Source organism: Podarcis bocagei, assembly GCF_964188305.1.
Source record: "Podarcis bocagei genome assembly, chromosome: 1".
In the NCBI taxonomy this organism is placed as follows: domain Eukaryota; kingdom Metazoa; phylum Chordata; class Lepidosauria; order Squamata; family Lacertidae; genus Podarcis; species Podarcis bocagei.
The window spans coordinates 88,372,510-88,497,951 of NC_138125.1; the positions used below are offsets into that span (position 1 = coordinate 88,372,510).

The following is a 125,442-nucleotide window of genomic DNA, read 5'->3' on the forward strand; positions in this document are numbered from 1 at the left end:
AGCCATTTCCGCCAATTCCATGTAGTCCATCAACTTCATCTGCCATTCTTCCCTGGTGGGTAAATCTTGTGTCTTCCAATATTTCGCGATGAGTATTCTTGCTGCTGTTGTTGCATACATAAAAAAAGTTCTATCCTTCTTTATCACCAATTGGCCGACTATGCCCAGGAGAAAGGCCTCTGGTTTCTTAAGGAATGTATATTTAAATACCTTTTTCATTTCATTATATATCATCTCCCAGAATGTCTTAATCCTTGGGCACATCCACCAAAGGTGAAAGAATGTACCTTCAGTCTCATTACATTTCCAACATTTATTATCGGGCAAATGATAGATTTTTTCAAGCTTAACTGGTGTCATGTACCACCTGTAAATCATTTTCATTAAATTTTCTCTTAGGGCATTACATGCCGTAAATTTCATACCTGTGGTCCATAACCATTCCCAGTCAGCCATCATTATGTTATGTCCAACATCTTGTGCCCATTTAATCATAGCTGATTTCACCGTTTCATCCTGAGTGTTCCATTTCAACAGCAAGTTATACATTCTTGACAAATTCTTGGTTTTTGGATCTAACAATTCTGTTTCCAATTTTGATTTTTCCACCTGGAAACCAACTTTTTTGTCCAATTTGTATGCCTCCATTATTTGATAATAATGGAGCCAATCTCGCACTTTGTTTTTCAATTTTTCAAAGCTCTGCAATTTTATTCTCTCTCCATCTTGTTCCAGAATTTCCCAATATTTCGGCCATTTGGCCTCCATATTGAGTTTTTTCTGTGCCTTCGCTTCCATTGGTGACAACCATCTTGGGTTTTTTCCCCCTAACAAATCCTTATCTCTTATCCAAACATTAAACAATGCTTTTCTAACAATATGATTTTTAAATGCTTTATGTACTTTTACCTTATCATACCACAAATATGCATGCCAACCAAATACATTGTTAAAACCTTCTAAATCCAACACTTCAGTATTTTCAAAACACCAGTAGTTTTACAGAGGGTTGGGAAATCCTGGAAAGCCACTGTCAAATACTGAGCTACATGAACCAATGGTCTGACTTGGTGTAAGGCAGCTTCCTATGTTCTTATCAGAGTGCAGGAGGGGAAACCTGGGCCGTGAGTTTGACCCCCACGTTGGGCAAAAGATTCCTGCATTGCAGGGGGTTGGGCTGGATGACCCTCGAGCGCCCTTCCAACTCTACGATTCAAGTCAGAAATTGTTCTCCCACTCAAGTAAGTTTAAATTGTTTTAAAGGGGGACTAGATAAATTCATGGAGGATAGATATGTGTATTGTACTAATGCTTCTGAAAGCCAATTGCTAGGGGCCACACAGGAGGAAAGTGCTATTGGCACTCCTCTAGTGCTTGTACCTTTCCTAGAGAGGCTTGAGGCTGGCAACTGTAAACAACAACACCACAGGATGCTTGACTAGATGGACTCTTAAATTGAATTTTAATCAAGGTATGATAAACATTGTGCGCACAGAAAAAATGTGTTTTAAATGAATGTGATGATGTCACATTTCACTGTTGTCTCCCTTCCTTTCCCAGGCTTCCTATGTTATGTCTTGCTTTACGTGCTGTGGGGGTAGCCAATGTGGTGCCTTCCAGATGTTCTGGACTTACAACCCCCATCATTCCTGACTACTGGCACTATTTGCTGGTGGCTGTCCCTTGCAGCAGATAATGCTGACCTTATTATGGTAGAGCCTGACAGCTTGTGAAGTGGTAGGATGGTGCAGTCAAGATACACACACACATCCCAGACCTGCAGTATAGGAAACAGAGTTACTCCCAATAATTTAAAATGGACAATACTGATCAATGAAACTCAGCCTTTGCTGTTGCCAGTGTGCAGGTGTCAGATCTGTACATATATTTTACATTATTGGCTTCCTGTGTTTATCTGAGGACAGCTCTGAGCAAAAGAATATCCCATTTTATTTAGGAAGCTTTCTCACTCACTGACAATTAATTACAGTATCCATCTAGTATTGGCGGAACTATAATCTGCAGTCCTGTGCTTTTAACAACTGAAAGGCAATAATGGAACAAGTCAACACATGGTCTAGAATTATCTTGTAATGGAGTTATCTTGTAACTCTAGACTAGCATTTTCTACGATTCCAACTGAAGTTGTAATTGTGTGCACACTTTCACATTTTCTCCTGCCATTTCAGGTAACATACCTATCAAGCACTACTGAATCAGAGGCTGCTTTGCTCCACAGAGATTCATGAGGGTTGCAAAGCAACTACAGTACACTGCTTCAGATAAACGAGTTGGCTAGGTGAACATCCAGGAACAAGTGGCCTATTTTAAAAGTGTTATCATCGCCCAAACCCTTTTGGAAATACACGAGCTCCTTTTCTCCAGATGCTTTTGTAAAGACAACTTTACTAGCATTTTTAAAAAGAACACTAGGAATATTATGTTGCTGCTGGAACATAGGAAGGGGATGAGTTTGTGGGTAAAAGCATATGAGGGAATGGTGGGGAAAAGGCTGGAGGATTCATCCATTAAAATTACAGTTTTTATCTTATATCCTGGATACCACAATAGGTTTTTTTTGTTTTTATTTTTAATGCAACAGATGGAAGTTACATTGCTTTCCAATCAGCACTCCTTGCGGGTGGGAGTGACTTCGCCAGTTGAATGTCTGCCTACCTCTCAGCTTTTAAAGGCATAGAGGCCTTCTGAAAGAAAGAAGCCCGCTGCAAGCGGGAACAGTCTTTGCCGTGAGGAGCCAGATTATAGTGTCCCCATTGCACCAGGGACTGTACCTCTAGAACAGCTCCTCTTGGCCTCGGCCGATCACCCCATTGCTTCTTCCTCCCAGGAGGGGCTGCCCCCCCCCCATAGCCTCCACCATCTCCTCTCCTCGCCCCACGTCCCACCCCGCGAGACCGTGTCCCACCGCGCACAGGCTTCTGTGCCCCGACTTCCTCCCTTCGCACATTCCGTGATTTATTTACAGCCGGAGCCGAGTCGCGCTCTCTCCCCCCACCCCCCGCCCTCCAGGGCAAACAGGAGGCTTCGCCCGAAGCTTCCCGAGCGAGAGGCCGCGGAGCCCGCTTTCCTCGCCGCATCCCTCGCCCCAGCACCCCTCGGCGCCTGGGAGAGCCCCGCTCTCGGCATGCCCTGCTCCTCCTCCACCGTCTCGGGAGGCGGCCGCGCGCTGCCCTGAGTCCCCCGGGAGGCGGCGGGAAGGCCCTTCTTCGCACAGCGCGGCAGGCGGGGGCCCCTCCTGGCGCCGCGCGCACCCGGGTGTTGCTGCCAGGCCCGCCGCCTTCCTGACACGGACTGGCTCCCCGGCCAGGCGCCCGAAAATAGCAGCTGCCTCGGCATGGAGCGGGCGGCGGCGGCACTGGCCTCGGAGCAGGTAAGCCCGGCGGAGAGACCTCCCCGAGAAAGGGCTTCGCGGCGGGTGCCTTTCTGCTGGCCAGGCCGGCCCGGGGAGCACGGACGGAGGGCACTTCCTGGCGCAACAACGCCGCGACCACTTCCTGCTTTCGGTTGCCGGGGGAGTAGGGCTAGCGGGGCTTACCTGAGCCCCGGAACCTGCTCCCCAAGCTCATTGGACACCCTTGAGTGTCAAGAACGGAGCTTTCGAGCACGTGCAGAGCGCTGCCTGCCCCTCTGCGTTTTCTCTCCCACACCTTCGGGTGCGATTCCTAGGCGTGCTTGGCCCGTAACAATTTCGCGTTTAGAAATTGAACTCGGTGCTCCGACTCGTCTGCTGCCGATTTAAATAAATCTTATGCATTAATGCGATCCGCGCAAGTGTTCGGGTGAACAAAAACAAAAGCTCTGAAGACAAAGGGAGAAAAGCACGCGCGTTTTGTTTTTAGAGAATGCAAGCACGTGTCGTCATAACTGGCTCCCTCTATATCAGAAAACATGCGTTTCGTGTGGCGTTGCTATTTGTTTAAAAATCTGCTGAACTGAGGACACCTTTTTAATCAACGCATTTAATTGATCAATCGATCAAGCAAATAGTGCAGCCATAAACGAGGTGAGAGAAAGTTGGCAGCTGAATCCCATTCCTATATGGCTCTTTGGCTGTCTTGCAAGTGCCTTTTTTAATATTATTAAAACTTTCCTCCAAAACCAGGTCTTTGGTCCTTAATTTATCTGCGGCCTTTTAGAAGTGGATGGAATGTTCTTAATGTATTTCTCTTCCCCCTTGGTTTTAATGTATCTGTGTGGGGTTTATTGTCTAGTTTGTTTATTTAGCTGTAAGTTGCTTTGGGTTGCCCTGGGCAAGATAAAGCAACTGGCACATTAAATAAATTAATTAAATAAATTACTGGTTATATTTGTCAGCTGGCATGTTTCTGCTTTCTGTCAGTTGCGGTAGGAAAATTGTGGGCAACCAAATCTCTGCCTGGAGTTTGTTCCATGTCTCAGCATGTGTCTGTGTCTGATTGCACTCTGCTCTTGCGCATGTTTCCTCTTGTGTCTGAGTACGCATGCATTGTGGTTGAGTATGTTGTCTGTCATGCACAGTCTCTGGCCGGGTGCAGCCTGAATCAGCTTTATTGGATCATCTGTGTCTCCCCCTTCCACATTAACAATAGACCCTTTACTGCAGTGTCCTTACAGATGCTAGCTTTGGGTACTAACTGGAGAAGCCATAGGTATGGTTGTTGGGGATTGTTAGAGCTAGAGGTCTCCTCTCCCACCATGTCACTGTTTCTTAATTCCCTTGTGGTATTAGCTGGTTAAGCCATCCTCTTTCCCATGATGTAAAAAGAAGGACATACGGTTATCCTACCCAAGATTTAAACATCTGCTTTCCCACAACATGCTTAACATTCCCTGCAAACAACTCTGTCTGCAACTTGAAAAGCTGTAGCAATAGGAAGGAAATAAACAGCAGCCATGTGTGGATGAAGGAAATGGCCCCTGCCTGCAGAAAATATGTGAAGCACTAAGTTTTTTTATCCCTCCAGCATTCGGTTTGAACTAGATTTGTAGCACTTTGGGGATTGAGGGCCTAGGGTGGAGTCTGAGGTTCCCCGTCCACTGCAGAATTGTAGCTCTCACTCTTCAGATCCTAAAAGCTGAACTATTTTCACATTGAATGTGGACCACAGAGGCCACTTTTTAACTCTCTCCATTTTTCCTTAACTCCCAGGCAGCACCACTGAGCAATGGCCTCCAGCCTCAGGAAGCAGGTGGGTAGTGCACTGGTTTTGCCTGCCGGTGGTGGAGTGACCGCTTTCAAGTACAGACTTCACTGCCTGCCAGCCAGACTGACTCATGACATGTGTTGCAGGGAACAGCTTTGGGTGTTAATTGCCTGCTTTGAGTGTCTTCTAAACTTGCTAATCCATAACAGCATGATTGTGTGTACTAACTTTGGGACATTATACATCACTTTTTGAGCCATGCTGCGAGCCATCCGAACCACTGCCTCTCCTATCATTCTAGTCTTGGAAAATCTCAGTTGTACCCAGATTTCACTTTTTGCTTTCCTGTTTGAGAATGGCTCCAATTCTGCTAGTACCTGTGAAACCCATCCTAATGTCATCTTACAAAATTGAATTATGTGAGGCCTGATTTCAAAATCTGGGCTTATACTTAGATTCCTTGGATAAGCCCAGTATTGTCCATCCTCCATTTTCTATCAGATTGGAATAATGGTGACCTACCTCACAGGGTTGTTGTGAGGGCACTCAATAAAGATAATGAAGCTATTAAACTGCCACAGAAATGTGTGAATAAATACAGTATACAACCCCCTCCTGACCGGTTATGCTTTTTCAGAGCAAGTAGTTAGCCCCTTTTACACTTTCCCCTCTACTGTAAAATTTGCAGAAGAGAGTTTGGGCTCTGACTGAAATCAACGAATGCTTTCACCTTAGGCTGAAGTGTGTGGGTTGCTGCCTGTCAAGGGATGTAAACAATCAACTAACTGGATGTGCTCTGTGGGGCAGGGTGGGGTAGGGTTGGTCAGTGACTGCTGCAGCTTTTGGCTGGTTCTCTGTGCAAGTCACGGGTTGTTCAGCTCAGCATGCGTGTTCCTGCAGTTTATGTGAGAACATACCATTTCTTTAGGCTTAGTGAGAAGGAGGGAAGGTTGTGTCAGTCAAAAGGGCCAAGATTACTTAAATGTTTCACCTACCAAGAAGTTTTTGGTGTCTGGATTTGCAATGCCTCCCCTTACCCACTAGGCCCCAACCTGTCTCTGGATGTTAAGGAATCAGCGTTGGAAGCCAAGGTTGTAGGGCAAGAGGCCAAGGACCTGGCTGCAGATGGCAAAGGTACAGAGTTGAGCATGATGAATGTGATGTCAGATGGCAGGACCATGGACGGGGATCCCAGAGCTGTTGGGCTGGATGCCAAGACTGCAACTCGGGATGGCAAAGTAACAGCTGGGGATGCCGTTGCTACAGAATCGGATATTAAGGCTGCAGATTCAGAGGCCAGAGAACTGGATACAGCTGGCAACTATGGTGGACCACAGGCCACAGTGACAGATAGGAGACAAACAGGTCCAGGGGGCAAGGAGGACATGATGCCAAGAGGCAGGTGCAAGAGCTGGAACGCCAGTGCCCCCACCCTGAATGTTAAAGATGCCGGTCAGCAAAGCAAAGGCACAATTGTGGATGGCAAAGCAACATCAGAAGTCACCAAGCCAGAAGAGAGCAACAAAGATGATGACGGTGACATCATTTCTCTCGACTGTGAAATTCTTGGGTTTGGTCCTGATACTGATTTGCTGGGACCAGATGCTGAGACTTACATGCATTTCATGCGGCGCCACCACTGTTATGATGCCATTCCCACCAGCTCCAAACTGGTAGTGTTTGACACAACCTTGCAGGTAAGGGGGGAAGTGGGAGCTGTTGTGGGTCAAGGAAGGGGATAGAAAACTGGTCATTTTAATAATGGGATAATGGAAGCTCACTTCTTTACTAATCGGGGTGGGGAAGCTGTGGCAATCCAGATACTGTTGGGACTGATATGAGTTGGAGTCCCGATCCCTGTTACAAATCCTGAAACATTCAGCAAAGACAGGACAGTAGTCCAATAGGCTCAAGTCAACAGCTCTGCTCCCTCTCAATGTTCCTAGTAAAATTGTTATCAGCACTCAAGAAAAGCTAGTTCTTAAAATAGAATACAGGGTGGAATGGTGCAGATGGGAGTGTGCAAAAGGCTTGAATGTGAGTGGCTCAGATAACTGAGGGTTGGGAATAATTGGAAGTAGCATAGTTCCAACCTGATGGTATCCCTTTTCTTTCCTTATGTAAGTGAATGCTTGCTTTTCACTTCTATGGGAAAAGTAAACAATTATACTTGAGGAACGCTTCTGGTTTTTTCAAATTTACAATGTTTCTGAACTGTTCATCATACGATTCCAGATTGGTATACAGAATGATGAATAACTCTGTTCACACAAGAAAAAACATAAAGGGGCAGAATTCATTTAACTACATAGTCCTGTTAGTGGAAGCCAACATGAGGACTTATACTAGTGCAACATGTCCTCCCACATGTTATCTGAAATTGGCTCAGGGGAAGCTGAAAAGCTGATGGACCAGTTGCCATAGAGTCACACTGAATTCCTCCCAAGGAGTAGGGAAGGCAGAATAAAATATCTTGCATGCCAGTGCAGACAGGAGTAACTTCAGACAGCACTTGCACCCCTGACATTGTGACCTCCCCTGACAGGGATTCTACACTGAAGTTTGTGGGGGTTTCCCTACCCTTTTAGTACATGTCTGCTCTCTCTCCCCCCCCCCCCCATATAACTACACTACACTCAGCAGTTTTCAACTTCCTAATCTGTCAGGTACTTGACTTTCTGCTATGGCAGGCAGTTTGTGTGTGGTGGGGAGCTGTGGAAATTAATAGAGCCCAAAGCTATCAATGGTTACTAGCTGCAATGACTGTGTTCTCCCTCCATTTTAGGAGGCAGTAGGCCTCTGAAGACTAGCTATTTTGGAATACAAGTGGAGAGAGTGCTGTTGGTCTTGAATATGCATCTGAATGGCTACTGTGAGAACAGGATTCTGGACTAGGGGGGCCTTTGGACTCTTCTTACGACACTGGCAGAGCTGGATATAGGAACTCAAATCTGCCTGCAAGGATTATTTAAACAAATAGATGCTCACTTTCAGGATGAAGCAATTCTACCTGTTTCATCAGGTTATTCCTGCTGCTGCAAGTTTACCTTCCCTCATATTTGTTGTAGTTCATCACATTCCTAGAGCTGTGATTTAGGAGGAGGTAGAATCGTGGGAAGAGAGCAAACTAGGAAGAAAGTCCAAGCCGCATCATTTGGTAAAAAATAGGCCTAAGGTTGTTGCCCCCTAAAATTGAACCACAATGTTTAATAATATCTAGTCTAGCAGAAGAATATAATTGCTACATAGATTGGAGTCCAAGGGGGTGCAGTGTGGGCGATTACTTCTGGATTTCCCCCAGCCCAGCCTTCTTGGCTGGATGCAGCTGTTTCCTCACCCTGTAGATCTGGGCTGACCAATGTGGTGCCTTCCAGATGTTGTACTACAATTCCCATCAGCCTCAGACTAATGGTAAGGATGATGGGGGCTGAAGCCCAACAGGACCTGAAGGGCACCACACTGACTACTCCTAACTGCAGATAGACAGGAATATTGAACAGCAACTGCCAGTCTGGCCCACCTATTCTTTTTTCCTCCTGTCCCCAGATAAAGAAGGCCTTCTTAGCCATGGTGGCCAATGGGGTGCGAGCAGCCCCTCTCTGGGACAACAAGCAGCAGTGTTTTGTGGGTAAGTGATGCTGCGTTCAGGAGGGCAACACAGGACAGCAGGTTTTGGGCAAAAGGAAGTGTGAACTGGGATTTCATAGGACTACTGCTGGCCATTCAACTGTACTAGGGATGGTCAAGAAGGCAAGGTTGGGTGTGTGCAGGAATTCTGCAGGTGCCTCTTATTAAGGAAAGGCTCAACCATCTGCTGTCCTGAGAACTGGTAGCCCTTCATGCCTGTTGCTTCAGCTCCTCCAGACCTACACCTGTGTGTATCCACTCTCTTCCTTTTCCTCTTTCCCCCTCTCTCTCTTACTGCAGGTATGTTGACTATCACTGACTTCATTAACATCCTACATCGCTACTACCGATCACCTCTGGTGAGTTTTCCAGGACTGCTCAATTGCCTTTGCAAGATCTGGAGCAAACCAGCTTCCAGCATTTCCCTCCCCATATGTACAAGGATGGAGGGGGGTGGACAGGGGCAGAAGGGTGACAGCAAAGCAAGAGGACCTGTGACTTCAAAGTACAAGTGTGGGCTGCTTGGAACTCTCACTATCTTATCCTTTTGTGGGTGACATCACCCTGCTCACGAGTATCATTTTGTGCTGTTTTTAGGTTCAGATATATGAGATCGAGGAACACAAAATTGAAACGTGGAGAGGTGAGGAGGGCACCACTAGGGGGAGTAGTGTATGCATGGATGCTATTGAACATCTGTAAAATTGATTGTCAGTAGTGGAAGGTGAATTGCACTCTGTGTGTGTTCACGTGTTTACGTCTGTCTCCCTGCTTCTGGCCTTGATTTAAACAGTTCCTCTCTTAACTTGGTATCCCTTCCTACTTGATAGTCTTGCCTCTAGACAAGGCGCGGCCAGCATTTAGTCCAACAACATCTAAAGGACAACAGCTCCCATAATTCCCTCCCATTGGCCATGCTGGCTAGGGCTGATGGGTGTTGGGGTCCATTGGCCACCCCAGGCCCTAGGGAAAGGGTTTAGGTTACAGTACTCTAGGGATCGGAAACCAGTGACTTCTGGTTTTGATGGACTCCATCAGTCCTTGCCAGGATGACCAATAACAATCTGGAGGGTCACAGGTTCACCCTCCTTGCACTACAGGCTATTTTGCTGCATTCTGATGAAATTCCATGTACTGTAGCCCATTGCTGTGAGCTCATTGGATCCTGTCCCATTTCTGTCCCTGATGTTTCTACTTACTCTCTCCCTTTGAGCTTGATGCACACAACCACCCAGAAGAGGGATAGCTAATGTGGTACCTTCCAGATGTTGATCCAACTCTTTTCATCCTTAGCCAGCATGGCCCAATGGTTAAGGATGATGGCAAGTGAAATCCAACATGTGGAGGGCACCATGTGGGCTGCCCCTGACTCACAGGAAAGGTGCAAGGCTTAGGGAGGATCCTCCATCTACTCACTGCTTGCATGTTCAGTGGTGGAGCACATGCTCTGCTTGCAAATGATCTGAGATTCAATCCCTGGCATCTCCTGTTTGGGTAGGGAAATCCCCCCTAGCTAAAACCCTGGAGGGTGGCTGCCAATCAGGACGCAGGCAGTGCTAAGCTAAATGGACCATTGGTCTGATTCAGTACAACAGCTATAGTACCCTTTCTCTCTTCATAGTGGGGAAACCCATCCAGATGGGCAGGGTATAAATAATAAAAAGTATTATACATTGAATCACTGTCCCAATTTCTTAGATGCTTTCAATGCACATAACATGGGAAGAAAGTTGATGTTATGGTAAATCATCTTCAACTTGGCAGCAATTAACCATATGGTATAGTGACCTCAAGCTGTTATATGCCAAAATCTAAGAAACTCATCATTCTTCTAAATAGATTGGAAACCCTACTGACCTCTTTTGCCAGACCCCCCACCCAGAAGTAGCTTCATCCTTAACCTGTAGTAGTTCTCCCATCTTACCTAGGGCAACGGTTCCATATACTATTCAGGTGCTTTCCTTTCTCCCCAGAGGTGTATTTGCAAGGTTTCTTCAAACCCTTGGTGTGCATCTCCCCAAACGATAGGTAAGTCATTTCTGATGCTTGCTTACTCCTCCCACAGATCCCTCCTCTTTGGCAGGAAAGGTGGGAAAGAATTTTAATGAATACATAATAATAGTGTGGCTAGCTTTGATGGAAAGAGTCTTGTACTTTTAACAACTGCATGGCAGTTGGTATAAAAGAGTGAAGTTTTACTCATCAGTTCCTTGCCAGAAAACATTTCAATTGTTGATTTCTGCCTGTCGAACAGCTGAATGCACCGAGCCTTTGACCATAATAGGGGTGGGGGAACCCTCACTGTCTCACAACGCCTACTCCATTTAGAGCAGCTGTGCTGCGTGATGCCCAGAGTGGAAGTGGTAAATGGGTACAGTCCCTGGGTACAGGGAGCCAATCTCCAGGCATGTCATATTGCCCTTTTGTTTCTCCCTTTCCTAGCCTATTTGATGCTGTTTATTCCTTGATTAAGCACAAGATCCATCGGCTGCCTGTTATCGAGCCCATCTCAGGGAACGTCCTACACATTCTGACCCACAAACGTATCCTCAAGTTCCTGCATATCTTCGTGAGTGTCTGGTGGTCCCAAATTCCTCTTGGCATAGATGATGGCAAGGCAGATTATTTTTGGTCTCAGTGGGGCCTATGTTGGCCCAGTGCTCGATGCTCTCTTTTATCATTTATTTATTGGTATAGAGCCAACAGGGTATGTGGTGCCTTGCAGAACTGCATAGGGAAAAATGGACTGGCCACTTCCCTCAAGATGCTCACGATCTAAAATAGACAATTGGGAAAACAGTAGAAGTTGGGAGAGCAAGAGGTTAGGCTCCGCTAGGGATGTAAAAAGGTATTATTTTACTTTTTGTCCCATATTCATTGTCTGCAGTGGTACCTCGGGTTACATACGCTTCAGGTTACAGACTCCGCTAACCCAGAAATGGTGCTTCAGGTTAAGAACTTTGCTTCAGGATGAGAACAGAAATCATGCTCCGGTGGCGCGGCGGCAGCAGGAGGCCCCATTAGCTAAAATGGTGCTTCAGGTTAAGAACAGTTTCAGGTTAAGTACGGACCTCCAGAATGAATTAAGTACTTAACCCGAGGTACCACTGTATTTCTATTCTGCTGCAGTTCAGCTTCTGCAAAAAATGTTATCTAGCTCACTGTTCACTGTGGCCAAATTTAATAATGCAATTAATTACATTATTGTGTGAATGCACATCATTCATTTCCATTGTGGGGCAGGGGGAGCATCACCAATAATGCACTGAAAAAAATAACCTCCTCTTCTCTCACTACAGGGAGCCATGCTTCCAAAGCCACGATTCCTGCAGAAAACCATCCTGGAACTGGGCATCGGCACCTTCCGTGACGTTGCCATGGTCCTGGAGTCAGCCCCTGTCTACACAGCCTTGGAGATTTTTGTGGACCGCAGGGTCTCAGCATTGCCTGTTGTTAATGAAAAAGGTACTTGCTGCGGGGAGCTCCTCTGCTCTGCTCACCGCTATGTTTGCCGTTTCAGCCGAGCCTTACCTCTCTCTCATATGTTATCAGCTTTCTAATTCATCCTCTACTTTTTTCTTGGGCCCTGAAATTCTACACACCCTATGTGACATTTATCAAACAATCCGAGCCATCGCGTGATGTAGCTTTTGCCAAGCTGCACCGTTTTGGGGTTCCATATTTGAATCCCACCCACCCTGCTTGAGCCAATGAACCATAGTGCTATATGTAACATCTCAGAGGTAGTGTTAAATCACCATCACCCAGATTTTGTCACTTTTGTAAATTCCACCCGCTGTCATAAAAATCAGGAACCCTCTTTTTATGTATTAACTCATAAACTTCAAGATGTGATAAAAGCCTGGAAAAGTGGTGTTCACATATATGATAATATGAATGAATAATGCTCTGTGTCTAGCTCTATTCAAGACTTTATTGTGAGTGGATTTTTTCTTTTTATTGGGTATTTCTTAATTATTTTTCTGATTAATATATATGGAATACTTGCTTAGTTGGAACGTATTAAATATATCAATACTTTTTAAAAATGGATGATAGCTACATTATGAGGTGGGTGAATGGGAAGGTTTTCTCTACTGAGTCCCTTATAATGCTTCCCTCACTTTCTCTTTACAGGGAGGGTAGTTGGCCTCTACTCTCGCTTTGATGTGATTGTAAGTACAGCACAATCATATTTTTGCAGGTGTGAAGTTGGTTGGCGGGAGAATGGATTTTTTTAATAACCAAAGCTAAGAAAATGGAATGTTTCCCTGTCTTGCCTCTAGGGGATGCAGTACCTGTTTAAAATTTTAAGATGGGAAGATCACTTGGTAGTGTGTGTGTGGGGGGGGGGGGTTTGGTATCCCTCGCAAATGTTTCCTGAACTCCATCTAAAGGGATTGAGGTGGTGATACTAATTTTCACCACTATTTTTCAGCTCTAGACAGAGAAGTCAGCAACAGTTTCCCTCTTAAACATAGGGTGAAAAGCAAAGGAGAACATTGTCTCCAATGCTGTGATTCTAAATTGATGGCGGATTAGGGTCCATTTATCAAAGGGGCTGTCACAATGTGCATTAAACCAGTGTGTAGCAGCTGAGCCTTGTTTCAGCAAGAGTTACCTGGATATTAAAGCCAGAGTTCTCCCACCTTTGCAAAGAGGGATTGGGGTGGCTTTATTCTCTGCTAATGCCAAGCCCCTGCCTGGATGATCGGTCATGGTGGCTTCAAACCATTTCCTTGTCTCTGCTTAGCACTTGGCTGCCCAGAAGTCCTACAACAACCTGGACATTACTGTGGGGGAAGCACTGAAGCAGCGCTCAGTCTGCCTGGAAGGGGTGCTCACCTGCCATCCTTACGAAACGATGGAAGACATTATTGATCGCATCGCCAAGGAGCAGGTATGCCAGAGTGGAGCAGGAAGAATGTGCAGCTTTAGGTAACAGTTACTCTGTGGCAAGACCTTGACCTCTCCAGGTCCATAAAATCTGACTTCAGGAGTTAAATGTTCAGCCTAATCCTCTTCTTTCTCTACTTTGTGCTTACTCAAGTCATGCCCAGTGACACTTTCTAATCCAGTCAGCCTCTAATCCTGTCGCCTGATTGACTTTGATCTATTGACATAGGTGTTCCAGCAGTAACCATCTCTGGCTTGTTCTTCCCCATGACACTCATGGAAAAGACAAGTCCACACTAGTGGCTTACAGGCCCTAGGGAAAGGATGGGGAATATTGTGGAATACTGTATTCCAACCGTTTAAGCAAAAAACAAAAACACCCAAAATAATTCTCATGAGACATCTCCAGGGTAGAAACTATTCCCAATGAATCACTTAAAAAGGAGGTCCACCGGGAAAGCAGAGAGCCCGCATAGAAGAGGTAGATTGCTCAGGTGGGTGGTCCCCAAGGTAAGTGAAACCATCTTCAGATGCTGAGGAGAACTGGACACCTAAAGGCTGCTTCACATGTTTGCTGCCATACAGCAGGAAGCCATGGCAAGTCCTGGCTCCCTGCTGCACATACAGGTCTCATGCATATGGCAGGAAACATCTATCTGTTGTGTGTAATGATTTACTGAACCAATGGGGAACCTGTGGCCCTTCACAAAGCGTTGGGACCCCTATTCCCATCAGCCCCAGCCAGCATGGTCAATGGCCAGGGATGAAGGGAAATGTAGTTCAGCAAAAACACCTAGAGAGTCACAGATTCCCCATTCTAGAAGCAAACAGGTGTTTTCATATGCAAACACACATACCTTAAAAAATTATAATGTGGGAAGCAGACCTAGACTTATTTTCTGTACAGCACAGTTGCTCCTCTGCAACTAAAGACTAATAGGCGGCGCAACAGCACTCAGCTTTAACTTTCCTGCCTGCCACTCTTAATTGTAACTTTTCCCAGAATGCCCTGTCCCTCGGCTATCGTGCTGTACTAGGATGGTGATGATGTTAATAATAATAGCATTATGCCACCAAAGGGAAACGTCTCTGAGGTTTGCCTCAGGTGGGAGGGGTAACTCTTGCCCTGTGGGTGTCAAGCACTCATCTCAGCTCATCCCGTTTCTCTTCTTTTCATGATGGTGTGTGGCTCACTCATCTGGCAGGTCCATCGTCTGGTTCTGGTGGATGAGAAGAAAACCCCGCGGGGGATCGTGTCCCTCTCTGACATTCTCCAAGCCCTGGTTCTCACGCCTGCAGGTATCGATGCCCTAAACTCTTAAGCCGCCTGACGCTCCATCCTTCCTCCATTTGTACCCTCCATTTCCTCCGCTTCTCTCCAGCTCAGGTAGGCCCCATGCCTTGGCCTCTCTAGCCTCTGCCCTGCTGCTCGTTTTTGCCTTGCTGCTGGGTCTCTCTTGTCCGTCCGGCCAAGCCAGGTCTGTATTTCTGTCTGTCTGTCTGGAACCAAACACCCAGCCTGGATGGGAGGCCAATGCTATGGATCGTAAACACAGCATAGCTTTGTAGGAGGAACCTCTTCATGAGAGGTCCGCAGGGTGGCAATACAAGAATGGGCCTTTTCTGCAGTGACTCCCTGAGAAGGCTCACCTGGCACCTTCATTGCATATATCTAGGCACCAGGTGAAAATGTTTCTGTTTAACCAGGCCTTTTGCTGATTAACATTCTGTCCTTTTTAATGTGTTTGTGGGAGGGGGGTTATGGGTTTGTTTTTATTATGTATTTTCCATTTGTTTTTATGTTGTGAACTGCCCTGTGATCTTCAAATGAAGGGTGGTATACAAATTTAATACATTATTAATTATTATTATTAGGGGGGCTGCTCAGACACACACAGGCAGGGTTCCAGCTTCTGGCAAGAGAGAGGCCTCCTGATACATCAAAGCTGCACTTAAACCTTTAAAACCAGCAGCTTCTCATTCCACCTCTAATCCATTCGGATTTTCTCCTTACTCTTTTTCACATCCCTTGGTGCTGGCACGGCACACCAATTGTTGGAAGTATTTTGTTGCATGGGAAGAGCTGGTTAAAGAACTGGGCGGCATCAGAGGAATCCTCTGCATCCAGAAAACTAAGCAGCTGTGTAGTGGGAAAGCTGGTGTATGTCTCACATATATGTAAATTTCTTTTGGCAAGAGTGTTAGTAGATGTGCTGCATGTTAGATTCATTTCCATTTGCAATGATAAAACCCTGCTTTTCCACAGCATTTCCCTAGCACAGATTTTATCACAGGGAAATGGTGTTTTTTCAGTAACAACCAGTTCACTGGGTAACATGAGCTGGGGGTTATGTTACTTCCCATGCCCTATAGTCACCCCAGCTGATTTCTTTACCTGTTGTGGTTGCTAAAGGCACAGACGCAGTTACAGCTTGGGGGCAGGTAGAGTGTCAGGTCAACTGGCAAGCCTAGCCTTTAAAGGTTGAAGTGGAAAAAGATGATGTTCAGTAGACACAGCCACAGTTCCCCACCCCCAAATTCCCCCCTTTATCTGAAAGCTCACCTGTATTTTTCATAATCTCTCATTTCTTCTCCCCATCTCCTTTCACATTGAACTTGTATCCTGTTTTCCCCTGCCAGAAACAGCCTGCTTCTTTAATCCCTTCTCTTTGTTCCCTTTACGTTCACTTCTTCTCTTACTTCCATTCTTTTTATTCCCAGTTAATTTTATTTAAATTAATATTTAATCTCTCCAATTTAAAGGGCTCAGCAATCTCCCTTGCAACAAGGCTACCCTTACCATTGTGGGGAGTGGGGACAGTATAGTAGTTTACTATTGCTGGGTCCAGCTTCTGCTACTTTCATTACATTATCTACAAGTTTTCGGGGGTGTCGTCAGCTTTCTCTCACTCATCCACCTGCATAGGAGCATCTCAGTGATGGATGAGCACAGCAGCTAGAAAAAGGAGCTAAGGAACCTTCTCCTCCCATCTTGACCTAAGCTATAAAGGGTGGGTGGGTAGGGTAGATCAGCCTCTTGCCTTCCCTCGCTGGTGCACAACCTAGACTACCCATTAGTTGTTATAGCAACCACATTATTATTTCCTCTTGCGTTTACCACTCAATTCCCCCCAAAAGCACACAATTCTGGCTGATGTGGCTCCCAGGAGAGGCTCTGGCCACAGGTACACAGGCTGCCACCACCTATGGCTTTTTGTTGCCTTGTTCCACTGGGCTTGAGTCTGATTGATCTCCCTTGTTCTTGCCTGATGCCATGGGCTCCTTGGTTCACTGTGTTGCCACCTTCCCGCAACTAGCTGTGTGTACGGCTGCATCTGTGCTCCTACATGTTTGTACGCAAGCTGGGGTGGATTTGTCCGTGGTCTGTGTAGGGTAGCATCTCTTTGGTCAGCGCCTGGAGCCAGCATGCCACAGAGGGGGTGGCTTACCTGTGCAGTCCTCATGATGTTTGTTGGACTCCCCAAGTCAGATCAGCCCTCAGCCAGCATGGGGAACAGTATGGGATGATGGGAGGTGTGGTAGGACATCTAGGAGGGCCACACATTTCCTGGGCCTGATATAAGGAAATGCAAGTTGCCTCAAGTATAATTCACTGCAGAATAAATCAGAGCTGCTTAGCCAAAATCCTAAGCCATTTTTTTGCTGCAGAACCCCCCGCTCCCAGTACAATGCTTGAAAGGCAGCTAAGAAAGTGCAAATAAGTTCGATCTGCACCTAACCTCTGGCTGAGTTTCTTTTAGGATTGCCACTCAGCCAACTGGTTTTGAGTCCTGATTATCTAGTTTATGATAGAGCACAAGAAATTTAATAAGCTTGGGCATGTAACACCAGTGGCTAAAACACTAAAGCTCAGAGCAGCTTCCCTCGGGTTCTCAGGCAGTCTTCCCCTGTATATGGCTTTCAGGCCCAAACTTGCTCAGCTTGAGCAATGCAACTGCTTTTAAGCAGAACACCCCTCTCTGATAATTGCAACCACGGGCTGGTACCTAAGAACCATAAGGGCTGGGCTGGAGAAGAGAGACCACCAGCTAACCTGATAAAAAGCAGCATGAAAAGAGGAGGTGCATTTCAGGCACCAACTAGCCTCTAATCATCAAAAGCCTCTAACTGTAAGCAAGAGGTTTTGAACTTTTAGAAACTTTACTGATCACCCCATTTGGGAAGATTTCTTTTTAGTGAGGAGGCCTCTGCATCCAATGAGGCTTCTGCACGTTCTCTAGGCCAGGAGTTTGTTATAGGAGGCACAGCCTGGCCTGTGTCTATGACTGCAGTGATGCTTCCCAGCAGGCCAGCTTGGGGGACAGGACTTATCCTCTGGGATATGTAGTTCATGGAAGGAAACAGCTGCTTCCCAACCGAATCACGCCCATCAGACAACAAAGAGGGAGAAGCATAGGGCAGGATCCTTCTCCCACTATGGTATTAACTTTCTTCATTCCTTTCTACAGGCATCGACCGGTATTCAATCTGATGCCATTAAAGGCCACACTTGCTGCCCAGCACTTTGGGTTACCTCCAGGGCATCTATGACACATGAGGGTAAGGTGGGGCTTTCCAGCCCATGAAAGAGAGAGATTTCTTCCTAACAGGCAACATTGGTGCTTTGGCTGCACGTTCATCCTCCCTCCTCCCTTCCATGATGCAGAAAGAGGTGAGAGAAGCGATAAGAAAGGAGGATCTGAACTGCAGAACTGTAAATAGATTTTTCAACCGCTGAAATCTGCTAGAGTGTTATAGAAGCAGCCATGCTACAGATGGAGAGACAGCTGGCCCTGGTTGAACACTTGCACCTGTTGCTTGTCTCCGTTTTCTATCCCCTGCTGACTGTAGGACATGTTATCATGCACAAAAATCCATCCTGTTTCAAGGCCTCTAGCAGATGCTTTTGACTGAACTGAGGTGACTGCTACTGCTCCAGACATACGGACACTCAAGAAGGCCCATGACACTCACAAGAGGAAGGTAGACTACGATCGCAGTGGTTTGGCTCCATGACTTCAACAGGGATTAAGGATTTCCGCATAAGACCCTGCTGCTTTGGAGAAAAGGCAGCTTGTTTCCAACACAGGACTAAACACTTAGCAGGCTATTGCATTATTTTTATTGTTGTGATTTTTCATTGTACCTGAACCAGCAACAAGGTGTGAGGCTGACGTGACCTAAGCTGAGGAAAAATAATTTAAGAGGGAATGGGGAGTTCTGAAATTCATGGAAATGCTTTCAAATGTATTTTATACTATTACAGAACACTATGGGGTCACTTTCTGTCAACTTTAGAAAAAACCTAGCTCAGTCCACCATTTTCCTATAGCTGACAACAAGCAACTTGCAATCTTCCCTCTTCAGCCTACAGTAAAAACAAAGGCTTTTGACTACAGTGGTACCTCTGGTTACGTACTTAATTCGTTCCAAAGGTCCATTCTTAACCTGAAACTGTTCTTAACCTGAAGCACCACTTTAGCTAATGGGGCCTCCCGCTGCTGCCACGCTGCCGGAGCCCGATTTCTGTTCTCATCCTGAAGCAAAGTTCTTAACCCGAGGTACTATTTCTGGGTTAGTGGAGTCTGTAACCTGAAGCGTCTGTAACCCGAGGTACCACTGTATTGAGTTCCCCTAACAGCAACAGAAGGGTTTGCTAGGAGGTAGGTAGCATTTTCCCAGCAGACTTAGTGGGGAGGGTCTCACTACAGGAAAGCATGCAGTTTCTCTTCTTGTTGTTGTGTTCATCTTCTTTGAAATAAACTTTCATATCAAGACACAGACTATATGCAAACAAGCATGACTACCTTTGTTTGTATGTATGCATAAGGTACTTGGATATTCCAGGGAAGTGTAAAGTTCCTGGGGATAGTTACACCTTTTCTTTCAACACCCATCTCGTATCCCACTCTGAGACAGGTAGAGCTATTTTAACCACTGGAGGCCACATGTTCAGTGGCCACTTGGTGATGCTATTACGTTTCACAGGAGGAGCAGTGCATCTCCAGGATAGTGGGCAGCCAATAGGGGGCTCTGCAGATGTTTTGGATTAAAATTGTCATCAGCTCCACCCAGCATGGCCGGTGATTGTAATTGTGGTCCAAAACATCTGAAGGGCACCAGATTTGCTGCTTGCTGCTCCAGGAAGAAAAAAAGAAACTAGCAAGGACACATTTAAAGGTAGGAGAAAGGAAGAGGGTGGACTTCTTTGAATGATAAATAGCAAGACTGTCACATGCTGATATTATAGTTTTTATTATGATAGATTGATAACAGAGTGTCTTTATTATTAGGCTATTAGGATCTTCTTGTTCAAGTCTTTTCAAATATATTTATGAAAGAAAAATCAACAATGGAATTTTAATGGGGACCCGGAAATTCAAAACACCCTTTGAGAACATCCTCATCCACACCAAATTCCCTGCTGTTGACCATGCCTTTAAGGCCCTCAGCACTGGAGGGACCTCACTGAGCATTTAGAACCACAGTTCCCAGCCATTGGAGTAAGGTTGACTCACACATTGGAAAAGAAGTTCATGCTACAGCTCCTTCCACTCAGCATACTGGGATTCAGTTAGGAGTTCACAAAGGGGAAATAATTTGTTAAGAGCCATGGAATCTTTCAGGTGGCAAGAACCCAAAATTCCCTCAGCAAAATACGTAAGTTTAGAGCACTGCTGAAACGAGCAGAGAAAGAGAAGGGATTGGGCAGGAGTGAGTCTCAAGAGAGAGAAGGGAAGTGATAGACTGTGTGAGAGACAAAACTGAAACAAAACCAAGTCATTGCTCTGGACAGTCTTTCATCTCCCATCCTTCTTTGATACTATTTACTCCAGAAGGATATGTGGACATTTTAGCATCAGGAGACTCTTACAACGTTTTCATAACTGATTGATACAGGGTAATGCAAAAGTACAGAGCTAAGAAGTCTTGCTTCCTTAAGTTCAGCATCAAGTAAGTTCCATCGGTGATTAAGGCACACCCGTTAACAGTAAATGGCCTCACTCAGGGCTGACATGTGGCCAAGCTGGGTCAGAGGTACTACTTCTAGGATGATTCTGGGCAGAAGGGATTGATTGGGTGGTGCGCCAGCACAGCTGACACCCCCACAAACCCCAAATGGAGTAGGCACAGGAGTTACAGAAACTGTGAAGGGGGGGGAATAGTAATACCAACCTCATGTGCTAGTAAATACCACCACTTCCTGTTTAGCCATTCCAGTTTTTGAGGAAGCTGCCCTCTGTAAACATGTAAGTGCTCTAACGAGGACCAGGGACAGCATCAAGAGCAAAAATCAGTGATTGAGGTGATGAGGATTCTAGTGCTCGAGAAACCTCCCACTGTGCCATGTTTGGTTTTTGATCAGAATGATACCACTAATGAACTGCTCCAGGAAATGACTTTCCCCATCCACCACATGACAACAACTCTGCCATTCAAGTATAACCAGTAATGGACATGAGGGGAAAGGCACAAAAGGTATGCACACAAGGTAAGCTGAACCCAGTTTTCACTGCCCGGAGTCCATCATAACAGAGGAAACAGATGGCTCAAGAACATGCCTGGAGTTTTCAGCAAACCAGAAGTCCACAAAGCAAGACCCAGCAGTATGAAAGGGGAGGGGCAAGATCTCCTCGGTTCCTGAACATGGAGGTTGGAGAAACGATTGTCAGCCACCATTAAGAGATAAGGCACATAGCATCTCCCTATGAAATGTGAGGACACAGGCCTGGAATCTGGAGGTGGCAAGGAAGAGGGTTGCTGGGAGGAAGCCAACGCAACGCTGGTGCATCAGAGTTGCTTCAAGATACTGGAAGTGGGAAGAATTTGCCCGTCTTCTTGGTGCGGGAGGCATTCCTGGCAGAAGACAAAACAGGAGAGGGAGACCCCAGAGTGGACATCTATGGCAGCCCCCTTGACAGCAGCCCCTCTGGCCAGGTGAAAGGAAGGTCAGAGAACCTCCACGACATGTAGGAGCCTCCACACCTCAGGGGCATGGGCACATGGACAGCTGTGGCAACAAGAGTTTGATAACCCTTCCCAAACAAACCCAGTCCTTATCCAAGGATGGTAGCAGCACTCAATAGCAGCAGGGTTGGGGAATCTTCTTCAGCCAGAAGAAAGCCTTCCCTCACAGGCAACCTTCCTGGTGTGGCAAACTAGTGGTGAGCAGGGCCGGAAGCAAAAGTGGTCAGAGCAGCCGGTGTGACTTATCATTGACTATCTTTGGACTATGTTCCAGCCATACGAAAACCAGAGGTTCTCTCTCACACACCCAAACAGACACTCGCTACTTCTCCATCCAGGCAAGCAAGAGCACCATCATAGTTTAACAGCACATTCCAGTTAGGCAAAAGCAGGGAGTGGAGCAGGATCTGTGAGGGGAAAGTCCTGGGAGACCCGACAAGGAGGCCTTGATGGCTGCATTCAGCTCACAGGTCCCCCTCCCCTGCAACCCCACAAAATGCACCCCAGGCAGCTGTGCCAGCTCACTTACGAGGGTGGGAAGGTGGTCCCAATGCAGTCCCATAGCTTATTAGGGAGACAGCCACCTCCTGGGCTCATCTGGATGGTACTGATTTCAGGGGGAGTTGGAGGAAAGAAGACCTGGTCTGTGGGTGGAAGGTTAGAGGGAAGTATTAGGTCCAGCTCCCCACCACCACCACCAACCTGTCCTTTGGAGGATCACCAAAACTGAGTAAGGATGGGGCTCTTATATTTCTTCCTCCCCAAGCCACCCACACTTCAGTTCACCTTGCTCATTCATGACGCTGGGCTTTTGCACCAAAGGCACCAGGTTTTCCTGCTCTTCTCCCACAAAATGTCTCCAGAACGAAAGAGGCAGTGCTAAGAGATTGGCAACCACCTGCGGGGGAATGGAATCATGTTAGCTTTATCCGGCGCCTAATCGTGGAAATTCTTCCCTATCTGCCCCACCCGGCCGTCATTAGCTGGTTCTTGCTTATGTTCCACAGAGGTGTCTATCTGCCCATTGTTTTCACATGGATTCAGTTGTCATCATAAATTTATTGACAATGTGGTAGAGATGAGAGCTTGCAAAAACGCAAGCTTGGAGGAACAGTGAAAGCTGACACTCTCACAAGCCAATATTTGAAACAAAGCATTCAGAATAATTCTCTGAACTCTACTACTTGAGATGCAAGAGCATTGATTAAGCAGCAGTCAGTTATGCTCCATTTGTTACCTTGACTTTTGAATTTCTCACTGCAGCTTTTATGCTCTTATGAAATTTTATGGAATAAGAAAGCCATGGCACATAGCAAGGGCTCACTTGCTGAATTTTGCAGTGGGCTAAAATTAGCGTTTCTGGGAATCTCAGCTCCCCCCCACACCTTTTAATATAAAAAAGCAAGTTTCTAGCCCGTAAGACAAAAATATAATATTAAAAATCTGTTTAAAATGCTTGGCAAAGTCTCAGAAGTAAGCAGGATTTCCCAGTCAGGACTTTGTTCCTGCCTTTGTCACAGTTAGCAGAAGCATTCCTCCTCCAAGCTCAGGGTACCTCCCCACATTCCACTGAGTTCACAAGAGCTACCCTGGTGCAACAAAAATAATCAATCCTCAGTTCCACACTGCATCAGGATTTTGCTTGATGTACAGTCTGAGCATTGTGCAGTCTTTCCTGCAGTCCCACAGAGGGTCAGAAAAAAATTAAATACTGCACACAAGTAACAAATACAGGTTGCATCTGTTACCAGGCATTGACGTGGTGTGTCTTCCATGATGATGCGTGGGGAAGGGCTAGGATTACTGTGCCCAACTAGAGTCGGTCCAAAGATACGTGCTAGGTTGTGCCGGTCCATTCGACACTCAGGGCTCTGCATGACCCTAAGGACAGAGAGATGGATCCATGGAGTCAAAGGCCAAAGCAGAATCCTTCTAACCCAAAGGTACAAAGCCCAGCTATATCCATAACATGGATGGTGGGCATCACAACAGGGTCAGAAACCATGGTTCATGCAGGCCACACAATGGGTGAAGCAACCAAGCCCACAAGACAAGACAAATTGCAGGGGACAGGATTAGACAAAACCCCTCATTAGCAGAAAATGTATTCCTGACACCCCTTGATACAACAGATATCCATTATTATGTTTGTTTATTTTGAGAAGTGCATTATCTGATGTAGCAAATAAGTGTCCCAAAACAGGTTTCTGAACAGTTACTGTGGATCCAATCAATGAACAGAAAAGAGTGCTGTTCAAACCTATTGTGCAAGACAGGAAAATACCCATAGTAGCAAGTGGTGCAGCCAGCACTTTCAACAAGGATTGATGATGGAACAATTGTCAGATACTTATCTGCTTGCACTTGTACAGAGTAAGAAAATTAAGAAAAGGAAGACCTTTATGGAATGAAATGCAAAGGCCTCTGCCTTTACAAATGGGGAAGCAAATTCACAACACTCCTAACATGCAGAAACAGTATTATGTTGTTTCAAAGGAAAATACATGGCTTGAACATGCAGTGTCACCTTTGGCCAAGGCAGAAATCTCCACCAAGTTGAGGGAAAGTTTTGCACATTTCAGAATTCCAGGTATCCCCCTTCAAGCCTAAAATCTGCCCTCACCAGCTTACCTATGGAGATGCAGCACCAGAAAAGCCAGAGTGTCCCTATTGGCCAGAGGCAACTTCATCACAACATGGCAGAGTGCAGTCTGGCGAGCAGCTTCATCTGGAATTTCTGGGTGGGAAGAAAATAGTGCTATGAGGTTGGGGTGGTGGTGGTGGTTTCATTACTACCACTCCAGAAAAGGCACTTTCCACCTACTGCCTTGTCCAAACTCACCTGAAGCACGCAGGAAGGCAGGGTGCAGGGCAAAGGTCACTAGAGGTTCCTTCAGGCTCCTCAGAAAGTCCTTGAGAACCCCACAGATCACATTGACATCAGCCACCTGGTCCAGTGAGGGAAGCGCTCCTCGGGCACAAAGCAGCTTGCACTTCCATTCTCGAATGAGGTGCTCTGAACCTGGCACTCTGTATAGCCCAGCCTGCAGATCACGAGGAGCAAAAGACAAGAGGAACAGATGCACACACAAAAGCTTGTAACGGCCACTAAGGTACAGTCCCAGCCGGCACTTCAGGCCTGGAATCATTACCACTAGTCAGAAGCATCTGCCGGCACCATTTTGTGGCCTTGCCTCTTTCTGCTTTTTAAAGATGTCACGGCCATTTTGTGTAATGCTGCACCCTCATGGATACTTTAGGACTTGAAATGTGAAAGACAGGGCCTTGGATTGGGCCTGTAAGTATATAATTAACTCCTGTGGCTGGATAAAAACAGGCACTGGGTATGCAAACCCATCTCCCACCACCAGTAAGGAGGGTAGCCGAAGCAAAGAGTTCCGGGTCTAGGGAGAGGGTCAGAGCAGGCAACACCAGCACAGAATATCCAATGAGAAAGCTCAGAGCATGCAGAATGCAAAGAACGAGGGGACAGATAAGGAGAACAGCAGCAGCAGCAGAGATCAGAAGTAAGATTATGAAGAGCCTAAAGAGGCTGAGAGGAATTTGGGGGAGAAAAAGTAGCCAGTGAACAGAAATAGACAAATATTAAAAATGCATTAGAAAACCAAACAACCAGCCAAGATGAAAAAGGAAAAGAAGATCAGAAGTCAGGAGAAGCAAGTGAACTAAATGCAACACCTCTATCCCAACAGCTAGCATAGGGGAAGTAGTGCAAAAAGAAAAATATCACAGAAGTTGTGCAGTGACAGAATTAGATGTGGAAATCCAGGTTGATGGCAGTTAAGAGTAAACCATCAGCAGCTCAACCAGCCTTTCAGAGCCCCACTGCTGCCCCCCCCATAAATGCACTTACCTCCTTCAGGCCACGCCTTTCCACTTGATTCACACACTGGATGACTAGTGGGGGCACCAGAGGTGGGGTGGAGGGTGCAAAATCTGCCAGAATGCCCTGAGAAGACACGGGGAACCTTAGAAGAGGCAATTGGTAGTCGGGGGGTATACTGTTTGACAGTGGAGGAAGAACACAGGCATTGTGGCTAGGAGCCATTGATCACGCCTAGTAGCCATCAATGTGGATTGGAGGGAAACAGCTCAGCCATACCTGCCGCACATGTCACCCCAGCCACCCGAATTGCTCTTGCCCTCGGCAAAGCCAGCAGCACTGAAATAAAAGCCCCACGAGCTCCCATCCCAGGGAAGCGTCCTCACCTCTCTCGCTCTGGGGGAGGCAGTCGGCCTGCACACGGACGGGCTGCGTTCTTTGCACTCAGGATGCACTACAAGCTGGCAGGGCCGACATTTCAGGGCCACCTTCCCAAAGCGCAGGCGGGATTTGCAAACCGCACACGACTCCAGGCTGATCATCTTGTAGCCAGGGAAGAGAGAAGAGCATTAGATGAGCACAGCAGAGATCAAGAGGGAAAAGACCACAGGCTTCCCATAGCTTGCCCCTTTGTACAATATTCCTCTAGCTTGAATTTGTCCAATGGAGCTCTTGGATTTATTTATTGCATTTATACACTGCCTTTCTGCCAAAGCGGTTGACAGTTTTAAAACATCAAATAAATGATACAAAAGGTATAGTTGGCCCAGGGGTAGGTGGGGAGAGGAGAGTCCAATTGGCACAGGCTCTGGTGCTGCCCCTGCCTGCCCCCACCCCAATCTCTTCTTCATGGAGCTTTTTTGTAGGTACATTCCACACCATGTTACTGGCATGATCCTTAGTTCCTTAGTGGTGGGTTTGTACTGGAGCACCCACAGATCGTCCCACTTTATCAGCTATCCTGAGATGCTTTCAAAATGTTACTGCATGATTGCCACCAGGGCAAGCACTCTTGGGCAAGACAGAAGCAGAACTCTTGTAGTATGCAGTGTTACAAGATTTTAACAGGAAGTTATGAGACTTGCACAAAATTGGAAACAAATACAGACAGTTGGCTTAGGAGAACCCAGTCAACCTATCATTAAGAGCACTTGAAAGCATCCCAGCAGATAAGCACTCCAGCTGAGGGTGTTGCTGAGAGGCAGCCCTGTTCTTCTTTTCTCACCGTCTTGGAAGTAAAGTGGTGCTCTTGGAGGGGTGGTGTTCCCTGTGTGCGAGAAGGAGAAAAGGGGTCCTGAACACCCCTCAAGTCGGTCCTAATCTTCGTGCCAATGGTGTCACTCTCAGCCTGGCTATTACTTCTGCCTGACCCCTCACTGCTGCCCCATAAGGAAGTGGCGTCTGTGGAGAGAAGACCACACATCAGAGACACATTTAAAGGCATGGACACTTTCGTCCAGCGTTCAAGCTGGCACCTCCCAGAAGTCATTGTTGGATCTTAGCACTGGTCTACCTACTTCCATCTGCAGGCTCCCATTTGGAGTATGACGCCCTGGGGGTGCAGAAGCCCACAATCAAGAACTCAGTGTGACTGCTCTGTGTGGACGGAGTTGGCCAGGAACCTGGGCTAAGGTGGGGCAGACAACTTGCTCAATCCCCTCCAGTGGTCCTGGGCTTGGGAGCATGGTGGCGGTCAACTGTCCAGAGGACAGACAGGTGGGAGAATGGACTCAAAAGTTTGCAAACCAGACCCCATCTTTAAAGGAGGGGGAGACAAGCCAAATATCTCCCTGCTCCTCATAAAGCCATTCTTGCTATTCTAGCTCCTATGAATCCAAACCTACACATCTGAGATCACGATTAAACCATTTGGACACACTCAGGGTCTGCCTGCCAGTCTCTTGCACATAACATGGCTCGTGGTTTTGTAGTTCTATCCCTCCTCCTCCTCCTCCTCTAAACCAGCACCGCCTCCAAATCTGTTTGGACTGCACACCCTTTCTTCAAAGGAAAGGCATAAGTACCCTGAGCATGTATTGAGTAGATTCCCCATCCCCACTTACAACTAAGGAAAACGGGATGGTGATGAGGAGCCCAGGCAGAACAGGATCTTTTGTCCCTTCACTGTCCCCAACTCCCTTTACAGCATTCTGGGAACAGCCTATTTTCCATTTTGGAAACGGAAAAGCTTATTGCAGCATATTCTCTAGTTCTACTGCTAAACCTTCTGTCAACACTCATTACCTAACCATGTCTGCCCACCTTCAGAACAAGCCAGGCCACACCCAAAAAAGGAGGGAAGAGGCACCTGAGCGTGTGGACAGGCAACGGCTCTGCTGGGATCGGCGACGGGGCACCACAGCAATAGGAGGCAAAACGTGGGCAGTGGTTCCGGATCTCAGAGTCGCCACAGACATCTTATTGGCCTGGCAATATTGGAAGGGAGGGGCAGAGAATGATGAATGGCAGTCTTGATCAAACCCCTTTAAATGAAGGATGCAGGATTATTCTCTCTCACACACACATCCACACGTTCAAAGGAATCTTAACCCTAAGAGCTTGCAGAACATAAGGGAAACCCCGTTTTACTTGAAGCTTCATTGCCCTGTTTGATCATGCCACATATAACACATACCCTGCTGTGCAATCTACCACATTGCAATATCTTTTTATCAGAGCCATTTATTATCAGAGCTGATTTTGCAATGGTGTCAAAGGTTGCAGGCTGGGTCTTCCCTCGCACAGAGATACGCACAAGGGCATCGCCAGGTACTTACACTCGGAGGCGGAGGTGCCACAGATGTTTGTGCAGATTTGGTTGTTGCCACTGGCTGAATCAGGGGCACGAGGGAGGAGCACTGGAGGAGAGAAACAGGTGTGAGAGCAACAGGAAGGCAGATCCACGTAATTCCGGGTGAGGGAAGCTCAGCACAAATTGCTTGCCATTTTCCACCCTACAGACTATCAACAAGACAGAGCAAAGTAAATGGCGGGATACAGACAAAGACGTTTTCAAATATTTGAATGTGTAATTAGAATCACATAAGGATAAGGAAGATTTATCTCCTCCTGTCCAGTTGTGGTCTCTGATGAAACAGATGTTTGAGGCAGGCACACAGAACTAATATAGAACGGGTGCTTCAGTTCTGGAATATGTGGCAGCTGAAGGACAGGATGCTTCCCAGCCCCACCTTCACTTACCCCTTTGTCTCTGCCTTTGAGGGATTTTATCACTTCCAAATCCTAGAAGAAAACAGAAAAGGAAAGCCTGAGAAAGGATGTAGACACATTTGTAGCTCATGGGCTACTTAAAATCAAGGCCCACCCTGAGCTTGAGCACATCTTGCTACTTCTTTCCATCTCAAGTTTTGAACTGTGTGTACATACATACATACATACATACATATGCATCATTTTAAAAGCTTCTGCAGATAGCCACCTGTATCAGATTGTATCTACATCCCAGAAGCCTCTTCAGCATTCACAGTATGCACACGTGTTTCAATGGCTATAAGAATCTGTCTACTTGCATTCATCAACAACACACATGTATCTTACTAAGGTTCCATATTCTTGTTTTCTGCAAGAAGCTACCCTAAACCCTGGCATTCTGGCTATAGTCAAGTAGAATGCTGGTGTGCTTTTAGTTTGTTGCTGGTTTTATTTTATTTTTTTTTAAAGTTGTAATTGTTTTTACTTTATTCTTTATGTAAAGTATTTTGAGTGTTTTTTTTTTACCATCAAGTAGTATACAAATTTTATTAAATAAATAAAATAAGTACAGAGTTGCCTGCAATCTGCATTAGGTGTGCCTGCCTCCATCATAATTAACTTTCCAGAGGAATTTGTAAACATCCCTGTTTATCCAGGCATTTGGGGGATGAGGAATAGTTCCTGGCAACCCCACGACCATTGGATGGAAGAATGTTTTGAACTGTAATTGCTTTTAGAATGTTTTGAACTAAAGTTGTGTTCATATGTTTTTAACCGTTTTAGAATGTTTTTGCTTAATTTTAAAGTTGTGTATCTGTTTGTTGACCTGGGGAGGAAGAGCGAGGTATTAATGCAATAATAAATACGCAAATAAATTACAACTAAATTACATCTGTCATGGCATGTGGTCTCCAAATAATCTGTGCTCTCATTAGAACAAGGTGCCCATTTCTCACCCCAAAACAGCAAATAAATGTTTGAACCTATGAAGGGTGTTGACAACTTGCTTTACACAAGTACGCACCAGTTAGGTCAAAGGCTGGTTTAGTCCTGCTCCTCCTCACATAGTTTAGTCTTTTTAAAAACGGCAAAGCTATTTTGCTTTCCCTTGTTGTTGCTAGAATAGTTGCAAGACTACTCTGGAAATCTGGGGAGAAGGGGGAGGGTATGATGGTGCTGAAATCCACGCACTTCGCAATAGGTGCTCCCCACAGCTGGCTTTCCCTAGTTCAAACCAAATTCTACTAAAATGTTGCATAACTGGTTCTCTCCCCGTAGAACAGAAATTTTTACTGTTTTGGGCATACAAGTGCCACAAGGGTGCTTTCAAACTGTTGCTCTTAATATATCACATGCATCTTCTCCCTTTGGTGACCAAGCATAATTCCCCCTGAAAGAGTACCGTGTATAACATGCTCCCGTGTATTTTGGGGGACTCAAAATTAAGAAAATGGGGGGAGATTGCCAAGAGTTGTTAAGCTCTTTTTTTCAGGGAACTGCCCAGAATTGCACATACACTGACAATCTCATGCATTGCCGTGGCTACGCAATTGCCGCTGCGGCAGCCAATTGCCAAAAAAACTCGCCACAACAAACAATCAGCCGCCCTATTGTCACTGAGAAACTCCGACTCGTGGCAGCAGCCAATCGCACGTACCCCCTCAGCACTACCCATGTATAAGACGAGCCAAGATTTTTAACATGATTTTTTTAAGTAAAAAAAACCCCTTGTCTAATACACGGAAAAATATGGTACTTTGTTTCAAACCAACCCCTTTCCACGTATATTGCCTCTGTTCATATTGATGTGTATCTCTGAAAACATACACCAACATGCAGGGCCTGTTGCAGTAGTACGTGTGGCACCATCAATTTCAAGTGTGAAGTCTTGGCTTCTGTAGAGCGCAGAGATCTCAGACAACGTAACCATAAGAGTCTGACTGTGCCCTGGAGCTTTCAGTTCTGACCTGGCAAGCCTGGGAGGAAGGGATGCTTACTTACAACTTCGTCATCCGAGTGATCAAAGCTGATGTCAGATATGATTGAGGTGCCAAGTCCTTCCACTGCAGACGGCCTACTGAGAAGAGTAACACAGGGGCTGTATCACAAATAACAGCCTCATATCATGCCTGTCTCTCCCACTCTTGCTATATAGCTCAGTTCTTCTAATCCAGTATCTTCTCCAAACACCCATCATTTTAAAAAAAATATTTAAATGTGGGGATACCATTGTGGGAAAGCTACATTTTCTTTTCATTCAGTCCCTTTCTTTGAAAGGACCCCATGATGAAGGTGAGACAGGGGTGGCCAAAGAAACATTACTGCTATTTAATCAAGTTTATTGTTCATTGCTATTTAAACAAGTTTATTGTAAGTTTATCATTCTAGCCCAAAGCCATGACAAGTTGTTATCACACATGCTGTGTTGTTCTGGCATTGTGGGTTTGCATATGAACTAGTCGCCTATCATGATTGTTATTTTCGGTATGCATGTCAAGGGGCCCCTTCAGACCTGTAGAATTGGCACTTGGTTTTTTTTATAATGCAGTGGTACCTCGGGTTACATACGCTTCAGGTTACACACTCCGCTAACCCAGACATAGTACCTCAGGTTAAGAACTTTGCTTCAGGATGAGGACAGAAATCGTGCTCTGGCAGCGCAGTGGCAGCAGGAGGCCCCATTAGCTAAAGTGGTGCTTCAGGTTAAGAACAGTTTCAGGTTAAGTACGGACCTCTGGAATGAATTAAGTACGTAACCTGAGGTACCACTGTACTTCTCAATCATAGGAGCCAGCTCCTAGGGGCCAAAGGGTCTTTGCACCCCCAATAAAATAGCTCATGGGCATTGCCATGCAAATGGTGTGTATGCACTGTGTCATGTGATGAATCATGCATGAACTACATGATTCATCACATGACACATGTGATGAACTACTTGGGCCCCCCAATATTTTATTCAAGTTGGCACCCCTGTTCTCAATGTGGATATTCACACCAGTATTTAATTTGAAAGCCTTTTGCCCCAAATCGCATGTATATGTGTGTGTGTGAGAGAGAGAGAGAGAGAGAGAGAGAGAGAGAGAGAGAGAGAGAGAAAGAAAGAAAGAAAGAAAGAAAGAAAGAAAGAAAGAAAGAGAAGATGGAATGATTGTGCTTATGGTAACAACTACCTGCACATCTGAATCACCAGAAACTTTCTGCAAATAGTCATAATTTGACTCTACCCATTATTGGAACCAGTAAAGCTAAACAGCAGGAATTAGTCAACTAAGCTGAGAGATAAAACTGATCTGCTGTGTATTTGGGCTGTATGATGTATATACAGCTGTTTGATTGAATTTCATTTATTGTATGCTTTGTGGAATGTGTGAAAGCAGAGATTTACATATGTCCATTTTTAAAAACAAAAATATCCAGACAAGGATTGATTTGCTTGCCTGAGAGAAGCTGCAATATCATCTGTCTTAAGTACTCCCTTGCCACTCACCACTTGCCAGGCAGCAGGGTGCTGTGGCTGAAACGTGGCCTTTCTAAAGCCGCCAGGGCTGAGCGCTGGTCCTCATTGAAAGGACTGATTTGTGAATCAGCCATCAGGTAGTCATAGATAAGCTGCAGCTTGCGCTCCTGAGAGGGATGAAAAGGGGTGAGGGGTGAGTAGAACAATGGAGACCCTGTTGGAATGAAGAATGTAGCAGTCTTCAAGTGCAGCCGCTTTGCAGCTGTAACCATGTTCAGACTGGTACATCCCTCCTTAGGGTGGGGAGCACCTAGTTCTCCCAAGCCAACCTAATGCAAGTGAACTGTTTTTGTCTGGGATGCATGTCCAGGACTGCAATTGACTATGCACTAAATACATCCAAGTTCTGTGCTCCCAAAGTCCAAAATTCTGCAGTCTTAATTTCAAGAGAACAGTGAATTTCCACTAGCTTGCTGCATAGCTCAGTGTCTAAGCTACTGAGTCACATCAGCTCCTGGCAGCTTTTATGAGACCTGAAACAGCACAGCTGTAGTTGTTATGGTGCAGCAGTCTCTTGTCCATCTATCGTGCCACACACTAGCTTCTATTCAGGTTGTGCTTAAAACTTCCTTCTTGCTCCAGCCATCTCTCTTTAGTTCCCAAGTTCTGTGGCAGCACCTCCCCACTCCAGGTTTAGATATTATTCTTCCCAGCATGCATCACTCTGACACAACACAAACCATTCACCTACTAGGCTTTATTGCCCTAAGAACATAATAAGTCGGGCATCATTATTTGGCTGGAATCTTATTTGCTCTTGTTTTCTGCTGTTGCTTTTCTGCATATGAATTTTACTTTTGACTGTTACCCACCCTGGAAGTGCTTTTTGATAATGAAGAGTGGGATACAGGTGCTTCAAGTTAAATAGTCTTGTTGATCAGACCAAAGGCCCTGTATCCTGTTTCTCAGAGGGTGGCTCTGGAAAGCCTAGGCCTCTGGATGGGATAGCCCTCTCTTGCTATTGTTCCCCCACCAACTGGTATTCAGAAGCCTGCTACCTCAGATCCTGGAAGAAGTACAGAGCAACCATGACAGGCAGCAATTGATAGCCTTATACATGATGAGTTTATCTTTAAAAGCCATATAAACTGGTGGCTGTCGCTACACCTTAATTAGGAGCTTGTGAAGAACTACATAGGGAAGTGCTATAGCTCAGCGGTAAAGCATCTGCTTTGTATGCAGATAGGTCCAATCCTTGGCATCTCCAGGTAGGGCTGTCATTGCCTCCTGGCCCCTGGAAAGTTGACACTTCCAGTCAATGTAGACAAATACCAAGCTAGATGGACCAAAACCCTGAACTCAGTACAAGGCAGCTTCCTTATGGTCTGTCCTCAATCAGCTTCATATAATGGCCTCAGATTCTAACATGAGAAGGGGAGAAAAACTCCCCCCATCTACTTTTCTCCACCATGCCCCTCCAAGAACCTGCTTTTCCAGCTCAGCTTCTGCCCGATGCCTTTTCTTCATCTCCACCTCCACTTGGTTGCGGGCGTGTTTCAACTTCACTTCCAGGACCGAACATTCGTACTCCGACTGGCGCAGCTTCTCCCTTGCTCCCTGCAAGTCGCAATCCAGGCGGCAGCATCGCTGGCGCATCCCCTCGAGACATTTGGCAATCTGGAGGCAGTCTAGAGAGGGCAGAAACAAGCATTGTGACGTCCACAAAGGTTCTCCATGAGGCAACAGCAATGAAAAGAGAACTAACTGTGTGGAGTGGACTCTTTCTAAGTAAATGAGTCTATTATTATTTTTTTCAAAAAAAAATTTTACTTTCCCAAATTTATAAAAAGAAATAACATTACAAAACACAGAACAAAAGAAAACACATTACAATACAAAAGAAAAACATAAAACAATTATTTCTTCCAAGATCCAATTTACCTTACATTGTTAGCGGACTTCCTTGAATCCTCCTAACTGAATTTCATTGTATCACCTTGTAACAGTTCTCCAAAGTCATATTTCTATTAAAATTAACTCCTTCCATTTACTATCCTCTTCTCTTTTATTAGTATTCTAATCCTTAATGTTTTACAACACATTCTTATAATAAATAAATAAATAAATAAATAAAAATAATAATTTATACCCCGCCCATCTGGCTGGGCTTCCCCAGCCACTCTGGGCGGCTTCCAAAAAAATATTAAAATACTATAATACATCAAACATCAAAAGCTTCCCTGAACAGGGCTGCCTTCAGATGTCTTCTGAATGTCAGGCAGTTGTTGTTCTCTTTGACATCTGGTGGGAGGGTGTTCCACAGGGTGGGTGCCACTACTGAGAAGGCCCTCTGCCTGGTTCCCTGTAACTTGGCTTCTCGCAGTGAGGGAACCGCCAGAAGGCCCTCGGTGCTGGACCTCAGTGGAGGTCAGTGGTAGAACGATGGGGGTGGAGACGCTCCTTCAGATATACTGGACCGAGGCCGTTTAGGGCTTTAAAGGTCAGCACCAACACTTTGAATTGTGCTCGGAAACGTACTGGGAGCCGTACGTACTTATTCTAGTCCTAAGCCTATTTGTTACTTCCAAGTGACTTCTAATTATCTTATATTACAATATTTAGCTAGATATTCTTTAAATTTCTTCCAATCTTCTTGAGTCTCCTCTTCTTTCTGGTCTCGGATTCTTCCAGTCAGGTTGGCCAGCTCCAAAAAGTCCAACATCTTCATATGCCATTCATCTATTGTTGGTATTTCTTGCGATTTCCAATTTTTGGCCAATAAAAGTCTTGCCGCTGTGGTGGCATACAAAAACAGTCTAAAATCTTTTTTGGGCAGTTCCAATCCTATTATTCCAAGTAGAAAGGCTTCTAGTTTCTTAATAAATGTATTTTTCAACATTTTTTTTCCAATTCATTATAAATTTTCCCCCAGAAGTCTTTCGCCTTAGGACATGTCCACCACATATGATAAAAAATTCCTTCTTTTTCCTTGCATTTCCAACATTGGTTATCATTTGTATGACACATCTTTGCTAATTTCACTGTTTTAGAACAGTACATGCAGTAACCTTAACGCCTTTCTTCCAAAGCCTTTCCCAATCTTCCAACATTATATTGTGTCCAACATCTCTTGCCCAATCAATCATCACAGATTTAACTTGTTCATCCTTTGTATGCCATTCCAACAATAAATTATACATTTTAGAGAGTTTTTTAACATTGGTATCTAACAACTCTGTTTCCAATTTGGATTTTTCTGTTGCAAAACCATTTTTCTTATCAAGCTTATACAGTTCATTAATCTGATAATATTGTAGCCAACCATCCAATTTATCTTTAATTTGGTCAAATGGTCTTAATTTAAATCCTTCATTATCTCCCAACAATAAATCAGAATATTTCAGCCATTTACTCTCCATATTTAACTTTTTCTGGGCCTTTGCTTTCATTGGTGAAAGACACCTGGGTGTTTTCCTTTCTAAGAGATCTTTATATCTTATCCACACATTATAAAGAGATTTCCTGATTACATGATTTTTAAAACCTTTGTGAGCCGTTATCTTGTCATACCATAAATATGTGTGCCAACTAAATACCGTATTTTTTGCTCCGTAACACGCACCCGACCATAACACGCACATAGTTTTTAGAGGAGGAAAACAAGAAAAAAAATATTCTAAACGAAACAGTGGATGTATGATTTTTGTGGTTCATGCTGTGGCCACAGACATGTGATTTGACGGTGAGTTTGGGGTAGCCCAATGCAAAAATCCTGATGATCCATGTGGATCCATGCTTTGTAACCACGTTTTTGCACCACTGCGGCCCCAGGCAACAGTGGGTGCCTGATTTTTTTGGTGCAAGCTGTAGCCATGGACATGCTATGTGATCTGATGGTGAATTTGGGGTGACCCAGTGCAAAAATCCTGAGGATCCATGTGGATCCATGCTTTGCAACCACATTTTAAGTGGGGAGGGAAGGAAAAGCACTCAAGGGACAAGGAACACGTGTGGGGTGGGTGGAGAAGGATGCTGTTAATAATGCAGAAGAGGGGTATAAGAGGAGAAGCAAGCAGGCTCTGCTTCTCTCCCTCCTCCCCGGCTCGCTGAAAAACTTTGCTGCTATTTAGCCAGCTGAGTGGGGAGGAGAGAGGGACAGAGAGCCTGCTTGCTTTAAAGGAGCCAACCGGACAGGAGCCGCTTACACTTGTGTAAGCTGCTCCTCTCCTCTCCCGCTTTGCTCCTTTAAAGCAAGCAGGCTCTCTGTCCCTCTCTCCTCCCCACTCAGCGGCTCTTCTCCTGCTTTGCTGTTTCAAAGTGAGCCACGGAGGAGGGAAGGAAGGGGAACCATGGATCCTCTGCTGACGACTGCAGCAGATCCCCCCGCCACCCGTAGGCATTCGCTCCATAACACGCACAGACATTTCCCCTTACTTTCTAGGAGGAAAAAAGTGAGTGTTATGGTGCAAAAAATACGGTACATTGTCGAATCCTTCCAAATCCAACACATCAGCATTATCTAGTTGAATCCATTCCTTGATCCAGCAGAAAGCTGCAGCTTCAAAATATATCTTCAAGTCTTGCAGGGAAAATCCCCCTCTTTCTTTTGTATCTGTTAACATTTTATATTTAATTCTGGGGTTTTTCCCTTGCCAGATAAATTTAGACAATGCTTTCTGCCATTCTTTATAAAAAATCTTACGTTGTCAATAATTGGAATAGCTTGGAATAAAAACAACATCTTTGGCAATACATTCATAGTAAATGAGATCCTAGAAGAGCTCAAGAACAGCTGAAGGCAGTGGCTTCAAAATATGGGGGTGCCATTTTATTTAACACACTTTATACGCTGCTTGATTGTGAAAATCTCTTAATGGTTTACAAAACAACAACCATGTTGTCATCAAAGAAAAACCCCTGCCAATGCTGATGCTTAGAGGTGATGCAGTTATATTCCTGAAATCTCAGCTCCTTCAGAACTGCCAACACTGGTTTTTCTCATACGACCCACCCTAGTACCTTTGACTTCCTGCTCCATTTCGTGGCATGTTACAATGACCACAAAAGGGCTATCTTAAGGCAGTGATTATGAAACCATGGCCCTCCAGATGCTACTGAACTACAACTCCCATCATTCCTGACCATTGCCAATGCTAGCTGGAGCTAATGGGAAGTGGAGTTTTTAAGAAAGCAGCGGAGCCATTTAAGCAAATAACACAAGCAAATACAAAAAAAGGGTTGAAATTACCCCCGTCTTGGACTAGACAATGAATTGAATTGGAGAATCCCAAAGAACTCTTATGATCTGAGCCCAATTATGTGATACACTAACTGAGAAAATCCATATAGTCATCCAGAATCTTGCCACCCTGTTTTTGTCCTGCTCAGAATCAGCATCACCTTCAGATGTCTGGTGGTGATAATGCCTGGATAACACGTCCACCTCCTTTTTGTTGCTGCCACCTCTGCCCATTTACTTGCCCTTTAAGCCCAAACTAAAGAGCCACCCAGAAGAAGTGGGCAGGGCAAGCCAAGCAGAAATATTGCTCCTCCTCCCTGTCATCGGTTGCTTCATTTGATGGGATCAGGGCCTGCATGTCCCATTTTGCCACTGGAGGCAAAACTGGAGGCGCAACCCTGCCCTGCTGCCACCACTGTGCCACCTGTGGAGCCAAGGCTGGCACTGCTTCTTGCTCGTGATGGAAGTGCCAGGTCGGGTGGGTGGGGCACCCACGGGGATGCTGCCTCAGGTGCTTCCACCAGCTGGGGTATAAGCTTCATCCCACCTCATGGGTAGACTGGGTCTGGATAGGACAGGTAAACAGGAAGCAAGGAGAAGAAGAGGGCTCTAGAGGCTGACACCAGGACCCTTAGTCACCTGATGACGCCAACCCCTAACGCTGACCTTAATTTCAAGCACTACAGTAGCTTTCTACATTGACACTGGATAGCAAAGGACCCTAGTAGGGCAGCAGAGGGGAGAATTTTTCAGCAAAAGGGCCACATTCCCTCATAGGTACCCTTCTGAGGGCTGCATATTAGTGGTGGGCAAGGTCAGAGGCATAAGAAGATAGAGGAACAGCTGTGGTCACCAGCCTTTGTCACAGGCAAAGTCAGAGGCAAATAAGGAACATGGTCAGAGTTCAAGGGCATATGCCAGGCAGGCAAAAGCACTTGAGTGTGGTGATAGTTAGTTCAGCCCAGGAATAGTCCTGAGGGCAAGACAGAGGGACCTGGAGGGCTGCATTTTGCCTCTGGGCCTGAGATTGTCCACCCCCTCTAGCAGGATATAAAGAAAGACAACCCTGGAACCTGTTTCCATGCACGGCTAAGTGCCAGGATGGACACACAAACTATTTTTGTAACACAAAACTGACAACACCAAGAAATGCTCACAAACACAAAACAAAGCCAGGCCACAAATCAAAGGAAGTGGGAGCTGTTGTCATGGCAATGTGAGCCCAAGAATGAGCAGCAGGGGGGTGCTTTTATTCAGTTCAGGAACAAGCAATCTAAATATATCAGCAAGCTTAGTACTGTAATGCCATTAACATCCAAATAATGAACAGCTACATACTTGTCAGCCAAGCCCAGTCTCTCTGCATTGACTGGGCAGAACAACAAAAGGGTGTTCTGTTAACACTTACTTCTTAACTGGGCAATGGGTGAGAATGCAGTTTGAAAGTTTTCTGCACTTCAGATAAAATTTGTATTTTACAATGGAACATCATCTCCAAAATCACTGAAGATTCATGGAAACGGGGGGGGGGGGGGGTCAGGCTGCAGCCCCCAAGGCACTGTGTGCATTGCTTAATGCACATCAAGCACCATTAGCAATATGTTCAGATTTGTCAAAGGCAAAGGAAGGAGAACCTTGGCCAACCCACCTAGTTCGATGCTGCTGTTGAACTCTATGAGGCTCAAGAGCTGGTCCATGTGGCGCATCAGCTGCGGGTACAGGTGATTCATCCTGCTAAAGATACAAGGGTCGAGAGGGAAGCAAAGGCACTCTGGGATTCAAAGACCAGTTAAGGGAGTGAAGAACAGGCAACGCCCAAGTATGTGTAGGCTCCAGCCCCGTAGGGGCCCAACACCTTTAGTGTATGCGAAACACTAACAAAGAAATAGCTTCTCCTGAGCATGTACAGAGAGAGTCTTTGCTATGTCACTTCCACCCAACCCCTGCACTTTTAGAGCAGCTTCCAAAAATGAGGCCTGATACGCCTTGAAGAGGAGGCCTAGGAACCACTTTACATTTTCTTTTTCTAAGGAAACATCCTCAGCAAAGGCGCGGGGGTGGGGCGGGGAAGGAGAACGTCTTATATCCCACTTACATGTTACTAGGGTATAGAGACTCCAGTCAGGCGAATATGGAAACGCATTGACTGCTCACCGAACAAATTAAGAGCATCAATGAATCAGACCTGAGGTAACAAGCCATATTACTGCAGCCACCCACACAAAGCATCCTCCGCCATCTAAGAACCGCTGGGTGAGCCGCGGCGTGTTTTAAGCAACCCGCCTACTTAGAAAGCGCCACCCATCGCCGGGATTAAAGCGGGGAGCCAACTCGGCCTCTTTTTAAGGAGGGACGGGGATCTCGGCAACAAACCCCCCTCCGCTCTCAGTCAAGGGAAAGCCTTTCTTTTCTGCTCAGCTACCAGCGGCCCCTCCAAAGTTGTTGCGCCTTCTCAGCCCCCTCTGGCTGCGGGTGGCTAGGCCTCGTCCGTAGCAAAGATGTGGGTACACTGGCTCTTTAACAGGTGAGGGGGTTCCCCCCCCGCCCAGACCTGATTGGCAAAGCATCCCAAGCCCATCGCTCCAAAGGCAGTCGCGTAGGAGAGTTTCTCTAGGTGGAGATTTCTGTGCCATTTTAAGAAGAGGGAGCGCGTCTCCAGGGGGCTGAAAGAGCATGTGCGGAACCCCATCTCCTCCGGTACCTCCCCCCCCCCGGCTTGGAGCAGTTGGGCCACGAAGCTTCCGCGACCTTCCCGAAGTCGGGGGAGGCTCCATTCCGGAGCAGGTGGGCGCCACCTTTTCGCCTATACCTTTAAGCCCAAGATGCTCGCATTACCAACGGCGTTCCTCCTCGCGAGAGGCCGCTGTCCATCCATCTGCACTTTCGGCATCTGCTCCCTGCAGGCAATACCCGCCCGCCCCCAACCACGTGCACATTCCCCGTCCACTCAAGACATCACGCCGTGCTTCTGAGGAAGGGGCCTGCAGCCCCTGAAACTTTGGCTTTACTTCTTTTAAGGTGGTGCTAGTCTCCTTGATTTCATTTTCCCATCTCCAGCGTACCTGGGCATTTTGGTCAGGGGTGTGATTGGGTCAGGGGTCCTGGAATCACTACCCACTCCGATTCTGCAGGGGGGCCTGCCACTTTCTGGGATTTCTGGTTTGTTGGACTTCCTTCGACGTTCAGAGGCGCAGCACCTTCAGCACATCCTTCCCTGTCCTTCCTTTAGCATTCCTATCCAGCGATAACTGGGTCCCTCTGGTACTCTCTCCATTCCACTAGGCTTCCATCATGCCCACTATAGCTATGCTTGCCTTTAAACCCCAGCACTCCAGTTTGCCCATCTTGGCTCTTGAGTATTCTAGCAAGGTAAGTCGTTGCCTCTTAACCTAACCTCACATGGTTGTGGGGATTAAATAAGGATGGGGAGAAGTAGGTACATCATATATTGAGCTCCTTGGAGAAAAAGGTAGGAGATGATGATGGTGGTGATGACGACGACGATATAAACGTGGTTTTTCTCTCTCAAAGGTCTCAGCCACCTGCACTTTCATTACCTAGTTCTATTCCACCCCTATTTGGGCAATACCAAACAGTTTCACTCCCATCCTTTAAGGATGATTTATTCTGGACCGGATGCCGCTCAGCGCCTGCCAGCTTTCCTCCAGCCACCTTTTCAGCTGAAGAGCTATCCTAATAAAGGTAGGCCAAGTCCAAAGGAGGAAAGTGCTGTGAGTGGCAAACACTGGGCTGGGGGAGCAGGGTGCTTCATCCAGACTAGCAGTGCTCAGCTAGCAATGCCACACTCTCGAAAGCAGAAAGTGAGAGGCCTGGCAGCCATCTGGGTCTGAGAACATTGTCATGGGTGCAGCTGCCTGCCCCCCTAAATCAATAGAAATACTTAACTGAGGTTCTGCCCCCCTAACATGAAGCCTGCCTGCCCCCAACATGAATCCTGGCTATGCCCATGAACATTGTGTACAGGGTTTAAACCCAGATCCCACTTACAATAATAGGGGCCATTCCAGGATTATGTGAAATACTTAACTATTACATTTTGATATGGTAGGAATTCGTTTGAAAATTAAGTGGGATTAAGTTTAAAAAACAAATAAGAAATATATTGTGGCACATGGGTGGAAAACCTTTTTCAGACCAAAGACTGCTGAGTGCGTGCACAAACACACCAGGAACGATAACTCCATCAAAAAAAGAAGATTGCATGTTGTAGGGTAGAAGCAAGGATTTTAATAGCCACCACCAAGCTGTGACAATTTCATTCTTAAACACCTGAGTATTGGGAACCCAGGGAAGAGAAAAGTCGATGCAATCAGTCAGCCAGTTCTGAGGGACACTGGCTAACAGTAACTACTCCTACCCCACCCTCCACTCCTCAGATCCACCGCAAGAATCAATCAGGCACAGAATGCGGTGCAAAGCTTTGCAAGGATTCACAGGAGAAGATTGCAGAGCAATCTGATACCAGTAAATGGTATCAGAGGTGATTTGGGTACAGGGAGATCCACCAGATGATCAGCCAAGGCACAAACAAGGTTGATGTTAAGTGCTTAGTCTTCACAGTCTATCCAGACGAAGTTTCAGGAGTGGTGATCAAGGTTTGCTTAAAGCATGGGCAACCCAGTGTTTTGGTTTGTGGGCTACATTCAGAGTTGGCCAACCCTTTGTGGGCCACGTTCTAGCAGCCATCAGAGCCAAAATGACCACCAAACAGACTCACTCCACATGTATACAAACTCAGTACACAGCACACACTCTCACTCGCATACACACAGAAGAGAAACGAGACCTCCGGGGCTTGGTGGAGAGCTTTGAACCTCTCCTCTTCAGCCCAGCATTGCAACGGGGAGGAAGGTGGGGCAGATGGACCACTGCAAATAGTCTTGGAGGGCTTGATCCAGTCCGTGGGCTTGTGACCCCCCCCCTGCCTTAAAGCTTTGTCCGTCTGTCAAGAAGCTCCAGGTCAATGGGTCTGTCAGGAACAAGCACAATCCGAGAGAGGGGCTTCACCTCTGTACACCGTGGACCTGGTCTGATTAAGAATATTCGGATAAGCTGGAAAGAGAAAAGCTTGACTTATTTGGGGGCAAAGCTTCATTCCCACCCACCAAACACAAGTACCGTATTTTTCGCACCATTGGACGCACTTTTTTCCTCCCAAAAAGGAAGGGAAAATGTCTGTGCGTCTTATGGAGCGAATGTGTGGTCCCTGGAGCCAAATCGCTGTTGCCCTGCGCTGCTGGGGTGCTCTTCGGGGATGGGGGGAGGAGCCACGGTGCTCTGCCAGCAGCCTCCGCTTTCCCCTGAAGCCCCGGCAACGTTTGCAAGCAGCGGGAAGGCTGTGTGCTCCTGGGCTGCTCTTCGGGGATGGGGGGAGGAGCCACGCGGCTCTGCCGGCAGTCTCTGCTTTCCCCTGAAGCCCCGACAAGGTTTGCAAGCAGCGGGAAGGCTGTGCGCCTTTGCCCCGCGCTCCTGGGGTGCTCTTTGGGGGTGGGGCGGAAGCCACACTGCTCTGCCGGCAGCCTCTGCTTTCCCCTGAAGCTCCGACAAGGTTTGCAAGCAGCGGGAAGGCTGTGTGTTCCTGGGCTGCTCTTTGGGGGTGGGGGTGGGGAGCCAGACTGCTCTGCCTATAGCTTTTGCTTTCCCCTGAAGCCCCGGCAAGGTTTGCAAGCAGAGGGAAGGCTGTGTGTTCCTGGGATGCTCGTGGGGGTGGGGGGGGGAGGAGCCACACCTCTCTGCCTACAGCCTTTGCTTTCCCCTGAAGCCCCGACAAGGTTTGCAAGCAGAGGGAAGGCTGTGTGTTCCTGGGATGCTCGTGGGGGTTGGGGGGAGGAGCAGCAAATTGCTGTCTCTCAGTGCCTCCTAATTCAACTGCAAAGGATTGCCTAACTGGATTCTGAGCTCCATTTGAAGTTTAAAAATATTAAGTTTGGGGATTTCTTCAAGTAGCAGTTTTGCAGAAATAGTCATAAATGAATGCAAAGCATCTCCACAAACCAGTAATAGTGAGCTCAGCTAAAACTGAGCAGGCATCTGGCTCAGGAACAGATTAAACTGCACAACTATAACCGGACATCCTGTGTGTTTGTGTTTCCTAGCAGCTAATCTTTATTGCTGAAAAGAGGCACTGATATTGCACTCCAAATCTATAATTCATTATACAAATTCTTACAAGTACAGTCCACCTATACCAAACCAAAAACATTGTGTTCTCTTGTTATTGAATGGGAGCTATTTATTTGCCCTCTTTTCCTCCTCAGTTCTTTGCTGAGTCACCCCATTTTAAATCTTCCTTTCAAAACAACCATGCCTGTTTTGAGAAAACACTTCTCATTTGCACAGCCCTGGTTTCTCTCCCTGACTATTAATATTCTTGATTAATAACAGTAAAATGCTCAAATTTTAATTTTTGTGACTGCTGCCAATACTGACTTCCCAGTGATAATGAAAACAGCTACATTATAATGGAATGTCTGTCCTTTTTCCAATCTCTTCATACCGTGGCTTGCTTTAAAGCAGCAAAGTGGACAGGAGCCACCCACTTTGCTGTTTTAAATAGTTTAGTACAACATTTGAGTCAGATTTTTTTTCCTTATTTTCCTGCTCTAAAAACTTGGTGCGTCTTTTGGTCAGGTGCGTCCTATGGAGCGAAAAATACGGTAATCAAATATGCCTACAGCTGTGATGACCTCTTGGGCCACAGCATTGCCCTGTTTCTGGTTTGTTTATTATACTGTATTCATTTTCTGCCCTTCTTCCCAAAGGACACCCCCTCTGCCCCCACAGAAGTAACTCACCCTGGCAAGAGCCAAATGCATCTCGAGCTCAGCGATGCGGCGCCCCAGACAGGCACGCACCCCATAGCCAAAGGGGATGGAGCTGAAGGGGTGGGGAGGCAAGTCCCTCTGATCTCGCAGCCAGCGACGTGGCAGGAAGCGCTCTGGTTCCGGGAAGCTGGACTCATCATGCGAGAGAGCGTAATGGGCCAAAACAAAGAGGGTCTGGAGGGGCCAGTGGGAAGCACAGAGAGTTAGCAAATGACAAAGACTTTGCTCTCCGACAGTCGATTCCCCATAGCAACATAAGGGCTGGTGGCAAAGTAATATTCTTGCCATGTAGTTTACCATTTCCCATCAGGGCAGCTTAACCAATGCTAACCCATTCTGACATATGTACATACAGCCTTCACCTAGTTCAAGCCTTGCATTCCCCCACTGTTGTTTTTCCCCATCATGAACTGCCTATATGTCAAGATTCAGTGACAGCCCCATCCCTTTTATTCCATATCCACTTCTGGCCACTAACAAATGCCTCGAGTTGCAACATCAGGAATACATTACTACTCACATCCCTTGGAAATTTGTATCCTCCAACAACAACATCGTCTTCTGCGATGATTCGGGCATTGGTGGGGATCACAGGGTAAAGCCTATAAGGACATTAGTGGAGGGAGGGCTGTCACTGTGCATCAGAACAAAGGAAGGCTCTTCAGAAGCTACAGAAGCATAAATGGGAAATGGGTGGAACCACTCTGGGCAAGATGAAGCCCCGGGAACCACAAAGTCCAGGCTTGTGATCTTGCTCCTTGGAACAATGAGAAAGGCCCCTTACCTAAGAGTCTCCTTGATCACTGCCTTAAGCAGTGGCATCCTGGAGAGGTCCTTGGCCTCAGGGATCTGATCTTCGGGTACCACACTGATCAACTCCTGGTATAAGGCTTCCTGGACCTCCATGTCTCTGGCCAGGTGATACATGGCCCATGAAAGGGTATTTGATGTCTGAAAGGGCAAAGCAAAGCGGTGAAGATGCTACATCCAGGCAGCAAAGGCAGGAGAAAATCTTGGAATGATATATGTGACCATCCCAAAGAATCAGACAGTGACTAGCCTGTGGCAGTCAAATCTCTTCCAAAAGCTTATCATGAAGGAACACAGCAGTTTGCTATATTTTTAAATTTCCCATAATTTTTAAAAAAAATGTGTATTGAGGGATGCAGGGCAAGGAGACATCATGGTCCTCCACCCCCCCACCCAAGAGCCACCTAACACCAACTGCTCTGTGGGTTGGCTCCTGATGGTTTGTTTTATTTATGTAGTGTGATATTGCTTGTAATCTGCAATTTTGGTCATTACATTTTGGGGTGGGCACTCAAGTAAGGAAGGCTAAGAAGTCAATGTCCTACCGTGTCTACGCCAGCCAGGAGTAGCTCAGCTATGCTGCCATATATCTCTTCATGGCTAATCCGCCCACTGGACAGTAGGTAAGTTAGGTAGCCTGAGACAATCTCACCCTTCTCCAGAGACTTCTCAACCTCCAGCATCTTCTGATCAATCAGCTTTTTCCCTGGAGTAATTAAATAGCATCTGTTACCATGGGAACACATGTCTGGCCTGATCATTCCTGCATCCTCCACACAGGCTGGGTATCTACCACTCACCTTTGGCCTACTGTTACCATGGGGACACAATCCTGGGACTGTTCATGACAGCATTTACCACGTGGGCCGGATATCTACCACTCACCTTTGACTTCTTGGCCTACTGGCACAGGCACTTGAGGAAGCTTAGATTACGAATCTTCCCACTCTCAAGAGAGAAAGTGAGGGATGATTGACCGGTAATTCCAGAGTTGTCCCCACTCTTGACATACCAAAGGCAAAGATTGTGTCCCAGCCCTGCAGATAGCGGTTCCAGAAAGGCAGCACATCCCGGGTCCACTTGGGCAGGATAGTAGCAAAGATGGAGTTCTTCAGCATGTACCCAATTGCATGGATAAAGTTCTGTGTTTCAGCAGGGATCTGCTTTTCCAAACAGCCAATGCGGGTCTCAAATAGGATGTAGGAGATGCCTGGAAGCAGAAAGCACAGGTGGGAAGACTTGAGGAAATGGCCCTGATATCCCATCACAGAACTATAATCACATTAGAAAGAATATCTCCAAAGGGTTTGCTTGTACTTGGAACAATATATTAATTGTGGACTGTCAGACCGAAAGTATTGGAATGAGCTTGGCTGCTGGGAGAGGATGGCTGCCACGTTTAGCTGGGCAATTATTATTTTTGCCTATCTCTCCAGGGATGGCAGTGTCTATCCAGCTACAAGTTGTGTACTTTTAAAAGACTGGACTTTTCAGGATAAGCTGTTACACATTAACACCAAAAACATGGATCCCCATTGTGGCAGACACAAAAACTTCTAACTATCCCTTCCTTTGCCATTTTTCATCTGACTATACTCCCCACAGAGTTGGTCTGCTTTCTGGAATGGGGAACTTGTGGCTCTCCAGATGTTGCTGAACTACAACTCCCATCATTCCTGATCGTTGGCCATGCTGGCTGGGGCTGACAGGAGTTGGAGTCCAACACCTTCTGAAGGGCCATAGATTTCCCCAGTGCTAGATCAAACAAGGTATACACTTTCTGATTATTATTTTTAAAAGAAAAACATTTTGAATTGTTCAGTATTTTAGGAAAAAGTTGTTCTCTCCTGATTACCCCCTCTTACTCTTAAATGCAGAGGGGGAAACTATTGCTTTAAAAGAGAGAGAGAATGTTTCTATGAAAAAATAACATCTGGGGTTATTAAACAGAAAATGGAAAACCTTCTTAAGCTGAATCCTGTAATCAGTTGCTGGTGCTTAGCCCCACTCAAGTCAACTAGTCAATGAATAACAACAACAACAACAACAACAATAATAATAATTTTATTATTTATACCCTATCTGGCTGGTTTCCCCAGCCACTCTGGGCGGCTTACAGCACATAAACAATTGTAAAACATTAGACATTAAAAATTTCTCACTATAGGGTTGCCTTCCAATGTCTTCTAAAAGTCAGATCGTTGTTTATTTCTTTGACATCTGATGAGAGGGCATTCCACAGGGCAGGCGCCACTACCTAGAAGGCGCTCTGCCTGGTTCCCTGTAACCTCACTTCTTGCAGTGAGGGAACTGCTGGAAGGCCCTCGAAGCTGGACCTCAGTGTCCAGGCTGAACGATGGGGTGAAGATGCTCCTTTGGGTATACTGAATGGAGGCCTTTTAGGGCTTTAATGGTCAGCACCAACACTTTGAATTGTGCCTGGAAACGTACTGGGAGCCAATGTAGGTCTTTCAGGACCGGTGTTATATGGTCTTGGCGGCCACTCCCAGTCACCAGTCTAGCTGCCGCAATGAAATGAAACAATGCATGTAATGTCAGGTTCAGTGGGGCCCATAATCAAAAGATTTCCTTCACATGCATGGGGTCACACCTAGACCTACCTGACACCTGAACAGCTCCTCTTCCACCTACCCATCAGCTGTACGATGAGAATAACAGAATAATCACTGAAAGGAAATAGTTTACAGCATCATAACTGTCCACACACCTTCCAAGGCAAAGCGGTACAATACACTGGCCATATCTTGCACCACCATCCCTGAGGGACTCTTTTTTCTCTCATTCTCCAGAAACACCATCAGGTCTGACACCACCTCATTGATAGCACCCGCATACAAAACAGCCTCTGTAGGTTTGAGCATCCTCTTGTTCAGCACCTGCCGCAGGCGGTGCCACCGCTCTCCATCCCTGAGGAGAGAGACAGTTGGATCCATGTAAGAAAGAAGAAGAAGAAGAAGAAGAAGAAGAAGAAGAAGAAGAAGAAGAAGAAGAAGAAGAGGAGTTTGGATTTGATATCCTGCTTTATCACTACCCTAAGGAGTCTCAAAGCGGCTAACAATCTCCCACAACCCACAACAAATATCCCTTGGAATATTTCTCAGTTTGCCAGTATTGGCTCATGGTTTTGCTCTGGAATCACTCCTCATTGACAGGAAACTTCTGACCCTCCAAATGTTGTGGGGCTCCCATCAGCTCCAGTCAGTATAGTCAATGGCTAGGGATAATGGGAGTTGCAGTCCAACCCTCTCTGAAGGGCTACAGGTTCCCCATCCTGCCACAGGGCATGTTTAGGCAGCCCAGACTGCAGGGAATAGGAGGGTTTTGGAAACCCTTTCATCACTTAAGAAATCCTTTAGCCTACAATGGGTAGCCTGTTCGTTTGGCTGACAGAGAGAGGCAGAGAACAGCAGACAGCTGCAAAGTCTTTTAAAAAACCCAACTTCAAACAATTTTATATACTGTATGGGTTCTGTAAGTTTGCAATGAAAGTCAACTGTGGAAGGTCTTGATTGGTTGGTACCCATTAAGCCACTAATACTTTCCTTTTCCAATCTCAGAAGTAGTTTTGCAACATAAGACAAATGTTTGTTTGGCTTTATTTATTAAAATATGAAAGGGGCAGAAGCAAAGAACCCCATGCAAGTGCAACCTACAAGATGCTGCGGTGTGGAGAGTTCCTGTTCAGGGTTGCAGCAAGCCAGCCATGCCTTTTTCTAGGATAATCCTTTCCATTCCCCCTCCTACTCCAGTTTTCTTTCCCCAACAGTCAGTTGGCATTCCATGTACACTCTGCGTGCTCATTCTCACTGAGCTCTTTTGGGGTGCTCCCCTAAAGAATCTTCATTATACTTTGGCAAACCTTGTGATTTCCCCTAAGTCTGCTGGCACCTCCTCCTCCTATTTGTGTGGTACCATCTTGGCTGCAAAGGGGTTGGCATTTGGAGAATTGACTTTGCTATTAATACGGATGCTTCCAAAGGAAGGCATTTTCTTGCAACATCATATCTGATTTTCTTTTGTGCACAACTGACGCATGAGTCTTCACACATTCCCTGCTTCTAATTCATGATATTCATTGCTATGCCACACCTTGCCATCCACACCAGTGCGAGGAGCTGGAGATAGGGTATCTGGAATGTGCTTTTCTGTTCCATTCCAGATGTAAGTGTGCCCTGAAAGCACTGTGCCTTTCCCATAATTGCCGGAACAAATTATACAAAGTATCCAAGCATGCAAATTCATTGAATCAAATTGCAGAATTTAGCTGCTTTTTTCCACTCTTTAAAAAAATTAAAAGTCTACATTATACACAGCCTTGGAAATATCAAACCATCATAGAAAAATAAAATGCATGCTATGCAAAGACTATGCCTCCCCTTGCTTTTGTAAATACTGCCCTTGATATGCCCACACAGTAGCTACAGGATATGGGATGGAACGCTTCACACACTCACTCAGTGAAGGGGCCATAGGCCAAGTGCCGTACGTCCCGGTGCTCCTTCCAGAGGGCCATGTCACTTCGGATGGGATACTTCCCTTCCTGACGCAACAGCTGCTCGAGGACTTCAGGACTGCCAATATTAATGTTAACATAAGGGCCAAACCGAGATTGCCAAATGGGGCCATACTTCTTCCTGGAAATGACCTGGAAGAGACACACACAGTCAGTGGGATTAGCCCTGACACCAGCCCATTCTGAAAAATCATAAATGTTTGCATGACTGCCCTTATTGCTGAGGGCAATAATTAAGTCCACATGCTGGTTAGGAAAATGTCATATACACCTAGAAGCATCACACCACTTCATTCTCAGCAAGGACATGCTGCCATTTTTATTTGTTTTGCTTAGTTTAGAGCTTGCATTCCTCAGTTCAGCTCTGGGGTCCCTTTGGGGTCTTCCCCAAGTTCCTTCCTCCTGCAGTGCCCAGCTGTGATAACACTTCCCATGGTTCCATCTCGCCCCTGGATTTTGGATACTATGATTATATAACAGATAGATTACATTAAAAGATGCAGGAATAAAATTTAGAATTGGAACCCCATGGAGGGGAGGAAGGAGGTCTCAAGGTTTGAAATAACCTTTTTCTAAATGTGTGAAAATGTTATGTTTATTGTTATTTATTTATTTATGTAAAAAAAATTAAGTGTTTCAATCCCTTCTTTATTTGGAATTTCTGTAAGTTGCCAGCTCTGCAGCCTTCTAACTACCCTATTTTCTAGCTTGCTTTATATTCAATATTTTCACTCCAGCTCCCAACCTTTTAGTCAGGACAAGAGGAGATATTTGGGGCTGGATTCAACTAAATATCTGCGCTAGTGGGATCCAGCATTTACATCCCACCTCTTTCTCCAAGGAGCTCAGGGGAGTCTACATGGTTCTCCACATTTAATCCCCATAACAACCTTGTGAGGTAGGTTAGGCTGAGAGGCAGTGACTGGCTTAAGGTGAGCTTCATGGTTGAGTGGGGATTTGAACTCTTGTCTCCCAGGTCCTAGTCTGACAATCTAACCACAGTACCACACTGGCTCACTGTGAGAGCATGGAGTTCTATTTATTTTTGGAAGTAGCTGTAAACTGGGCCCCGGGCAAAGGTTGGTTAGGAAATACAGCACCACCACTCTGGCTTTGATGCTTTGCTTCTGCCATTTCATAACTACAGTAAATACCAGGTGATGGTGTTGAACTTCTTACACAATAGTTGCTTTCAACCAGTGTAATCAATAAATCCTTCTTGACTCTTTCATCTTGTTCTCCTCAGGCTATTATAGGGCATTCTTCCTATATAAGAGATGGCCCCTTTTAGAGTGGGCTAAAACTAATACAGTGGTACCTCGGTTTAAGGACAGCCCTGTTTACGAACTATTTGGTTCACAAAACAGGAAGTAGTGTCCCAGTTTGCAAACTTTACCTCGGTCTAAGAACGGAATCTGACCGGTGAAAGGGCACCAGCGGTGGGAGGCCTCATTAGGGAAAACGCGCCTCGGTTTAAGAATGGTTTCGGTTTAAGAACGGATTTCTGGAACTGATTAAGTTCATAAACCGAGGTACCACTGTACCTTCTCCTGATTACACTATTTTTTGGGGTGGCCCCTTCTCTAACAATCAATGTGATGTAGGGACAGCATGCTGTAGTGGCTAGAGTGACAAACGGCTGGCAAGACCTAGGTTCAAATCTCCACTCGTCCATAAATGTGGCTGGGTGAACTAATGGAGCAATCCTAACCAGGCTCTGAAGAATGATGGGCTAGACACTCACTGCAGCAGCAGTAACAGCAGCAGAAAAGAAGGGGGACCAGGCAAATAGGGTCCAGATCAGTTCCTCCACTAGCCAGCACTGGCTGTGAGCACAGCTTTATGTTCAGCGGACACCAAGCTGACTCAGCTCCCCCCCCCCAAGCTCCTTTAGCATCTCACCCAGTGGCGTAGCGTGGGTTGTCAGCACCCGGGGCAAGGCAAGTAATTTGTGCCCCCTAACCCGTGGATTTGCGCCCCCTAACCTGTGGATTTGCGCCCCCTAACCCGTGGATTTGCCCTAACCCCAGATGTTGCGCCCGGTGCGGCCGGCCCCCCCTGCACCCCCCACGCTACGCCACTGATCTCACCCATTTGGAGGTTTGTGCTGGCAGAAAGACACAAGCATTTCCCTACCTGGCTGCCTCCACTCAGTCCCATCTCCCAAAAGGCTGGCATAAATGGAGTTTGTACTGAATCTTAAATCTCAGTCTAACCTACTTTACAGCATTGTTTTCAGGATATAACAGCAATTATGTTTGCTGCTCTGAGCTACTTGGAGGACAGGCATGATATACCAATTACAGGCTTTCCTATTGCAAGATGTTTACCTCAAAGCAGAGAACCTAATAGGAACCTCTAAGGATAGAGTCTGCTACTTTTTCCACAGTCTTATGTTCTGTTTCTTGGGGATGTGAGGGGGTGATGAGTCCTGGAGACTGGCTTTTACATAGATAGATAAACTCTAAGGAGAATGTAATAGTTTTTCCTCTCTCTTTGTCCCTCCCTCCCTCCCTCCCTCTCTCTCTCTCCTTAATTGAGGCTGCAGTCCTATGCATACAGGAATAAGGCCCACTGAACCCAGGGGAACTTCCTTCCAAAGCAAAGTCCATGCACAGAATTGCTTCGGTAGTCAACTCTTGGTTACAGGACCTCACACCAAACACACATCAATGGTTAGAAATAACCACCATTTGAGTTCTCTGGCCCTAGTTTTCACCTCAGAACAATTCACAAGCAGTGACACATAAGAAGCTATGTTCTCGCTGTACCAATTTCTCATGTTAGGGAACTGGCAACTTTCCCAAGAAGAAACAGTTTGTAAAAAAGGAGAAAAAAAAAGGAAAAAAAGCCTTTGTTCCTTGCATCACAGCATTTCTAGTGTTAGCTGAGTTCACAGAGCCTTCAGGAAAACCAAACGTTTGCAAAACTTGTAAACATGGCTATAGGCCTCTTACTAATGGCCACAAGTTAGAGTTTTCTTGATTACTGTATTTTATAAACCTTGAAAACAGCCACTGAGAACTGACTCTTGCTATCTAGTTTTGTCATATCTGCCAGCTGATTTGCTCCCTATCCCCTTGTGATCTCTTGGCACCTTTCGTTATTGTATTTGTACACGGCTGTTACCTGCCCTAGGACTTTGTGGTGAGGAAATCTAATAAATCTGCTGCTGCTGCTGGGTTATGAAACTCTTACTCCACCCTCCCTACTACTATAGTTTGTATGGAATCAAGCCTGTTAAACTGCTGAGCTAAAGTAGTCATCCTGGCTGTGACTGGGATCAACATCTGGAGGACCACAGGCTAGGTATCTGAAAGTGAGGGAGACTATTTCCCCTTCTCTAAACTTTCTGTCTTGGTATACTTTGGACTGAGCTACTGTTTTGCTGAACCCTTGAACCCCGAATGTCACTGGAATGTGGCCAATATTAATTCCCAAGAATGGGTTCAATCACAGCCCTTGAGTAGCCAACACTTTCCCCCCCTGCAGTGGAAGCCCTGCCTTTAGGTCCTCCTTTATTATTTGAAGCCATATAGTAGATCAAACTCCTTCCATGCCTAGCTATCTGATCACCTTTCCAGTTCTTGGGTTATTGGTGTTAATTCCTCTAACATCCTTTCAGAACAGGGATTCAGAAGTTGTTGGGACTCCTGCTCCCATCAGCCCTAGCCAGCGTGGCCAATGTTCAACAGATGTTCAACAACATCTGGGGCCATTGGTTTTCCATTCATTTTAAAGCATAGGCACCAGAATGAGACAACAGCTCAGTTATAGATCACAGTGGCTGTGACCTTATGAAGCAACATGCAGATCATGACCCCATCCACAGCTATTTTGCACATGCCTCCAAGGATCACTTTGGTTTTACTTGCTAGTACGGGCTCATAGTCCATTCAGTCCTCTGAACCTTAAAAGTCTTCCTTGTCTTCCAGTCAGCTGTTGTTATCTGAAGCATCAATGGGGGTTATGACGCATGTGTTAGCAGTGAAGGATCAGACATACAGGTTCAAAAAGGCTGGGAGGCAGGACCATAACGCAGGCACAACTTTTTATCTCAGAGAAGCCCATCAGATTATTGGCAGATAGGGAAAGACACTTAGGCTGAAGTCCTAGCTCCTCTCACTTGGGAGTAAGGACCATTTCGCTCACTGGGGCTTCTGTGTAGTAATAATAATAATAATAATAATAATAATAATAATAATAATAATAATAATAATAATAATAATTTATTTATTATTACGGTCAAAGACCAGTTCACTTCTGAGTAGACATATCAGAGTGCGCATTCAGGCTACATGTTGTGCTGCCAGCAATGCTTTAAAAAGCAATTAAAAACTCTGTAGTGAATGCTCTTCCAGAGTCTCCTCTTCAGCTGTACACTACTTCACTAACTTCCAGATGTGGTATATCAGCTTTCTTGTTCTTGGAGGGCTCAGGCTTCTGTCCCAAAGTGGCTGTGAGTCCCCTAACCATCCTAAATGCCCAGGGCAGGGACACTGTTAGGGCGCATCTCTGGACCCCCTAAGCACCAGGTGTTTTATGACGAGAACAGGATCACCTGCCAATCTCCTCCTTGAAAACAACATATAGATAGCTTCCCTTATAGGGCAACTGGGCAACAGTGCTGGCAGGACGTCAGCCTTAAGTCTCAACTTCCCAGAGGAATTGATTCATATAAATTCTACCTGGCAACGTCCCTGGCTCCGGATTGGCTCAACTGGCATGAATATACCTGGGAGCCTTGGCGACGCCAGGTGAGATCACCAGGTGAGATCCCTTGGGATATGCCCCCTCTTGCCCGTCCCCACTGCCCGGGGTGCCCCACCGTCGACCATCTCCCACCTGCAGGCGGTGCGTGTGGAGCAAATAGCCCCTCACGAAGAGCCAATAGATGGATCCCAGGATCCCCGGCCCGGGCAACTCTTCCGGCCGCTTCAGCCGCTCCTCGTGCCGGGAGACCGAAGCTGCCTCCGCGGCGCTGGATGCGCTTCTGCAAGCTAGATCGGGGCACAGAGACCCTGGCTGAGACCCCAGGCAGCGCCGCAGCAGCCTCCCGGAGAAGCCTCCCAACTTCGCCATGGCTCCTGCGGACTGAAAGTCAGGCGGGAGAGGAGAGGGAGAGGGAGGGAGAAGAGGAGGGGCCAGCTGGGCGGGACTGACCTAAAGAAGGCGAAGAAGAAGAGGAGGAGGAGGAGCCGGGAGCTGCTTGCGTATTTCAGGAAAAGCTTCTTTTCCGGGAAAGGTAACTGCATACTCTCTTTTCAAAATTTAAAAACCTTCGTACCCAATTGAGCCCTATCTGCGGAACAAAGCAGAAGCGAAGTAACCACTTCACATCCTGAGCGGTGCCCTGGATTTGGTGTCGAGTTGCTTGCTTGGGAGCAGTGCTTATCGCGAGGGGGGTGGGCGCCGCCGCCTCCAGGCGTCCTTTTTATTGCACGCCGCCAATGATCTTTTGCATGCACAAAACTGGAGTGAAGGTTATTATTGAATTTATTTATATCCCGTCTTTTTTCCTGACAGGGACTCAAGGCGGCTCACAGCTAAACACTTGGGGCGGAGCAATGGTTTAAAAACAAACATAAATAGAATATGCCTTGTTCGGCCTTTATTGAGCGTTTCTGCCAGAAACTTTCTGAATCGCTTGCGGGGAAGAGCATTCATCCTGACTGGTTTGTGCAGTGCTTATATGTCTTCACGTTAATCAAGTTTATCCCACACTTTTTAGTGCACTTGCCTGTCACTGCCCTGATTGCAAAAAGTTGTGGGTTTTAAAAAGTGGATTTATTGTGCCAGAGCACTTTGGGAACAAGCCTAAGATTTTGGTTAGCAGGCAATGGGGTGGTGGCACTTCCCTGACCTCCTGTCACCAGCATTGCTGCAGCTTATTGGGAGGGAAAGGAATGGAGGGTTTGTGGTGCAAACACACTGGTGGGAGCACCAAATTAGCTCTGCTGGTGTGTTTGCACCATGCCAACTTCAGCACTGCCTCACCTTTCCCAGTAAGCTGCAGTGATAATGATAATGTTCCAGTAATTAATGAATATTTCTGTGCTTGTTTCAGAAAATACTATTGGCTACGTTCCATTATTTCCAGGATCTCAGTTGCAGTTGAACCAAGGGTAGTATTCTTTGAGAAATTTCTTCCTCGTTTAGAGTTGAGACCCGATAATGAAAGCAGATTTTGTGGGATCCTTGAAGTAGGTACAGCTGCGGATATGTTAGCTCCATTCCACCAGAGCCAGCTCCTGTTCTGAAGTATTCCCAGCACTCCTGCTACTCTGCAGACTTAATAATTAGCCACGGGAATTATTAAGTTCCCTTATCAGATATTTTGGCTCAAGGACATCCTTAGAGGGCCAACCTTTGTTCTGAGGTGTCCCTTGAACTTGAGCAACTTGCCCAGCCTATAATAATAAAAGTTTCCACCTTTGTTCCAGGAGGGCGCCTGTAATTTAAACGTATGCACAACAGGCAGAAATACAACAGGTGGAGTATCTCCATCATCACATCTCTCACTGCAGATTGTCATCCTCCCACCTCCACTCCCAATCATGCGTCTGTTAAATATGTTAACAAATGTGACTGTTGGGAACCCTTGTAAGTGAACCTGTTCCCCACTTATCAACACAACTCCTAGAGAGGAGGGGAATATTTTGCTAGAGATGTACCAGGTACTTGCCCAGAAATAATGTGCCTGAATGATGTGTGTATGTAACCCGAGAACATAGATCTAAACCAAACTAAAGCAACACTTTCTTTTATTGCAAGTGCTCTGTTCAACTTAATGGAGCAGTCTCTACTGGGTACCTAGACCTGTGGCCCTCCAGCTGTTGCTGGGCTGTAGCTATATCATCATCCCTGACCACTGGCCATACTGGGAGTCCAAAAATATCTGGTGAGCTGCAGGTTAGCTACCCCTGCCAAAAAGGACTCTAAACATACTCATCCCACTTCTCCAAGTAGGTGCAGGGGTGCAGCCAGGATAGTTTTGCGTTCTCTTTGGAAGGAGGCCTATTGTAAGACTTTCTTTTATTTGCAAACATGCAGGCTGAGCATAGAATCAAGGAGTTGGGGTGTACGTGCAATTTCTTCCTTCTTCTGATTTCATCATAGCTTATTTGTATACCATTTCCCCATGGAAAGCAGCATTCTGCTCACATGATCAGAAACGTTTACGAAATAAAACATATTATTTCATGGCAGTTCACTACAAATTACACGTTGTAAGAAGACTGATGTACAAATAACAGACTGATCAACATAGCTCATATGCATATACACTAAGATTAAACCATCTCCTAATAATCCATAATAGGACACAACAAAAGAAGCAGAAGAACATCATTCAAGCAGCAGTACAAAAAACATACGTTGAGTCCAGCAACCACCTCTGAACAAGGCCCCACCCTGATGATCTCTAGCAGAAACAACCTTTGTAGCTGGTTAGCTGGTGCTCCCCTAGGCCTGATGTAAATGAGCCAAGCAGAGAAGCAGGGACCACACCTTGCATTACTTCCTCTACGTTTATTTCATGTTTGTTTGTTTGTTTGTTTCACTTTACTGAATTTACTGATGAACCTGAAACAAGTCCAGGCACTGCAGACCTCTTTATGTGTGGGAGACAGTTAATAAAGGTTGCTAAAGATGTGCAAGTCTGTCAATCAATGGAAAAGTCTGCCAAGTTTCTTTCCTTCATTCAAAGGTGCTACACCTCCAACAACTGCACAACAGGCAAAGCACAGTGTTGCCTGTTTGTGCATCTCTATTCTGAGTTCAGCCATACCTACTGTTTTGTGCTTTTGTCTTTTATGCTGGTCCTCTATATAACATTCCATGTACAGTATTTTATGCATCACAGGCCTTTGCTTAGCGATTGGCTGGTGCCCCTTGTTGTCAAACATGGTGATGGCTCTATTGGCAGGAGTGGCATCATCACAGCAGATTAATTGCTGTAGATACATGCCTGTCTTCAAACTTGGCATGGCAGTTGAATCAATTCCTTTAGTTCTTTATCCAGAAAGGTCTCATTTTCTAAATTACAATGTTCATGTCACTTGCACAGAGAGAAAGCAACACATTCAGTGCCAATTCAGAGTCAACCACTTTTAAGCATGCACCTTTAGGGTAAATGCCTTTGAGGGACTATTCTGTGAGTGCAGATTATGCAGGTACCAAGATCTCATTTTTCCATTTTGAGCTGGGGAGGAATTTCCATGGGAGAGGCAGCTCACTTCATATTGTATTTCAATTTTAGGGCGGAAAGCCTAATGTTTCAACTGAAGTGGTGCATCCACAAGAGGGCAGCACCAATGCATCATTCATACAAAAATCGTGACGGTTAGCACTCCTGCTTCAGACAATGCAATACAGTACAGTGGTGCCTCGCAAGACGAAATTAATTCGTTCCGCAAGTTTTGCCGTCTAGCGAATTTTTCGTCTTGCGAAGCACGGTTTAAACGGCTTAACAAAGTCGCAAGACGTTTTCGTCTTGCGAAGCAAGCCCGTAGGGAAATTCGTCTTGCGAGGCAAATCGCGGACGAAAAAACCTTTCGTCTAGCGAGTTTTTTGTCTTGCGAGGCATTCGTCTTGCGAGGTACCACTGTACTAGTGTAGTTATGGCAGAAAATGTAAACTCTTAGTACTGGTCCTATAATTTTTTGCATGAGAAATGAAAAAATGAAGAAGACACCCACACCTTCCCTTTTGAATGGAACTGATTTATCTAGTTTAGAAACTAAATGGAGGTTGGAGGCAGGAAAACGAATCTGTCCCCTGGGAAGATCTGCTTAATATTGCTTGCTTTGTGGTAGACCTGTCCTTGCAACCTATATTTCAAGGGCTTTGGTGGGAAAGTGTTTGTGTTTATTTTTCTACTATTCTTCTCTTTGTTTATTTTTACCTGACTTGGCTTTCAAAACCAATTATAGCCACTAACATAAAATAATGTTGTTGTTTAGTCGTTTAGTCATGTCCGACTCTTTGTGACCCCCTGGACCAGAGCACGCCAGGCACTTCTGTCTTCCACTGCCTCCCGCAGTTTGGTCAAACTCATGTTGGTAGCTTCAAGAACACTGTCTAACCATCTCGTCCTCTGTCGTCCCCTTCTCCTTGTGCCCTCCATCTTTCCCAACATCAGGGTCTTTTCCAGAGCGTCTTCTCTTCTCATGAGATGGCCAAAGTATTGGAGCCTCAGCTTCAGGATCTGTCCTTCCAGTGAGCACTCAGGGCTGATTTCCTTAAGAATGGAGAGGTTTGATCTTCTTGCAGTCCATGGGACTCTCAAGAGTCTCCTCCAGCACCATAATTCAAAAGCATCAATTCTTCGGCGATCAGCCTTCTTTATGGTCCGGCTCTCACTTCCATACATCACTACTGGGAAAACCATAGCTTTAACTATACGGACCTTTGTCAGCAATGTGATGTCTCTGCTTTTTAAGATGCTGTCTAGGTTTGTCACCGCTTTTCTCCCAAGAAGCAGGCCTCTTTTAATTTCATGACTGCTGTCACTGCTGTCACCATCTGCAGTGAAACATTATTTTATGTTTCACTGCAGATGGTGACAGCAGTGACAGCAGTCATGAAATTAAAAGAGGCCTGCTTCTTGGGAGAAAAGCGGTGACAAACTCTGATAACTGAAAACAATACCAGACACTATAAAGTGCCTCAATGTTCAAAATGTTATTGGTATGAGCTTTCGTGTACATGCACACTTCTTCAGATACACTGCTTTTTTTCCTTGGTGAGGTTGATGGACTTCTATTTTATGCGGCTCAATGTGGTGCCTTCCATAGTTCTGGTTACAGGTAGGTAGTCATGTTGGTCTGCTGTAGTCAAAACAAAATAAAAAAATTCCTTCCAGTAGCACCTTAGAGACCAACTAAGTTTGTTATTGGTATGAGCTTTCGTGTGCATGCGCACTTCTTCAGATACAATTTTTTTGTATCTGTAGCCAACACAGCTACCTACCTGTTCAAAATGTGTAATTCTCTGTATCCCTCTAGTGGTTGCTGCTGGGAGTAACAGAAGGTACAGTTTGCTTGCCATGCTCTCGGTCAAAGTTGAGAAAGAAGGAAGGAGGGAGGCAGAATGGAAAGCGGTGAGTGGAGGCAGGCAGGCAGACGGATGGACTGATAGAGAAGGTGAGGCAGAACAGAACAGACCCAACCCCAATGGCCACAGAGGAAGTCACAGACAGAGCGCAAAAGGCAACAAAAGCAAGCTTTTTGAATTTCTGGTCCATGTTCTCTCCTGCTTCAGAGGCAACAATACAGCTCCTTGCCAAAGGCAAAGGTGCAAGGGAGCCGAGGTCTGCCTCTGTATAGTGATATATAAATATTTTTAATAAATAAATAAATAAGAGAACCCTGGTTTCCAGAGACCCACCTTCATCCCAAACATGCATTTCAGGATCGACTTTTCCTTTTTAAATTTTACATATATGTGGGGTGGTAGTGCTGCTGCATTCAAGAAGCTGTCCAGCGGTGGACCCTAATCCACCAGCTGAAGGGCCCCAGAGTAGGGCTAGCAACAATTTCTCTTTCTTAAGTATCAGAGGCCAGCATCTGTAGTACTGGAAGCAGTATGCCTCTGAATACCAGCTGCCTCTGAGAACCACAAGTGGGAAGTGATCCAGCAGGGTTCTTATGTTATCAAACAGCCACTAGAGGGAGGTGGAGAACCACACATTTTATACTGTTGCACACAACACACACACACACACACACACACACACACACACACACACACACACACACACCACCTCTCACTGCTTAATTGTCAACTCCTGGTTTCCTTTCAGGTTCTCTTTGTGAAACAGAGTACTGCCTTTCAGAGAGAGAGAGAGCAAATGAACACCCCATGACTATGGGAGCCTGCAGCTGCTATTCATTGCACTTGTGGCTGTTCAGCAGCACATACTGGTGATTTCCTGCCATAAATATGTCAGATGACTGTCCTCAAGCTTCCCTCTGTCTCCATGTTGCTTGGGTGGGCATGATGACAAACCGGTGCTTTGAATTCCATCATCAGCTATGGTTCAGTGATTGCTGCTGTGTGGGTTGCTGCTGCTTGTTTTTGTCTCATTCCTCGTTGATGCTGAGGTTCTAAAGAAGGAAAGGGTTAAAACCTTGCAGAGCACACCCCCAGTTTGCAAAACATACAGGCTGAGGTCAATATCAGTGAGAGTGCTGCCCGGTCCTTCTCATCAGGAAGATCCTGGCAGTGACAAGGCCCAGTCCCCAAAGAGTTGCGTGTCTCCCTTTCAAGTGGGCTGGGCTGATTAGGGCTTGAAGTGCCTACAAGACAGTATCAAAGAGAAGCGTTTTCCAAGAAGCCTCGGGACAGTGCGCCTAATAATCACAGAGCAAGTGGGCCTGGCCCTTGACCCCGTGCTCTGCAGCCACATCCCAGTCGAGATCTGTCCTGTCCGGTGGAGAGTTGCAAAGGGGGGCCTCCCCAGCTGTAAGAAAGCACACACACCGTGCATCCTACAGACTTTCTAGCTCATTCTTTTAAAAACCCTCTTGGGTGGGGGTGAGGAGTGAATTTGCAGAGCCAAGGAGGCAGCAGCGTCCCTGCCCCTGTTGCATATGGCTGCTTGCCTTCAGCCCTAAGCAAACCTGATTTTTATCTCTGTCTCCAGTCGGAGTTGGCCGCCTTCCCTTGCTAGATGCCTCCTACGCAGGCGAGGCTCATAACTGTAAAACACAGTCAGGGACAAGGAAGCTGGGGCGGTTGGTTTGCAAAGCCTTGCTGATGCCTGAAGGAATTGCAGGGCTCCCACAAAGCATCCCATTGAGGCTGAGGGAGAAGGTGGCTGGGGCTACCCTCTGCTTGACCTATCCTGAAGGGTGGAGAGAGAGAGAGAGAGCAACAGGGACTCAGCTGCATCTCCTGACCTGTTGCTGTGCTCTGCCCACTGGACCACACTGCTGCCACTTGCCTCTGTAGATTTTGCGAATGTTTCAAGTTGTTTGAGGAAGGAAGACCGTAGGAGAAGACCTGGAGATCCTCAGAACCTCAAAACATTCCCGTGTGAAATGCAGAAATGTATTCTCATGAACCTAACCTATGCCTGGAAATGTATGCAAGCAAAACTTGGGGAAAACATGTCCAGCTCAAAGACTGGTGCGATTTGTGTGTAGTTTTGTGAGACTATTCCCCAAGCCTGTTGTGCACACCATCATTTTCATGATATGCCTACAGAAATGCTCATGCATGGTTAATCTAGCAGTGTGGGCCTTTCTGATTATTTAAGAAATTAACCTGTTATCTGAGTAATGCACTACTCAGCTATAGATCTTCCCTATGCCAGAGTTTTCTCAAACATTGTGAGACCATGCTTCCTTTGGAACTTATTAGATTTTCTGTAACCACCACCACTGGTGCCCTGCTTTCACTGAGTATACTTGGTTGCTTCTTCCATTGCCTTAACTTATATTTTTTCCCATCTCTGCTGGTTCCTACACTCTGCCTCTCTTTTCCTGCTTCATTCGCTTAATCAACTCCTGCACACACACTCTCACACACAACAGTTGCCACATTCCATCTTGCCTGAGGCTGGCAAGTGGGCTGCCCAGATTTAAGGAATCAGAAACCTCATGCCACCCTTTCAACAATCCTAGTTGGGTCTGTGCCCTATGCTTTGGTAGGACCTAAGCTGTGATTGGTTGCTCTCTCCTTACTGTAAGGATAAGTACGGTAACCTTTTCTACCCCCCTCTCTCTACCATCTCCTTTTCTCTGGCTGCATGCGCACTATACATTGAAAACACATTAGTATTCCCAAAGAATCCTGAGAACTGTAGTCTCTGAAAGGTGGTAGGAAGTATAGCTCTGTGAGGGGTAAGCAACAGCTCCCAGAATTCTTGGGGGGAGGCCATGTGCTTTAAATGTCTGGTGTGTACACAGCCTCTCCTTCGCTCTCTGCCTGCCACTTTCTTTCCTTCATTTTGGCACCTCTTTTTTCTCCCCCCCTACCCACCATTTGGGTGGAGAAGGAAAAGATCACTTTTGCCAGGTCTGACTTGATCCATGCAGGCAGCTTTTGAGATTCGGCTGAGGGGCAGATGAAGCCCCTGAGCACTTCTGTGGTTCCCAGCAAATGGCATTCAGAGGCATACTGCCTCCAACAGTGGGTAGTAACCATTTTGTAATCCGTAAAGGAATTTAAATCCTATCAGTGAACTGGTTAGAACCCAGATTAAGCATGTTAAATTTTCAGTTGGTTGAGAACCTTATGCAAGATTCCTCTAACCCACAAGCCCCCTATCAAGCACGAGGAGCTGGGGTTGTTGCAAGGAAGGTGTGTATGCTAGGGTTTCCATACGTCTGGCACTCTGTCCTGGATCTTAGACAAGTCAATCCAAAAATCAGGTAAAAACGGAGCTCTAAGAAAAGCTCAACAACTTTTGGAATGCCTTGGCTTTTCCTTTTTGAAATGTGGCAACCCTAGCCTATGCTACAGGCCTCTTGTCTGATGCAAGAGCCCCTCAAGTACACGCCACCAGGAGCCTACAGTCATCTGTGGACAGGCTTTGGCTCAGCAGCCAGCCAGCCAGCCCCCCTCCCCTGCTGGCAGCTCATCTGCCTGTCTGGGCCGGCAGGACATGAAAGGGCCTCCTGCTTCGATAAGCTCCCAGCTGCAGAGGCCCGGAGGTGGCTGCGTCCAGAGACTGTGCAGCCCACAGCGCTGCAGTCAGCAGACCAACAACCCCTGAAAAGGGAGATTGTGGGGAGCCTGACAGTCCTGAAAGGTTGCGCCATTTCACCCTGGGCTTGAGAACTGTGCCTCCGCCTGAGTCTGGTTCAGACTGCCCCTTGAAGCAGAGCAGGGAGCTGGTTTGAATGGGTGCCTCCAGTGTGGAAATGCTATGGACCCACAGGACAGGTGGCTATTTTAAGCAGGTTCAGAGTGGCCCATCGATGCCCAATGACCCTGCCCTTTAAAACAGGTTAGGAACTGAGACCAAGGGGAGCAACTCCTTCCCCCATGCCAGCTTGGGCTTAGTTTCTCCGTAATCTTGCAAAAAGGGACCTTCTCTCAGCCCAAGGGCCACATACCCTTCTGGGTGGTCTTCCAGGAGCCACGTTAGTGGACAGAGCAACAATTGCGAAAGTTATCTTTACATAGTAGAGTACTAGTTTCTATGCACACTCACACTCCCTCGCTCTTCCCCCATCTAGACAAGCCAGATGCATCATGAGGGTTCAAGGCCACATTCCAGCCAGGTAACAACACTCAAGAAGGGTGCAAAGCAGTGCTGGTAATGGGTGTGGCTTGGAGAAAGGGTGTGGCCTGGGGGGTCCCAAGGGCCAGACATGGATGCCTGGGGGAGGCACATTTGGCCCCTGTTACTAAGATTCCCCTTCCTTGCAGTAATCAAGTAACATTTGATAACTGTTTTTGACAGTTTGTAATTAATAGCAGTATATAAGTATTTTTCAAAAATAAATAACAATAATCATAGGAAAATAACATATGCTGAACTACAGAATCTCAGCAGTGACAGATCTATGCGGGGCAATGTGAATGATGATCCAGCAGGATATACCGTATTTACTCAAGTCTAATGCGCCATCAACTCTAACGCGCACTTCACATTTTCAGAACCTTGAAACCAAAGAAAGTATTTCTTGGCGAATGTAAATGTGCCATTGAATCTAATGTGCACCTTAATTTTCGTAATTTGGCCAAAAAAGGTGAGCATTAGATTTGAGAAAATATGGTATTATCTTGCCTTGCAGTGCAAATATTCCACCATCGCAAATATTCCACCATCACAGAAATGCCCCATTTTACTCATCTAGATATTACGCGACAGCTCTTTACAACATGTCACAGTATCTGTGTGTCATTCAGCTTTTACCAGCTGCTAAAACTGTGACACTATCATAGCGGCTAAGAGTCATGAATCAGGAGGCCCCTTGAATAAAATCTTGTCTCTGCCGGGAACTCATTTAGTAGCCACAGGCAAACGGCGCTCTCTTAAGCCTCAGCCTTGCTTAATCTGCAAAATGGGGGTAATAATGCTGCCCAATTTTACAGGTTTCCTTTAAGGATTATAATAAGATTATGTACGCGGAGTGCTTTGAACACTCCAAAATGCACTGTACTCTTAGTATTATTGGTATTATTAATGCCTGCTGGCTCATTCTGATCTTAGTACCATGGGGCACAAAGACGCAAGAAGAAATTGCTCCTTCGCCACAGGAATGGTGCTTTAAGTAACGACGAGAGTACAAGTCCATTATTAGGGAGAAAAAGATAAATGGAGGAATTTGTGCCAGTTATAACACTGTGTAGGCTACACTTTCATTCATGCTAAGACTTGAGCATCAGGACCAACCCAATATCTTTTGATGCACAAGGGGGGGGGTGTCCAAATGGTCTCCCAGTTGTAATTAAGAAACAAAATAAGTGAATTGGTTATTTGTTGCCCTTTTATGATGGCAAAATTCTGCTATCTGAAGCAGTTATTTTGCCCTCCTTTCATGAGATCAACTGACAGCTTGCAGTGACTTACTAGCTCTTGTCACTCAAGGTGGGTGGCAATTGGGTATGGAATGGAAGTGTAATTGCTCCTTCAACCTCAGTGCTGTAGTTAGGAACATACAAAGCTGCCTTATACTAAGTCTGACCATTGTCCCATCTAGTGCAGTATAGCCTACGCCAGCCTTCTTCAGCCTTGGGTCTCCATCTGATCATCTCCAGATCCCTGATCACTGACTAAGCTGGTTGGGGATGATGGGAGCTGCAGTCCAACATCATCTGGAGATCCAAATAACCCTGTCCTTCATTCCATCTTATCTTCCAAGCAGAGTGCAAAGATGTTGGTCGTCTTGTGCCTTTCAAAATCAAGGCAGAGAATTATGGTTGTGACCATACTCAGCACATATACAAGGCTTCTTTCCTTTCTTGATGTATTCTGATTTGGTGATGGGAAATCTGTGCTGAGCTACAGCTCCCATCATCTCTGCTCGCTGGGGCCAATGGAACTTTGAGCCCAGCAACATCTGGAAGTTCCCCCAATATAAAATAGACCCACAGCAGCAGAGGATCTGTGCAAAAAATTGCCTCACCTGAAAACCTTCCAGGGCTCTACTGGCATCACCCTGCAGAAGCGCTTTGGAGGAGGAGGTATATGTGTGTGCTACTGTTTTGCGACCTTTCTTTCCCAGTAGAAAAAGCAAAGATGGAGAACCCATGGCTCTGTAGATGTTCCTAAACTCCAGTTCCCAGCTAGCATGACCAATGTTTATGTATGATGGGATTTGTAATCCAACAACTGGAGGGTCAAAAAGACCTCTTGGAAGAGGAAAAACTGAAGAAACTCTCTTACAGCAGGGACAAGGAACCTGTGGGTTCACAGATGGTGCTGGACTAGAACTCCCTGCATTCCTGCCCGCTGAAAATGCTGGTTGGGACTGATGGGAGCTGCAGTCCTACACATCTGGAGGGCTACAGACTCCTCGTTTTTTGTCTTACTGCCTTTCCCCATCCAATAACATTCAGCCAACGCTGGCCACTGTGGACAGGGTGCAAATAGGAATTACAACACTTGAGGGATTCACCGATTCTGCCAATATGGCGAGTCTAGTATTGATGGAGCTAAAAAAGAGACCTGGGCTGAAGTGTGAACACAGCCTCTTACTGCCAATTGACTTTTAATTAATCCCTAGCTATTCGGTTGCAGGGAAAGGGTAGAATGGCGAGCCAGCGCTGCACACACATGCCCTAAAAACTCGGGAGTTAGGAAGGCGATGGGAGTCCAGGCCTCGTCCTGCTGGACGTGTGCGGCTGGAGTGGGCGACTCCTGGCAAACCTCGCCGACCCCGGCGGGCCCACCAGCGGCCTCCGCGCGGAGCCGCCACCTTCTCTGCCGGGCCTTTTGTTATTCCAATCAGATCATCCCCTCCGCCCGCCGCGAGGTCGCGACCCCGTGCTGATGACATCACAGCGTGCTGCTATGGAGACGGCCGGGATGTCACAAACATGCCTCGATGACCTCACGGCGGGACGCCGGGCCCACCGGCCTTCCATCAGCGCCGGCCTGGACGATGGGAAAGTATGCGGCCGCGGAGCGGGCGGCTGTTTGACTTGGAGACAGGCGAGCGTTCCCCGCAGCGTGGCCGGCCCTTCCCGCCCCTCCCTGGGTCGGCGGAGCGGCCGGGGAGGAGGGCGGTCCTCTGTCAACAGCGGAGCCTCGGCGAAGAAGCCAAGAGCTTCTCGGCCTCCAGGCGGGGGCCGAGGCGCAGCCGCGAAGACCGGCGCCTCGCGGGGAGAGAGGCGGCGCTGCAACGAGGGAGCGCGCCGGAGGGGCGGCAGGTGGCACAGCCCTCCGGACTACGCCGCCGCCGCCCCTCAGGCTGATCTTGCAAGCTGGCAGCTAGGGGTCGCTGTGCTCCAGCAAGCGGAGCCAGGCGAAGGTTCCAGGCAGGGAGGCCTTCCCCGGCTGTCTATTATTTAAGAAAGAAATTGGGGCGAGGGGGTTATCCCCAGTCTAGGCATGAGGAACAACGGGATCGACTTTTTTTTTTTAAAGTTGCCCACGTTGATCCAGTGGATTGCACTGAAAAGCAACCGGGATTAGGCAGCTCAAATTGACAGAATAGGCGCAGCTTGCAAACTTAACATATAGAATAAGAGAACATACATTTAGAGAAGATTGGAAAACGTTTATTGAATATATGGGAAATAACTGTACAGCTGAAAACGCTGGCAGCATTAAGATAAATTCAACAGTGTAAATAAGTTTTGATGGATGTAATAATGGAATACTGAATGGTATAGTTTTTGTAAAATATGCAGGGATTTATGATATGCAAAATGAACAATGGAAAGAGAAGAAAGGAAGTCGTTGATATCTCAAGGATGCAACAATGAGTACTTCAAATTGTAAAACACAAAATTTAATTAAAATTATATTTATAAAAAGAAAAGCAACCGGGATTCAAATGACTCACCAGGAGTTGTAATCGGATGTAAAACATGGGAGTAGAGTGCAGTTCTTGTTGTTGCTCATCATCCCTGCTAAAAGAAGTCAGGGGTCAAGGTTGTCTGGAAACAGCAACTGGAGAGCAGTCTAAAGGGTTAAAATTGTAGTAAGCTATACTGGAAGGAGTGGATATGCTCAGTTCATAAAAGTGTGTGAGAGAGGAGACATGTAAATATTTCAAAGTTGCTTTGGTCAGGACAAGGGAGAGTTCGCTTCTCTCAAAAAGGAATTGTCTACATATTATGAGCACCTGTTAGCAAAGATGGATTTAGAAGGCCTCTTATTTAGATACTCTTTTTTTAAATAAATATTTATTAAGTTTTCACAATAGACAAGCATACATAGACAAAGAAAATACAAAATCACAAGAAACAATACAATACAAAAAAAATACAAACATTAAACACATCAAGGAAAAAGAAAAAAGATTAAAAAAAACATATAGTAACAAAAACCAAAAATTCCCTCTTTCTTAATTTCTCATTTTCAATTAGCTTATTTTCCCGACTTCCTCACGTCTCCCGTTCTTGTATCCCTTTTTTAAAAATTAATTCAGCAAATTCATATCCTATTAATTTGTCTGTTGTTAGTCCAATCTTACATTTTACTTTGTTGCTAAAGCCCCTGCGATTCATTTCAATGTCCTTAACATTCATAAATTTTACAGTATTTCTGCAAATAAATTTTAAATTTCTTCCAATCTTCCTCCACCGTCTCCTCTCCCTGGTCTCGGATTCTGCCAGTCATTTCCGCCATCTCCATGTAGTCCATTAGTTGCATCTGCCAATCTTCCAAGGTGGGTACATCTTGTGTCTTCCAATGCTTTGCGATGAGAATTCTTGCTGCTGCTGTAGCATACATAAAAAGAGTTCTATCCTTCTTTAACACCGATTGGTCCACCATGCCCAGGAGGAAGGCCTCTGGTTTCTTTGGGAAAGTATATTTAAATACCTTTTTCAGTTCATTATATATCATTTCCCAGAAGGCCTTGATCCTTGGGCACGTCCACCAAGAGTATTTAGATACTCTTAACACTTTTAGTAAATGCACATATGTGAGGGATCATGAAGAATCAAAACGATGCTTGATACCTTTAGGGAGAAAGGACAGGAGAAAGAAAGGTGATTGGACTTTAGTGCAGCTTTAATCCTATGTTGTGACTTAGGCAAGCACGTGCACCAAAAACATTTCACATACTGGAACATTTGTCTCGGATGTCATAATGCCATCCCCATCACAAAGAAGGGAGCGTGCACAGGTACAGAAGGTTCTATGGCAGCAGGGAGGGATATGTTTGATTGACATCTGATGTAGAGCTTGGGGGGGAGTTAAAGTTGGAGTACATCACCATAATTATACCATCACATGAATGCCTGGATCACCATTGGCAATTGGGCCACATCCGGCCCCTGGGCCTTAGTTTGCCTACCCACGTGGTAGACCAAAAAACCCATACAGAATTTGCCCCCATAAAACATGCTGGGTTTGAGCTTAAAGATGAAGGTAAAGGGACCCCTAACCATTAGGTCCAGTCGCAGACGACTCTGGGGTTGCAGCGCTCATCTCGCTTTATTGGCCGAGGGAGCCAGCATACAGCTTCCGGGTCATGTGGCCAGCATGACTAAGCCGCTTCTGGTGAACCAGAGCAGCGCACAGAAACACCGTTTACCTTCCTGCCAGAATGGTACCTATTTATCTACTTGCACTTTGATGTGCTTTCAAACTGCTAGGTTGGCAGGAGCAGGGACCGAGCAACTGGAGCTCACCCCGTCGTGGGGATTCAAACTGCCGACCTTCTGATCGGCAAGCCCTAGGCTCTGTGGTTTAACCCACAGCTTTCAAAGCGGATTAGATAAATCCATGGAGAATCCCTCTATCAGTGGCCATTACTCATGATAAGTTAATAGAAACTCCACAGTGTATCACTGAATACCAGTTGTGAGGAACAAGCAATGGAGAATATGCTGCCTTCCCTGAAATGCCATTGTGGGAAAGAGGATGCTGGACTTGATGGACACAATGTGGTGCAGTTAGCCTCTTTTTTTGTCCCTTTAAAGCATAGGTGGGGAACCTGTGGCTCTCGAGTCCAGATGATGGATTCAATCTCCTATCAGCCCCAGCTAGCATTGCCAGTGGTCAGAGATAATAGAAGTAGCAGTTCAATAAAATCAGGACCAAAGATTATTCATAGCTTCTTTACAGGCAACCATTCCTGATTCCAACCAATATCAAGGGGATTTTGCTGTCATCCATTTCCTTCACTGAGTAAGCCAGGATTTTCCCCCAAGGCTGTTTCAGAAATAAAAAAAACTTTATGGCAGAGTTGAAATACCTGCAGGGCAGTGGTTTGTTCCTAGCAAGAAGTGCTGTGCTGGAGCCTGCCTGGAACCCCTGCTTCCTAATCTCAGGAGTGTGTGTCTTTGTAGAGAGAATGATAGTCTTCCGATATTCTGTTGACACTCATGAATTTATTGTGACTTATTATGTTACAAACAATCGGGTTGAGAAACCCAGGTTTCTGTCTCAAATTGAGTCTGGCTTGTACTGTTTTTGGATTCAGCTCCCATCACCCTCAGGCCTAAGATTAGGGGTGATGGGAATGAAGTTCAGCAGTACCTGGATGATCACAGGTTCCTCATGCTAGCACATGCAGAAGAAAATGTATTTTGGGAGGCAGTCTACCTTTTTGCACTTTTGTGTCCGTCTTATTTCTTGGTGTCCGAAACAGGGACAACCCAAGACCTTTTACTGCCTCAGGTGCTGTAGTAAACACCCCTATCCATGTCAAAGTGCATAAAGTACCCCAGGTCAGCCAAGTTGTTTTGGTACCTTAGAAAATCCCAGAAGCATTTTTCTGAGGAATTAAAAATTCAGTAATAACAATACATAAAATGACAAACAAATCTGTGGTTCTTTCATGACACTCAAAAAAAGCTGGCTAGCCTGGCTGAGGCAACCACCTCTGTTTGTCTAATGGTGGAGCTGCCCCTCCCAATGTAATCAGAAGCCCCCCCCCAATCTTTTTCATTGCAATGTATAATTGTTTGAGCTCATGATGCTACCAGGAAAGTCATATGTGATCCCACTTTCAATAATATTTGCACCTTCAAAAGGTTTAGAGTGGCCACACCACCATTTCCCATCAGTGTGTATCCACTAACCTTCTTCTGAAATTTCCCAACTTTTTATACCACAAATGTCGGGGCCGGGGATTGTTCTGCTTCTCTTGCACTACACAGCTTCTCCAGACAGCATTAATGAGGCAGCATTGGGGAAGTATCGTGGAACAGGAATAAATCCACCAACTATGGCACATTGGTACCGCTCGCAATAAAACACCAATCTGGCCGGGGTCCATAACCTGTTAAAATGTCTGAGCCGCGCTGCACTGCCTAGGCCACGCCTTCCGCCCTACAAGCCCCGCCCCGTAGCCTGGGAGGTGACAAGTCGATCTGGAGTTGAAAGTTGGGGTATTCCAAGAGAGTTTGTTTTCCTGGGCTAAGCCTTGTTGAGTCCCCGGCTCACATCCAGCTCTTCTTGGATGGCCTTGGGCAAGTCACCAGCTCTCAGAGAGTTCTCTCTTATGTGCAAAAAATTGAACACGTGTGTGTTGAGGGGGGCTGAGGGGGACGAGAATCCTAGAATTGTAGAGTTGGAAGGGACCCCAAGGGACATCTAGTCCAACCCCCTACAATGCAAGAATCTTTTGCTCAACCCATGGCCCTGAGATTAAGAGATTGATCGAGTTGCCAATTTAAATAAAGCATGGGGGGAGTAAGCCCCGCCCGCACAATGGATCATATACGCACACTATTTGAATGGCAATGCCCATCAACTTGTGGGGGGCAGCCCCTTCAAATATTTTATTGGGGGAGGGCGAAGACTCCTCGACTCCTAGGAGTTGGCTCCTATGCTACTGATGGAACTATCCAGCTATGCCTCCGACCACATCATCATGCAATAATAGCGCTCGAATCCTTCCAACCCAACAATAAAAACAATGATAACGAATGGCATTTCTGACCGCGGGTGGTGGCTCTCGAGGCGATGCTGGTGGGATCCGGACACTCCGCACCGAGGGGTGGGGGTGTCTGTGGATGTCAGTAGCGCTCTCGCTCTCTCGCTCTGTGTGCGTGTGTGTGTATGTGTCCCGGGCTGCAAGGCAAAGGGCTCTTGCACGGGCCCGCCAGCCGGCCTGTCTGCCTTCGCCCCCGCCCCGCGGTCCTCCCACCCCAACGCAGCCGCGATGATGAATGGAGATTTGCCGTCGGACGCACCTGCTGCTGCGTCAAACAGAGTTTCGCTTTCTTCCCGCTTTGAACTCCCCGGGACAAGGGGCATCAAAGGGATTTTTGGGCGGTTAGGAAATCAGATAAAGGGGCTTCACCTGCCCCGCTGGCCCCTTGGCTAAAACGGGAGGGGGGCGTGGCGCAGGCAGCAGCGCGGGAGGAGGGCGCGGGGAAGAATTCTCGTCGGGGTTGGGCCTAGGCGGCTCGAAGCGCCTGCTCTCCTTCCTCGCCCTTTCTGAGGCCTGCCCTCATGGACAAACCCAGCCTTCCTGCCCCCGTTGTACTAACACCAAGGAGTCCAGGCTCGCTCCGCCCCGTCCACAGGATCGTTTATCATTGGGGGTTCGTTTTGAGGGGTCCCCGTCCTCCCCCCCGTTTGTAGCAATGGGGCACCGATGCCCATGAGTCTGTGGCTTAAGAAAGAGGCGCGAAAAGGAAAGGGGAAGAAGGAAGAAGGGAACGAATGATAGCCAAAGTGTGTCTTCTTGCCTCCTCCCAATTTGATCTGGTTTTTGTTTTAATGCAGCCAGGTTTGGGGACCTGGAGGAGGAATGCTGCTGAGGAAATAATATCCAGCGTGGAAGAAATCCTGAAAGTGTTTATTTATAGAAAGAGCTGGAGCTCTTTAAAAAGAAAAGGGAAAACAAAAGCAAAGCAATCATCCTTCAATCATAAAATTTTGTCACCAAGAAGGGTTTCATTTCATATGACTCATGCATAGTTTCCCTCTCCCTTGCTTTTTATGCCAAGGCGGGAAAACATCAAAGGAAACAAATGTAGATGAGTTGATTGACAAATACCCGTACATTGCAAACTGGGGCTTGAGCCTGGGAGACAGGAGTTCAGTTTGCCAGCTCCTCCATCAATGAAGATGAATGTCTGGAGGCTCCCTTTATATCCCTCTGTAAAATGGGCACAGTGATGATCTGTGTTGCAGGCAGTGCTTGTGAACAGTGATCTCCAATCATCTTAAGATCTTGCTGCAAAGTCCTGCAGTCTGAGTTCTGCATGTTTACTCAGAGAGGTAAGTGCCACTGTTCAGTAAGATTTGTTCACATGTAAAAGTATAGGACCACAGCCTCACAATGCAATCCTATGCATTTACTCAGAAGAAAGTCCCTCAGTGTTCACACTCTGAGATAAGCATGCAGAGGATTTCAGTCTACTCCTCACAGTTGTGTGGCTGCATACATTTAAAGCTCACAACTTCCCCCACAGAATCCTGGAAACTCTAGTTTACCCCCTCACAGAACTACAACTCCCAGCACACTGTACAAACTACAATTCCCATGATTCTTTGGGGGAAGTTACATGCAGGAGTAAATTTCCTATTTAGTATCATGCACCCAGCAACAGGAATTTATCTACTTCTCTTTATGCTTTTTGTTTGTAAAGAACTTCTGTTGTAGGCAGCACTGCCGCCTCAAGATACTGTACTCTTGTGAGCTGCAGAAGGTCTTTTGATATGTTTTTAATAATAAAAATGCTTTCAGAATCAGAGTACTCCAAATCCTAACACTGTTCTTGGGAAAGAAAAAGTATTTTTATTATTGTTCTAAGTGCTCAAAGCACATTGGAATTTGTTTTTGTGGATTTGGTTTTTTATGTGAATATTTTCATCTTATGATAGGGGTTGGCATGGGGATTGTTAGATATTGTAACATGATTGTGATGTTGGTTTTGCTAGTTGTCTTGAGTTTCTTTTGAAAATTGGGTAGGATATAAGTTTTTTAACAACAGGAATAAATAAAGCACTTCATGCAACATGGTTCAACAATTTTTAGAGTAGTGGACAGGCTGGGCAGGTATTATCACCCACATAGTACAGATCAAAGGGTGAAGCTGGCCCATGCCTACCAAGTGAGCAAGAGGCCTAGAAGAGCTATGGGGGCGGGAGGTAATTTGGCTCATAGCTGGTGCTCTTGACTGCTGTGGTACACTAGCTTACCTGCACTTCCTTATAACACAAAACACAAGAGATTCTGGGAGGATCTACAGCAGGGGCACCAAGCTTTTTGGGCCAGTGGATACATCTGGAATTTTGAAAAAGTGCATGGGGGCCAGTCACAACATGGCTGCCTCGGGGTTGTGGCATAACACAAATTGGCTGCCATGTGGTGTTTGTAGCAGAGGCCAAGCCAGTTTAAACAGAGACTGAGCAGAGAGAGCATAAGTCTCTCACGCATGGATATTTACTGAGACCTTTCACAGGTGCAATAAGAGGCCATGACAGGCACATTGACACATGTGGGCAACTTCTGATGTCCATGCACACCTGTGGTCATGGACTAGGTGGATGCAGAGGAATGATGGAAGGAACCAGCTGGAGAACCACCTAGGCAAAAAGGCTCAGAGCCTGGGGATTGGTGGTGGGATGATGATGAGTGGTTAGAGTGAGAAGTCTGGGAAGAAGAGGTGTCAGAAGCTGAAGGGGTAACAGGGCTTAGTGAGCTGGGAGAGTCTGTGGCAGAGGGAAGTCCAGAATCAGAGGCAGAAGCTGAAGTGGGAGGAGGGAGACCAAGGGGCAGAGATGAGTCAGGTTGGTGAAGAGTCATGGGTGTCGCTCCCTCCTGCTGCAACCAACTCCCCTCTCTCTCACACACACCCTGTCTCCCAAAACCAGAAGAAGGCTGAAACAGTTGGAGCAGTGACCAGCTGCATGCAGGTGCAGTCTCCAATTGCTTGGGAAAAGCCCTAGAGAGGAGAGGACTTTCAGTCTCGGCAACTGATTCATGGGGCAAGACCTACCGGGTATGAGCTGCTGTGCTCATTAGGTCTGACACTCAGCCAAGTCTGTGAAGATTGTGTTTTTGCTAATAAAGAGTTAACTCCAACTTTGAACAGTGTGATTTACTGCCAATTCGCTCTGTGACACCTGCATAGTCTGGGCATTTCTTTTTGGTATCAGGTCTAGATATGGTCTAGCCTGTTAGAAATGTTAGACTGCCGGGCTGAGAGCAACATCTCCATGCGTTTAAAGATACAGAGGCCAGCCTGGCTGACCATGACAGATGCTATACAGAGATGGTGAAGTGCAGCTTTGGCAGCCTGGGGAAGAAAGGTAGAATAGGCCTGACTGGGCAAGGTTGTGTCAAACTTGGATCCCAGCATGCTGAATATGTCAAACTGATTGCAGGCTTTTGTGGGTTGCAAAACCTGTGAGTAGGGATTGTGCCACTTCTTTTAGGTTCTGTGCAGAGCAAACTCTGTTGTTAAACAATCCTGATATTACATAGAAGAAAATACTGTTTTCACAGGGTGGAGATGTCAAGACTATCTCCAAAGCTCGTTTTAGCCCCTGAGCAGTTCTTTGTCTCTGTCATGTGTATGTATTTATTGAAGGGTGTGTGTTGATGATTATGTGATGGGCATTCTGCACATGCTCAGAGGCTCATGCTAGTACTTGAGTGAAATGTCTGGGTTGAATCCAGAGCTTAAGCTGAATGAGTGGAATATAAAGTGAAACAGTGTTGTTGTTGTTGTTGTTGTTGTTGTTGTTGTTGTTGTTGTTGTTGTTGTTGTTGTTGTTGTTGTTGATAGAATACATATGACAAAGAAGAATAGAAACCGAGCCCTTGCTTCCAAAATGAGAGGAAAGAAAGCCTTTGGGGGCCTAACCAGAGAGAGCAGCTGGGCGCTTGCTCCCCCCCCCTGGCACTACAATGGCCTAGGGTTTTATTTTTAGCATTCAGACGAAAGCAACCTCAGAAGGAGCCCCGACGGGGTACAATCAGCCGCTTTGCTAGCAGAACCCCAGGAGGCAGCTTTAAAACCCTGACCGGAATCTGGGATCTCGGTGAGGGCACTGCGGCGAGCAGTTTGTGCCAGGCTAAGTAAATGGCCTTAGCAGGACTGGTGGGTAAGCGAACCCTGCCTTTTCTCAGGGTCGGCTCCTTTGGAGCGCTTCCCTTCCGCCTCCCCCTGCCTCCCCGGCCCGGTCCCTCTGTCCGGGCTGCCGGAGGGAGATGGCAATCGGTGCGCTCGGAATGCGCCGCTTGGCACTCACTCAGCCCCCTCCCCCTCCGCCCTCTCCCTCTCTCTGTCTTTCGCCGTCCCCTCCCCGCGCTCCGCTTTGCCTGTCAGGGGGAAGCAGCCTCGTCCGTCTGTCCCTCCCTCCCAGCCTGGCTCTCCTCCTCCGCCCGGGACGGGGCTGAGGAGCAGCCGCTCGCCGGAGCCCGCTCGCCCTGTGCGCTCTCGCTCCGGGTCTCGCTGCGCCTCCGAGGGCGCACGGTGCGCCGCGCTGGAGAAGGGACCGGCGCTGGAACTGCCGGCCGCCTTCCAGCTCCGCGTTGCTGCCTGCCCCCACCCAGGATGCTGCCCCCGTCCCGGACGCAGCTGGGGCTTTTCTTCATCCTGCTCTGCCCGGCCAACATCATCGGGCTGTGGTGGTGAGTAGCTGAGCCGCAGCGCCCCGAGGGCGAGTCCCGGGAAGGAAGGGGCTCTCCAAAGGGGAAGGAGAAGAACGAGGAGAAGATGGAACGTGGGCCAAGGGAGGGCTGTTTGCTCTGCGCGCTGCACTCGCGCAGGGAGAGAGCCCCAGAGGAGTGCCGTCGGGGCAGCAGTCAGCCCCACGAACCGTTTTCTAGACTGGAGAGGCTCGGAGGGCTGCGGGGGCAGTTCTGGGGAGCTGGGATATCCGAAGAGGAGAGGTGTTTACGAATCCCGTGGGGAACGCGATCTTTGGCCAGAACTGGCTTTCAAACTGGGGCTGCTTGTAGAGAGGTCATGTTGGATGGGGCAGGCAGTATCCCACCTCCATAGATGCACAGGGTCTTAAGGAGCAGAATCCACTACCACTCCTCAAGTTCCACAGGGTCCCATGGAATCAGTAGTACTCTGGGCTTCAGAAACTTTATAGTGTGAGGAGGACAGAGAGACCCCCCTCAAGAACCCAATTGAATTGCAGTTATATGCACGTATTCCCAGAGACCCCAAAGAACCCATAGACCCTCAGAGAGCGCCTCCCCTCCCAAAAGATTTCTCTGCCTTAGCTTGAGATCTTAGAACATTGACGGATCTCCACAGAGCTGTCTCGTTCCCACCCACCTCTTCACTTTTCCGAATCTCTCTCCCTTCGAGTCCCACCGAAAAGCCCTCCAGCTTGAGGGCGCCCCTTCTTTCTGCAGCCCGACCCGCCCCTGCTCTCCCCGCCCCGTCCAATTCCCCAGGGATCTTCAGGTAAACGCGAGTCGCTCCTGTTGGGATGGGGCAGCAGACGCCCGGCGAGCGCTGAGTTGTCCTCGGGCTACATTCCTCTAGAAGGCAAGCAGGGAAGTAGCGCAGCGGGGTGGGTGGCTGGCTGGATGTCGAAGGCGAGGAGACCGACCCCTCGTCGAAAAGCCTCCGGATCCTTCTGGAGAGGCGGGCGGGGGGCACCTTGCCTTGCCCTCCCCCTCCAGTAAGTCAACTTTAATTAAAAAGACAGGGAGCAAGGAAAACGCAAGGTGACTCGGAGAACGCCCACCCCCGGTTCTGCCCCCCCTTGTTGTGTGGGGCCTTCATCAAAGTGTGCGGGGGAGGTAAGCCAGGGAGACAGAGGGAAGGGGGAGGCGAAGGGGGGTTCATTACACGAACGAGCCCGGAGCTGGGACCCAGCCTCGGAAAAGCCCAGGTATCTGTCGAAACATGACCTATTTAAATCTATTAAGAATTTCACCCAACCTGTCCTGATCCCTTTTTAAGTGCTTTCCAGGCTCGCTTCCTTCCATGCAATCCGGGACATAATTCATTAGCTAAGGTGATTCATCTCGACGTTGTCACACTTGCCTGACCTCCAAAATCAAGCCCTGAAAGGATAACCCTTTCCCTGCCTCCCTCTCACACCTTTTTTCCTGAGGGAACTTGTTTCCTTCCTTCACTGCCTGGTTGTCTCAGCCAGCTCCTTCCTGGAGCCTTCAGAAGTTGGAGGAGGTTTGACCCATGAGATATGGACCCTAAACAAGTTTTGAAGGCTTTTAGAGTAAAAGGGTGGGATATGCTTGGCATGCAGAAGTTCCCAGGTTCAGTCCCAACAATTGCTCCATCATAAGCATCTCCTCCAGAGGAACCCAGGGCCATTTATCTAGCTGAAAGTCCAAGCCAGTTATCACCTTTTACTGAGCTTTTACTGGTGTGAATGATAGGGGAACTGGGTCTCTTTAATCACAAGAGGGAAGGGTGCTTTTGCACTCAGGTCCTGCTTGCAGATTTCCCACAGGCATCTGGTTGGCCACTGTGAGACCAGGATGCTGGACTTGACATGCCATTGGCCTGATCTAGCATAGCTCTTCTTGTGTACAGGGGCTACAACTACTGTCTCCTGACCTCTCCAGGCATGTGTCTTTGCTGGTCCTGAAGAAGTAGACTTGCCACACATAGGGTTGGTTCTCCTATACGGGGTAAGGGTAGTAACTCTGTGCTGGAGCTTCTGCTTTGCCTGTAGAAGTCGCCAGGTTCAATCTCAAACATCTCCAAGTAGGGGAGGGCATCTCCCATCTGAAATCTTGAGAGCTACTGTAAGTCCATGTAGACAACACTGAGCTAAATGGACCAACAGTATGATTTGGTATAAGGTAGCATCCTATATTCCTGTTAATGTATGCATGTATCCAAAACTTAGAGGCTGGTCACTGAAAATGTGAAATGACTTCATTGGAAAGCACTGGGTTTGAGGTGATGCCAAACCATATGAAAGTTCTCCTCATCAGCAGTTAATTTTGGACGACCTATTCACATGCGCAAATTACTTGATGTTGCAGCCATCGACAGATGACCAATGGTGGCACCTTTTTTGCTATGTATGTGTGTGAGTTCTCACCAAATAAACAGGAGCTTCAGCAGCTGTGCACAGACTAATACTAATTGCATTCTACTGAAAAATACCTAGGCAAGTATGGTGAACCTAAAATGATCAAAAAGGTCCTTGCACGTACGTTCATATACATAAAATCAGACTTTTGTTCATTCATGGTCAAAGAGAAGTCAAAGCAGAGGGACAACCTAACCCTCTCAATCAGTGAATTGTTCCTGGTCTTCAGACCTTGGCAGCCATCATGAAAGCAGAAATACCAAGTGATCCTTCACCCATAGGACCTAGGGCCGAAGTCCTCATTCACTGATTTGATCCCTAGTTCTGCCAGTTCATGCCCAAGTTTTTCTCTTCCAGAGGTGCACTTTGCTTGAGTTTGCTGCAGCAAGAGAAAAGAGCTTGGTTTTAAAATTACAGCAATAGATGGCTTTTCTGCATAGAGAATCAACAGTTTGGTGTCCCCTTTAGGTGGGAGATGCACCTTTCCCTTAGCACTGGGGCTACTGAGCAAGGGTAGGGTTTATTTGCTTGCCCTTTGAATCCCTGGTTCCCCCATAGTGGGTGCTTCATTCCCTCTCTCTGTTTGCTTATGCCTTTCTTGATCCCAGGCTAAGTTTAGGAGCAAACTCCTTTATTTGGGGTGCTTGCCTTTGCATCCTCTACTGGTCTTCAACTGGTGGGTCAGAACCCAAAATCAGATCATGGCCTGATCTAAGGTGGGTCACAACAGCCGCAGCTCTACAAACAAACAAACAAACAAACAAATAAATAAATAAGTAAGTAAGTAAGTAAGTAAGTAAATGAGTCCCCAAATGCATGTTTGAGTTAAGAGTGGGTCCCAGGTCTGAAAAGATTAAAGATTATCCTTTAGAGCAGTGGGGCCCCACAACTCCAAGCACCACTGACCATTAGCTATGGCTGTTGGGGATGATGGGTTTTTTAGTCCAACAACTCCTAGAGACCAAAGGTGGAAGACTATTGTTCTAGCATCTAAGGGCTGCTTCTTCCTGCAATGTTGATCTTGCAGGGAAGCCATTCACATCCACACAGTAGTTGCTCCAGACAGTGAGCTGGAGTGTGCCCACTCAACACCCAGGGCTGGCTCAATATGTTTTGGCACCTGCATTAGAAAAACAAATGGCACCACCCTTCCCCTTTAAATAACATGGGGAACAATCCACAGGAGACCTTATCCTGTTCAAGCCCCATTGAAATGAATAGGAGCTGCACCAGAGTGCATCTTGTGCAGCTCTTAGTCATTTCAGTCGGGCCTACACAGGAGTCCTAGTGGATAGTGCCTCCTTATCTTTTTTAAAAAAAATAATATTTATTAATTTTCAACAATTTAAACACAACACTACAAAAAAACAATACAACAATAGAATACCGTACAAAAAACACTACACAACACTAACACAAACAATTAACAAAACAAAACAAAAACCATTCAAAACACAATCCAATTTCAATATCTTATCTTTCATTCACATGTTTCCACGACCTCCTCACACCTCCCTTTTTGTCTTCCACTTCTATTAATTGTTTCAGCAATTCCTTTCCATCTTCCTCTATTTTCTATCCTATAATTATCTTAACACATTCTAACCTTATTTTTCCCTTTAATACCCTATTAATCTATCTATACCTAATTCCTTATAACATTTCTACTAAAGCCATATAACTTCATTCCAACATTTTTCTAACATTCATTAATTTTACAGTATTTCTATAAGTAGTCTTTAAACTTTTTCCAATCTTCTTCCACCAATTCTTCTCCCTGGTCTCGGATTCTGCCAGTCATTTCCGCCAATTCCATGTAGTTCATCAACTTCATCTGCCATTCTTCCTGTGTGGGTAAATCTTGTGTCTTCCAATACTTCGCGATAAGTATTCTTGCTGCTGTTGTTGCATACATAAAAAAAGTTCTATCTTTCTTTAATACCAATTGGCCGACCATGCCCAGGAGAAAGGCCTCTGGTTTCTTCAAAAAAGTATATTTAAATATCTTTTTCATTTCGTTATAAATCATCTCCCAGAATGTCTTAATCCTTGGGCATGTCCACCAAAGGTGGAAAAATGTACCTTCAGTCTCATTACATTTCCAACATTTATTGTCGGGCAAATGGTATATTTTTGCAAGCTTGACTGGTGTTATGTACCACCTATAAATCATTTTCATTAAGTTTTCTCTTAAGGCATTACATGCCGTGAATTTCATACCTGTGGTCCATAACTGTTCCCAGTCAGCCATCATTATGTTATGCCCAACATCTTGTGCCCATTTAATCATAGCTGATTTCACCATTTCATCCTGAGTGTTCCATTTCAACAGCAAGTTATACATTCTTGACAAATTCTTAATTTTTGGTTCCAACAATTCTGTTTCCAATTTTGATTTTTCCACCTGCAAACCAACTTTTTTGTCCAAATTGTAAGCCTCCATCATTTGGTAATAATGGAGCCAATCTCTCACTTTGTTTTTCAAGATAGTGCCTCCTTATCAAGGCTAGTGTGAGGAGCTGGCATTGTTGGATGCCTACTGAGCCAATACACTAAGAAAGGACTGACTTTCACAAGACTGGTACAGTACATTATACTGCCTGAGATGGGTGGACAGACCATGCTGCCATCCCCTTCCATCACGTCCTCCTCCTCCAGCAGCAACCCTGGCAAGCTCAATGCTGCTTTCCAAGGAATGGGCTTTTCTTCAGAGTGAGGCATTGTGGGAGAGGTTGCCCCAGAGAGTGAAGGCATCGCTGCCACGCTGCTGTGACAGTAGCAAGTATCATTTAAAGCCATTTGAAGAGTGCTTGCCACTGTCATGTCAAGGCAGCATTAGGACAGGTGCTCTCCAGAAGGAGCCCTGAGCGAGGACAAGAGTGGGAAGGGAGCAAGGGACATTTGTACTGAGGGATGGGCATAAAGGGCCTCTTGCTAAGACCCTCTAAAATAACAACAACTGGAGCTGGTCTGCCATATTTCTTTGTCTCCCACATGAGCTCCTCTTAAGGACACCCTAAACCAGCTACTACTGCTTTGCCTCATAGCTCAGCCAATTCCCAAGACGTGCCACCAGACACCCCCAACAGCATCCTAGGACAGCACGGGAAACAAGCAAGCAACATGGTAGAGGGCCCGGTCTTCTTGCCTGGTGCCTGCTGCTAGTACACACCAAAGAGCTTGCCCTGCCTCTTTGAGCTGTCTCTGCACAGTGGCCATCTCGTGAGAAGGCCTTTGTTGCACTTGGGGGAGGCCTGGACCGTTGTTTTCTTGACTTAGGCAGGATCACAACACCAAAGGTTTGAGAACCCCTGCTGCGGAGATTTGTGAATTGATATTAAATTTAATACACACCAGGAGGATCACGCTGGGATTTCTCTTTTGGCACCAGTAGCATCAGGAGGAGTTGCAGCAGGGAAGGAGCTGGGAGTATTGCATGAATACTCAGTGCATGTCAAAACTAGGCACAATTGCTAACTGCCTGGAGCTACTCTTTCTCCCACTGAGTGACAAGCGTGGCGTTCTGCTGCAGACCATTTCTAGACATTTTTGTTCCATCCTTGCCATGTCCCCCCTTTCCTCTCTCATACCAAAATGTTTGCTATTTTAACACATACATTTACACTCCTAAGTGGTTTCTTTTGCTCATTTCCCCCCAGAATTCTGACAGTGATGGAGCTAGGCCTGGGGTTGTGGTTGTTGTTGTTGGTTGCAGGAACATTTTGGCAGCTGAGGACAGGGGAGAGTGGAATGGACAGCTACAAGCAAGGATGCAAAAGACCCAGAGCTGGAACTTGACCAGGATGCTCAGGATTAAAGCAGTTGGGATCTTGGATGGCAAAAGAGAGCTGGAGACTCATCTGGAAGGAGAAACTGTGACTGTCTTGTGTGTATTGGCAGAGATCGAGCTGGAAGCTTAAGGGGATAATGCAGAGGAGGGCAGAGGTTCAGCATGGGTTGGCTTCTTCTTGGCTTTTGTTTAAAATTAATTTTAAAAAATAACCCAGCTGCAAAACAGTGAAGAAAACAAGCCTGGATGCAAAAACACATTGCACAAAGAGTCTGTCCAGGCTATGCTTGTCGACTTCAGTTCTTGATCAGGAAAGCTAAATCGATCCAAGAGAACAGATTGGTCTTAGCACTTTAGCTTTGGCTTATCGGTGTTGGTGTGCTCCTGTTGCAAGGAAGAGGTGAACAGCAGTTAGTGCTGGGAGTGTACTGACAGCGCTGTGTCTGTGTGTGTTCTGCTGCTGCACAATGCAAACAAAGGCAGCTGCATGCTGAATTCAGTTCAGCACCCCAAGACCCCCCCCAAGATGTGTGAAAGAAACACCAGCTTTCTAGTTAAGAATGTGATGAAAGGTTTTTAACATGGGTAACGTGTAGGTAACATGGGGTGAACGCTCAAAAGAATTGGTCCAGAGATGAGGTCCAGTGTTTGCCCATCTAGAACAGGTGTGTTGAACCTTTGGTCAGTTAGATGTTGCTAAACAACCATTCCCATCATCCCTGGCTGTTGGCAGTGATTGTTAGGGCTGATGGGAGTTGTAGTTCAGCAGCAGCAGAAGAAGAGTTTGGATTTGATATCCCGCCTTTCACTCCCTTTAAGGAGTCTGAAAGTGGCTAACATTCTCCTTTCCCTTCCTCCCCCACAACAAACACTCTGTGAGGTGAGTGGGGCTGAGAGACTTCAAAGAAGTGTGACTGGCCCAAGGTCACCCAGCAGCTGCATGTGGAGGAGCGGAGACGCGAACCTGGTTCCCCAGATTACGAGACTACCGCTCTTAACCACTACACCACACTGGCTCAGCACTGGCTCAGCAACATCTGAAGGGCCAAATGTCCCTTACACCCTTACTAAATATTTGCCCTTGCTATGATTAGTGGAAGAAATTGCTCCAAAGAATCAAATACCTGAGTAGGGGACGGGCCATAGCTCAGTGGCAGAGCATCTGCTTTGCTTGCAGAGTGTTGCAGGTTCAGTAAGTGGCATCTCCAAGTAGGACTGGAAGAGATCCCTGTCTGAAACCCTGCTGCCAGTGAGCATAGACAATACTGAGTTAGACGGAACTGTTGACTAACTCAGTATGAGGCAGCTTCCTCTGTTGTTTAATTTGCATATTTTATCCAGGCCTCAGAACTAAGCTTTACTTAGTGAATAATTAAAGTTACATTGCAACACAGGTTTATTATTATTATTATTATTATTATTATTAGTGCTATTTTTCTAGAAAAATAGGTGCTGAAACTCACCATGAACACCTCCCTTGTTCACATAGAATGGCAAAAAGCCCTAATTATTATTATTAACAGCCTAAATGGCTCACAACCTTGGTGTTATGCTATTGATTGATTCAGTGCAAGCTTATCACTTTGGTGAAGTAAAGCATACTGTGATGCCTGCAACAGATAGAGTACCTGTGGCTGTGTAGCAGAGAGCAGGTGAGCTGTAGAGTGGGTCCCCACGCTTAGTGAGAAGTATGTGTGGGCAGCAGTCACTCACTGGGACCTATGGAAACTTGCCCTCTTGAGGAACTGCTTAAACTAGGGATGGAGAAGCTCCAAATGTTCTTGGAACTCCAGCTCCCATCAACTGCAGGTAGCATGGCCAATAGTCAAGGATGATGGGAGTTGTGGTTCAGCAACATCTGGCGGGGACGCAGATTTCCTATCCCTAGTTCACACTGTAAGGTACTCCTGGGACCACAATCCCAGAGATTGTTTCTGCCTCTGATTTATTTCCATTTTCCAGAGGTGACTCAGATGCAGAACTGCGTAAAACAAAAACTGCAGTCCCTGGCAAGACCATAGGCACTTAGTCAGAAATAACCCAATACGTTTCTGTATCTGCAGCAGAAAATCCAAATAACATACTCTCTCCTAATTAAAAAAAATAAATCCAGAAAAATAATAATTCAGGGGTAGCCATTTTGGGCTTTGCACTGACACCTACCTCCTAATGTGGATATGACTACTTCCCCCATAGGGCTGGGCCTGTCAATGTAGCTTCTGGTAAAAGTGGCCCTGTGGGGTATGTAACCATGTAAAATAATGCTGTTTGTTTATAGATTAAATTTGCACCCCACCAGTTTGACATGAAAAAGCACTAATGATGAAATGAGGGAAATATACAGCAATTAATAATAATAATAATATTAATAATGGTTGTACACCTTCAAAAAAACAAGCCAAACTAGCAGTACTGTAGCTGTTATCATACTATGAAGTCAAAGCAGCCATAACATCTCTCAACAAAAAGAAACAGTAAGAGAGCTGGATACATTTTAAAAATTAAAATATGCTTGCTGAAATAAAATGGTCTTCACTTGTTTCCTGAAGATCACAGGTGAGCAGCTCTGCTAAGCTTCTCCAAGGAGGGACTTCCACAGTAGTGGTGCAAGTGTCAAGATGGACTGCATCTTGTGCCAGGCAACCTAACTTTGAACAGTCCTAGCATTCAAATCAGAATCTTACCTGATAACCTTAATACACTAAGCTGAACACTCCACTGTCAGAGGCAGCAACACTTCCGAATACCAGTTGCTGGAAACTGCAAGAAGGGAGAGTGTTGATGTGCTCAGGGCTTCCTTGTGGGCTCCCCACCTGCATCTGGTTGGCCACTGTGAGATGAGCCATTGGTCTGATCCAGAAGACTCTGGATTCTTAACATACTGAACTAGACCATTAGTCCATCTAGTTCAGCTGACTCTCTTGTGTGCTGTCCTTTGGGTTGTGGGGTGTGAGACACAAAACAAATGTATTAGGGATATATTTAATTTAGCTCTATCAGATTTTAGTGGAGAAAAGTGTATGAACCTTCACACTCTCCGCCAGACTCTCTGCTGGTGTAAAGAAATGGAAAGGTGCTCAGTTCCTCAGGATCTGGCTTTTCCTGGAGTAATCTAATCACTCGTAAAAAGCTTGGCCACGGTTACTGTGGACTCTGGGCACAATATATGATTGATCTCATCCAGTGGTTTTGACATTATCATGCTCCTTGGGGGACAAGAAAACCCTAATTGCGTCATCTCAGATCTGACAAGATGTACTTATTCCCACCACAGACAACTTGGCAAAGGAAACCGACCCCTTGATCTGAGTAATAATGGATCGTATAGCTGCAGAGATTAACGCCTTGGACAGTCAGCACTGGGGCTTGTGGGAATGCAGACTGAGATTTAATAGCCGCAGGATTGTCCCAGGAGGCTGCGCTCTGGATCCCGAAAGGGGCCCACAGTCTCTGAAGTCCTTCTTCTTTACAGGGACATGATTTGAATAGAGAAAGGAAGCATCTATACAGAATTTATCAGTAGCCAGCAGGGGGCAGCAAAAGAGGCAATGGGTGGCAAAGAGTATCATTCCAGGTTCTGAAGCAGGCCAGCTGTGTAGGATGTGTTAAGCCACGCCTTCTTCTGTTATGTCCCTCCCCTTGAAGCCTCATTGGACAGTGCTGGGTCTTCTTTGGGAACAGAAGGACTCTCACTTAACTGCTTGTCTAAAGGGATTTTGTTTACTGAGGAGAACATTATTACCTCCCTTTCTTAAAAACAGTAGTTTCGAGTACGTAGCAATGAGCAATAGGTTTATGCTGCAGGAGGGGAGATGGATTTAGTCTAACTGTAGGAGTAGGAGTAGTGGAAGCTTCCTTATACAAGGCCTAGTATTGCCTACCTGGGGTAAAGGTGGTAGCTCCTACAAACTGGAGATGCTTAGAATTGAACCTAGGATATTCTACATACAAAATGGTCCTTCCCAATCCTAAGTAGGTAAACTCCAGAACCTGTTCTCCTTGCAAGTAAACACAGCCACTGATTGCAATTACAATTAAGTCCCATATATAATGTTTATATCAAGCAAAAGCTTAAGCATTTCAAAGACCCTTTAGACAGCAGCAACCCATTTTACAGTTCAAGTCAGCCATTGATTCTGTAGCAGAGTACCTGAGTCTGTAGCACAACCAACTTGAAAAGCTATCTTGGGACAGCCATCTTGGGAGAGAGAATTATCTCTCTCTCTCACCACCTACACCCACAAAATGCAAGGCAGAAGGAAGGGAACTGTCAGGAAATTCACAATTGCTGGCTGAGAATGATCCAGACTGCTCAATCACCGTTAAGAACAACCCTGTTGGATCAAACGAAAGACCTGTTTACTCCAGCAGACATGAGGCCCATAACCTCCCATTCTTGTCCCTAATGACTGGAATTGGAGAGAGTACCATTGTAAACAGCCACTTATAGAGATTCTCATTTTAGGCATTCTTGCTTATGCCCAAAATGCCACTTAATGTAGCATATTAAAAAAAAAACAGTTCAGAATTGCTCCCCCCCCCAATAAAAAAGGTAAACATAAAGGACCCCTGGATGATTAAGTCCTGTCAAAGGCACTATAGGGTGTGACACTCATTTTGCTTCAGGCCAAGGGATCCAGCGTTTGTCCACAGACAGCTTTCCAGGTCCTGTGGCCAGCATGACTAAACCGCTTCTGGTGCAACGGAACACCCTGCTGGAAGCCAGAGCACATGGAAACGCCTTTTACCTTCCTGCTGCAGCGGTACATACTTATCTACTTGCACTGGTGTGCTTTCCAACTGCTAGGTTGGCAGAAGCTGGGACAGTGGGAGCTCACGCCTTTGCGCCTGTTAGATCAGGCCAATGGCCCACCAAGTCTAGTGCCCTGCTTTCATAGTGGCCAGCCAGATGCCTTTGAGAAGTCTGCAAGCTGGACATGAATGCAGCTGCACTCTGCCCACCTGTGATTCCCAGCAACTGGCATTCAGAAGCATTACTACCTCTGACTGTGAAGACAGAGCAGGGCCATTGTGGCTAGCAGCTAGTTATAGCCTTGTCTATCTTTTAGCCATCCCAGTCAGTGGCCATCACTGTGTTCTGCAGAAGTGAGTCCCATAATTTAACCCCCCTACCACATATGAGAAGTATTATACTCACTGATGCGTATGCTGAGAACACATCTATATTATAATGTTCAGTGGTGGGGTGAGGAAACCTGCAGCCCTCCAGATGTTGCTGGACTACAACTCCAATCATCCCTGACTATTGGCCATGCTGGCTGGGGCTGATGGGAGTTGTAGTCCAACCATCTGGAGGGCCACAGCTTGCACAGCCTTGCTCTATGGATTTTGGTGGTAGTGTATCCTTACTGCATCAATATAGCAGTCAGTATTATTATCTCCAGGTTGTAGATGGGTAGATTGAGAGAGAGAGAGATCTACCTAAGGCTGTCAAGGGAAGACACAGGAAAGGCAAATTTCAAACCAGAGATTCACAACTCATGGGCAGATGCAACACAAGAAGCAAACTTATCTGGTCTTTGGCAGATAAAGGCATGGCACACATTTTGCCCACTGCTTCCATGGAAAGAAAAGAAAATTGTGTTCAGTTTTTGTGTGTGAGATAGCTAGTTGAGGCTGCGTTTTAATGTTACACCTCTTTGAGGGCTTCATATGCAATGCCTCAGCCATGCCCGGATATGTGTGCATGCTCCATAGCTGTGAGGCCCTTATTGCTAGGTGTGCTGAGTCAATTGTAAAGCCCGACCTACCACCCAGGAAGGCCTCAGGCTATGTGTGTCAAAATATACTTCTGGCCTCCAGAACACTGTCTGGAGTGCAGCATGGCCCTTGAGAATAGAGAAGCTGGCCATCCCTGGCATAGTGCAACAGTCTGCAATGTCAGCAAAATAAGGCCCCATGATCCCCTAGAAGGAACTACAGTGGTACCTTGGGTTACATATGCTTCAGGTTACAGATGCTTCAGGTTACAGACGCTTCAGGTTACAGACTCTGCTAACCCAAAAATAGTGCTTCAGGTTAAGAACTTTGCTTCAGGATGAGAACAGAAATTGTGCTCTGGCGGCGTGGCGGCAGCAGGAGGCCCCATTAGCTAAAGTGGTGCTTCAGGTTAAGAACAGTTTCAGGTTAAGTACAGACCTTCGGAACGAATTAAGTACTTAACCCGAGGTACCACTATATAGTAAACTGTCAGGAAAAACATGAGCACTTTTCTCATCCCACCAGAGCTGGCCCTGCCATTAGGCAAAGCAAGCTGGCTGCATCAGGCAGTAATGTCAGGCAGTGGGGAGCAGTGGCAAGATGTTGGAGCAGTGTAGGTCTGGAAGCCTGTCCTGTGTCCTCTAAAGCAGCCTGCTGCCCCGGGAGGATGCTGCCCCATCTCCAAGTGTTGAAATAAAACTCTTGCCAATTTCTGTTTCTGGAGTGGGGTGGTGGTACAATCTTGTCCTTTGCTTTAGGCAGTGATACGTCTTGACCCAGTTCTGGATCCTATCTGGTGTGTGACTCTATTAGCTTAAGAAACTGAGGGATCATCCCTACTGTTTAGGGTGGACAGTGGGCTTCCTGCACACCTATTAATTTTCCATTGCTGTGGGCACATGTGGTCCTGATTATCCCCTCACCCATTGCCTCTCTACATGAGCTCCTTGTTGTTGGAACCTGGTGTGTGGATGAAGCAGTTAAGAAGGAACTTTCTAATATTCTTAACAATTATGAAGGTGCAAATGAGCAAAACCACCCCTGAGGCTTCTTTCCAAAACAATTCTGGATTCTTCTTAAAAAGAAAAACCTCTCTGTATTTATTTCAGGACTTGTAAACTATTCCCACTGCCACCCTGTCCTTGTACAAGGATTGCTTCTCTGTTAGCTTCAGGAAGACAAAAATTTTACAAGCCTTTGCATAAAAAGAAGATAAAATCAGACCTCCTAGAACAAGCTAAAATATAAAGTCTTTTGTCAACCCAACTTTACACTAAATACTTAACAGAATCTTGGAGTTGCTAGCTCACTTTGTGGCATTTCAGGACCGTGTTTCCAAAGGCCTAAACTTGCTGAGACAGAAGATGAGAGAAAGAGTGTGCAGGCCACACCATTAGGCAGAGTGAGGCAGCCGCCTTGAGTTGTAGAAACACTATACTTTTAATACATATTTCTGCCACATCCTTTGCTTCAAATAATTCTGGGCACTGTAGTTTAATCTCCCCAGAGTTACAATTCCCAGCAACCCTTAAGAAACTACAGTGCCTGGGATTCTTTGAGGGAAAGAATGTGACTTAAAGGTATAGCATGGACATAGCTTCTGATGCTGGGGTGTGGGGACAGTGACTGCACTTCCCCCTGTGCATTATTCTCTGTTGGAAAACAAAGCTGGGTGAGCTGTGCAACAAGTGATTTCCTGAGGCAGCCTCCTGCCCTCAGGTGTGGTTTAAGATGCCATCCCATTGTCAGTGCTGAAGTAAGTTCAGTGGGCATGGTGCCATCTTGTGCTTCACCACAAGTAGCAAAATGTCTTGGGACTGCGCATGCACACACAGAGGTGTGTGTTTGTGTGAGAGCTTATCTTTGTGATGGGCTTTGGAGCAGGGATTTCAAGGTAAAAGGGAGAGCTGGGCTATTTGAATCACAGCATATGAGCATAGCACTGGCTTGCATATCTATGTATCTATTGCACCTACCCAGTTGACCTACTGATTATTGATCAGCAACAAATGTGGAGCCACATGGATACCTATTACACAGGTGGAGAAGGCAGGATAGGGTATGACGGAGGGTAGTTTGGCTTGTTGCATCATGGTAATGTAATAAGATACAGCAGATGACAGCACCAGATTCGGGAGTGGGAATCATGGAGGCATGACCATCTCTTCTAAAGGCTACCCTCGTCTCCCACAGGCAGAGAGCCTAGCTTCATACCTTAGGGGGAAACCCAGAGATGCTAATGTGGCAATCCTGTCTTCACTTACAGGAATACCACTGAACTCTGTGAGGCTTACTTCTTGGTATGCCTCATGTTGCTCCTTGACCTTAGATTCTCATCTTACTCAAATATATTTCTGTGGGACATTTTGTTAAGAAAGGGACCTGGCAGAACTTGCAGTCAAACATTTTGTCATGGAGAAGGAGCCATTTCAGACATTGATGCTAGAATGAGTATCAATTGCTACTTTACAAAGTTTAAGGTAACTCTCAGAAATGCCCCAAGGTTCTCCCTTAAATTTAAGATGGTGGAGCTGTAAGGAATGCCATCAAATGCCTTTGAATTTGTACCAAGATGCTGAAAACTCAGAGCTCATCTTAGACTAATACATCTCTGTGTATGATCTGCCCCCCAACTTTAGATGCTGGACCGTGGGATTGAGGTTTTATCAGTGTAGCATTTGGGCTGGTTAATTACTCAGTTGCAAAGGCAGAGATGAGTCAAGCACATGAGTGACGTCCAGGAAATTCTTTAACCCAAAGCAGTGGAGTCAAGACTCTCTGCCCTGGGGGTGCTGGAGTCCAGTTGTGTGGTTATAATAATTCTTTTAGCCCCAAATCCCTTTGTCACTTTGCCTGTTCCACCTATGGGCTTTGCTGTGGAGCCATAGACTGCCCACTTCTAAGAGAATCACAAATGTTTTTGTGGCTCTGTGTGTATTTATTTACCATCTTTCCACTGCAAAGCTGTGGGAGGAGGAAAACCTGTGGCTAAGGCTGGGATGCTGGTGAAAGATCTGGGTTTGGTTCCCAGATCTGTCAGCGACTCTCTGGGGGATCTTGAGTAACATGCTTCCTGTTTGTCTGCATTTGTCTGGCCATCTTTCTCATAATAAATGCTCATCTTTCTTTCTGTTACACACAAATCGTGAAAATGCTTATACATGTGTTGCAAACACTGTTTTTCATAAGGAGCATTCACATATATTTGTGACCAAGATCTTAATTTATAATATTTTAGGCAGAAATAACCACTCCTGGCAGGTGCATGTACTGGGTCAAACACACTGCCACTTCAAAAAGAAGTGGGACTGCCTTGGAGACTCACCTGTACCAGTAGGACCAATGTCAAATAGATCCTTAGTTTTGCAGAGAGAGGATTGCTAACAGAATAATCTGAGTCTGATACACTCCTTGTATTAATGGCCCCTCTGGGGTGATGCTGGTACCCCCCACAACAGGTTTGCCTGTATCTACCGTCTGTAATCTTGTATATTGATCTTCCCATAGAAGTATTAGAAGTTCTTTCACCAATTGGCACATCAGAACAATGGTTCTTTATGCTTCACATATTTATCTTTTATACTGGATATAAAACAGTGTGGGTGTGTACACACACCCATTCATTCTGCATCTAGTGCACTCCCACTAATGGTCTGGGAAGCAGTCTATAGATGATGTTAGCCACAATCCATATATATCCTGTTGCTTCTTATAAAATACCGCATTTTGATGCATTCCATCCCACCACACAACCAGCTTTCATCCAAAACAAGCAAAAGAATGACTTATCTCTCTGCTTTTTAAGCTGTGTCTTTGAAGATAAATATGTGAAGTGCAGTGACGATTGAGTGACCTGCACAGTTTGCTACCAGGGTTGCAAAAAATGTCTACCAGCCAGTCTCCTCTGGCAGCTGCCTTAGCTTCTATGTCGGGTGCAGAGGACGGATGGAGGACTGTCACTTCTGCAACAGCCCATTCACTCACCTGCATGGAATTCCATGCACTCAGCTGCATGCGATTCATCATTGCCTATGGCTACCAGGCAAGGGCTTAAATACAAGGGAAGGGCTGTGGTTCAGTGGCAGGGCTCCTGTTTTGCATGCAGGAGGTCCCATGCTCAATCCCTGACAGCTCCAGGTGGTTCTAGGAAAGCCTCCCTTTCTGAAACCCTAGAGAGCTGCTGCCAGTCAGTGTAGACAATACTGATCTAGACAGAGCAATGGTGTGACTCACTAAGGCAGACATCAGCCAGGGCATGATGATGCTGAACAGGAAAGGATTCCCCACTGGGGACAGAGGAGTTTCTTGGTCAATAATGTTCAGGAAGTGTCTCAATGAGTATGATACTGTGCAAGTGTCAGGTGGCTGGCTGCTCTTTTCTTGTTTTATGGCAAGCTTTGGTGCTTCTCATTTAACAGCTTTTCTTTTCACTGCCTCTCCATGACAGGAAAAGGTTATGCTGTTGAACTTCTGCCTGTATCTCACAAATTTTGGGTGTGTGAGCTTAAGACATAAAGGTGGAGTATAAACTGTAACAACTCCATTTTTATTTTAGATGTTGGATATCATCAGCATTCATTCATTATGTTTATCAAGTATTGTGGGTGAAGTGTTAAAATTGAGCAACCTGCCTCTTAGGAATCTTTTTATGATATTAATTTTTCAAGAAAGTAATCTTTATGCAAAAATATTGTCATTTCATATTCAGCAAGTGTCTATCCAGTAGTGTTGGCTCCTGAAGCCCAATATGTCATTTTCTTTGTTTCTGTGATTTGCAAGCCAAGTTTTTGCATGCTTTAGTCAGATGTTAGAGAGCTCAGGGCTCCTGCATCTTTAATAGTCCTGTGGAAGACAGGACAACTGTTGCTTTTATTAAAGGTGCACGAGTCCTGTCCTCCTTTGCACCTGGCCAACCCAGCATACTCCCATTATTAATTTTAATGACTCAGAATGAAGTTGGAATGGACCACATCACACAAATGCAAACACACTCTTGCCTCCCATCTGTGCTTGAAACTCATAAAGCAAAGCAAACACAAAAACAGAGGCTTTGGCACCTTAATTGTGTTTGCTGCAGCAGACCTAACTCTCTGGGAAGTGTATCAAATGACTTAAACAAATTGTGACATTGTAATGGCTATTTTAGGCACCTCTAATAACAGTTGCACTATAAATGTTACCACTAATGGCAAAGTATTCATCCCCAAGTTACATATTAATGACTGAGAACTATGCAATTATTCAAAGTCAGTCAGAGTTCATTGAGATTGAAAGATAAGATCAGATCTGCCTGAGTTCAGTTCATGGTTCTGACATTTTTTGTTACTTCAAGACTAGCTTGAATAGCCTTACCATTGGATGCCAAGGACTAGCTTGGGTTTGAATAGTGTTTACAGGATCAGGACTAGCACCAGGAAAGTAAGCCTTGGCAGGATCCAGTCTGGAGAAGGAGCAAGGCTGGACCATATCCAGGAAAGGCACGATAGACAGGCAAACTATTTGTGATAGGCAGCAGTCACACTGATAGAGAAATCCCTCCCAAGGGAGATTCATCAGGTCCAATCTGTTGACAGTTTTAGGCAACTAGTAAAAATTCTTTCTAACAAGCCTTTCATGATCTTGGAACTTCTTGCATTTTTATTTATTTATTGCTCGGAGATTTTATGTTTTGTAACTGTTCGGCCATTTTATTTTATTATGACCAATGAGTTGCACTATTGTGGAAATCCGTCAAAACCATTGGCCAGTAGAGTTGGCATCATTTCCCCTCAGATGAATTGTCTCTGCCTTTAACAGCTGCATAATCAGCAGAAATTCAACATGCACCTTTCTTTTTGGTGCCACTGGGAATGCAGTGATGCGAGAAATTCCTTGTTGAATGCAGCTGTTAAATAGGCTCTGGAGCCTGTTGTTGTTGTTGAATAAATTTATATACCCTTCATCTGAAGATCCCAGGGCCTATGTGTGCACAGCAGTCTTAATAGTTCTCTAATAAGGTGTCAAAAGTGCTGAGGACCAACCCACAGTAGATAGTATTGAATGCTAGTACAGTGATTCTCTTCGTCTAGCGGTTTTTTTCGTCTTGCGAAGCAAGCCCATTGAAGGATTAGTGCTATTAGCGGCTTTTAGCGGCTTATCTGCTGATCGGATCAGCTGATAAGCGGCTTAGTGGCTTAGAAAAAGGGGGGGGAAGAAAAAAAACCAGCAGGAACTCGCAAGACATTGTCGTCTTGTGAAGCAAGCCCATAGGAGATTCGTTTTGCGAAGCACCTCCAAAACGGAAAACTCTTTCGTCTAGCGAGTTTTCCGTCTTGCGAGGCATTCGTCTTGCGGGGCACCACTGTATAGAGAAAAGTCATGAAAGCTAGCTAGCTAGCCAGCTAAATAAATAAATAAATAAATAAATAAATAAATAAATAAATACCAAAGGATGTTAATAATATCATGTTCATTCCTAGCTTTCTGCAGCCTGAGGTCTAGGGACACCATATGTTTATGTGCCTTGACCATCTCAGAGCTTGCCTGAGGTCAAGTCATATAGGATGACTTCCTATGTGGCCATTCCTTTCTGTGTGGGAAAACCACATGTATACTATCAGGAGTGTGTGATAGCTCATGTGTGAAACACCTCACAGCAAAATAAATATCACTAGTGAAAAGTGCTATTTTTCTAGGGGGGGAAAGTGCTGGAACACACCATGAACATCTCCCTTGTTCTCTTAGAATGGCATTGTAGCCACCCAAGATGTGCCAGAACTGAGTTCCAGTGAGTTCCAGCTAAAAAAAAAGCCCTGCTAGTGAGGATGAGAAAGATATGAGCATCTCCCAGAGCATGGGCATAGCCAAGTGGTATGGCGGAAAGCAGGGAGAGCAATAATAGACAGAGACAGAGCCAAAGATAGGCTGAACCAACTCATTCTGGTTTTGTCCCCATTCTCCCTGCTGTATTTTACAAGGAAGGGACGCGGGTGGCGCTGTGGTCTAAACCACTGAGCCTCTTAGGCTTGCCGATCGGAAGGTTGGTGCTTCGAATCCCCGTTGCTCTGTCCCAGCTCCTGCCAACCTAGCAGTTCAAAAGCATGCCAATGCAAGTAAATAAATAGGTACTGCTGTGGCGGGAAGGTAAACAGCGTTTCCATGTGCTCTGGTTTCCGTCACGGTGTTCCGTTGCACCAGAAGTGGTTTAGTCATGCTGGCCACATGACCTGGAAAGCTGTCTGTGGACAAACGCTGGCTCCTTTGGCCTGAAAGCAAGATGAGTGCCGCAACCCCATAGTCGCCTTTGACGAGACTTAACTGTCCAGGGGTCCTATACCCTTACTTTTTACCTATTTTACAAGGGCAACACTGAGACTTGGGAGGAGGAGGGTGACAGGCAGTGCCACTCCCTGGACTGATTTTAAGAAAGCGCCCACCAATCTGCAGGAGGGCAGATTGAGGTTAGTGAGGCGGTGCCTCATTTGCCCTCAGGGACTAGCTCCCAGTGTACCCATTTGGCAATGGCTAATAGCTATAAGCAGCTCGAGCCTCCAAGTTTCAGGGGCAGCATTGCTCTCAATACCAGCTGCTTGGCAGCAACAACAGGAAAGGGCTTTTGCCTTCCTGTCCTGCTTGTGTGCAGAGGCAGAATTAGGGAAGTAAAACCAGTTTGATTGCACTGGGCACAGAGCCTTGGGGGCACCTCTGGGGTGCCACAATTATGATGTAGAATGGAAGGTGAGAGGCGGGACCCCCCCCAAATGTTGGTGTCGCACAGGGAGCCACTGAAATTTGAGACCCCAAGGCCTACCACTGTTGTGTGCTCCTTTTATGTTCTTATAAGATGGGGTGGCTAAGCTTTTTTGGCCTGAGGGTGGCATTCACCCTTGGCCAACCCTCTTGATGCTGAATGCCAGTGGTGTGTGGGCACAGTCACCCACATTGTCGCATGCACACACACCCTGCTAAGATCAGTGGCACTGGAAAGGGTAAGAAAATTTGCTTGGGGGCGGGTGGGCAAATCAGGCCCCCAATTTGGAGGTTAGCCACCCCTGTTTCAAGGAATGTCAGATTGCTGCCAAGATTCTCAGCCTCCTCTTCTATGACTTGACAAAAGACATGGGCATATAAGTTCTTGCAATGGTTCAGTTTTCATTGCTGGAATTACTTGCAGCTGTCTCAAAGTGTAAGCAATAACATGAGCAGAGACCCTTAATTAAGAGCTATTGATATTTCTATCTTTCATTGATTTGTCCCATCTTGTGTTCGTTATTCTATTAGTCATCAGTGTCATGTTCATAAGCTAGAGAGTTCCACAATTCAGATACACACTGCAGGAAATAAAAATTAAATGTGGGACATCAGGGAGCTTCCCCATCCCAACTGTATAATTTATGTGGAAGTGGGTAATTCAGTGATTTCTCTTTCTGTTTCTCAAGAGAGAAAGAGCCCCGTCACACAACACGTCAAAAATACCCTTTGGTTGCTTCTTTTCCAAGTTAAAGGGCAGTTGTTTTTACTTCAGAGGTTGCACACCAAAAAGTTCTGTGTGTTTTCACTGCCCAACTCACATTGCATTTGGTTTCCCCCCTTCCTTAATTGTATGCAGTGTAAAGTGTGTACACACACACACACACACACACACACACACACACACACACACACACTTTATTAAGGTAGCACTCAAGGGAACAAATACCACAGTGAAGTTTGCAACATGTAACCTTAGCGCTGCCTCTTTGATGGTGTTCCCAGTTCTTAATTACATAATCCCATCCAATGAAAATATATCACACTCTCAGAACATGCAAGCATGAAGCCCTCCTGGTGATTTGTCAGTGCCCAGGAATCCCTCATCTTTCTGGGGTGGAACTATTATTTCTTCCTAGTGCCAAGCAGGGATCTCTGGGCATAATGTTTATAATAATAACAGCACATTGTGAAAAAACAAAACTCAAAAGCTGCATGCATTTTTTAGTATGTCATGTTTTTCTTCCTCTACCCATTGCCCCCCCCCTTTAGTCTCCCTATAGTTTTTTTTGCATTTTGCACAGAAACCCATTTGCATGCAAAGCCTGGACCACTCAGCTCTTGAGAGGAATGTTTGGTGAAGTGAGGCACCAAAGTGAGGCAGCAGATTCTTTTCTCAGTTCCTGCACACTGACAGCTGAGTAATTCACCCTACTAGGCCAGCTTCAGGTTTATACTGAGGTGGGAGAGGAGCTGCTACTGCTGGGTTGATATACTGGGTGAAAGCAAGCAAGCATCCTGCCAGGGACCTTTTCCACGGACTGCAGAGTAGTCTGACACAGCCCAGGAGAGAACTCCCCAGCTACAGGGGCCCGGATACTGGGGATTTCATTCACATATGTTGTTTTTTAAATGTAGATTTTTGGATCTGCAGAAGGATGGGCAGGCTTGCTTGGAAGTTTATCCTGCTGAGTTCACTGGTATTAACTTCTGTGTAATTGTGAATAGGATTGTATTTCTAGAGAAGGCAGTGATGACTGTTCCCCATTGGAACAGGTAAGGTGCAAGGCATGGAGGCCAACAGTAGGTGGAGTCAGAGCCAATGATTGGTGGAGACAGAAGCAATGACAAGCATAGCTTTTTCTGCTGACCTGCATCTGACTCTAGCCCTGACACAGAGCCAACTATGTAATTCCAGTTCTGTCCCCATCCTCCTCCATTCCAGGTTCTACTAAGGCAACCCTGAGACTTAGGAGGAGGAAACTGACAGGCAGTGCCCCCACACCCCTGGACTGTTTGTAAGAAAGAAGTCAGGCTGGTGGGGTGGCTGAGAACAGGCACATGTTGGTGGGGCCATGCCTTTGTAGAAATTTATTTTGACACTAGGAGAGGATATACTGTTATATCTTTCTTTGCTCACATTAGTGATATCAGCAGAGTACCATTCTTTGCAGCTTAAACTTGGAAGCTAAGACAAGGTTGATTTAACCTTCTAGAAACAATAATCCAGGATGCTTTAAAGCAGTTTGGATATTCCTGGTATCACCCTTTTCCTCTTAAAGACAACAATCACATGGTTTGTGAAGAAATAAAAGCAGTATTTACTTATACAATCTAGGCCGTGAAGCAGCAATTACAGTGGCAAAATGAAGGCAGGTTTATAACTATTATCTAAGTTACAAAAGGGGATGCGGGTGGTGCTGTGGGTTAAACCACAGAGCCTAGGACTTGCCGATCAGAAGGTCAGCGGTTAGAATCTCTGCGACAGGTTCAGTCACGGACGACTCTGGGGTTGCGGCGCTCATCTCGCTTTATTGGCTGATGGTCATGTAGCCAGCATGACTAAGCCACTTCTGGCGATCCTGAGCAGCGCACGGAAACGCTGTTTACCTTTCTGCCAGAATGGTACCTATTTATCTACTTGCACTTTGACGTGCTTTCGAACTGCTAGGTTGGCAGGAGCAGGGACAGAGCAACGGGAGCTCACCCCGTTGCGGGGATTCAAACCCCTGACCTTCTGATTGGCAAGCCCTAGGCTCTGTGGTTTAACCCACAGCACCACCCGCGTCCCTTAATGATGTGATAGATTCCCTCAAAATGCTCCTTTGAAAACCAACCCTGAAACAGCATATATTTTATCAGAGAAGTAACTGAGAGTGTTGCTACCTACTTTAAAAAACTTGGGGCAAAAGCCCAAAGAATTTTTCACATAATATGCATAGATGTAAATTCAGTTTGAATCAGAAGGGGGGAAATCCTGTGGCTGTTATTGTCAAGGGGTGTCAACAATACCTATTTATTTTTGGACACAGTGCACTGTATGTGGATTGAGACGTCCACTGCACTCACGATGTGTTGTTAAGAACTGCTGCCTATGTACATATTAAAATGATAATTCTTGTCCAACATCTAACATAACCTCTCTCTTCCTCCCCCCCCCCACTCCACACGTGACATGTCTCCTTCTTCCCCACCCCATTCAGCTATTGCATGTGCCTCTGGGCAAAATAGGATGGTGAGTGTCTGGGGCTCACCAGCACTGTGTTTTACAGCATACCCAGCCTCCCTTTAAGCAAAGAGGTTTTTTTAAATCAAGTTTTTAAAAAATGAGAAGGTGTTGAAGGTCTGGCAAAAAAAGACCGGTAGCTCAGCCGTCCGCCCCCCCCCCCACGCCTTAACAACACCTCTGGAAATAATGTAAAGACACCATACATTTAAAGAGCAGCTCCAATAATTATAGGAACTTTAGTGTACCCTTCAAAAAGCTGCAATACCCAGCACCTCTAACAAACTAGTTCCCAGGAATCTTTGGCTGTGTGTGTGGTTTAAATGTATTGTGTGTATGCAGCCCAAGCCAGCACTGTCTCATGAAAGTCATGTAACATCATCCGGTTCACTCAGAAACAAGTCCCGCTGTGTTCAATAAAACTTAATTCACTCCTAAGTGTGTTTTTGGATTACAGTTTTACAGCACAATCCTAACCATATAAACTCATGGCCTATTTAATTGAGTTGAGTTTATTCCCAGGCAAATAATCCTAGGTAGTAATCATGGGGGACTTCAACTTCCCCAATATCTGTTGGAACTCAGACTCCACCAAGAGTGTAAGGTCTGACAAATTCCTCCATTGCATCACTGACAATTTCATTCCCCAGAAGGTGGAAGAACCAACAAGGGGATCATCTATCTTTGACCTGGTCCTCACCAATAGGGAGGAACTGATTGATGAAGTGGAAGTGCTTGGAAACTTGGGAGGAAACGATCATGTTCTCCTGGGTTTCAGGATACAGAGGCAAGGGGAAACTGATTATAATCAGACACACACTCTGGAGTTCAAGAAGGCCAATTTCTAAAAGCTGAAGGAGCTACTGGGTGTGATTCCATGGTCAGAAATACTCAATGAGAAGGGAGTCCAAGAAGGATGGGAGTTTCTCCTTTTAGAAAGCCCAAATGCAGACAATACCAACAAAAAAGAAAAGTGGGAGGCATCTCAGGAAGCCCATGTGGCTGCATAAGGAGCTTACAGATAAGCTGAGAGTTAAGAAGGGCATGCATAAGAAATGGAAGAAAGGGGAAATTACAAAGGAGGCATATACATGAGTAGCCAACAGTTGCAGGGGGAAAGTCAGGCTGCCTAAAGCTCAGAATGAGCTCAGGCTTGCAAGAAAGGTTAAAAATAATAAAGAATGTTTATTTGGCTATGTCTGAAGTAAGAGGAAGTGCAAGGAAGTGTTGGGTCCTCTGTGTGGGGAACACAGAGAAATGCTATTGGGTGACAGAGAAAATGTGGAACCATTCAACACCTACTTTGCCTCTGTCTTCACTCAAAAGGAAAGTGATGCCCAACCTGGTGATAACAGAATAAATGATGTAAGGAGGGAGCTGCAGCCCAAAATATGAAAAGAGGTAGTAAGGGAACACTTAGCTACTTTGAATGAATTCAAATCTCCAGGGCCTGATGAACTGCAACCAAGGGTACTAAAGGAGCTTGCGAATTTAATTTCAGAGACTTTGTCTATTATTTTTGAGAATTATTGGAGAACAGGTGAGGTCTCTGCAGACTAGAGGCGGGCAAATGTTTTCCTCTTCTTCAAAAAGGGGAAAAAGGAAGATCAGGCAACTACCAACCTGTGAGCTTGACATTGATACCAGGGAAGGTCCTAGAACAGATAATTCAACAGTCGATCTGTGAGCATTTAGAAAAGGATGCTGTGATTACTAAGACCCAGGATGAGTTTCTCAAAAATAAGTCATGCCAGACCAATCTGATTTCTTTTTTTGATGGAATTACAAACTTGGTGGATCAGGGAAATGCTTGGAACATAGTGTATTTTGATTTCAGTAAGGCTTTTGACAAAGTCCCCCATGATATTCTCACGAGGAAGCTGGTAAAATGTGGGTTGAAAGAGGTAACTGTTAGGTGGATTTGTAGCTGGTTGACTGACCAAACCCAAAGAGTATTCATTAATGGTTCTTTGTCATCCTGGAAAAAAGTGACAAATGGGGTGCCTGGGCTCATTGTTGTTCAACATCTTTATAAATGACTTGATTGAAGGAATTGAGGGGATATTCATCAAATTTGCAGATGACTCCAAACTGGGAGGAGTAGCTAATTCCTCTTCTAGTCGCCCACAAGGACTAGATGGACTTTTGGTCTTATCCTATTTATTTACAGCATTAAACTTATCTATTCTGCCCTTCCTCCAGAAAGAGTCCAGGGTCAATAATAAACGACAGCTGAAAACAGTTTAAAAACAACCTTCTAAAAAGATTTAACCGCAGTGGTGTCCTTATTATCCCCACAAGGTAGTTTAGAATTAGAGAGAGCGGCAGGCCCACAACCACCCAGTCAAGTTGGGCGCTGAGCAAGGATTCGAACTCCGGTTTCCCTGATCCAAGGACTGAAACCCTCCCCAGGAACGCTCACCACTGCGCCGCAATGGCTTACCGAGCAATTTCCGGGACTAAGTGCCAGTGACCTCTGGCTCAAACGGAGCCCTTGTTTACAAAGCATCACAGGAGTCCCTTATTACAGACGCCGCGGCATTAAAAACAACACAATCAACACCTTTCATTTCAGATGCAGAGTTTGACTTTTCTGCGGGGCGCCCCGTCAGTGAGCATGCAGATGCGCGCGTGCATGTTTTCTATACTTGTGCCCTGAAAAGTCTCCGGAGGGGGGAACCTTCGATGGGGGGGGGGCGGGCTTAGGTCCACCACCCTGATCCGCACCAGCTCCCCTCGCCGCTTGCTCGCCTCCCCAGCACCTCGGCCCCAGAGAGGCCCCACTCCGCTCTCGGGGGCCGCTTTCTGGGCGCAGGCGGGGCCGAGGGCGCGGTAATTGCAGACCCAGGCGAGGTTTGCGCCGGGGACAAGCTCAGGCAGGGCCCCGCGGGAGCTGTCGGCTTCCCCCACCAAAGCAGTAGCAGTTTGGCAGCATTTTTCTACCCTCGCCGCCTTCCCGGGGGTGGGGGACGGACGAGAGCTGACAGCTTCCTGTTGTCTTCTATTTTTCCACCCCCGCGCCGTAGGTTAATAAAAAAAGAGAGAGAGAGCTGCGGTGGGGCGCCCGCATTTTTCTCTCTGCCTGTGCCCGTGCCCTCGGCGCGCCGTGCGCCCTGGTCAGCGCGCAACGGGCGCAGCCGAGCTGGGCCGGGGGGCGGGCCTTTGGCGCTCTCCAAGGAGGACCACCGGGGGTGGGAGGGAGAGGAGGGCCGCTGGCTGGGCGCTTCCCCGTCGGATCTCGCCGGGGTGAACCACAGTTCAGCGTTTGATCCTCCGCCCCGGGGCTTGATCGTTATGTTTAAAAGGAGGACAAATTGTCCCTGCTTAATGATACCCTTGCCCAGGCCAAAACTCCGGTGTGGGCGCAGCGGAGCGACCCCCCATCCCACCCCACCTCGCGCCACTCCACCCCCGACGCAGTAAAATCTCAGCTGGATATCGCCCGGGCTCTTTACGCCCAGGTCCAGAACCTGCTTTCTATGGCAGCAGCGGCCAGCTGGGAAATATGGGGTGGATCTGGTGATGAAAGACTCTGGCCTCGAGGGACTGGGACCCTGCTCAGACTCTCGGCTCAGTCATAAAGTTCAGTGGGTGACCTTGAGCCAGCTGCAGCCCCTCAGTCTATCTCACCTGGCAGGGTTGTTGTGATGATGGCGGGGGTGGTAGAACAACCCATTCCTGGACTGGGGATCCTTTTCAAGATGGAAGGATGCACTCCACACTGGTCAACTTTTTATTCAAGGGAGGGCACATGTGGGTGGTGGGTGAGGCCACAGGCGAAAGTGGATGGAGCAACCAACGTGAATTTTATTTAGCAGACCAAGAAAAGGCAGGATGTATGTAATAAATTAAAGCTGCTTTGAGCAGCCATTCAATTTTCCTCCGCAACTGAATATAATTGCGACCAGGTAGGTCCCTCCATATCTGATGGGCTCATTGAGGTCCTTTGTCAAGTACCCTTTTCTGGGCACCCCTACCTTCAAAAGTTAGGCAGATGGCTGCAGGGGAAAGGGCCATCTCTGCAGTGATGCCCTGATTATGGAAGCACCCTCTCAGACTTGTATGCCTGGTTCAGCCTTTGTTACCTTTCAGACACCAGGCAGTCCTTTCCCACCAAGCTTATTACAACAGCTTGGGCTGTTTTAGAGTTTGTTATCTTTTTATATGCTTTTAAGGGGTGCTTTCTGGCTAGTTCTCCTGGAGCTTGTTGTATATTGTTTTGGATTCTAGTTGTGAGCTGCCTTGAAGATTAGAAATATTGGGAAGGAGGAATATATATGCTTGTGTGTATCCATGAAGGAGAGATTTTCAGGCATACATAAACCCCAGCACCTCATGCTGCAACTTGCAGTATGTGTGTGTTGCTGTAGGAATAGAGGGAGTTTTGATAATCCCCCCATGTCACCTCAGCCCTCCTAGTTGTTACCATAGTTGCTCTCATGATTCTAGAGCCTATGCAATTCCCTTTAGCTTGACTTGTATTACAGTGGTACCTCGGGTTAAGTACTTAATTCGTTCGGGAGGTCTGTTCATAACCTGAAACTATACTTAACCTGAAGCACCACTTTAGCTAATGAGGCCTCCTGCTGCTGCTGCACCGCCGGAGCACGATTTCTGTTCTCATCCTCAAGCAAAGTTCTTAACCTGAGGTACTATTTCTGGGTTAGCGAAGTCTGTAACCTGAAGCGTAGGTAACACTAGGTACCACTGTACTTGATCCTAAAGGTAAGAGATAACCTAGCAAATTGATAATATAAAACTTGTTTTCGCTTTCACACACACATTGCACACACATCAGAGGTCTGGCCTTACATATTTTACACTTTTTGTACTGGCGAACAACACTCTACCCCCAAAATGGACACAAACTGAATATCACAAAAGGTAGATTTATTATCCCTACAGACTTAAGTTTTCTTTTGTACATGACAATCAGAATGAGTTAGTATAAGCCGCTTTTAGCCCTAATTCTATTTCTGTGGTGACTGAGTATTATCTGTTCAGATACTGTGGTATTTTCCCATGCAGTTCCATTGTGATATATGTATCTCTGTTTCACTTTGCTTTGACTTACATCTGTATGGTGCCCCTTGTTACCACAGCAGCATAGGAGCTGCTTGTTTGTGGTATCGCCCCACACTTTTGCCTTAATATTTAAAGGGCCAGTGTCTTCTGCAAAAGGCCAGCTGCATAGGTTCTTCCCACCCTATTGTCACTTGGCTAAGAACAGAGGGAGCAATGGACCCCCATACTGCTGGGCCTGTAAAAGTTACAGTAGCAGCATGGACTTAACCCCCCAAAACTGCTCCCATGATGCAGCTGTAACATGCCTAGCTCTACAATTCTATGATCAGGGGTGCCAGCTTGAATAAAATATGGGGGGGGGAGAGGTAATCTCCGCCCTGCACAATCGATCGCAAGATGCGGCACAGTATTTGAATGGCAATGCCCATCACCTTGGGGGGCAGCCCCCTCAAATATTTTATTGTGGTTGAAGGAACCTCAGTCCCTAGGAGTTGACTCCTATATGTCTATGATTCTATATAAGGGGCACCTGTAGCCCACATTTTAAAAAATGGCTGTTTTCTCCTCTGTTTTACTGAGTGCAGACCAATGAGATGTATTTGAAAAGAGCCCTGCTGTCCCTATACATTTGACTAAGATCTCAAAAGATTGCATTTCTAGCCCTTGTGGCTGGAGAGAAACATTTTGAGAATGGTCGGGTAGCTTTGTCCAATGCTGCCTTAAATGTATAGACTGGACAATGCATTCAGTGCACAAGAAGTGGAGCTTCAATGTCCTGAGCAGGTGACTGCCTCTCTCCATGGTGCTTATTCAGCTTCAACCCTTCTCCATCTTTCAGTGCCCATTGACTACTCTTATTCATGGCTGCATGTGACTGCTGCTCCAAAATCTGTAAAAATGCAATAGTTTATAATCAATTAATGATGTGCATTAGTTATCGTGAGACTAGCATTTGGGTTTCTTTGGTACCTTATCAAGCTCCTCATCCCCTCTTTTCTTTGCACAGAAGTTACACATCCTGTACTTGTGACGTTGTGTCAGCTATGGCATATATCTAGCAAATATCTAGTTTGTCTCATGGTTCAACAAAGCGCCAGCTCAAGGGCCTGCTGTCAGTTTGCCCCTAGTTTTGTTGCAATCTGAAAAATATAGTCTCAACAGAGCTGTATGGTGTGATTCTTCAGAATGTGTAGATTGGCTCATACTTAGCCAGAGCCCGCAAAATTACAAAACTGATTTATAGAGGCATTTTTAACATGTACCAATAAATGGCAAATGGACTGTTTACTCTTCTTGATCTGTTGAACTCAGGACACATCATGATGTTTCCCATGGCAAGGAAAACGTATAATGCATCATCTCTATGGCTATAGCTGTGTGTGTGAACAACACTTTGGGGACATTGTCAAAACCAGATGATGCAGATTACCCACTCTAATCTGAATGTGGGATTACATAATGCTGAGCACACATTCCAAATGGGAAACAGCTCAGAGTTGACTTTGCACAGCTCTGCAACCCAACGTACATACTCCTGAATAAAGAGGAAAGTACAACTTGGAAGCTGTCAGTGATTCTGTGGAAATGGCCAAAGAGTAGAGATGGTGATGAGGAGGAAATGCAGGGGGTGGCAAAGCAGACAGGATGTGTGGTAGAGCTGGGGGACGCCCAGGTTGGCATGCAGTATTTGCACCAGAAGGCTCTTCCTGGTTTCTGCTTCTTTGCTGTGCTTATGAGAACAGTGCCCATTTGCAGTCCTTCCATTTCCTTAGCCTTACTAAAGTACAGTGGTACATCGGGTTAAGTCCGTGGTCCGTTCTTAACCTGAAACTGTTCTTAACCTGAAGCACCACTTTAGCTAATGGGGCCTCCTGCTGCCGCTGCGCCGCTGGAGCATGATTTCTGTTCTCATCCTGAAGCATAGTTCTTAACCTGAGGTACTATTTCTGGGTTAGCGGAGTCTGTAACCTGAAGCGTATGTAACCCGAAGTACCACTGTATGATGACCCTTCTGCATTTCCAATCAGCACTCACTGGTACTCAGGATTCCACTAAGTGCAAGATAGGTCTTATATATGTCTGATATATGGTATGAGGTTAGGCCTCTGGATACCTGCTGCTAAGGAGCAAGATCAAGGCAGGGCTGTTGCTGTTTTGGGTTTCACAGAGGCATCAGGTTGGTCGCTGTGGGAAACAGAACACTGAATTAGATGGACCTTTGGTCTGATCCAGCAAGGCTCTTCCTATGTTATGAAGAGGTTGCATGTTTTTGTACCACACCCCATTCTAGAGCTATTGCCAGTATGATGCAGAGCAGAAGCAGCTCATGACGGGATCATAATGGATGACTATGAAGACAGGACAAATAAGAAAGTGCAGCGCTGCCTGTGTGGTCTCATTCATAAGCACAGTCATTGCCTTCAAAGTTCATGGGTGGTGCACATGGATTCCTTAAACCCTGTGCTTTATAACTTCCTCTCTGGACATGTACCCAGGTCACTGAGTTGGGTTGAACCATTGCTGGAAATCCCCTGGCTGCCTCAGCTTCTCTAGTGACTCATTTTCTTCATTTTGATTCCTCCAGAACTTGCTGAGAATGGCAGAAGATGAGCCAGGCAGTAAGGAGCCTTTTTGTGCCCTCTTATCCAAGAAGATAGGCAGAGATCCAAGTGGGGAAATCCCCTGTAAGATCTGTTAGCTCCACTATCTGGGACTCTGAACAGGCTGAAAGCCTTCTGAATTTTAAGTGTTGCGGTGCTGAGGTTTCCCCTGAAATAAGCTGCTATTTTATATACCACCATCAGGTATCACACACTGTTAAGCCGCCTGCCACTAGACAAAAAATGGACAATAATGAAACACTGGGCACAGCAGATTAGAATCATAGAATCATAGAATCATAGAATCATAGAGTTGGAAGAGACCACAAGGGCCATCGAGTCCAACCCCCTGCCAAGCAGGAAACACCATCAGAGCACTCCTGACATATGGTTGTCAAGCCTCTGCTTAAAGACCTCCAAAGAAGGAGACGCCACCACACTCCTTGGCAGCAAATTCCACTGTCGAACAGCTCTTACTGTCAGGAAGTTCTTCCTAATGTTTAGGTGGAATCTTCTTTCTTGTGTTTTGGATCCATTGCTCCGTGTCCGCTTCTCTGGAGCAGCAGAAAACAACCTTTCTCCCTCCTCTATGTGACATCCTTTTATATATTTGAACATGGCTATCATATCACCCCTTAACCTCCTCTTCTCCAGGCTAAACATGCCCAGCTCCCTTAGCCGTTCCTCATAAGGCATCGTTTCCAGGCCTTTGACCATTTTGGTTGCCCTCTTCTGGACACGTTCCAGTTTGTCAGTGTCCTTCTTGAATTGTGGTGCCCAGAACTGGACACAGTACTCCAGGTGAGGTCTGACCAGAGCAGAATACAGTGGCACTATTACTTCCCTTGATCTAGATGCTATACTCCTATTGATGAGGCCCAGAATTGCATTGGCTTTTTTAGCTGCCGCGTCACACTGTTGGCTCATGTCAAGTTTGTGGTCAACCAAGACTCCTAGATCCTTTTCACATGTACTGCTCTCAAGCCAGGTGTCACCCATCTTGTATTTGTGCCTCTCATTTTTTTTGCCCAAGTGCAATACTTTACATTTCTCCCTGTTAATGTTAACATTAATGTTAAAGATTAATGTTATTCTTTGCCTTCGTGGTATCAATCCATGCCTTCCTAGCCCATAGCCCTATCTTAGATACCCAAAATGCATTGCATTGCATGTTGCAGACTGAAAAAGTTGAATGTGTCTTTGATGGGTAGTAAATATGAAGGAGAAAAATGTTCAGGAGTTGATGCACAAGGAAGCATGTGGGCTACACCAAGTGCCTGAGCACAGGGAGCCTCACCAAACCCCCTCTCTGGCCTTTGAAATTTAGCAGAAACATGGCATATTTTCAAGTTCTTCTTCATGACCATGAAAGCAGCAAAATTGTTCTTTTTAGAAATGAACATTGAGATTACAGTATCTGGATGTTCCATGTGACTGCATCTGACATGAAACAGGTTTGTAAGTTTCTCCCAGGAGAATTGAAGCCCCTTGGATTCTAGGGTGAGGAGATTCCTGGGACTAGCCTCCCCAAAAAGTTGACAACAGACACATTCTTAAGTGTGATGAGTAAAACCCCTGCACTGAGAATCATCTGGTAAACCAAGGAGGAAAGCTGGCATAAACCCAGAGCTTGTTTACTGGCCTTTATCATTTTTCAAGGCCAGTCAGCTGTTTCCTCGCAAGAAAGATGTTTCCCCTGTTTCTCTGGATTGTGCTGTTCTCTACCCCAGAACAAGCAACATTTCTAGAATTCATTAAGTTGTATCCAACTTAAGTAATACACAGGGTGGACCTATTGAGAACAGTTATTATTTATGCATAAATTAAGTCAATTGATTTCAATTGGTCTGCTCTTGGGTATGACTTGCTAAAATACCGTACAACCTACTGTGTTTTATGGACTTGTTTAGCACTATGGACTATTCTGCATAGAATAAAGTGATAGTGAGATGACCTGTTCTTAGACTATACCGTGTCAGACTGTAGATAAGAGTATTTATTTTTATTTTTAAAAACCCACTCTGTCTATAGAAAACAAGCATGGCTGAAGAAGAGATTTAGTGTAACCCTTTCCTTAAGGTTACTACATTCAGGGAATTAAAAGAAAATATGGGGAAGTATTCAAAGATATATATGACCCACCCCCCTCTTACTTGTAGTCTGAAGTACAGCCCAGAATTCTACAACCCCAGGTCTCCCATTCTATTCTGTGTAGAATAGTTCCCAGTGTGTAGAACAGCTTCCCAGTGACAAGTGAAGATCACGCTGCCCTGGCCTAAGGGGGGAAACAAGTCTCAAGTTATGTCAGAGTAATTCGCTAAAAGTCCACCTAAAAGTCAACTGGTGGTGATTTTTTTGGGGGGGAGGGGGAGTCATGTGAAACAGCTGTCAGATTGAGAAAGTAGCAGCTAGGAAAATATATAGCAACAACAACACCTTTATTGTCATTGTACAACTTGTGTAAAATGAAATTAAACAAGCCTCCCCCCCAAAAAAAAACACTCAATCTCTTTTCGAACAACACACCACCTCACAAGTCAATTTCACTGTTATTTTCCGTTCAACAGCCTAACAGTCCACGGATAGAAGCTATTTTTTAGCCTATTGGTACGGCTGGTTAAATATACTTATATATCTCCTGCCTGAGGGTAGAAGATTAAAGAGGTGATAGCTGGGGTGTGAGTCATCCCTGAGAATTTTTTTTGCTCTCCTAAGGCAACGATCCCTTGCAATGTCATCTAGCGGACTCAAGGGACAGCCCATGATATCATGTGCTGTATTCACCACCCTCTGTAGAGACTTTCTGTCCGTGGCTGTCAGGCCAGCATACCACACTGTGTTACAATATGAAAGGACACTTTCTATTGTGGACCAGTAAAAGGAGTTAATCAATTGTTGTTTAACATTATTCTTTCGCAAGACCCTGAGGAAATGGAGTCTCTGTTGGGCCTTTCTGACCACCTGAGTTATGTTGATTTTCCAAGTGAGGTCCTCACTAAGGTAAACTCCCAGGAATTTAAAGGAGGAGACACTCTCCACACAGCCCCCCTCGATATACACTGGGGCAGGTTCCCCTCTCTTCCTCCGGAAGTCCAACACCATCTCCTTTGTCTTACTAATATTTAGGTGCAAGTTATTCTCTAAGCACCATGTAGATACTTTTTGAACCTCCCCCCTGTACGCTGTTTCATCTCCGCCTGCAATTAGGCCCATTATGGTAGTATCATCTGCAAACTTAATAATTACTGTGAATGGATCAGATTATATGCAGTCATATGGGTACAATGAGTACAGGTAGGGACTTAGCACACATCCCTGTGGGGTGCCAGTGCTAAGCTTCAGGGAGGTAGATGTAACAGTCCCAATCCTCACCGTTTGTGTGGATGCTGGTTCTGTATATACCAGAAGTAATTTCATTGGCTAAGCACAATGCAGAGTTGGAGAGTCCTTTGGTGTAAGCCAGCATAGCAATTCCTATGTATTTAAGATGAGGACAAACCACAGGCAATGAGTGCTTTTTGCCCTGTTAGTGAGTATTCCCCAATGAGTGCTTTTTGCCCTGCTAGTGAGTATTCCCAGGGCATCTGGTTTGCTATTGTTACAGACAGCAAATGTGCTTTTTAGTCTGACCTAGCACAGCAGATGTTTTTGTTGTAGTAGTTAGGTATTTTATAACTTTTGTAATCCATTTTTTACCTAAAGGGCCCAGAGCAGAGAATACATATTAAAACAATACAAATATATATATAATTCAAAGTACAGTAAAGTCACCAAGTAGGAGCAGAAACAATATGCACTTAGGATGCTCCTCAGAGAATGAGGTTTACACTTATTCCTGGGACTTTAGCTAGGATCTACATCAGTCATCCATATTCCTTGAAAATACATACTGTCAAACTTTGAATACAATAAAGTGTTTTTTTAATTACTTATAAGAGCATTTGTATTGTAAAATACTCAACCCCAATGCTTTTTAAAGTTGGCTTTGCATCCTTTTAGAAGACTGAATTCTATTCTGCCTCCTTTTTCTCATTAGATCAGTGTAAGTTATTTGAGTGTCACCTACTCTAAAACCTCAAGGCATTACTATGAACAAAATAGGAAATAAAGACCATAAATATGATGGACTTATAAAGGAACATCAATAACCCAACCCAAAGCTATGTAGGGGGAGCCTCCCTGTCCAAAACAACAACCCCAATAAAGAACAATTGTCAGCTGGAAGATGTGGACTCAAAACCCCTAATAACTGTGCCACTATTAAAACTAATAAAATTGCAACAAATTTACTAAAAATCAGAGGGGAAATTTAAAAAAGTCTTCTTGTTTCTAGACTGGTTTTGCATAGACATCTGGGTTCAGTGGATAATTTTATCATTTTGGGGCTTTCCCAGATGGTTGCTATTTGCAGGTGAGATTCAATCACCTGCTGGCAAATTAAGGTTGCACAATTAAAGCTGATTGGAAGGTCTTACGCAACAAACCTGCTTCCGCAAAAGACAGACTTTTTGAGAGAAGGAAAGTGATAGAAAAATGCACTGGGACATGGGCGTAGCCACGGGGTGTAGCCCGTCCCCCCAAATCCTCAAAAAGTATTGAAAAGCATTGAAAATACTCAATTAACTGAGGTTCTGCTCCCCCCACCCAGCAGAAGCCTGACCCCCAAACAAAAGCCAATCTCCCAACAAAAAGCTCAGCTGGCTACGCCCATGCACTGGGAGGTGTGGAATAACACTTGCCTTGATGCTACATTGTCTAGCTTCCCTGCATAAGATCAGAATGAATGCTCATTTAATAGCCAACATCATCTAAACTCCCTGCAAACAAATCAGGATTAATGCTCAATGAAAATGTCCCCTGGAAAACACCCAATATCTTTGATGCCTATCCTAGGCCTAACCATTTCTATGTAGCTAGAGTGTTTTTCCTTTTCTTTTCCCTCCAACCTCTCCAGGGCAGTGGGCAGCCCATTGGTCATGGATCCCAACAGCATCTGCCGGAAGACCAAGCGGCTGGCTGGGAAGCAGGCTGAGCTGTGCCAGACGGAGCCTGAGATCATGCAGGAGGTGGCCAAGGGGGCCAGGCTGGGCGTGCGGGAGTGCCAGTACCAATTCCGCTTTCGTCGCTGGAACTGCACCAGCCACAGCAAATATTTCGGCAAGATCCTACAGCAGGGTGAGCTGTTGTTTGGGGAGGCAATTTCTCCCTTTGGGATTTTCCCAGAGACTAGAAGGCAGGTCTAGCTCTACCACTGGGCAAAGCGATGCAGAATCAGCAGAAATGCTTTTCTGTCTGGCCACATCCACGCCTTACATCTAAGGCAGTATCCTACTAAGCAGTCATGGCTTCCCCAAAAGAATCCTGGGAAGTGCAGTTTGTTAAAAGTGCTGACCACACAAAGCTGCGGTTCCCAGAGCCCTTAACAAACTGCAGTTCCCATAATTCTCTATGATAGTTAAAGTGGAATAGGAGACCTGGTGTGTGTGTGACCTTCTGTCTATGCCTGAATGCTGAAGTGTATCCATGAAGAGAAGCATTCCCCCCCCCCCCCCGCTGTGATATGCTGAAAAGTGCTGAGGCCTCCAGACAGCAACCATATTTTTCAGTCAGCCTGCAAAAACTTCACACATCACCAGCTCCAACTTTGTGTGTACACAGAAAATATGTCAAGGTTGTGAAGTAGTCTGCATTCTGTTGCCACATGCATTTCATAATTTGCATGAAACGTACATGTCTCTGCAGCTGTTGCATGTGATGATACACACAAGGGTTTCAAATCATTTCCAGCACTGAAGTGCTTTCCATGTTGGAAAATATTGGGAAGAAACCTTTATATGCTACAAGCCCTACAACTAATTTCATTTATATCATTTATAAGGGAAGAAGGGTTATCCATTTTTCTGAAGGGCTGCAACATTAATTGATTGAAACCTTTTTGATCAATTAAAAATGTTCCTCCAGGCAGCAGATATTTAAAAACAAATTGTAATTATTTTAATTGCTAGGTACTTACAAAAAGCACAGTAGCAGGCTCTTCTCAGAAGCAGCTCCCCTTTTCTCATCCAAAGGAAGAAATGGCTCTTTTAAGATGCCTGTTGTGACATGTGCATAGATCACTGAAAGGCAAAGGAAATATGCATTTTATGTATAGCTACCGATTTATTCATATGCAAATGCACACAAATTTAAGTGATTGATTTACTAAGATTTCTTTAATCTGGGGACAGTCCTCAAAATGAAACTGGGTGCTGCCTTTCATTGCTTTGCGCATGAAATCAAGGCCAATCATGGAAAAAACAACACTTTCCCTGTCCAAATATTTTCTGCACTGTGGCTGGATGCAATAGCCAGTGTGGTACGGGAATTAGATGTTGGACTAGGACCTTTCTGGGAGCAGAAGGATCTGATACATTTTCCTAGGTGGGGGGGGTTGCTTTGTGTCTCCCCCTCCTCTTGCTCCCACAGAAGGTACAGGACAACACCACATTAGAGTATGTGAGGCAAGGGAATTGCTGGGTCCTCAGGGCGGCACAGGTTATTGCTACAGGCCGAAGGTTTACTGCTATGACATGTCTCACTGTCCTTGTAATGAAGCAATTATGGGTGCTCCCAGACAATACAGCAGCTTTTAATAAAGCCCAAGAATGTATCCGTGTCTGGGAGTGATTTACTGCCCCCCATTCCGCCCCCCCTCCCATTAGACTGTGCTCCTACATGTCCTTATAGCTTCCTCCAGGCTTCCCAGCAACCTGACAGAATAGGAGCCTGGGCAATAAATAAGACACACCCCAGGAAGCCCCCTTGCCACAATACTGGATGGTGTATTTTATTCCAACCCTGCCCCAAATGTAAGAGGACAGGCAGGTCAAAAGGACAGGGCAGGATCCTGGTGCACTGCCCTAGGGCCAGCAACAGGCACACTATGGGCACGACTAATGTTGTCAGGCTCATAAAAAGGGTTCGTAAAAATAAGAGCCACCTTTTTGAGGAAAATTTCATGTGACGTTTTGAACACCAACTTGGGAGGTCATTGTTATAAATTTCTATCTACTGGAATACAAAACAAGTGGCTCTACACATCCCACTCCCAATACCTGCAAAAGTTTCAGGGTGGACATACTGCTCATATCCCATAACTTCCTACTGAAATCCTATAACTTTAAACCACAAAGTTACTCATGCTGTTGTTTTTCTTGATTTTGTTGTGGCCTTTCAGATGGCAATAATACAGTAATACTGGGGAAGCATTGCAATGCAACTAACAAAGCAGAATGGTACAGGGATGGTCCAATATAAACCCACCACCAATGCACTATTATTGTATTAATAACATGTTGCAAAACGCATCCCCCCCAAAACCCCCACCACCCTCACCAGTCTATAGGGGCTTGTACACAGTGGCTAACATTTCTATTGAGAGCACATGCAGACGATGACAATATTTCCCTTAGATATTTGATCTTCAGAGCCCTTTCCAGCCAGAGCAGAAGCCCATCAGGCTTCTAACCTAACTTCCAAAGTACGAAAGTAAAGGAATGGGAGGCTCTTTCCCTTGTCGGTCATTTCACTCCCTAATTAGCGAGCTGCGGCATTGTGTTTCCACCCGCGCTTCTCCCTTGGACATTTATATGTCTTAAGGCGACGATTATAGTCCAAGAGACTAAGCAAGTGAACCTTGGTGGCGGCGGAGCATGGATAGAAACGGGATCGGGGGTGGTGTTGCTTGTGCAACGCAGGAAGGTATGCGCGAAGATGCTGCGGGCAAAATGCATGGGAGCTTGTTGCTGCCGAGCCGGGTAGCCGGCCGGCCACGTAAAGGAATGCCCTCCTGCAACGCAGAGAGAGAAGCCCACCCGTTTTCATCCCGTCCTCCCTCCGTGTCCTTCGCTCCTGGTATCTCAGCCCGGCGGGCGGCTCCGGGTTTGTAACAAGCCGGGCGACTACTGGCAAAGTGAGAGGAGGAGGGCGGGCGGGCGGGCGGGAGAGACTGAGCCCCCGGCGGGTGCGGCGCCTGGTGCCGGAGCAAGCAAAAGGAGAATCCCCCTTTGGCTGTGGCAGGTCCCGGCATGGCGAGGGATGCCTGGAACTCGTGTCCCGCGGCGGAGGGGCGACTGGCGCCCCGCTGTCAATAAGAATCCAGGTTATTGGGGTGGAGGAGGAGGAGGAGGAGAGCGGGGGGCATTCCAACCTGGCCTTGCCCTCCTGGTTGCCGGGCTCGGGCAGCAAAGCAATTCCTTATTGGAGTAGATTGATTTTTCCACCCGCCGCGTTTTCCGATGGGCTGCTGAGCAAGAAGAGCTCAACCGGGGCCGTGCAATTCTCGTCCGTAGCTGCCGCGCATTTTTCGCTGAGATTTGCGCGGGATAATCTCCCGCTGGACTGTGCCGGGTGAGGCAACTATGACCGCCTCCCGCTCTGCCGCCCTTTGCATGGCACCCCAAGCTGCTGCCTCACTCGGGTTAAAAACAAACGAACAAAAACAGCCCGTGGTCGCCACTCGAGCAGCAGCCTCTTGTCCAGTCAGCCAGCCCTCCTGTCACCTCGGCGGGGAAAGCTGCAGTACTTCCTTCCTGTATAGTCCAGTCCCACGCAGCCGTAGGCAGACATTTAAAGCACATCGCTCCAAAGAATCCTGGGGACTGTAGTTTACCTTTTACGGAGCTACAGTTCCTAAAACCCTTAATAAATTACAATTCCCAGTATTTTTTGGGGGGTGGGGAAGTGCGTTCACTAGTTTTAAAATGTCACCAGCGGGCCTACTGATTACAGTGGGCCTTACTCCCAGCATAAGGCTGCAACGTTAGACTTACACAGATAGCTGGAGTTTGAAATTAATATTGGAGGCCGAGATAGGCCTCTTTGGGTGATAGCTGATTGGAGGCAGGGCCAAGAGGTTCTTAAGCCTGGCAGCTTAGTTCTACTAAGGAGCAGAGTTTACTTCCTCTCACCCTACTTTTAAAATGTGTTTAACAACGGGGAGGCAGAAACTGAACAGGTGCACCCACCCCACCTGGAACTGCAGTGGGAGGAATCTTCACTGGCTGGATTTCTGCTTGTTATGGTTTTTTAAAGGCCGTGCTTTTTGCCAGACTTACCCCTGGCAGGCCCATGAACTAGTGGCTTGTTTGTTTGTTTAAACCTGACTCCATTTGATGTTCTCCATTTCTTTCTTCTTCCCCTGCTCTGTCCTCTCACTCTCTTACACAGATATCCGGGAGACAGCCTTTGTCTATGCCATCACAGCGGCCGGCGTGAGCCATGCCGTCACCCAGGCCTGCAGCATGGGCGAGTTGCTGCCATGCGGTTGTGAGGCGACTCGGAGCCGGTCCCCTCCTCTGCCCCCCGCCATCACAGGGTCAGAGGGCTCTGCTTGGGAGTGGGGCGGCTGCGGGGATGACGTTGACTTTGGCTATGAGAAATCCCGCCAGTTCATGGACGCTAAGCGCAAGCGTGGCAAGAGCGACATTCGAACTCTCATTGACCTGCACAACAACGAAGCAGGACGCCTGGTAAGGGCAGCCTCCCCTCACTACTTGGGTATCTGGAATCCTCTCTCCACAGGCAACCCTGCCTTCTTCCTTGGTGGGTGGAGAGAACTGTGACTGCCCCATTACCTGCCAGAACGTGGCCTGCTTAGGCTTAACTTGGCTGCCCGTCACATCCTCACTTCCACTCCAGTGACGCAGCCCTGCCTTGTGTCCAGACCTATTTCTATGGTCAAGGTCATCACCCCAACTGCTCTCACACAGCTTGAGCCCTCATCCGGTTCTAGGGCTAAGGATTGCTGTCATGCATGTGCATTTGGCCATGCTCTGTTCCATGCAGTAATGGGGCAGAGTATCCTGTGGCTACAGCAGCATGCTGTAGTCCCTTTTGCTTGCAGACACTGTCACTACTGCTGCCATGTTATCTGCTAATACTGTACAGGCACATCTATATGTGCACATAAAGCTGGAGGTAGGGGCTTTAGGACCAACAAGTAGAGAAAATCAGTGTAGGTTTTTCTGTTGGGCATATTTTCTTGGGGTAATCTGTTGGTGAGTGAGGGGAAAGCCAGCAGTGGCCCAGAGCCAAAAGTGGAAGGGTCCACCTCTTTTCTCCCCATTCTTTCTGACACCCCTCCCCCCTCTCTCCCACACACACCCTCAATTTTCTCTTCCTCTGCCCCCTTCCCCACTGCCCTAAAGGCTGCCAGAAATTGGGTAGATTGCTCATTCCAGAGGGCTGAATTCAGCGCTTGCAGAGGGATAAAAAAATTTGGCCAAAGGCCACATAAAATTAGATCAAGGCCTGCAGCCGGTGGCAATATAGGGCACAAGTGCCACTGCCAGGTATTTGGCCATCCCTGCCTCACTGGGCCTCATTTCCATGGTACAGCAAGCCAGAGTTCCTGCCCCAACACTATGCCAAATATTAATTCATTTGAAATATGTGTAGAACAATTTGGACACTTTTTACTATTGGGAGTTGGAGGAACACTTTCCTGCCAGAGAATCCGTACACAGCTATACCATAAAATCCCACACATCAGAGTAACAACTGATTAACGAAAGTATTCATACCCACCTCAAATTCATATCTAAAAATCATCCTTTAGCTGATCAGGCCTGCTTTAAGCTGTTGTCCCTTAACTTTAGTTGGCCATCATTTTTAACGGTGCAAAAATGCTACTAGAGTTGGATGAAGTGTTTATTCCCAACTCTCCATCCCAAGCATGCACTCTCTCTCTTACCCACCCACATCAAACTCTTTGTATTTTCCCTCCCTTTCTGCAAGCTTGCTTCTAACTTCATGATTCAACCCTGTATGCCCTATAACCAAAGCATGTTCCCTTGATAGGCTAGACACCTCTTTCAACCTGCCTTCATTGCCTGCCACCTGAATTTCCCTCTGTAATCTTTAGGTATCCTCTTCCTCCTCCTGCCTCTGCCTGTCTTTTCCATCCCCTCAATCAGTCCTGGGGCTCATCCTGGATTACCACCAAAAACATACTGGTTGGCAGAACAAGAAGATTTCATGATCCCCATCAGAACCATCAATTTATCAATGGATAATAATACAAAAGGCCAGAGGGGACAGTTAGACAGTTTATGAACAGGTATGCAAAGCAGACAGATCTATGCACTTACATGCATAGAGAGCTCATGTGATGTAGTACTGAAATGTGGGAGGTGCATGAGCCTGGATCAAATCCAGTAGCAACAAACTCTGTAGGGGTAGATTTAGGCAACTGGCAATTTCAACCCACCACCCTCAATATGAGGATAATAATACTGGCCTACACTGCAGGGTTGTTTTAGAATTCTTGATATAGCATATGTAAAGTGTTCCAAACGTTCCAGGACTGTATCACATAAATGCTAAATATTACTGTTGTATTACATGCTCTCACATGTAGAAGAGGGTAACCCAGTCAGAGTCTTTTAGTCCATATTCAGAATATGGGAAGGAGGTGGGGACAGGGAACCTAGTTCTCCTGAGATATTATCTCCTTCATAATCTGGCTTCTAAAGCATGGTGCTGTTGACATCACCTCCCTCCTCTTTTGTGAATATAAGGCACTGATAGGCAATGTCATTCTCAGGGTCTGAGGGCCAGAACACAGTAATCTGACTGTGGATGACATGCATTTTCATTTTCTCTTTTAGGCTCAAAATGAGCTATCTTCCACCCCACCTTCTCTTGTAGTTGAAAGCAGCCTCTGCCAACCTAGTGCCCTCCAGTTGTCTTGGGCTACAGCTCCCATCAGCCCCAGGCAGCATAGGCTGATGGGAGTTGTAGTTCAGCTCTGTGGTGAGCTGATGTTGATTTTGCCACTTTCACCATTGCAGTGTGTTCTTGGAAGTATGAATTGTTTTCTCCAATGGCTGTTTCTTTTCCTCCTTCCAGGCAGTGAAGAACCACATGCGGACAGAGTGCAAGTGTCATGGACTTTCGGGTTCCTGTGCATTACGCACCTGCTGGAAGAAGATGCCCCCTTTCCGGGAGGTGGGAGACCGCCTCCTTGAACGCTTTAATGGGGCCTTTAAAGTGATGGGTGGCAACGATGGCAAGACACTCATCCCTGTGGGACGGAATATCAAGCCCCCGGACCGGCAGGACCTCATCTACTCTGCCGACTCACCTGACTTCTGCGTGGCTAACCGCAAGACGGGTTCGCTGGGCACGCGTGGACGAGTGTGCAACAGCACCGCCATGGACATGAGTGGCTGCGATCTGCTATGTTGTGGGCGCGGCCACCACGACGAAACACTTCTCTTGGAAGAGAACTGCCTTTGCCGCTTCCATTGGTGCTGTGTGGTGCAGTGCCGGAAGTGCACGGTACGCAAGGAGCACAGCTTATGCATTTGAGTGGGTACAGAAAGGACACTGGGCAGGGATGGCCCAGAGCATGAGGGCAAGGATGATGCCCAACTTGCCACAGAATCCAAAGACAGGGAGCATAATCAAGCCTGCTATGGGTTTGAGGGAACATGGATCATTCTGGACTGCCTTGGATCCCCAGAGCATGGAAATGGATTGTTTCTGAAACTTTGGTTCCCTGCGGTTTCCAGCACTTGTTGGTTATAACCTCCTCTGTGGCAGGGCCTACACCTCCATTACTCATTGACTGGACATACACTCCTGAAGATGGGAGACTGGTGTCACCTGACATTCTCCCATCATCATCCTCAGCATCTTGGTCCTATGTGGGTCTCTGACTATAGGCCATGCACAGTTTCCCTGGAGGGAAGTGTTGTGCCTCATTTATTAATGGATCTTTCCTGTGTTTGAGAGAACAGCAGAGGTTTCCTTGAGCTTGACTGCTCACTCCTGTGGCTTCCTTGCCCCCCTTCAGCTGGGGCTGCTGTTTCTCTCTGCATTAATAAAGCTATTTAAACTAACAGTGTCTTAATCCATTGTTGCAAAAGGAAGTGTTCACAAGTGCACTTAATACAGATGAGTAATTTAACTAGAAGTTTAAACTATTTTTTTGTTCATCCCATAGGCATCTGGTTGCTCCACTGTAAGAATAGGATGTTGTGCTGGTTGGGCCTTTGGTCTGAACTAGCAACAGGGTTTTATTATGTTCTTATCTAATCAGAGCATTTAGAGTGGTATGAAGGTGACTTTGCCTAACATTAATGCATTGCTGTTAAGTGACCTTGGGAGCATGTCCAAGAGTGTTGAGAGATTATGTCTCTTGCAGGTCAAGAGCTCCTGTGGAGTTAGAGATGCTGGGGTTGAATGGTGATGTATTTGATGTCGAGACCGCTCAGTTAGAATTTGGACTGATTTGGTATGAAAGGCATGTCCTATATGTTTTGTAGCTTTGCAACATTGTTCCTTATTTACACTGTCAAAGTCACTTGTGGAAAACCTCTAGCACTTCACTTGTGCAGACGAACAAGTGAGGCTCCCAGCAGGTAAGTGACATGTGCAGGTAGGTCACACACATTCATCAAGGAGTCTTCATACACAAGAATTCATCAGCCTTTTTTTAGGTGTGTCAATTTGGGGGAGGTATAATAATAATAATAATAATAATAATAATAATAATAATAATAATAATAATTTCATCAATTCTTTCTCTTTTCCCCCTCCTAAGCTGCTTCGTAAGAATAAATTAATGCCAGAACCCTCATTCTCTTTCATGCATGGAGACACGAAACACAGAATTCTTCCCTAATTAACTTACTGATGGCAGTTTGAAGAACCTTTTTCCCACCAGAGGGCGCCAAGGGCTTAATGTAGCATTGCATGTTGCTGAGAAAGCAGCATTCTGGGTTAGACAGCATTGCTATTGTGAACTTCCAGGTGTGTGTGTCCTAGCAGAGTGGGTCAACATAGTCCAAGAGGGTGCATAGTCTGTTTTCTTTCTCCTGATGCAGCTCCTACTCCCATCTTAAGGATGAAGCCTCTTTGGACTGATTAGCTGTGCATCAGATTTATGCTGATGGGTCTACCAGGTGCAAAGATTCTACTAATGAGGAAAGGTGTAGAATCAACCAAAAACTGGAAGCAATAGTATTTGGCCTGGTTTTGATGAGATCAGAAGTGGGATTTGGGGGAGTATTAAGGACCTGTCAGCATGAGGAATTGTTTCTTGTTAAACTTCCCTTGCAGTTTTGTAATCACTGCCTTTGAGTCGTCTTTCTATGCCTTTTTCTTGATTGCGATCTCCTCTGATGTTGCACTGACCCTAGTAGTCATGCAGATTAATCATGCACCTGCATCTGTTACTGGCTTACACACTATGATCTCATGAGAGGTGTGACAGCCTTGGCCTTGGGAACCTTAGTGCTGGAGGGGAGCAGAGATAAAACTTGGAAGACCTAAGATTCTGAGCACCAGCATCTATACAATTTATGTCAGTGGAACACAGGCTTCCAAGCAGCATTTTATCAGTGCATATTGATTGCTCAGCAGCCTCAGATGAAAAAAGATATACCAAATCTATATTTATGCCAATTAAAACTGAAAAAAGTTCCCCCACCAAAGAAAGAAGCCTAGTATTGTATGGCTTCTGGTCAGGTGGGAAGCTGTGGACATGCAATCAGACATGAGGCCATACATGCTGCTTGTTTGCATATAGGCAAACATGCATGCGGGCACATACACACAGACCTCTACTTGCCCTCTGTTGGTTCATTGCTTCCCCCTGTGCTGCAGCTGGGATGTGTAGAGCGGGTAGCTCAGTGTACCATGACGGGGATAGGAACATCTGATTCTTCCAAAGTGAAGCCATGTGTCAGCCTCACCACAACACAGGCAGATAATGAGAGGTTTCTCCCAGCATGGCGGGAGCAGCAAAAGGGGTTCCTCTGGGCTTTCTTGCCCCAGGCGTTACTAGAGGGTTCATTGCAGGTCACAATGGAACTTCCCTGCTATCATCATCATCATCTGGCTTGAATTGTGGTTTTCAAACTGCTCCCTGACACTGGGCAGGAAGGTGCACACAGAAGCAGCAGTCAGCTGGGTTTAGGGTGGGGTTTTCTTTTTGTAGGATCTTCCCCCCACCTAGAAGTATTCAGTCTGCCCTTTTCCAGTTGCTGGGAATTGCAAGGGAGGAGCATGTTTTTGCACCCAGGCCCTGCTTGTAGGCAACTGGTTGGCCACGGTGAGAAATGGATGGTGAATTAGTTGGCCCTTTGGCTTTATCCAGCAGGGTTTGTTTTGTTTTGTTTTGTTATTACCGCTCTAAGTCTCTCCCGGACTCTCATGCCTGTAGTTCCAAGAGCAAGGGTCTCCTTGCTGTGCTGTGTGTATAGCTGAATTTCCCTTTTCCTACAATGGGTTTCAGTTATCACATATGACCTTACTTACAAATACGATAAAAACCATATAAGATGCAAGTAACGCAGCAACAGACTCAAATACAATGCTGTCTTGCCTTGCCATTCAGACACAAATTCTGCCTTCATCTATCACTCCACCAACCATGTTGCCCCCTTAAATGGGTCTTTTCAGCTTCCTGTATCATAGGACCAGACCTGCTTGTAGCTTGCCTCAGTTTCCTGCCCCCCATTCCACCCCTCCCCTCCCCAGCTTCAGTTCAGTTCCTGGTGCTATTGAATTTCAAGTCTCTCTTCCCACATGACTTCCCTCCAAGAATCCTGGGAAATGTAGTTTCTTAGAGGTGCTGGGAGTTGTAGCTTTGTGAGGTGCAAACCACAGTTCCCAGGACCCTTTGCGGGGAAGTAATATACTTTAAATGTATGGTGTGTACTGCAAAATCCCCACCTGAAATTAAAGTCCCTCAGCTTCTTTGTTGCAGAGTTCTTAGGGTTTTTAGGCACATCACCAATTTCAGAAGACGGGGAAATGTAATTATTGCGGATTGTTTCTCAATACGTTCTACTGAGAGTAGACCCATTGAAAATAATGTGCATAAGTTCATTAAGTCAGGGTCTACTCTGAGTATGGCTAATGTTGGATACAAACCAGCATTCAGAAGACAGAGAAATACAGAATTACGTCAAACATGACCCTGTACGGTTGCGGCTTCGTGTTTTGTCCCGCCTTAAGTTCAAGTTTATATGATTTTTTAACCATAGGTCATTACAAACCTAATTGCACAGTATAAAACTGTATTAAAACAATATAAATGGTGAAAATACTGAAATAGTAAACCAAATAATCAAATTAGGATAATGACAAGTGTCACCATGACGGATCCCAGTGTTAATTTTAGTTTCTGCACTGCCACAGCAAATAAAGAAACTGGGCGGGTGACAGACGTGTTTCTTTTGATCTCTCAGTAAAGGACAATTTTTGTTCAGCTCATTCCCAAGGCTATAAAATGGGACACCGGAACAAAAAATTTGGTGTTCTGGAATGTACGAATGAAACACCTCCATGAAAAATATCCTCCACACAAACATTGGTTAACTGAAAGCTTGCCGTAACATCCCTCCAATGTCTGAAAATCTTGGAGCCATAATAAAGGCTATAATAATAAAGAAAGAGCAGTGCTGGATTTAGGGTGGTGCAGGCAGTTCCCCTGCACAGGGCACAAAGCTGAGGGGGCGCAAAATGGAGAAGATCAATAATTGAGAAGATCCATTTGGGGGCATCAAATTTTGGCCTCACACAGGGCACCATATTATGAAATATTACCAAAGGCCGTTGCTGAAGAAAGGTATCACAATATTGGACCCTTTTATATATGGAAAAATAATAATGATTCATCTTCATGCCCTGATGAATGCTGTAATTGTTAATTCTTCTTTTTAACCAAAATTTAGTATGCCTTGCCTCTGTTTCTACTTAAGGAAGTAAATCTAGGCCATCCTGCTGATCTAAGCTTACACACTGCTGCACTCAGTTCACATTAACTTTTTTTTCCTAGCTAGAAAGAATGTGGGTTCTTCATAAGGCAGGGCTTAAGCCAATGCAGAATGAGGGTTTCATTAGCAGATCTTAAAGCCTATTACTGTTCACAGTTGAGCTACTGGAATGCCTTGAGGCAGAGCAAGGTATGATCGTCAAAATTTTTTTTGAAGGCTTTCAAGGGAACTAATGCTTTCACGTCCCCACACCTAGAGTTGACAGAGCTATGGCATCATCTTTCTTATGAATATATTCAGTGCCGGAATTACTAAGTTTCCACCTGTTCCACAGGTAAAGTTCCACATTGCTTAAGAAGTTTTGAAAGTTTTAAATTTAACAATGTGCTGGGGTAGCCAGGAGCATTTTCCAGGGAAAGTATATCCAGAAATGTAAAGGTTTTGACCTGTTCAATTACATGCCCATCCATAGTCTGTCTGTACCTGGGGCAGGGGTTGTGGTTGTATTTTACGAAACACTACAACTTTTGCTTTGGAATAAATTATTAGTAATTCCTTGCAGAAACTTTGAACATCTCTCATTAGCCTTCTCAAGTTTATCTATGTATGTGAAACCAAAACCATATTGTCAACATGCATTAAAATAATCAACTATGTTCTAAAATGGAGACCAGGAAATATTTCACCTCCTTCCTGTTCACTTATTATTACATAAACCCTAAACAAAAATGAGAACTGGCGAACAGTCTTGGTATACATCTCTTTCAGTAGGTATTTTATCAGAATTGAATTTCCTTCTATTTCTACTGGAATAGCCAAACTGGAACAGGTTGCCAGGAACAACCACAGTGAGTGACAACAGAAGAATCACCAACAGCTTAAATGCTTCCTCTCTCCCCACCTGTAGAACATTGAAAAAGTACCACCAGAATCAGCAATGTCAGCTGTACTAAACATGGAAACAGCATAATGCATGTGAGTAACTTGTGAGCAATACATGTTCATGAGAGAGAGCAATATTGCTCCAAGCAACATCACAGCCAGACACTCAACACCGTAAGGCCACAAGTGAGCGAAATAGTGAGGCCAGGTTCATGCCTTAATTCAGCAACATACGAAGACAGAACCACATGTCCCTACAATGAACATATTTAGTTAGGCAGTGATGCAGAATGGGAGGCACATCCAACATTGTAGTGCCACAAAAAGCTGCCAAGTTACTTAGGCACACCAGTCCTCTGTGAATTAGCTACTTTAAGGGAAGAGATTGTAATGGAGTCTGGGGGTGGAGAGAAAGACCTGCTGTTCGAGTGACTGTGAAATCATCTCTTTGGCTCTAGTAAAACAGCAGCAGGAAGGGGATACCTTCACTTGGAACCAATTATGTCATTAAGGTTTGGAGACAGATCAAAGCACTTCCCTTCATATTTAACTGGAAATTGATGTGTGTATTTAGGATCCCCACAAGCATCTGCACTTCTCAAAGCAGCTGTTGTGGTCTCCCACTGGCAGGGGAAGTTGTGGGCCTAACCAGGTAGTGTGGTCCTCAGGTGGGAGTTGGTACCAAGCAGGGAGGTGACTGACACTGAAGACTGCGGAGAGACTTTAAGTGGTTTCTACAACAAGTATGGGTGATGGAGAAGGAGGAGAGAATGCCAAAAAGCAAATTTAGTTTGAAGAATCACAATTTTGTTTTAGTGGAAATTCCCTGAAATGTGATTTTTTCAAAGGCTATTAATAGAAGAAGAATAAATATACTCTGTTTATTAATTTTGTTCAAGGTCAAACCAGTTTTTAATTAATAACGTATGGTCCTTGTGAATAAACTAGCAATTAAAAAAACCCCTCTGCTTCAGGTGTTTGGGGGTATCAAAATGCTTGTCTGCATAGGCATGTGTCTGTGTGTACCAAAAATGTGACCAACACATG

The 125,442-nt window shown here is 46.0% G+C and overlaps 4 protein-coding genes and 3 long non-coding RNA genes across 24 annotated transcripts; 4 read left to right on the top strand and 3 right to left on the bottom strand.

The window, feature by feature from the left end:
* Positions 1-1,166: 1,166 nt before the first annotated feature.
* Positions 1,167-19,464, top strand: PRKAG3 (protein kinase AMP-activated non-catalytic subunit gamma 3). Of its 7 annotated transcripts, none has more exons than XR_014009068.1 (13): positions 1,167-1,241; positions 5,150-5,189; positions 6,189-6,841; positions 8,691-8,772; positions 9,072-9,130; positions 9,369-9,414; positions 10,745-10,799; positions 11,214-11,340; positions 12,071-12,236; positions 12,909-12,946; positions 13,525-13,671; positions 14,873-15,054; positions 18,137-18,271. XR_014009068.1 is itself a non-coding variant. In XM_081197855.1 (13 exons), exons 1-13 carry the CDS (start codon positions 1,182-1,184, stop codon positions 18,157-18,159), a joined length of 1,590 nt encoding a protein of 529 aa, XP_081053981.1. In that variant the 5' UTR covers positions 1,167-1,181; the 3' UTR covers positions 18,160-19,464. The 7 variants fall into 7 exon arrangements, 5 of the variants coding, with proteins under 5 accessions (XP_081053981.1, XP_081053979.1, XP_081053982.1 ...); XM_081197855.1 differs by having other exon boundaries at positions 14,873-14,966; positions 18,137-19,464; XM_081197856.1 differs by lacking the exon at positions 1,167-1,241 and adding an exon at positions 2,923-3,391 and having other exon boundaries at positions 14,873-14,966; positions 18,137-19,464.
* A 144-nt stretch (positions 19,465-19,608) lies between these two features.
* LOC308589014 (rac GTPase-activating protein 1-like) lies at positions 19,609-40,578 on the bottom strand. Of its 9 annotated transcripts, none has more exons than XM_081197791.1 (17): positions 40,224-40,578; positions 39,037-39,122; positions 33,635-33,837; positions 32,180-32,316; positions 30,694-30,766; positions 28,681-28,722; positions 28,257-28,337; positions 27,788-27,905; positions 26,705-26,880; positions 25,866-26,021; positions 25,510-25,605; positions 24,478-24,679; positions 24,267-24,372; positions 23,384-23,516; positions 22,422-22,533; positions 22,165-22,279; positions 19,609-21,524 (listed from the first exon to the last, which is right to left on the bottom strand). In XM_081197791.1, the coding sequence occupies exons 1-17, from the start codon at positions 40,322-40,324 to the stop codon at positions 21,470-21,472; spliced, it is 1,992 nt and encodes a 663-aa protein (XP_081053917.1). In that variant the 5' UTR covers positions 40,325-40,578; the 3' UTR covers positions 19,609-21,469. The 9 variants fall into 9 exon arrangements, with proteins under 9 accessions (XP_081053917.1, XP_081053916.1, XP_081053924.1 ...); XM_081197790.1 differs by having other exon boundaries at positions 30,694-30,769; XM_081197798.1 differs by having other exon boundaries at positions 30,694-30,769; positions 39,037-39,119; positions 40,198-40,285.
* A 1,035-nt stretch (positions 40,579-41,613) lies between these two features.
* Positions 41,614-54,680, bottom strand: CYP27A1 (cytochrome P450 family 27 subfamily A member 1). The gene is made up of 9 exons (XM_081201512.1): positions 54,423-54,680; positions 49,519-49,709; positions 47,772-47,971; positions 46,056-46,253; positions 45,589-45,749; positions 45,018-45,184; positions 44,754-44,835; positions 44,204-44,407; positions 41,614-42,461 (listed from the first exon to the last, which is right to left on the bottom strand). Exons 1-9 carry the CDS (start codon positions 54,657-54,659, stop codon positions 42,336-42,338), a joined length of 1,566 nt encoding a protein of 521 aa, XP_081057638.1. The 5' UTR covers positions 54,660-54,680; the 3' UTR covers positions 41,614-42,335.
* Positions 53,821-56,004, top strand: LOC308591218. Its single transcript, XR_014010070.1, has 3 exons — positions 53,821-54,347; positions 55,104-55,252; positions 55,645-56,004. It is a non-coding gene; the product is annotated as an uncharacterized lncRNA (long non-coding RNA).
* A 3,651-nt stretch (positions 56,005-59,655) lies between these two features.
* Positions 59,656-60,537, top strand: LOC308597836. Its single transcript, XR_014013179.1, has 2 exons — positions 59,656-59,889; positions 60,382-60,537. It is a non-coding gene; the product is annotated as an uncharacterized lncRNA (long non-coding RNA).
* An 11,540-nt stretch (positions 60,538-72,077) lies between these two features.
* WNT6 (Wnt family member 6) lies at positions 72,078-119,628 on the top strand (the record flags this gene model as incomplete). Of its 4 annotated transcripts, none has more annotated exons than XM_081201549.1 (4): positions 72,078-72,891; positions 111,699-111,919; positions 115,952-116,253; positions 118,634-119,628. In XM_081201549.1, 3 exons carry the CDS (start codon positions 111,721-111,723, stop codon positions 119,093-119,095), a joined length of 963 nt encoding a protein of 320 aa, XP_081057675.1. In that variant the 3' UTR covers positions 119,096-119,628. The 4 variants fall into 4 exon arrangements, with proteins under 4 accessions (XP_081057675.1, XP_081057674.1, XP_081057673.1 ...); XM_081201548.1 differs by having other exon boundaries at positions 111,704-111,919; XM_081201547.1 differs by lacking the exon at positions 72,078-72,891 and adding an exon at positions 75,705-76,255.
* Positions 103,067-115,131, bottom strand: LOC308591209. Its single transcript, XR_014010062.1, has 3 exons — positions 114,933-115,131; positions 112,758-112,860; positions 103,067-105,033 (listed from the first exon to the last, which is right to left on the bottom strand). It is a non-coding gene; the product is annotated as an uncharacterized lncRNA (long non-coding RNA).
* Positions 119,629-125,442: the final 5,814 nt, after the last annotated feature.

Bases quoted from the DNA above. Each gene is read 5' to 3' on its own strand.
- PRKAG3 (XM_081197853.1), top strand. From the start codon at position 6,029: ATGCGTGTTCCTGCAGTTTATGTGAGAACATACCATTTCTTTAGGCTT. The intron at 11,341-12,070 runs GTGAGTGTCTGG...CTCTCACTACAG, and splicing joins TCAAGTTCCTGCATATCTTC to GGAGCCATGCTTCCAAAGCC. The intron at 13,672-14,872 runs GTATGCCAGAGT...CTCATCTGGCAG, and splicing joins ATCGCATCGCCAAGGAGCAG to GTCCATCGTCTGGTTCTGGT.
- LOC308589014 (XM_081197790.1), bottom strand. From the start codon at position 40,324: ATGTGCACGTGGTTGGGGGCGGGCGGGTATTGCCTGCAGGGAGCAGAT. The intron at 30,770-32,179 runs GTGAGTGGCAAG...TACTCTTCTCAG, and splicing joins ACCCTGCTGCCTGGCAAGTG to TAGGCCGTCTGCAGTGGAAG. The intron at 28,723-30,693 runs GTAAGTAAGCAT...GTTTTCTTCTAG, and splicing joins ATCACTCGGATGACGAAGTT to GATTTGGAAGTGATAAAATC.
- CYP27A1 (XM_081201512.1), bottom strand. From the start codon at position 54,659: ATGGCGAAGTTGGGAGGCTTCTCCGGGAGGCTGCTGCGGCGCTGCCTG. The intron at 46,254-47,771 runs GTGTGTGGACAG...TTCTGCTTCCAG, and splicing joins GTACCGCTTTGCCTTGGAAG to GCATCTCCTACATCCTATTT. The intron at 44,408-44,753 runs GTGAGTAGTAAT...TGGCCCCTCCAG, and splicing joins GATACAAATTTCCAAGGGAT to ACCCTCTTTGTTTTGGCCCA.